Genomic DNA, 144,179 nt, shown 5'->3' with positions numbered 1-144,179 from the left:
TCCAAAAGAACATTTTCAGTGGCATTTTATTACGAAAAAATAGTTTTTCTAAGTTTCGCCCACACATAGATGGGTCTAAGCCCCGACGTCGTAACATTTACGGTCTGGGCTTGTGCCTCTAGTAGCACCTGTCGTATTGCTCCCTGTCCCCCAGAGACAAAGCAACTGTTCAATCTCCTCCATATCGTGTTCTGGGGGATTTAGAGACTCGCAGTCCATCCACTGTGTGCTGAGATGCAACTCTCCCTACGTGCTTATCCTCCCTCCAGTAAAGTATACAAAAGGAAGTCAGAAGACAACACCAGGAAAGATAAACTAAATACTAAATCTATCTTTTTTCTTCAAATGCTTTATTGTGTAGAGTTGTTATAATTAATCCAGTTTATCGTATAATCAGCAACTTCACTATGCAGGGCACCTTAATCTGTAGTTGTAGGAAATATACTTGGAATGTATTGGAATTGGGTTTGTCTTTGTCAGGTGATGGCGAAATACTGTAAACGAAGTTCTGCATGTGCGCGAAGTTATCGCAGTTGTTTTGATAAAAGGATGGCAAGTGTTTCCAAAATATGATACAATTTCCGGTTATTCGCAGAGTCCTCTAAACTTATCGCCCTCCTGACATCTGTCTCTGTCACCTGTATTCTGCATCCCGATTCCTCACATGACGCTATCTCATCGACGTGATTCACTCCTGTGGCAAAACACAGACTTTATACACCAACTCATCTGGATTTTTTCATATGCACGCTCTCAGAGTCTTGCAATTTTATACATTATGGCATTCACCGTTAGGTTTTTGTATTTTGTTACGTGTTGCCGGCCGGTGTGGTCGAGCGGTTCTAGGCGCTTCAGTTTGGAACCGCGCGACCGCTACGGTCGCAGTTTTGAATCCTGCCTCGGGTATGGTTGTGTGTGGTGTCCTTAGGTTAGTTAGGTTTAAGTAGTTCTAAGTTCTAGGGGACTGATGATCTCAGATGTTAAGTCCCATTGTGTTCAGAGCCATTTGAACCATTTTGTTACGTGTAGTCGTTGTCCAGGATAACGCACAAAGATTTAATCAGTCAGAATTTATTTGATCCAGTCGCACATTTGATATAAAACTCAATGTACTGATGCACGAACAGTCTCCCGACAGTATGATAAGCTGTCGAACGTCTTTATGAAATCTAAGTATACAGAATTTGACTTGTTAGCTTGCCTGCTCGATACACATGGAACCACGCGCTAAGAAACGGAGATTCGTTTTGCACAGAAGTCCATTTGTGAGGAGTAGCGTATGCTCTAGGAAAGGCAATTATTTAACACCACAAATAAAAGTTAATACCCTGTTCAAGAATCACAAGAGGAGGAGGTATACTTGGAAAAGGCTGGCAGATACGGGAAGATTTCAATTAGATTACATCATGGTCAAACAGAGATTCCAAAATCAGATACTGGATTCTAAGGCGTACCCAGGAGCAGATATAGACTCAGATCACAATATAGTAGTGATGAAGAGTAGGCTTAAGTTCAAGACATTAGTCAGGAAGAATCAATACGCAAAGGAGTGGGATATGGAAGTTCTAAGGAATGATGAGATACGTCTGAAGTTGTCTAACGCTATAGATACAGCAATAAGGAATAGCGCAGTAGGCAGCACAGTTGAAGAGGAATGGACATCTCTAAAAAGGGCCATAGGAAAACATAGGTACAAAGAAGGTAGCTGCGAAGAAACCATGGGTAACAGAAGAAATACTTCAGTTGATTGATGAAAGGAGGAAGTACAAACAAGATCCGGGAAAATCAGGAATACAGAAATACTAGTCGCTGAGGAATGAAATAAATAGGAAGTGCTGGGAAGCTAAGACGAAATGGCTACAGGAAAAATGTGAAGACATCGAAAAGATATGATTGTCGGAAGGACAGACTCAGCATACAGGAAAGTCAAAACAACCTTTGGTGACATTAAAAGCAAAGGTGGTAACATTAAGAGGGCAACTGGAATTCCACTGTTAAATGCAGAGGAGAGAGCAGATAGGTGGAAAGAATACATTGAAAGCCTCTATGAGGGTGAAGATTTTGTCTTATGTGATAGAAGAAGAAACAGGAGTCGATTTAGAAGAGATGGGGGATCCAGTATTAGAATCGGAATTTAAAAGAGCTTTGGAGGACTAACGGTCAAATAAGGCAGAAGGGATAGATAACATTCCATCAGAATTTCTAAAAACATTAGGGGAAGTGGCAACAAAACGACTATTCACGTTCGTGTGTAGAATATATGAATCTAGCGACATACCATCTGACTTTCGGAAAAGCATCATCATCAAAATTCCGAAGATGGCAAGAGCTGACAAGTGCGAGAATTATCGCACAATCAGCTTAACAGCTCATGCATCGAAGCTGCTTATAAGAATAATATACAGAAGAATGGAAAAGAAAATTGAGAACGCGCTAGGTGACGATCAGTTGGTCTTTAGGAAAAGTAAAGGCACGAGAGAGGCAGTTCTGACGTTACGGCTAATAATGGAAGCAAGGCTAAAGAAAAATCAAGACACGTTCATAGGATTTGTCGACCTGGAAAAAGCGCTCGACAATATAAAATGGTGCAAGCTGTTCGAGATTCTGAAAAAAGTAGGGGTAAGCTACAGGGAGAGACGGGTCATATACAATATGTACAACAACCAAGTGGCAATAATAAGAGTGGACGATCAAGAACGAAGTGCTCGTATTAAGAAGGGAGTAAGACAAGGCTGTAGCCTTTCGCCCCTACTCTTCAATCTGTACATCGAGGAAGCAATGATGGAAATAAAAGAAAGGTTCAGGAGTGGAATTAAAATACAAGGTGAAAGGATATCAGTGATACGATTCGCTGATGACATTGCTATCCTCAGTGAAAGTGAAGAAGAATTAAATGATCTGCTGAACGGAATGAACAGTCTAATGAGTACACAGTATGGTTTGAGAGTAAATCGGAGAAAGACGAAGGTAATGAGAAGTAGTAGAAATGAGAACAGCGAGAAACTTAACATCAGGACTGATGGTCACGAAGTCAATGAAGTTAAGGAATTCTGCTACCTAGGCAGTAAAATAACCAATGACGGACGGAGCAAGGAGGACATCAAAAGCAGACTCGCTATGGCAAAAAAGGCATTTCTGGCCAAGAGAAGTCTACTAATATCAAATACCGGCCTTAATTTGAGGAAGAAATTTCTGAGGATGTACGTCTGGAGTACAGCATTTTATGGTAGTGAAACATGGACTGTGGGAAAACCGGAACAGAAGAGAATCGAAGCATTTGAGATGTGGTGCTATACACGAATGTTGAAAATTAGGTGTACTGACAAGGTAAGGAATGAGGAGGTTCTACGCAGAATCGGAGAGGAAAGGAATATGTGGAAAACACTCTTAAGGAGAAGGGACAGGATGATAGGACATCTCCTAAGACATGAGGGAATGACTTCCATGGTACTAGAGGGAGCTGTAGAGGGCAAAAACTGTAGAGGAAGACAGAGTTTGCAATACGTCAAGCAAATAATTGAGGACGCAGGTTGCAAGTGCTACTCTGAGATGAAGAGGTTAGCACAGGAAAGGAATTCGTGGCGGGCCGCATCAAACCAGTCAGTAGACTGATGACAAAAAAAAAAAAAATAGTCTCTTGGACTCCGTTTATGTTTTTGGGACTTAGTTACATGGTAAGCTCCGGAAATATAGCAGCCTGATGATCTACGTAATTCTGATAAGTGTTTCTATATAGAAAATTCCTTCTCTATAGTTGGTCCCCGCCTATTATTTGCTATTGTCCTATGACCGTCTGCAACGCATGGTCTTTTAGAATATACTACACATAGTGCATTCGTATCAAGTTGCTAAGTCTTTTGCCTCAGACTAATGCATACTTAATTTATTTGACGTGGTTCGTTAACATCTGTGAGTATTTAAAATCTGTATTGGACACGTTTCATGAGGGAATGAGGAAGTGATGGGCTACTGCCAGAAAACTGTTAGCAGGGAAATTATCGACTTGCTGGAAAGCTTCATTAGAGTACAAAACGGTATTGGAGTGAATCAGTCATATAGTGGTTCAAATGGTTTAAATGGCTCTGAGCACTATGGGACTTAACATCTGAGGTCATCAGCCCCCTAGAACTTAACTAACCTAAGAACATCACACACACCCATGCCCGAGGCAGGATTCGAACCTACGACCGCAGCGGTCGCGCTGTTCCAGACTGAAGCGCCTAGAACCGGTCGGCCCAGATAGAGGTAAAGGCACATTGCGCTAATATGCTTGTGTCATCAGCTGATACATTTTCTGGCCAACTACGGTAGAACTGGAAAAACTTAAGACCCAATACCCATGGCTAGCATTTCGAGACTCTTCTGGCTATTAACTCACTCAGAACTGTCAACCGGAGGTGAACTTGTCACTCAGCGACGAACAGTGAGGGAACTGCCGATCGTTGTTTCCAACACACTCCCTCAGTATTTTTCGCTTGAGTTTCGAACAGAGCTGTAACGATAGTTCTCTCCTATTACTGCGCTCGTTATTCTTCGTAACTGAATCTGCACGAGACGGCGTGGCGTACGTGCGAGTGAGCATCGCTGTCCCTGAGGAGTGCAGTCTCTGCCTATTGTTGTAAGTCACACACGGCAGTTGCGTTTCCACAGAAACAGCTAGTCGGCACAAGATGGAGAACAGGAAGAGAGCACTCGAGCTGCTTATGATGTTGGCCGTCGGTGCGGCTATAGATACGGTTGGTTTTTCCACGTGTTTCGTAATCCTCGCAGCGCTCAGGTGAGCTAAAGCAAAGCAGGCAATACGATGGTAAACCAACGGAGATGGTACACTATTCTAAAGCGATAATCCGGTTCAAATGCGCGGTCCGCTTTGACCCATGACTCCCTTATGACGTTATAAGTTTACAATATGAAGGATTGTAATGGTGTAAGCGGGTTGTTATTAAATGTTATCTGTGATGGTCTTAACAACTCGCTTAAACTATGATGTTTGTAAATTATGCTGTTCGTTTTCGTATTTGACACGATTTCTGTGGGTATGATTAGGCAGCAACGTAGGAGCAAACTTAAACTGTTGCAGGTTAAACGATTTGAGATTATAGCTACATTGTTGTTTCTTACAATTTATTAGGCAGCTGCTGTAATGTGACATGTTTATTGAGGTTAGGCAGGAACGTAAGTGCATAGCTCAAATGACTACGACTGAGACGAGTATGGATCCCATTTACAGCCTTCGTCCTTATACATATTTTGCTCTTTTTCGAATGTGGCGTCGTGGAGACGTGGCGTATTTGAAATGGGATGTTTTTATAGGTGTCATGGTGTGTGTGTGTGTGTGTGTGTGTGTGTGTGTGTGTGTGTGTGTGTGTGTGTGTGTGTGTGCATGCGTGTGTGTGTGTGTGTAGTATGTATGTTTTGTGACCAGCGTTGATTAATCTGGAGTTGTCCCGTGGTTCGTAAATTTGTTTTTACTATCTTTTTCATTTATTGTGAGACCATAGTTTGCTTGCGAAAGACAAATTTTCTTGAAGTAAGTGTTTTCGAATTTGTATTTCATTAATTTCATTTCGGGGGGCGGGGGAGGGGGCAGGGGTTTGTATCGATGTCTGCACTTCATCTATATAGATCTAGTTACAATTGCGATACTGGTTTTTATGGTTGTGTATAAGGCTTTTGGTGTCAATGTATTCGTTTAAGCTACCAAGCGAAATATTTCAATCTAATTTTGTGTTTCTTGGACTTCTTTTCGCAATTTATTCCGGTTGAAAGGTTGTGTTATTTTTCGATTATAGTGAGACATGATTCGTCGTCCTTAACCTGTGACGTAGTGGTTGCTGTGACGTTGGCAGGTATTTTGAATTGAATTTCCGTGTTACTTACATTCTGTCGATCGTAATCTTGTTAATTTATAGAAAACGTAGTTTGTTAATCTTTGATGCTTATCAGAAACGGAAGTCTGTCTTTGAAATAAGCGTCGCTCGGGATTTGAAATTGCTTTTCAATTACTCATAATTTTTTTTTCGTGTCTGGTCTGAAGTCATAGCGTTTTCCGTTTTATTTAATTATTAGGTTTTTGTTGTTAAACTGTTTCTAGGCAGCCTCGATTTCTTGGACGTCATCCTATTGGAAATACTCAGTTGATGTCGGTTTGTGCTGTTGTATACCTTGTAATTGTAATTTTTATTTATGTGCTAGTTTTGTCCTACGGGGACATCCTGTTCGGTGGTTCTTGCACTGATTGTTAATGTTCGCAGCTGTTCGTGGTTGGTGTTAGCGAATATGTAGATAGTAATTGCGTACATGTCGAGGAGTAGGTACAATGAAAAGAAGGATATAATTTTTTAAATTATGGAAAAAGTTCCGAATTTCCTAGAGACTGACTACCTCGTGACATAAAAGAACAGCTTCATGTCACGATAATGGATTATCTTAACGGGAAGTCTAGGTTAGGTTGGAATGTGACAGTACGAGATGTGAGTTGGTGAAGCCAACGAATCTGAATGCGGAAAAGGTACCCGTGTGAAAGACTGGTTCTTAGCTTAGCCCAAGGTCTAGGTTAGGTTCAACTGCAACAGTTTTGTTGTGAGTTGGTGAAGATAACTAGCACGACAGCGGAAGAGCTCTCTGTGCTGAGACTGATTTGCAGCATAGTCCGAAGTTAGGTTAGTATCCAACAATTTGCTTAAGAAAGCCAAGAAAACTACATGCCGAATGAGAAGTCCCTGTAGTGTAGCACGTGGTCTATGTTAGGTGGAGTGCAGAATTTTCGTTATTAATTGTCATTAGGAAAGGAATGCTAACACGAATGTACCATTACCTGGTTAATATCTATCCTATGTCGAGCTATATGATCCTTTTGCAATAATCTACCTGTATTTCTTACCTTGACGAATGTTTGGAGGAAGTGGTTCAATTAATACTAGAAAACAGCAGCTGACGTTATTCACGAACAGGTTTTGTCACTGGCTAGAGACAACATACTGATGAATCGACAGGTTCACTCTCTTCTTTGTGATGCTTATTTAGATATTAATTTCGAATATGTCTCGATTTACGACGATGTATTTATAAAAAATATTTCGCTGTTTCCAGATGTAATGTAAGCTACATTTATTCGTGAAACAAATAATATTTCCGAGAATCTGATTGGCTATGTATATGTGACTGATTTGTTGTGTTGACTTACTTTCGTTCATCTTGGGAACCATTGTTAACTATATCAGGTTTTCGAAAGTCTTGAGACCGTAAGTGCACGTCAGGTTTACTTCTTTTCTATGACAGTTTTGGCCTCTTTCGGTTTGCAGCATGCTTTCTTTCAGTTACATGGGTTGCATTTTGAGAAATTTGCAATTAATGTGTATTTCTTAGTTCGATAGTTTTTGTCGTTTGCAGCTGATACCGATAGTCATAGTTGTCAGATCTGATTCGATTTAGTGCCTAACAGTTCATCCATATTATTTTTAAATTCTTACTGAGATCTTCTTTTTACATAAATGTAACTGTTGTGTATTTTCGAATAGTTTCCATTTTTATCAGAAACATTTCCTTCACCTCAACCTGTACGGCCATTATAGCAGTAAAGTGACCTTATACGATACCCGATTCTTTGATCGGCGTAATCACAGAACGCTGTCGCGTTTCGGTTCCACGATGTTTGTGGAGCTCCATCGATCTGCCACTTAGTAAACATTATTTTTGCATCGTCTTACATACCCACAATGAAACAGCCCTTGCGTGATGCTAAATCGTTCATTGAAGTATTTTAACTTAGCAGACGACAGAAAACGCGTAGCCACTGCACCCTCCCTCTCCCCCCCCCCTCACCCTCTTGACTCGTTACGATATTATTTAACATGAACTTAACAGATACAATTTTTTTAAGCTCTAACTTCTGCCACCTTGGTCACAACAGTGTGCAGACAACGCGTCTCCGATTTCAAAGAGTCTAGCTCTGCTCTGACTTCCATCGGGTACTGTACTACATGTCACATTTTTACAGACATTGGTTTTAATGCAGACTCTGTTTTCTTTGTTCTGCTCTCATATCATGTCTTTAAAGCACTGATCCTTTCCCCCAAATCCAACACAGTATCCAGTTTGTCAATTTCCTCTCTATTTTACTAACCTGTGAGGAAGTCCCCTCTAAAACAGTCTTGGTTCCCTCATTTTGCCTCTTTATTTCATCTAATGCTGCTAGTTTCTGCATAACAAACAGCCTCTGCATCTGAAAACTTTCTGCTCACATACGAATACATCTGTTTACTTTCCTCTCAGACCTACTTGGACTCTCCATACCAAAATTTTATTTCATCGGACTCATATCCACTGGGCGATTACTTGAGCCCATCAGCGACCGTTAACAAGCTACAATAACAAATCTAAAAAAAAACTGCAAATTCTGCTCGCACTTAGCTTTCTTCTGTGTCCTTTGGTGTAGTGCTCTATTGTAATAGCACTGGTTTGTGCTACACAAACGCAAATGTGTACAAATCCGTTCAATTCTTTGGCGCTCTGACCATGACATCACATTTGGTTGCACACAGATTTCACAGTTACACATAGCTCCAGCCACGCTGCACCGTGGCCACCATGCCTGCGAACTAGATGTCAGCGCCATGCTAGCCTCCTCACAACATCCTGTGTAATTCAGCTGCCATCCTCGACAAAAATAATCACATCAGTTCAGTTTGTCGCATGTCTCGTCGCAACTGGATGCAGTACATATTGTATTGCAGTTGTCGCTACTTAAATAGTAGAACAGTTATAGATGCATAACCAGTACCCAAGATTAATTTATCTCAGTTACCCTCTTTTTCACAGTGCACTTAAAAAATCGTTACCATCGATTGCTGGAGGACCGATCAGAACCCTCGGTTTTATTACCAGTCTCTCTAAGTACAATTTGTTTTAAATAATATAGCAGCCACATTTCAACGGTTTATGGATGGAGTTCAAAGGGTTTAAAGTTGCGATAATGCATGATATACCTTAATGAAATTACCTTGTTTTCAAAGGGCATGGAGGAGCATGTGCAACGGTTACCTTGTGTGGTGACAAATGCCACTTTACTCTAGGGGAAGTGAATTACTTGGGACAGATGATTAGCCAGAACGGTGGGAAGGCAGATCCTAGACTGGCACATGCATCACAGAGTTTTCCAGCACCACTGATGTGTAAGAATTTGCAGTCACTTTTAGGATTGGCTATTTACAGCAGAAAATTATTGAAGTGGACTGGATTCATTGTGAGACAACTTACCCATTTATCGAAGAAAAGTGTGAAATTCCAGTGGGCACTGGAATGTCAAGTCACATATGAAAAACATAAAAAGGCGTTAATAAAAAATTCTGTGTTGATTTTTTCTAATTACGAAAAGAATTTATCCTGCTATCTAACGCTTACAACCAGGTGATCGGGTGAGTTTTGAGGCAAGAAGCACAGGGTGAGGAGAACCTAGTGACGTCCTCTTCACGGCGATTAAAAAATTCCGAAAGAAATTACTTTACAGCGGAGGCGGAAATGTTAAGCTTCATATATGGTGTCACTTATTTCAGGTATTAGCTGTACAGCAAGAAGCTCCAAGTGGTAACAGATCATGGAGCATAAAAGTGGCCACTGAGCTAGAAGGATCCTTCAAGCAAACTCACGTGGTGTGCATTAAAACTGAGTGAATTTGTCTTTGGAGAGATCCACAAGCCAGTCAAGGAAAATGGTATCACTGATGAGATTAGCAGGAAGGTAAGGTTATGTGGTCACTGAGTCACAGCTTTGCAGAATGGCAGAAGGTACAGGGTGCAGACGTAGCAACACAGCTGCAGTTCATTGTTAACTACGGACTATTCTGTAGGACAACTAGGCTGGCGCTGCACTTGAAAGTACCCTTCTCAACTACAGGAAGCGGCCTTTAAGGAAGAACATGATTGTGTGTTATCTGCATAATGATGGAAAAGACGGAACAAGACATAAACCATGTGCACATCATGCAGGTATAAGTCATTAGTAAGTAGTAATACATACATTGCCAGAGGTATCCAGGACATTAAAGAGGACTGAAATCAATAATTTAGGACCTGGTCATCAGAAAATGTTATGTTCTGAATCATCAGGTGTCTATGGTAGCAGATGCTTTAGCAAATAAATGGTTACTCAAATCTTTTGCCCATGAGACGATAATCATGGACAACGGTATTATTGTCATGTCAGATCTGTTTAAATAGTTGTGTCGTTTGTTATTAGTTCGTCAATTAAGGACAAGCCTATGGTACGCACAAGCTAATGGGTAATGAAACCTATTCATCAAGCTATAAGTAAGATATTCAACTATTATATTAACAGCCAACAATTACTGAGATATTTATTTGCCATGTGTAGTAGCAGCATACAATTCCAAAATTCTTGTTAGCATTGGTCTCTCATCATACGAGGCAATGTATGATAGGAAGATGCCTTCACCATTTGATGTAGTTAAACAGAAAATAGGAAGAAATGAGGAACTAGAAAGGAGCTTCAAGAGGACGTTGAAGGAAATTCGAAAACTATGCAAAATGCCTTGGAACGTAAGGAGAAAGTTTGGGATCCATGTGGGTAAATCACCAGAATAAGGAGTAGGGTAGTGGATGTTATTAACAAATCCATATACCCTAAAGGTAAAACAAAGAATCTCATCACAATGATACTAGGGGCTGTACTAAGCGGTTGAGGTGACATTATCAGTGAATGTAAAATTGCAATTGCAAATGCAGACGAGTGTTTTCCATGTGGGATGTCTTCGACCTTCTCAAGGCAGTCTGCATTTTTTGCTACAGGTAACAGCACCGACCACTAAGAATAAAGCAAAAGATAGGAGGATTGCAGATCCAGAGACACTCGGGCAGGCCATACAAGAAATGCTGTAAGTATGGAGATTGTAGAAGTAAGGAAACAGCCTACTGGGTCTTATGTGTAGTGTCTTTTACGTGTGGGAATTTTTACTTGCAATGCCAATGTAGGATGTCCGTTGTTCTGTATCTCATTCATGTATTTGGGATATTGTTTGTTTATACATGAAGTTTTTAAGAATTATCCATTTGAGATTTGTTTTGTGGTGCTTTATTGAATGAGACAAGGTATAGAAGCCTATGGGAAGATTTTTCTATTAGGGGAGATACGGGTTTCAGGTATTTCTAAAAGGGGAGAGAGAGTGGCTGCAGTTTCCTTTCCCCAGGGAATTCTCAAAGTGGCAAAGTGGAATGGAGAAGAAATGAGTGTTAGAAGAAGAGCAAGGGGAATACCAGGGGTTACATGTTCCCTATGAATGAATGTGTGGGTAATTACGAAAAAAAATATTTTGGTGCCATGAACGATGAAGTGGGGGGTTGGGAGGCGGCGGGGGAGGGAGGGGGGGCGCTACAGATGGACAGATAGCGACAATATCCGAAAGCAAAATAATACTCTGGGGTGAGAAGTCGTAGAGGATGGCTAAGCTGTAACACAATGCCACACTACACAATTACGAAATTGCGGTGCCTGTGCTGTGAAGAAGTGTGAAGCACTGTAGCAAATAAAATGTCTCCACCGTATGAGAATAGCATTAATAGGCTGTACAAGTACACGTAATGGGCTGTACAAGTACACGTATGACACACTGAAAATGACATATGATACTTTGGGTCTGGCCTTGAGTCATGCTCAGATAGTTGAAGTAGTTACGGCGACCGCTCACATAAAGTGGCACATCTGAGTTTGAGTCCTGGTCCGGCACAAATTTCCATTATCGTCATTGCGTTATACAGCTGGAGGTTGTTCACATTCGCAACTGCGATTACATTTCATGTCTCACTACACAGTTGATAATCCTAGAGCAGAGTGTACTGACGTACGCATCTGTGGTGCAGGGGAAAATGATGGAATTAATTGGGAATGTGAAAACAGCTCTTGGTATATTGAAATGGGACCTGAGCGTTTTACAGACACAAGTGGGTGAAACAGATACAATGGTAGCCGTAGAAAGGGTGTTGCAGTCACTAGCTGAAAGCATGTAGAGTATGCTTTAATGTAGGTGATGGTGTTGTAGGAGTCCATACATCATGCAGTGAAAGAGGAACTGAGGCCTACACTGCTGCCTCCAGAGCGGTTCCTAGGAGGCTTGTGATAAATTCAGAAGAAACTAGCACCTGAGTAGGGACTCATCACCATACCAAGCGCACACAGTTGCTATTTTATTGCAGGAATCAGTACAGACTGAGCATCACTATGTGCTGGCCCAGTTCCCAGCAGATGGCGCCAATGCGTGGTATGAGAGCTTCCCTATTCATCCCTAGCTGGTGGAATGTTAAGCTTTGCGGAAGTATGTGTAGATAAGAATCAGAGGTCTGATGTTGATTTCAAGGCATAGGAGAAGGTAGATGTCAAAGAGAGCAGATGAGCTCCGCCACTGCCAGAGGGAATGGGTCACGATATGTCCAGTCCAGGCAGTCCAGACTGATGAACATCAAAGCGAGGTTCGATAGTTTTTAGATAAAGTGCTATAAATGGTATTTCCATGGATCATCCTACTCAATCGCAACACTATTTCCGAAGGGCAGACAAACACCGGATTTATTCCACATATAAATCCGAATTTACAGTTGCAAATAACTATTAGGAAGGTACACCTAAGGGTGTGATAAGAACAGAGCTACACAGTAGTGAGTTATTAATTAACAGTAGAGCATGAGACGTCACGGAACCTACTTTTCATCTTCTAGCTACTATTACTGATACCGCCATTGTGAATGTGTTACAGCCCTTTCTGTACTTGCTAGATAGCTAGATAAACCACTAGAAGTATTCCCAACCCAAAATCTGACCTACCACAAGGACGTCCTAGAACTCAATCGTATCCACTCTCTCGACAAACTTATGGCATGTGCGAAGCATTTCTGTATGGTAGATGCTACAGCACTTGCTACAGTACTGTGATAACTGGTGTTGAATAGTTGTAACGATGAGTGTCACAATATGGAGATCTTGGTAGCTCTGACTCTGCTTTGTGTAACTTGCATTTACTTCAGGCGGAAAACCACCCACCCTGTGATTTTCCAGTATACCAGTTGCCAGTGGACTGGGTTGCTCATAGTAAATATTGATACAAGTATGAATTCCTTAAAGAGCCACCAGATAAAGATAAAGGACTATCGACATTGATGAATTAATTGAATCAGGCCATTTGCTGTTAAATGCCTGCTAATGAATTTGTCAAGAAAAGACAATTTGATAATGTTGCTTTACTAGTTTGTAACTAATGATTCAATGGAGTCAAGTCCGTATGTGAAAACAAGGGCAATTCGCTGAGTTCATTATTGGAAATACCGTTTATATTAAGAGTGCAGACAGTGAAAGTCTTTGTTTATGGTGAAGTATTACAAGGGAAAAACTGAATTTACTGTATACAATTATCAACTTGTAAGAGGTGTGCCAAGTCCTTGCAGAACTATCACGGACTGTGAGCCAGTGGACTGGGTCGTCTGAAGAGGGGAGGGGGGTTACTCTGCAACTGTTTTACTTGGCATGGCTTAATAAAAGAAACGCACCATCTTGGTTAATGAAAGGGACTCAGGGAAACAGGTCAGACTGGGAACATCCACGTACAGTTAAATCAAGAGCGACGTGCTGATCCAGCAAATACTGTCCCCAGAAGTCGGAGCAGTTACCAGCTATCCCAGCCCAGCAGGGGATCGGAGTTATAGTATCATTGATGCAACCGAAAGGCAGAGCTCTCAGGCGCTGCTGACCCTATTGTCACAGGACTGACCTACGGCTGTGTTGTGGTTTTCGTGAGAGGAATCAGTGCCTTGGCAAAACGGGGATGAGATAAGGTCGTGTAAATACCGCTCATTTGTAAACACATGTATGCAGTCTGGCAGGCGCCAGCTCGGAGAAGAGGTCTACATTGGTCTTCCAGTAAACATGAGTCAACAAACTGCTACAACTGGACTTTGCCTCTGTTAGCCGTAGGCCTTCCATTGACACTCTGGTGCTGCTGACTCAGTGCTCTGTCATTGGGCTACCTCCAGTAGCTGCCAGCCGCCTACACCGGTGGTCTACGAATCGAGGACAGGGCCGTGCAGCTGCTCAGCATCATTCGCCTGTGCATGCTGTCTGTCTCCAATTGTGTAGGCAGGCTGTGTGCTGTAAATGGCCCCCAATTCACGCTCGATCCACTGCGTGATTTCGTGTGTTCTGGCCTGTAGCACCCTGAGCCGTATGAACATGTCTAATCCGTGTGGACGCAGACAGCGGCTAACAACATGCTGCTTGCGTCAGCACCCTCCCGACTCAATGATTCCATCGCTTCTCTAGCTGAGCGATGCTGCACGCTGTCCGTAACAACACATCGCCAGCCGAGTACAGCCTATCCCTACAGGGCGTTGGCTCCTCCAATGACTGTCAACTATGTTGTAATTTTCTCAGCAATAAAATGAATGTTTAACAATACTGTTTTCATGAAGAATCATCGGACGACAACCAGGCATCTACCCGCCATTCCACTGCAACCTCGCCCAGGCTGCTGAATTACTGGACCACTGATAAACCAGTTCCTCCACCCACCGTAGGGGCCAACTACTTCTGGCCTCTGGATAAGTGCAATGGCCAAGATATACACGAAGCCAATGTCCGCCACAGTAATATTCGTTTATATGCCAACAAGCTCCACAGATGAAGAGATTCAAATAATGTATTATAACACTACATTTTTCTTTCTTTAAAATATCACAGACATATTTATAAAGAACTCACCATGTAATACTCTGCTATGTAATGTCAAGAAATTGTAATACAGAAAATAGTTTGTGCATTCTGAGGTGCTGCTTGCTTGTCTATAGCATTTATCTTTTGAAAGAGGCGTAGTCGACGTTTTTTACCCCTGCCCAGTTTTTTATCTGTATCATTAGTGAAATTTCGTACTCGCCCACAATGTGCTACAGCGGTCCACTCACTCCACCGCTGCCCCACACCGAACCTAGGGTTATTGTGCGGTTCAGTGCCCCAGAACCCGCCCCCCCCCCCACCCCCCACCTGCCACACACCGTGTCTCCCTGGAACGCCTCACGCCAGACGAGTGTAACCCCAAATGTTTACATGGTTAGTGATTATTGTGTACGCGTACATGGAGACTGTTTGCGCAGCAATCGCCAACATAATGTTAACTCATGCGGAAAGAGGGGAACGAGCCCGCATTCGCTGAGGGTGATGGAAAACCGCCTTAAAAACCATCCAGAGACTGGACGGCACACCGGACCTCTTCACTAATCCGCCGGGAAGCACTGCGTTGGACCGCACGGCTAACCGGGCGGGCAAATAGAGAACTAACTTCATAAAATTTATAAAGCAGAGTTACAGCACATTAAAGCGTAAAATAATAATTAATTACGGAATATTCCATGTCAAAACTTTATGAAAAGCTAATGGAAATCTTTTTAAAATCCCTACCGCTTGTCGCCCACCCTGAAAAGTGGAACCCCCACCAGTGGGCAGTAGGAACCAGGCAGACTAACAGTGTTTCAAAACAACGGAAGATCATCTTCTGTCACGACAAGATTTGTATCACTTGATTCTCCATCTTCATCTTGGTTGGTAATGCATTGTAAGTGTCGCTCATGTAGAAGCATTTTCTTATTAATTACCTTATTGCTTGTATCGAGATGTTGCATTTAGTAGACATACTGGAAGCACACATATTTATGAATCCTCAACTAATAAACATTCTAAGTTATTATTTCACAGGAGATTGAAATCCCTTTGTTCAATGATGAAAAGATTTCACCTTCATGTTCGCGCTTTCACTGAACTTTTTGCATCAAAGAAAGAACCTATGTTTTTATGAAAGATGGCTAACAATTTAAATCTCTTTCTTTCCCTACACTTCCGCAGTGTCGGAACTGTGCAGAAATTTCATGGTCAAACAGTCGTGAGAAAGGTCGAAAGCCATCCACAATGTATTGGCCGGAACATCCTGCGATGGGAGAAAGGAAATGAAGATAACTGAAATTCTAATGTTTAAATTTCTTTTTTTATCAGCAACCACTCAAATAATGAAAATCGATCACATCGCGGTTCGAATGCGCATTTCATGACACGGCAAAATATGTATGCAGAATATTTACATTAGTGGCATCTTCAAATGCCGCATAACTGTAAGATATTTTCTTTCATGTAACTTACACTACCTTGAAGGCATATTTCAACTCATGAGATAGTATAAATAAGTCAGAAGGTTAAACGAGAAGAAATTTTCATTGTGATAAGGAGACGAATTATAAATTAGGAAAGGGAAGAGAACGACAAATACAAGTAGAATGTCAGTGGGGGAGGGGGACGGGAAGGGATCAAAGACAAACCCGACATGTAGAATTTTGCACAAAGCATAATTTAATAACTGCAAAACGTAGTTTCAGAATTGTGCATACATCAAAAAAAGTTTTCCATTAACACGGTTCCCAGAACTCCTGAAGACATACGTTGGCTGTCGATATTGTATCAGAGACACAGTACCTTTGACTGTTCAGAACTGTCACTAAACCCGCCCACAGTTGTAAACAACCATGCATGAGCAGCGCCTATTACACGGAGGGGGGCCGATATTCGATCAGTTCTAGACATTCCACCGGGAAGGGGGTACACGTCTCGTGTTGTCTGTAGTTCAACCATGCCTAGACGGGCAGTACCGCGGTTCGATCGCGTCTACATTGTTACTTTGAGCCAGGAAGGGCTCTCAACAAGGGAAGTGTCCAGGCGTCTTGGAGTGAACCAAAGCGATGTTGTTCGGTCATGGAGAAGATACAGAGAGAGGAACTCCCAATGACATGTTTCACACAGGCCGTGCAAGGGTAACTACTGCAGTGGAAGACCGCCACCTACTGATTATGGCTTGTAGTAACCCTGACAGCAACGCCACCATGTTGAATAATGCTTTTCGTACAACCACAAGACGTCGTGCTAAGGCTCAAACTGTGCGAAATAGGCTGCATTATCCACAACTTTACTTCCGACGTCCATGACGCGGTCCATCTTCGCAACCACGACACCATGCAGCACGGTACAGATGGGCCCAGCAACATGTCGAATGGACTGTTCAGGATTGACATCACGTTCTCTTCATAGATGAGTGTTGCATATGCCTTCAACCAGACAATTTTCGGAGACGTTTTTGGGAGCAAGCTGGTCAGGCTGAACGCTTTAGACACATTGTCCAGCAAGGTGAAGCTTCCCTGTTGTTTTAGGGCGGCATTATGTGGGGCCGACGTACGCCGCTGGTGGTCATGAAAGGCGCCGTAACGGCTGTACGATACGTGAATGCCATCCTCCGACCGATAGTGCAACCATATTGGCAGCATACTGGCGAGGCATTCGTCTTCATGGACGACACTTCGCGCCCCCACCTTGAACAGCTTGTCAATGACTTCCTTCAGGTTAACGACATCGCTCGAGTGGCGAGCATGCTCTACATACATGAGCCCTATCGAAAATGCCCGTGATAGATTGAAAAGGGCTGTTTATGGACGACGTGATCCATCAACTACTCTGAGGGATCTACGCCGAATCGCCGATGAAGAGTGGTACAATCTGAACCAACAGTGCCTTGCTGAACTTGTGGATAGTATGCCACGACGAATGCAAGCATCCATTAAGGCAAGAAGACCTGCTACTGGGTATTAGAGGTACCGGTATGTACAGCGGTCTGAACCACCATCTCTGAAGGTCTCGCTGTATGGTGGTACAACGTGCAATGTGTGGTATTCATGAGCAGTAAAAAGGGTGGAAATGTTTTTATGTTGATCTCTATTCAAATTTTCTTTACAGGCACTCTCGGAACCGAGGTGATTATAAAACTTTTTTATTGATGTGTGTATAAATCGAGGAATAAAGGAGTGATATGCGGCCTTCCAAAGGAAGTGTTATACGCCCTCTGCTGTCCCTACTTAACATAGACTTTTAAGATGCAATCTCAGTCGCTTTATTATTTGCAGATGATGCTGTGATTTACCGTCCAGTGAAGTAAATAGAAGATAAGAACCAATTGTAAAATGTCGTAGACACGATATCTGAATGGTGCGAAATGTGGCAATTTTCTTTCAAATAAGGGGAAGTGTGAGATCATCCACATGAGTAAAAAAAAAAAAAAAAAAATAAAAAAAAAAAAAAATCCGTTTACACGATAAAACACACAAATTTAAAGGATGTCAATTTCACTAAATACCTAGAAATTACAATTACGAAAAACTTACACAGCCACTATCACATTGATAATGTTGTGTGGAAGCCAAACCAAAAGCAACGTTTTACGGACAGATCACTTAGAAGATGCAAGGGTCTACTCAAGAGACTGCCTACACTACGTTTGTTTGTCCTCTGCTAGAGTATTGCTGTACTGTACAGCATCATTAGCAGTCAGAATTGTTGGACGTCGAAACAGTTCAAAGGAGGGCAGCCTTTGTATATTATCGCGAAACAGGTGAGAGAGTGTCACAGATATGATAAGCTATTGGGGATGGCAATCATTAAAAGAAAGTCGTTTTTCGTGGCACAGGCGAGGTCGTTTCACGAAATTTCAGTCATTAATTTTCTCCTCTGAATGTGAAAATATTTCGGCCCAACCTACACAGGGATAAATCATCATCACAATAAAATAAGAGAAATCCTAGCTCGTGCAGAAAGATTTAAGTGTTTATTTTTCCCACGAGCTGTTAGAGAGTGGAACGGTAGACAATTAGAGTGAAGGTAATTCGAAGAACTCTTTGCGAGGCACTTAAGTGTGAGCTGCAGAGTAGTCATGTAGATGTAGATGTTAACTTATATGAAAGAACTTGTTCCTTTTCTAGTAGCAGTTTATCGTAGATCGCTGGGGCAACGAAAGGTAGCTAGCGACTGGAAAATAGCGCAGGAGATTCCAGTTTCCAAGAACGGTCGTAGGACAGATGCACACAATTATAGTCCTGTATTGCTGACATGAATTTGTTGAAGAATTGTGGAATATATAACTTTTTTTAGAAAAAAAATTCCCCTATAACAATCAACATGGATTCCGCAAAGAGAGATCTTCATAAACTAAGCGGTGTGTGGAGGTACAACGTGTAATGTATGGTTTTCACGAGCAGTAAAAAGGGCGGAAATGATGTTTATGTTGATCTCTGTTCCAGTTTTCTGTACAGGTTCCGTTCTCGGAACCCAGGTGACGCAAGACATTTTTGATATGTGTATGAGAAGGTTGTATACGTGGAAGAGACCAGGAGACGTTAGAAGGCTTCAGAATCATTATATAATGATAAAGCATCAATATTAAAGTCACATTTTAATCTGTAAAATATTTTCTGTGGGAGGTTCGGACTCTTGATCACAATTTACTAGATATGAATTGATGAATAACATTTAAGAAATTACAATAAGAATGGGAACTAAATAGATGGGACCTGAAAAATTTAAAAGAACCAAAGATTACTGGATGGAGTTTCAGAGGGACCAGTAGACAGCCACTGACTGAAGCTGGAGAAGAGAATACAATAGAAGGCTAATGGGTAGCTTTGAGAGATGAAATGGTGAAGGCAGCAGACGACCAGACAGGTACAAAGGCAAGTCCTAATAGAAATCCCTGGCTAACTAAGGAGATTCTGAATTGTACTGACCAAAAAACAAAATTGAAAATGTAGTGAATGAAGCAGACGAAAGGGAATATAAGTGTCTGAAGAATGAAAGTGGCAGAAAATGCTAAATGGATAAGCAGGGATGGCTTCAGCAGGAAAGCAAAGCTGTAGACTCAAGTATAATTAGAGGAAAGAAAGATACTTCCTATTTAGAATAAAGAGACCTTTGGGGAAAATAGAAAGAACCGTATGGATAACAGGAGCTCAAATTATCCACCCAGTGCTAAGCAGGAAAAGTTGAAGATGGGAGAACTGTATAGAGGGGCTCCATAACGTAAATGAACTTGAATACGATATTGTAGGAAACGAAACAACATGCTTGAAGATGAGTTGGGAACCATGGTACTGTGAGAAGAGTTTGAAAGAGCTTAGAGAGATCTAAATCAAACGAAGCCCCTGGAGCAGACGATTTTTCCTCAGAATTACTAAGACCCTCGGCAGAGTCAGCCATCAGAAAATGTTCCATCTGACGTACGAGATGTATGAAACGGGTAAAATAGCCTCAGATACAAGGAAGAACCCCAATTCCAAAAATACGTAGGTGCCTACAAATGCAAATCTTGCCGAACTGTCAGTGGAATCAGCCGTGGCTGCGAAATACTGACACGAATTATTTACAGAAGAACGGAAAAACGGGTAGATGCCGTCCGAAGCCAACCGAAGATCAGTTTAGGTTCCGGGGCAATATAGGAACAATGTTTACTGGAATACCTTCTTTCAAGTTTTGAAGTCAGCAGAGCAAAAAAAGAAAAAAATATGAAAGGAAGGTTATATACAACTTATACAGAAACAAAGCTGTAGCTATGAAATAGAAGCACTACATGAGAAAGAGGTGAAACAGGGTCGTAGTATTTCCTCGCTGTTATTCAATCTATGCACTGAGCTGGCAGTGAAGGAAACGAAAGATGAAATTTGGAAAAGGAATTACAGTCCAGGCAGAAGAAATACAGACTTTAAGATATTCCGGAGACATTGCAATCCTTTAGAGACTGCAAAGGACTTGTAAGAACAGTGAAACAGAATGCACACCTTTTTTAAAATAGATTATAAGATGAGTATCAATAAAAGTGGAATGTAGTCGAATGAAATTAGATGATGCTAAGCTAATTAGATTGAGAAATGAGAAACTAGCAGTAGGAGATGCGTTTTGTTCTTTGAGCAGCAAGATAAGCGATACGGCCGAAATAGTGAGTATACAAACTGGAGACAGGCTACAGCAAGGAAAGCATTGATGGAAGAGATGAATTTATTAGCATCAGATATAAATTTAAGTATTAGGAAAGCTTTTCTGAAGATATTTGTCAGGTGTGCAGCTTTATACAGAAGTGATACATGACTCATAAGCAGTTCAGATAAGGTAATACAAGTTTTTGAAACATGGTGCCGCAGAAGAATGATGATAATTACACGGGTAGATGTCGTAACTCAACAGGAGTTACTACATCGAATTCGGAAGAAAATAAACTTACGGCAGAATATGACTAAAAAGGAGGGTGCTAGGGTAGAGGGGGTGAATATTCTAGAGTGAGAAGCAAGTCTAAGTGGAAATAAGTTGCAGCTGTTACAGAGATGAAAAGACTTGCGCAGTATAGGCTAGCGCGAGCAGTTGCAGTAAACTATTGTTCTGCCTGAAGGCCACAACAACAACAAGTTAGCAAAACTAGCTTTTTAAACATGTTTACAGGGCATATGCGCCTTACATTAAATAAATTTCAATAACATTGCGTCATTTAATTCAGTCCACAGCCGCCGTGAGTAGAAGACTGAGAATTGATTGATCTATAAGGAATAAGTAACTTTCATGATTAGGCAGTGATAATGGACCATGAAGATTAGAAGACGATATCATGGAACCGTAAAATGTTTTTTGGCAGTTGAAAGTTGTATCAGTTCGATACATCGACACTCAAATGCTGCTGTCCTACGCTATCTGTAACTGGATAAGAGAGACGAGTGCCTACTGACAGATATCCCCACTGAATGACGTGATGTTGCTTTATATTACATAAATTTTCATTCTACAACTACATCCATACTCCGCAAGCCACCTGATGGTGTGTGGCGGAGGGTACTTTGAGTACCTCTATCGGTTCTCCCTTCTATTCCAGTCTCGTGTTGTTCGTGGAAAGAAAGATTGCCGGTGTGCCTCTATGAGGGAGCAATATTCTGCTTGACTCATCGGTGAAGGTATGTTATGGAAACTTCAACAAAAGCCAATACCGAGCTACTGAGCGTCTCTCTTGCAGAGTCTTCCACTGTAGTTTATCTATCATCTCCGTAACGTTGTCGCGATTGCTAAATGATCCTCTAACGAAGCGCGCTGCTCTCCGTTGGATCTTCTCTATCTCTTCTATCAACCGTATCTGGTACAGATCCCACACGGGTGAGCAGTATTCAAGCAGTGGGCGAACAAGTGTACTGTAACCTACTTCCTTTGTTTTCGGATTGCATTTCCTTAGGATTCTTCCAATAAATCTCTGTCTGGCATCTGCTTTACCGACGATTAACTTTATATGATCATTCCATTTCAAATCACTCCTAATGCCAACTCCCAGATAATTTATGGAATTAACTGTTTCCAGCTGCTGACCTGCAATATCGTAGTTAAATGATAAAGGAGCTTTCTTTCTATGTATTCGCAGCACATCACACTTATCTACATTGAGATTCAATTTCCATTCCCTGCACCATGCGTCAATTCGTTGCAGATCCTCCTGCATCTCAATACAATTTTCCATTGTTACAGCCTCTCGAAATACTACAGCATCATCTGCAAAAAGCCTCAGTGAACTTCCGATGTTATCCACAAGGTCATTTATATATATTGTGAATAGCAACGGTCCTACGACACTCACCTGCGGCACACCTGAAATCACTTTTATTTCAGAAGACTTCTTTCCATTGAGAATGACATGCTGCGTTCTGTTATCTAGAAACTCTTCAACCCAATCACACAATTGGTCGGATACTCCGTATATTCTTACTTTGTTCATTAAACGACTGTGGGTAACTGTACCAAACGCCTTGCGGAAGTCAAGAAACACGGCATCTACCTGGGAACCCGTGTCTATGGCCCTCTGAGTCTCGTGGACGAATAGCGCGAGCTGGGTTTCACAAGATCGTCTTTTTCGAAACCCATACTGATTACTACAGAGTAGATTTCTAGCCTCCAGAAAAGTCATTATACTCGAACGTAATACGTGTTCCAAAATTCTACAACTGATCGACTGATATAGGTCTATAGTTCTGCACATCTGTTCGACGTCCCTTTTTGAAAACGGGGATGGCCTGTGCCCTTTTACAATCCTTTGGAACGCTACGCTCTTCTAGAGACCGACGGTACACCGCTGTAAGAAGGGCGGCAAGTTCCTTCGCGTACTCTGTGTAAAATCGAACTGGTATCCCATCAGGTCAAGCGGCCTTTCCTCTTTTGAGCGATTTTTATTGTTTTTCTATCCTTCTGTCATCTATTTCGATACTTACCATTTTGTCATCTGTGCGACCATCTAGAGAAGGAACTACAGTGCAGTCTTCCTCTGTGAAACAGCTTCGGAAAAAGACATTTAGTATTTCGGCCTTTAGTCTGTCATCCTCTGTTTGAGTACCATTTTGGTCACAGTGGGTCTGAACATTTTGTTTTGAGCCACCTACCGCTTTGACATAAGACCAAAATTTCTTAGGATATTCTGCCAAGTCAGTACAAAGTACTTTACTTCCGAATTCATTGAACGCCTCTCGCATAGCCCTCCTCACACTACATTTCGCTTCATGTAATTATGTCTGTCTGCAAGGCTTTGGCTTTGTTTATGTTTGCTGTGATGCTTCCTTTGCTGGCGCAGCAGTTTTCTAACTCGGTTGTTGTACCACGGTGGCACTTTTCCATCTCTTACTCTCTTGCTTGGCACATACTCATCTAATGCATATTGCACAATAGTTTTGAACTTTGTCTACTGATCCTCAACACTAGCTTTACTTGAGACAGTACTTTTGTGTTGAGCCGTGAAGTACTCTGAAATCTTCTTTTTGTCACTTTTGCTAAACAGAAAAATCTTCCTACTTTTTAATTTTTCTATTTACGGCTGAAATCATCGATGCAGTAACCGCTTTATGATCGCTGATTGCCTGATCTGCGTTAACTGTCTCAAATAGTTGGGGCTGTTTGTCACCAGAAGGACTATTACGATATCGCCACGAGTCGGTTCTCTATTTAACTGATCAAGGTAGTTTTCAGATAAAGCACTTAAAAAAATTTCACTGGATTCTTTGTCCCTGCCAGCCGTTATAAACGTTTGAGTCTCCCAGTCTATATCTGTCAAATTAAAATCTTCGCCCAGAATTATAACATGGTCGGGAAATCTACTCGAAAGATTTTCCAAATTTTCCTTCAGGTGCTCTGCCACAACAGCTGCTGAGCAGGGGGTCTATAGAGACATCCAATTACCATTTTTGAGCCTGCTTGAACCGTGACCTTCACCCAAATTATTTCACATTTCGGTTCTGCGTCAATTTCCTTCGATACTATTGCACTTTTATCGCTATAAACCCGCCTCTCCCTTTACTGTTCATCCTGTCTCTGCGGTATACATTCCATCTCTGAGTTTAGAATTTCATTACTGTTTATGTCTGGTTTCAGCCAACTTTCTGTCCCTAATACTATGTGGGCATTGTGACCGCTTATTAATGAGAGCACTTCTTGGAGCTTTCTTTAGTCGCTCCTGCAATTTACTATTACCACATTAATATTGTTATTCCCTGTTGAGTTTTGCCTACTACTACCTTGTCTCAGGGGTCGTCTTGTCGGGCCTAGGGACGGAATTCTCTAACCCAAGAAACCCACATGTGCACTCCACACGTACTTCACTACCACTGTAGCCGCTTCCTGCGTGCAGTGCACGCCTGACCTATTCATGGGGACCCTACATTTCTCAACCCGATAGCGGAGGTCGAGAAATTTGCACCCCAGATCACCGCAGAATCATCTGAGCCATCCACTCGACTCCAAACCAGAGGACCGCTATCGGTTCTACCAAATCCGCCAACCGCCTGAGGATGACCTCTGAAGGGGCTCCATCACCCGCCAAACATTGGAGCTTCCAATCACAAATTCCCCCCCCCCCCCCCTCGTGCGTCACAGGCAGAGCGCAGAGCGGGCGATGCCACACAGCCAGCCTCCACATTGACCCTCCGCCTCGTGCGGTGCGACACGAACGCCGTTGAACCCGCCAGTCCCCTTGGGGAGAGGGTGACCCAACCGCTGCCGGTACCCGCGAAGATGTCTCGACAGCAGGGGCAGTGGGTGAAGCATGTAACACCTGGGGTGTACCTTGCGACGCACCAGACTCCCCACTGCCGCTACACTCCGAGGCAGCAGCCTGAAGACGGCTGACTGCGGGAATCAGCACGTTCAGCTGTTCGCGAAAACTGGCCAGCTCCTCCTGCATCCGTACACATCAGTCACACATCCTATCCATCCTAAGAAATCAAGAATTTAGTGTAGAGAGTTAATCAACTTTTAACTAGATTGCTAATTCACTAAAGGCGGCTAATAGCTGACTAAACTGTGTTTACTAGACACTTCTTGCTGGAAACAATGAAAATAAGCACTACCTGTCTCTGGACGGTATTCAAAACAAACACGAAGTCCATGGAACACTATTACTAGTACTCGAAAATTAAAGCTTCCTAAAAGCAAAAACACACGGAAAGAGAAGTGACAAGTAAGAAAAACACAGTTAATACTTAAATTTACGTAGCTTGCTGCACAGCAGATGTGAAGCAGACAGCAGTTACGACGACACGAGTAAAATGCCACATGTACAAATTCCTTATGAACAGGAAAGAAATTCGTAACGGGTAGGAAACTGCTACCACTAACGAAGGGACCGTCAGATCGTGGTATTTAATTAGTCTTAGGCATCTTAGAGAGGGACCTGTTATGAGTGCCTGGATTGTGGCATTCCTTGCGACGGCCCCTTGTTTCCGAGATAAACGATGTTGAAGTTTTATGCGGTCTCTTGTATACCTGCAACGTTAGTAACGTCCGACCAGCCGAGCAGAGTCAGTGGCTAAGGTTCGCGGCTACCACTCTGATGGCACGGATTACATCCTGCATGCTTACCATTTTTCACTTTCATCTTACAGAATATCGTTAAATAATACGCAGAAATTATTGAAAAATAGTAATTTTCGCCGTAGTAATTTCCATAATGAATCAATCATTGGGGTAAACTAGGATGATAATAGTACCAATATAAGGACAGGTAGCTATCGGGCAACGCACAGCTTCCAGTGTGTCATGTCACCTGTAATGGGCACGGGAACGGTTTAAGAAACACATCGATAGACATCCAGAATAGTTGCAGTATGCTGGTAGCCGTGTTATCAATATGGGCTTCTGATGTGATAGGCCACAGCTGATAAGCAGCAGAATAGCAGGTCGGTTTCCGGTTATCACGTTTGGTGTCATGTTATATATGGAGTGTCCTATCACCCAATTGAGCTACTTATACATAAGGCCACCCACCACTTCCTCCCCCTCCCCTTTCCAATAAACCAAAACCAGCAAGAGCAACCCCCATAAACCTTAGGCAACTGTGTAGATTAAATTCAAGGTCATAGAGGGAAACCTACCCTACCCACCCACATATGGAAAGGTGATAGTAGTCACGTGGTATAAAAATGTGATAGGCGGGAAAACTCAGGTCAATGGGACTACAATAAAATGGCGGGTAACTCGATGAAACAATGAGTATAAAGTTATCACTCCACCTCGCCCTAATCACCATTTATAATTAGCACGAGTGTGTGTAGGTCCCTTCATTTGAGGTCTGAGCATTATGGGAAGAGGTTCAGGTTTGTTACATAACCAGTAGTTCTGTAGTGAATGGATTTGGAAATAATTATGATGATATAACAAATTAACTGTAGCGTTTAATGCTATTAACAATATCTTTCTTGCAATGTAATTTTTAGAATAATTATATAGAATAATAATAACACAAATTTGTGTGTGTGTGTGTGTGTGTGTGTGTGTGTGTGTAATATAATCGGTGTGGGAAAGTGATTTCCTGTCCCCAAAACTGACATCAATCATGGAGCAGTCTAATGCGTGTATGGAATTTAATTGGTGATTCCTACAGGAGAGGCAGGGGTACCACTGCTGCAAGATGTATACTGATGTCGAAACAATGACCGATGCCATAGATGCCCATGATGATAGAGAGACAATGCACCGTAGGGATACATCAGCCAAACGAGATGATCACATCAGCGCATCCCATTTTCATGACGATGATCGACCCAACAGTGGTGGTGTCAGTGAGAACAACGAATTCATCATCGACGAACGGGGCTGAACCGACAGAGGCATCATAACTGTTTCAGCTGCTGCAGGTACAAGACCTCGTCCACATATGATCTTCATTTCATACATTTCGCTTGTACACAAAGAAGCAGGAAAAATATTAAAGTATCATGAATAATTAAAAAATGAAATAGTTGCAGATGTAGTTTACTCATCTTCTAAATAACGAACATCTGAATAGATGCTAGAGTCCCTCATGGTATTGTTATTAGCATTAATGTCTTATAGTATCACATCATGTCGATCAGTCCCAATGTTAGCATTGTGTGCGTTTAGAAACGAAAGTCCATGATCACTGCGAGATGAACCTGTGCGCTGCTACACTGGAAAACGAGCAGAGATCGTCGGACTATATCACGGTGGTCATCACAGATGCATTGGACACATCGAAGACGAACAGGGTGGGGAGAGGGAACGTCATCTTGTCAGGCCGTGGAGTAGTTGCTGGTGCAGCTTTGAGTCCGCAGAGTTCGCATAGGACCGTCACGTCTGCAACGGGGAAAGAATAAGATAATCATCGGAATGAAGCTGTAATGACCACACACAAACATGTGGAAAACAAAAAACCAATCGTCATCCCTGTAGGATTAATGGGATCAAGTCAGGGACGCTAATTAGCCTCTGACGAGTCATAATTTCCATTATAGCGTCTCATCTCTGTTGATTTTACCGGCGCGGTTATAGTTACTGCTAGCAAGTCTCAGACTGGAATAACTTCTCGCGCTGAAATGACTCATACTGATAAATGTAACATTGCGCAGACATGGGAAAAGAAATACACTACTATACAGCTACACTATTGATGACAAACAGCTGGAGACAGCGTCTTCCGTAAAATATCAAGGTGTAACTATCCAGAGCGACCTTAAGTGGAATGACAACATAAAACAGATAGTGAGAAAAGCAGATACCAAACACAGATTCATCGGAAGAATCTTAAGGAAATGTAACTCATTCGTGAAAGAAGTGGCTTGTTTGCCCAATTCTTGACTATTGTTCATGTGTCTGGGATCTCTATCAGGTAGGACTGATGAATGAGGTGGAGAAGATCCAACAAAGAGCGGTGCGTTTCGTCTCGGGATCGTTTAGCTGGTGAGAGAGCGTTACGGATATGCTAAACAAACCCCGCTGTCAGACGTTACAAGAGACGTGTTGTGCATCACTGAGAGATTTACAATTGAAATTTCGGGACAGAACTTTTCAAGAGGAGTCGGACATCGTATAACTTCCCCCACATACATCTCGCGTACTGACCACGAGGAGAAAATTGGAGAAATTAGAGCCAATACAGAGGCTTACCGACAGTCATTCTCCCCAAGCACTATTCGCGAGTGGAACAGGGTTGGATGGTTTAGATAGTAGTACCGAAAGTACGCCCCCCCCCCCTCCCGCCACACATCATTAGGTGGTTTGTGGAGTTTGATGTAGAGTTTCCTTATTTCAACCAGTGGGAATGATAAGGCTCCCTTTCAGTTACGCTTAGGCGCTCATACCACACAGCGCTCCCGCTGGTGTTTTAAGTATAGGATAGTAGTTCAGTGCATTTGCGCACACTGGTCCATCATGTGGCATCCGCATTTGCTGTTCAAAGAATAAGAAGAATTTAACAACAGAACCCCTGAGAGTCCTGTCAGGAGCACAAAGATCACATACCACTCTTATAACATAAGACTGTTGTAGCAGTTCAAAACGCATGCGGTAAACGCATGGTTCAAAGTGAGCGGTCTGCTCTCTAGGCAGCCATTTATCTTCAGAAGGTAGATTCGAGAGGGCATCGATGTGGGCAAACAGCCCAGCAACATGAAACGCAGGGTTGGGTAGAACCATCCTTTATCTTGACTGCCAGCAGTATCTACTAGCTAGCATACGGGAGGACTGTACTCTCCCAGTTGCGCCACACTTGGCCGTAAATACTTCCGCGAAAATTACCCAAGATACTTTCCCATCCTTACCGCGGTAACAACACACGTCACAAAAGCTTCTCCCTTCTGAGATGCCAGTATGAGCTAAAAAATGAATCCTAAATCACTGTCAATCTATAACATGGGCGTTTTTTATCTTGACTACCAGCAGTATCTACTAGCTAGCATACGGGAGGACTGTACTCTCCCAGTTGCGCCGCACTTGGCCGTAAATACTTCCGCGAAAATTACCCAAGATACTTTCCCATCCTTACCGCGGTAACAACACACGTCACAAAAGCAGCTCCCTTCTGAGATGCCAGTACGAGCTAAAAAATGAATCCTAAATCATTGTCAATCTATAACATGGGTGTTTTCGTTCCCCACGCTAGACGTACTATTTTATAAACAACTTCATTTACGTTCCATTATGGAACAAACGGGGGCAGGCGTTAAGACGAAACGTATTGAATTCTCCTAACTGTATTTTTCATACTAATGCAGACCCCTTGTAACAGCGACCAGAACGTTTTGACTGAATATTTTACAGTATGACGTAACCCACAACCCATACTAACATTACAGAATATGTCGCCGTTTTCAGGAACCAACGAGCAGACACACTTTTACTGTTTGCCACAGTTCGTGTACTTCCAAGACACCAGGAAGTTAAAAGCTAGAGAGCGAACAAAATTACACCATATATGCCAAATATCGAGCAGTCACAGATAGGTCAGAGTAATGGACAGTTTATCTACTCATCATCTTTATTAGGGGCTAGCAGAACTTTATACAATGATATGGCAATTGAACGACAATGAGTCAGTCACAGGCAGGTCGCAGTCGTAGGGCACACACAGTCGTATCGTGTGAGTCACACCGGCGTTCCTACATTAAGTGATGTATGTCGCAATCAAGAGTTTCTCGATAAGGTTGAGTATCCTGTGCAGATAAGTGGTATATAAGAGCAGGTAGTTATAACTAAACTGAAACGCGACCATCTCAGAAGCACCATGAACTGCCACACATTGGCATTTGTCAGCGTAATACTGCATTCTTGCCTTTCGCCATGCTTCATAAACGTAAGTTTCCTTGGTTCACAGAGTCTGTCATTTCTGTAATTCTCCTGGTTTTACTATTTCTATAGAGGACACAAACTGTAGTACAAACTAAGTGGAATCTTGTATTGCGTTTGCTTTTTCACTGGGAAATTGTATTTGCAGAAAGTGGATAACTTTAGAAGGGATCGCTTCAGTCTGCAACCGCTCGACCGCTACGGTTGCAGGTTCGAATTCTGCCTCAGGCATGGATGTGTGTGACGTCCTTAGGTTAGTTAGTTTTAAGTCGGTCTAAGTTCTACGGGACTGATGACCTCAGATGTTAAGTCCCATAGTGCTCAGAGCCATTTTAGAGGGGATAACAGTTTTGAAAGACGATAGTTGCAATAAAAGAAATTTAAAGATAATACATGATATCTAAAGAGGCAAATGCTACATTAAGCTGAATGAAGAAGCTGACGCAAATTTAAAAGGCTCCGTGTATTTTTGCCATTTCTCTTGCTGACAGTTCAGTGTGACAATCGAATTTTCTTCCAGCGCGAAATTCGTATCAGTTACTTTACAGTTGAAAGACTCAGCAACACATACCAGAATAATATAAGAAACACGTGGAGTAGCTGGTGAACATTACAGTAAAACGCGGCGTCTCCATTTTGGTTAGAAAGAGGGCTACTGCGAAATTCCTTTTAAACGCAAACAAATATCAATAGACTGTAGTAGCTCTATTACCCTTTACCATCGAAGATCGAGTTGCTTTGGTTGAGGCGTTCTGAAGAAATATTGATCAAATCCCAGTATTCCCACGACAACTGGTGTTTTTCGTGGTTTCTGTAAAGTTTCTCAAGTGATTGCCAGCAAAGTTTTTTAAAATAAAACCATATCCTTGACAGACTTTCCATATCACTCATTAATGATATTTAATCAGCACATTTATGAGCCGAAGAATTAAGCGTTATAGTTACCACGCCAGTCACTGCAAAATATGTGAAACGAGTTTATTTCTTACAATAGATGAAGGACCCAAAAAATAAATGCCTGTCAGTCGTTTGTAGAAAGCCTCGATATTGTCGGATGAGGAATCCTACTGCATTTCATGAGTGAGACAGTATGATTGCATTAACCTGTTGACAACAAGACCTATTCATCTGAAGAAAAATCTTATCAGCTGAGAGAGAGTGCGAAGGCTACATTCTCGTTCTACATTTTGTGTGTGTAGATTTTCAAGAATTCTCAATAAACAGATCACATTTGTATGATTTATTTAAGGTTATTACATTTTTTGCAGACTTCACACTTTGCGATAGAAAATTTAATTTGCAAACAATTGACTTTAGGTGTTTGACGGGAGTTATCTCTTGGTGAAAACTAGACGGTTTTTCGTCCCGTCGACATCGAGGTCATTAGAGTACGACAACGTTGTAGGAATGGGGAAGGATGAGTACGGAATCCTGCTGTGTTCTTATCATCGGACCCATCCTTGCTTTTGCCTAAAGTGATTCAAGAATCCATGAAAAACCCAAATTTGGATTGCCTCTACAGGGATATGAGCCGTCCTCACCCTGAAGGCGATTCCCGTGCGTTACGACTGCCACATCTCGTTCGGTTGGAATTATAAGGGCCGAACTCCTTGCTATATAAGACATATCTCATATCATCTTGAAAACACAGTCAGACAAAGGGCTGGTGAGTCAGTCTGTTGCACGAAACTCTCAACAGTGGCGATGCAAGTTAATTAAAAAATTGGATACATACCATCTATTTTATTTGTTGCGGAGTGTGATTTAACTCATCATCATCTATAAATCTCCAAAGGTCAGTCTATCTATACAGATACAGCAAATGGACTTCTTACTTGAAAAACGCAGGACGAGGTAAATTGTCAGAATACATTTTGCCGATTTGTGTGTACTCGAATTGAACTTCTAAACTGGGTGATACAAGTAATCACGTTGTGGAAGAAAGAGGTGAATACTTGTTCCCAGACGTAGACACAGGTGTCAGTTTGCATATTCCGTAGTGGAGACTCGAGCACAGAAATGCAGAGTTGCCAAAGAGAGATACATTCTGTATTTTCTCTCAGAAAGAAAGAACGTTCGAAAGTTGCATATAATTATTAGGTATTATTTTGCATTGTGTAACATTATAACGAGTCTTCATAAATAAACCAGGTATAAAAAGTATATTATTCTTCAATTGTATGCATAATTTATCTAACTATATAGAAGGCACGTACATTTAATTTGTATTCACTGAGTGATTTACGTCCGTTTCTATCAAAGAATGCCAGTCTCTGTAGACGTCTAAAACATGTACACTAAGCTATTGAACAAAGTTCCTGCCATAAAAAATATTTAGTTGATCAAACTGATATGCTGAATTTAAGTCTTTCATCGATATATTGCATTTAGTGTTCTAGATGTAGTATATAATTTCTTTTTCGTAACTTTTAAACTCTAATGAATGAAATGGCTAACACTTTTCTTGCAGGCACAGGAATATGTGACAGTCAGCACACAAGAAGGAGATCTGAGAGGTCAAATCGAAACAACGTACACCAATATGACGATGTACAGTTTCAAAGGCATCCCCTATGCAGAGTCCCCAGTTGGTGACCTCAGATTCCAGGCAAGTCACTCATCTAAAATGCGTATTATGCTCTATTCCGGTTGCTTAGCGATAATACTTCTTACCAGAAAAAGAAAAGTAAAAACTGAACACGAATGACACGTCATTTTCTCAGAGATTTATTCTGATTGGAAACTATGGTTACTTCTAACATTTCGTTTTTTGATTAGAACTATATAGAGGGAGTAAAACATCAGATGAGGAAAGAAGTAATCTCGCACTGGTGTTACCCGGAGAATCTAAAGGAGGGCGTGAGGGTGTTCGGACGTCGAGCTGGAGATTTTTAAACATCCCTGCCTCCATGTGAACCAGAGTTTACTTAAATGTTCGCATATCTTGTATGTTGTTTTTGTTGTCTTCAGTCCTGAGACTGGTTTGATGCAGCTCTCCATGCTACTCTATCCTGTGCATAACGACAGAATAATCATGGAAGTACAGGACATGTAAGGGGGTGGTTGTAATTAAACTCTCGCACCTTGAGAGTGATCGTAAGACAATGAAGCTTTGTGGAAGCGTTTGTGAAGACATATGGAAGAGAAACAACGAATTCACCATTGAAGGAAAAACATTTCAATTTCCACGTAAGAGAGTAACATTTGTTCATTGTGGACTATATTTACGTCCCAGGTACAAACTTTGCCCATTGTGATGACAATCTGCATCCAAGAAACCTAGAACCGTACTATAGATATTATTTCAGAACTATTAGCAGTATTTTTCGAACTGTGTATGGTGGAACATTCAGCTGTCGTGACACAGCTTGTGGACTGCCTGACGGGTAGAGTCCTCACACTTTGTCCGGACCCATGTCGACTGTCTGGAACTGTAAATGAAATGTCATTTGGTGAAATGCTCTGATGCTTGCGTTTCAACCCTACGTCACCGTACCAGTATCTAAACCTAACGGCAAATCATAACGCTACGGTTATAACAACGCAAACCCGACGGAGTACGGTCTGAACATCACTCATGCAATGTTAGCTACTCATACGGTAAGTGGTTTTCTGTTTACACTGACTCAGGTAGCGAAAGTTTGATTATAATCACTCTGTGCGTTTCTCAACGAGTCTAAATATGAACAGTCTTACAGGAGTAAGACCGTCGTGTCTCTAGCCTCACTGAACACCCCCTCCCCCCACCATCACCCCAACGCCCCCCCCCCCCCCCCCCACCCCCACACACATCCAAAGGATTTTCTTTCTAGGACCGATTGCTGAACGTTTTCGTGGCTTCACACCAAAGGAATGTTTACTATTATTTTGTAAACATAACTAGGACTACCATCGAAACCATGATCGTAAACTGATGCTCTGTTCAGTGCGTACGATAGAGCGTCCTCTGCAGACGAAAATCATTATTGCAAACCAGCGTACTGCTATAGTTTGTCAGTGCAGTCGAAAAAATATTGAGCCTGTGGAAAAATGTCGTTTTGATTTTTGTTCACCAGGATTAGTTCCTCACTATACCTACATCTCATCTCGCCTTTAACCCCACTACGACCAACTCTCCACCGAACCTCCGCTACCCAGCACCGTGCCTTTCTCAAAAACTTCACTCACCCATTCCACCGGTTCCTACCGGTATTCTACGGAAACTGATATCCTTACATAGCATGTTATAACGCAGTTAATACTTTTAACAGTGGTTTAAAGGCGTGAGTGGCTTAATACGTACAATCTGTTGAAACTGAATAACTATGTTTCCACTGTACACTGACTCATCATGCAGACTGTAACGAACCAGCAGTACGTAGGAAACAGAACTCAGGTTTTTATAACAAGATGAATGTGCATACATTATGAAAAACAACTCAACGTACGGAACTGAAAACAGCACAATTAGTATTTAAGTTGAAATACTACTCAGGTTTACATGTACAACAGTGGGATAAATTGGGGGCGAATGGCTATGAGTTTTGTCAATAGTCAGTTTCACAAACTAATATAGAAGAACAACCTGAAACTTTCTGCATTCTGCTTTTTCAGTCCATAAAAAATAAAAGTCGATTTCCTTTTCAAAACTATACCGTGCTTCATAGTAACTAAACCTCTTTCAAAAAATGCGTAGACTTGGCCATCTTACCCGAAAATCAGGGTTATGTGGCTAGACAGTAAGGGATAAATGGCCACAGAAAAAAACACTTAAAATGAAAGAAAAAAATTTTAAAAAGCTTCTAACACTTTAATTGCGTTTTATTGAATCTCTTGATGTTAAAAATATTTTATAAGGCTATTAACCATATATAAATTTTAACTTAAGTAGACGCATCAATTGTATAAAGCATTTTGAAGTTCTTGAACTTTTTAGTATTTTTATTAACTAGTTGGAACATAATAGTTTTATATTGAAAATAATGAGAAATCATCTCAATTATGCAGTTAGTTAAGTCTAGAACTAAACCTAATTTATGAAAACGAATGCTTACTTGTATTGGCATAGATTTATTTATGTTTTTAAAACTGTATTAATACATCGATAGCACCCATCAATAAATGATGTGGCAGGATTCGTGTAACCTACGCTTCCACCTGACAATTTGAATCCAATCACAGGTTTTATCTGTTTTTGAGGAATATTCTCAACCTCCAAATCACTCGTCCTCTATTTAAAAAAGTTCGTCACTTTACTCTCCCTTGTAGTGAAAGTCATCTGCCGAGTCTGAACTTTCTGAAGTACGCAAGCCTTTTTTCGCAACAAGCCTAGTCCTTTTTCCTTTACCATCAACTTTCAATTTCAACTTTTGAGATTTTCTTTTGACGTCAAGTTTTTTCTAGCTCTACGTGTGTTTGAGTTTCGGTTCTAGTAGACAAAGGTGAAATAGCGTTCAGAATTTTTGTGGGAGTGTCTTGATTCGTTTAATTTGAAATATAGGTCGAATAGGCCCGTTGACTGATATTGTAGAAGGTCCTAGTAGAGGTGACGTTGCTCTTCTTCTAGCACTGCAGCAAGTAGGTACTGTAATAGTGTCTCCTTTTTCTGACTAAGTAATTACAGGAGCTGTTTCTCACCCCTTTTTTTATCTACAACAGCACCTGATCGGCTTTTTAACTAAAGGTCTGTCTTATCCACGTTAAATATACTTCCTGGCTTTTTGAGCAAACAATTTTGTCCCGTTACTGCTGAAAGTAAATTGAAATATTCCTTGATTTCATCACGATTCATTTCCTTGACTCTGGACAAATATACGGCTTCAGATTTTGGCACACTTAGATGTCGAGATAAGAACAGTTGTAGCCAGTCGGAATCTGCTTTACCTTTTTCGTTTTTAGATTCATGTTTGAGGCCACGCTGAGCAGCAAAATCATAAGGTAGACTCCGTACACAGTCCCTTGTTAAGGAAAACCCATGGGTCAGCATTTATTTTATGTGATTGACATGTCGTGACTCATTAACTGAATCCAAACAAGAACTAGGAGCCATTGAAATTTTGGAATAACAGCCGATGTTAATTTTCTTGCAAGAGTTTTCCTGGAAATATTAGACTCCATGGAAGCTTTTCTCACAGAATAACCATCGTTGTTTATTCGTTAATGGCATTTTTAAGGTCTTCTTTCTTCCATGATCCCGTAGAAAAGCCAGCCTTTGGAAATACTTATTTGGCAGCTGTAAAAAAAGTAACGATGACATCAAAATTTAATATATAACATGTTTATGGTATGGCCATGTATCCCGACGACCTGAGAGAGACGGCCATAGCGCGTCATCAAACGTGGTGGACGCAAACTCAAACAAAATCTATGTACCGGTACGCAGTTAGAGCCAAACAACTTTAAAACAAAATTTTTCGTCGCTGCTCACAAGCTAGTGCGGTGTTACATGTTATGGAATGTAGTCGCTAGGCGGTGTAAAAATTTTAAGCTTCAAGTCACTTCAGTTAAAACATACGACCATTTATGTGTCATATTCTGATACAGACTCACTCATCGAATTCCATAGGATATCTCTCATTGATCTATAATAATAAAATTCGGCATTAAGCAAGGCTTCACAGTAGAAATGATGTAAAATACCTGAAACTTGTTAAACTGTAATTATATTACACAAAAATAACTTTTGCCATTGAACGTACCCTGCATTCATCAAACGTCTAAAGCACAATAGAAGAACACAAAAGGTAAATTTTAATCACGTTTTAGTAAGTAAATAAAAATGTTTTATTAAACCTTCTATCCCTACATGGACTGAATCCCTTTCTTTCTTCCACCGTACTCTGGGTGAATATTGTAGAGATCTCTATACATTTTCGGAATTCCTGTGACAAATATCTTGCCAGCATCGGTATCGATAACAGAAAAAAATCGTTGAAATTCTCTATTCCCAGGATGGATGAACTACATACATTGTATGACAAAAGTCATGGGTTAGCGATATACAGACGGGTCCAAAAAACTATATCCACTGTTTAAAAATCCATAACTTGCAAACTAATTGACGGAGGTGTCTCATTTTTGGTGAAAGTGTAGCTTATAGTCCAACTTAAAAAATATCTCTGTAGGTTGTCGAAATGGCCACCATTAACATCCACACACAAACTATGCCGCCGAACTGCAGCACGAACTACTGACTGCAACGTGTTCAGTTGGATATTTGCACATGAATGTACGATGGATTCACGACGTTCATCCAATCTGCGTGACTTTTGTCGATAAACGACGTCCTTTAGTGTTCCCCACAGGCAAAAATCCAGAGGAGTTAGGCCTGGGGAACATGGTGGATACTCCACAGCACCTCTACGTCCTATCCATCTTCCTGGTAGATTTTCGTCGAGATACGCTCTAACGCGATTTTGGTAGTTGGCTGAGGCACCATTTTGTTGAAACTGAACTCTTCCGTCTCCATACAAGTCTCGGATGGCAGGTGAAATGGATGTCTGAAGCTTCTGAAGGTACACCTCACCGGTAACTGTGCCGTCAAAGAAGAATGGCCCAATCAGGACCCGGTACGAGAATCCACACCACACTTTTACTCCTGGCAAATTCACGACTTTATCTACATGGACCTTCGGATTTTCGGCGGCCCAGTAAATGCAATTGTAGCGACTTACTGTGCTATTGAGATTGATCTGTGCCTCATCAGACAACACAATCATCTCTGGAAACTCTTGTTAGTAAACAACCACTCGCAGTACTCCATTCTGCGATCTGGGTCGTCCTCGTTCACTGCGTGTAACAATCGTGGGATGTAGCACTTCCACTTTGCTGTCTTCAAAATTCGCCGAACACTTGAGCGACTCACTCCAGTTGCACGGGCACACGGTCTCACAGACTTCTGTGGTGAGCGAGTGAATTGTTGTAACACACAACGGGAGTTAGCTGGACTTATTACTGTTACAGGTCGTACAGATCGTTGCTTGTGTACATCTTTAACACATTATTCGGCCTCAAATTTGTCTCGAATGCAACGAATCGTTAAATGTGTCGGTGGCTCTGTTTGATACTCATTTCTCAATTGCCGTTGAACCTCATTAATGATTTCGTACTCAGAATACCACTTCAAAACTGACTTCCTTTCATCGAATGTAAGCCTTGCGTCAGCCATGTTTACACGAGTAAATAGGTGCAACTAATGACAAAAGACTGACTATCTGGCGACTGTAATCTGACAAAACAAAACAACGCAATACAACGCTTGTGTGGCGACTGCCGGAGCTACAAACTATTGCAGTACAAAAGATGAGACAACTCCGTCAGTTAATTTGCCAGTTATGGACTTTTAAACAGTGGATACACTTTTTTGGACCCCTCTGTATACTCATACACATGGTGACAGTATCGCGTACGCAAGCTTTAAAGGGCGGTTCATTGGCGGAGCTGTCATTTGTACACAGGTAATTATGTGAAAATGTTTCCAACGCCATTATGGCCGCAATATAGATATTAGCAGACTCTGAACGCGCACTGGTAGTTGAGCTAGACGCATGGGACAATCCCTTTCGAAAAACGTTAAGGAATTCAGTATTCCGGGATTCACAGTGTCAAGAGTGTACCGAGAACATCAAATTTCAGGCATTACCTCCCAACACGAGTAAGGCAGTGGCCGAGGGACTTCCCTTAACCTCAGAGAGCAGCGGTGTATTCGTAGAATTGTCAGTGTTAGCAGACAACCAACGTTGCCCGAAAAAAATGCAGATATCAATGAAGGACGTACGAAGAATATATCTGTCTGGACAGTGTGACAAAATCTGGAGTTAGTGGGCTATGGCAGCTGGCGACTGATGGGAGTACCTTTGCTAACAGTACGACAACGCCTGCAGCCCCTCTTTTGGGCTCATGACCATATCAGTTGGACCCTAGACGACTGGAAAACCGTGACTGGTCAGATGAGATCTGATTTCATGTGGTAAGAGCTGATAATAGGTTTCGAATGTAGCACAGACCCCACGAACCCGTAGACCAAATTTCTCAAGAAGGCACTGTGCAAGCTGGTGGTGACCCCATGATTGTGAGGGCTGTGTTTACGTAGAATGGACTGGATCCCCAGGTCCAATTGTACGGATAATTATTTGGAATTGTTTGGAGACAATATGCAGCCATTTATGAACTTCATATTCCCAAACAACGATGGAATTTTTATGGATGACAATTCTGCATTCCAATGTTCTGAAGTACATTCTGTACAATTCCAGCCAATGGTTTGGCCAAAAAGATCGCCAGACGTGAATCCCCTCGAGCACTTATGGTACCTAATCGAGGTCAGTTCGTGCACAAAATCCTTCACCGGTAACACCTTCGCAGTAATGGACGGCTGTAGTAGCAGCATGACTCAATATTTTTGCAGGGGACTTCCAATTACTTGTCGAGTTCATGCCACGTTGAGTTGCTGCACTGTGCCGGGCAGTTGGAGAGCCGACGCGATATTAGGAGGTGTCCCATGACTTTTGTCGCCTCAGAGGGCACGGGATACGAGCGGGTGAAATGAGTCCCAAATACGAGCCTGAAAACCTCTTTTGATACTTTATAAGTCTAACATCATGCGATGTTCAAAGTCTTTCTTCGAGTGCTAGCAACTAAGGTATTAACAGCATTTACGTTACACTCTCTCGCGAGGTAAGCAAACCTTTCAAAAAAAATGTTCAAATGTGTGTGAAATCTTATGGGACTTAACTGCTAAGGTCATCAGTCCCTAAGCTTACACACTACTTAACCTAAATTATCCTAAGGACAAACACACACACCCACGCCTGAGGGAGGACTCCAACCTTCACCGGTACCAGTCGCACAGTCCATGACTGTAGCGCCTGAGACCGCTCGGCTAATCCCGAGCGGCGAAAACCTTTCTTTTTGAGTTAAAATTTCCTGGCTTAGAGACCGTGATCGATGAACCACCAAGACCTCTCAACCTGGAAGTTTAAACTGAATAAAACGTTGGCCGTGAAAGATTACGTTTCATGAAACCATTCCTTGTCTGGACTGTTAGTCCGTTTTGATACAAATCCAACACATGAAAGCAGTACTCTGTCATGAACTGTGTTTTTTCCAAGCAGTTACATTGTTAGACAACCACACGTTCCTTAGTGCTCTGCAGAAAAATCAAAGCCTGTCATTTGCTTTACCTGTAGCTAAATTATTTAACGTTATCTGGAGTACTTCATTAATGTGATTTGGTTTTCATACTGGTGTGATAACACAGACATCATTATTGAAACGTAGGAAGGCGGTATTATGTCCTCAGAAGATAATAGTGACACTTCATTCTCGTGTATCTGAACTCTTATTAGTGACCGTTAATATGGTGTTTGTCCCCCTTTCGCCTTTGTGATGGCTTGAATGATGCTGGGGAAACTTCCAATGCGGAGTTTGTATGTCTGTGGAGGAATGGTAGATCATTATTTCCAAAGATCCGAAAGCAGAAGTAGTCATGTTGGCTGCTAGGGGTCTGGAGTGAAGTCGAAACTCCTACGCATGCTAGATTTGTTCCATTTGATTCAGGTCCACACTCTGTGCAGACCATTAAATTTCATGAGTGTCACTGTACATAAACAACTGCCTGACAGATGTCTTATGACAGGGCTCATTGTCACGCTGATTCAAGCAGTCATAGTCTCCGAAGAGCTCCTTTCCTCTACACACTACACAATGCCATGAAATGTGTTCATACAATTCCACATTTACCGTTTCCTTAAGCCCAATACTTGGACCACATCGGAACCACGAAATCACTCCCATGCCATAACACCACCTCTTCGTGCTTACCTGTTGGCACCGAAAGGGAAGGCAGGCTACAGTCTTCAGGCATTCGCCAAATTCAGACCTTACCGTCGGACTGCCTCTGTCTACAGACTGATTCTTCACTCCAAATCACTCGCTTCCAGTCATCCACTGTCCAGTTGCGTCACTCTTTACATTACCTGAAGTGTCGCGTAGCACTGACTACAGAACGAGGGGCTGCTCGACCATTGCACCCCGTGTTCTTAACTGCGCCAGCTGGATTACTGCCAGCAGTCAGGAACTCGTGGGTGATTCCTTCTGCTGATTTCATGCTATTTTTTGTAATAGCCCTCAACATTGCACGACGGCAGCTGTCCTTTAGTACATGAGGTCTGGCTCGTCGCACTTACGCTGTGGTTGATCCTTTGCATTTACGTTTCACCGCCACGTCACCAACAGTCGGCTTAGGCAGCTTTACAAGGGTTGAACTATCCCTGTTGCATCTGTTATCCACATGAGACCCAAATACTAGTCGAAGTCACTGACCTCTCCTCACTGACCCATTCTGCTCTTACTGTTCCCTGCTGGCAACGTAGTTATTCGTCGCCCTATGTTATAACGGCGGGTCGGCCTCCCGCGACATCTAGTGCTAAATTACGCATAATGTATGGGTGTTTGGGTACTTTAGATTCTTCATATATAAACAGGTAGGTCCCCTTGAAGGTTTCAGTGCACATGTCTTTGGGACAACAATAGGTATTGAAAACCGACTTTGACTGGTATGAATGTAAAACGTCGTTCATGAAACTAAATACTATGACACATTCTAAATTGTAAACAAATATTATTTTTTAAAAAAATAGACAACCCAGTATTATCTCTTACACAATCAATAACAGGAAAAATCACAAAAAGAATGGCGTTGTTTGTTATCGCAATACGTCGATTTCATCCCGACAAATTGCAAATTGAAGTTGACTCTTCGAATAGACGAAATGCGCCGCTATTGCAAATGCTGAGATGCAAGTGTCAATCCAACTTCTCTCGTAATCACAATGTCATTGACGTACTACAATGCAACTATCACTGTAGTTATAACTATTTACACAGTTTTTAAATGGACCGGAAACAGTACAGATATCTAGTCACAGAATTACCTACAACACAACTACGTACAATTACCATTTATACCTCTATTAGAGCCATGATCAGCCATTAATGATGTTTACCCTCGCCAGTGAAATTTTGTTTTTCGTTGCTATCACGTCTATTCTAATACGGTAGTAAAGATCAATGAAGCACGAATGTGCAGAATAAATACTTTCCTTATTTTTCATTGTGTGTGTTTGAACATCTGCATTGTTTCCAGTCCACTTAACAGCAGTGTAAATATCAATAAGCACAGCGCCTGTCCCATCGTAGTTCCTGAATAACATCGAATTACGAGCGATTGCGTCTCAGGATGCGCAATAGCGTCACGTTTCGCTTATTTCAATAGTCAGTTTCGCTTTGCGATTTCTCTGGATGTAATTGATGTAAGGCAATGCGACCAATGCCATACTCTTTGCGCTTCTCGTGTTATTGATTGCCTATGAAGTAATTCGGGGTGCCCATTTAAAATGTCAGTTTATGTAAAAAATAATATTTGCTTGCTTTTTAAAATGTCTCTTAATGTTTTATTTCGTAAGCCCCTGTCTTAGAAAGAGAGAGACAGACAGAGAGAGAGAGAGAGAGAGAGAGAAAGAGAGAGAAAGAGAGAGGAAGAGAGAGAGAGAGAGAGAAATGCCCAGTTTCGACCCAACTTAGTCATCTTCGGATTTAAAATACAGCAAAGGTTGCTAAACAGTACACAGTGTTAACTTGGTAAATGTATGACATCGCCTGGACTGCTGTCTGAAGTGAAATATTTATTTTCCACAGCCGCCCGTGAGGAAAGCTGCTTGGACAGGAGTTCGAGATGCTCTCCAGTTGGGATCTCCCTGCGCTCAGTCTTTGTTAGGCCAAGAGGACTGCTTGTATCTCAACGTGTATTCCCCGATAGTATGTCTACACCAGTAATAAGTCTTTGTGTTTTAAGTAATTAATTAATAGTATTAAATATTTCCCTATTCTGGGATTCAAAGCCAACATATATCGATTAAAAATTCATGGCTCACTGAAACTGTTTATTATTTAAATAAGATGATTCGTTCACACTGTTGGTCAATGTCAAGGTCACATCCAATATGACCGTACATAAACTGTTAACGGGTCGTACGTGAATTTAAAAACAATGAGAAAATGTCGAGTTAGCGTCCAAATACACCGTTGACCCTGTTTGATATAAATAACATCGGACTACAGATTGTATAAAACTTTGACTCTGTCCACAAAGTGATATAAATAACATCGGACTACAGATTGTAGAAAACGTTGACTCTGTCCACAACGTGACGATTAGCCGTCAACAGTCTAAGCTCACACAAGTATAGGATAACGCATCTTTGCTGTACAAATAATTTGACAATAAATACGAGTACAGCTGCTTGGTATTACTTTCTGCTATGTAACGTACGAGCGCATTAAATTCGATGGACTATTTATTTGGAAAAAGGCCTAGCCATTTTCTGTTTTTTTATGTATGATCGGCTAGTAACACATGACCATACGTATATGCACGCTTTAGTATGATCGATAAACAGAAATTGCCCAGCAGTCGTGAAAAATCATTTTATTCAAAGAAGTGCAGTCTCAGTGGAAGCATAACTCCTTTTAGTTAATACATTACAGTAATACTTTCCTGGCAGTTTCATGCTGAATGAGACCAGGATCTTGAAATAATTACAAGTAGATATTTGCACTCTTATTGTTACTACTACCGTCGTATTTAAGATTTTTGCATGCTCTCCACTATTATTCTCAATTCCTATGCAGATCCCGTCGCAGAGCGGAGCACTGAAAGCTGTCGTGGTTTACATCCACGGAGGATGTTTCACTCTAGGAAGCGGCTCTTTGAGCCTGCCTCACTACTTCGTCGACAACGACGTTCTGTTTGTCACTATGAATTACCGCCTGGGACTGCTGGGTAATATGCATGAGTATTTGCATCTTTCGTATTTGTTTCTGAAAAAGGAGATTTATTTTTTCATTCTGTTGATTCGCTGTAGTTCTCTTTATGGTTTTGTGAGTGTGCCTCTGTACCCCAAGCAGATTACAATGTCCGTTAGCCATTTGTTGATGTTGGTGTTTCCTCTGTTTCCAACGAATTTTCTCGCAGAGAAGTGCATCGGTAGTGGTTCCGCAGGATCTGAAAGGAAACTTTGTTAAATCTTATATCGAGCCCAAGGAATGTTTTGTAGTAACTAAGAGATTTTAGTTTGCTACGCCAGATAAGCAGGGTTCTCAAAAGGATTCGCTTAAGACAGCCGATGATGGGGAAAACTCTAAACATTTCCATTATTATTTGTTACTGACGAAGACAATTTATTTTACGATTTTACAATATGGGTTTAACAGGGGAAAAACATAACTTGGGTAGTTTTTTGTTTTGCAGCGATTGGTTGAAGAAGTTGATGTGTGTTCGTCTCTGCTTGGGTCCATTTTTGTAATCAGTTCTGTACTTGAAAATGGGGTTACAAACTCAAAACTAGGTTGTTACGGATATTAAATTTTGTGAAACAAGACAAAGTAGCTTTTCGTTTAGTTTATACAACTCATACTGACGCGAAAAAGAAAAAAAAATGTTGGTCAGAATTTAATACTGACAATCTAAAATAATCTTTTGGCACTGCAAGTTATTAGTTGAAATGTTTGGTGCAGAAACAAGGCTATACTGATAGAAGGAAAGAAAATAGGATCTTAGACAAGTCACAAGACTCGTATCTTCTAAATGCTTTATCCTAATGCCAGATGTCAGCGAGTTCAGTTAACAGGTAATATTAAATGTATTGATCTATATGGTACCTTATGTTGACGGCAAACGGTTTAATTATTTATTCTCTGGCTAGGTTTCCTTAGCACGGGAGATGATGTCGTCCCTGGAAACATGGGCCTCAAGGATCAAGTGGAGGCTCTGAGGTGGGTGCAGAGGAACATAGCGGCGTTTGGTGGCGATCCAGAGAGAGTAACTATCTTAGGCCAAAGCGCAGGAGGAGCTTCCATTCACTACCACGTCCTATCTCCACTTAGCAAAGGTAAATTAGCATTAACTTTTAAGATGCGTTATTAACCTCTTTCACAGAATTTAGAACTCGAAGTGTCCGCAGCTCGTGGTCCTGTGGTAGCGTTCTCGCTTCCCGCGCCCGGGTTCCCGGGTTCGATTCCCGGTGGGGTTAGGCATTTTCTCTGCCTCGTGATGACTGGGTGTTGTGTGATGTCCTTAGGTTAGTTAGGTTTAAGTAGTTCTAAGGTCTAGGGGACTGATGACCATAGATGTTAAGTCCCATAGTGCTCATCGCCAGACTCGTAGTTCTTAAGTCATACCTTCTGCGCTGTTTCACTTGGTAGCCAACAGTAGCTTCCCAGGAGCAGTTAACTATGGTTGTTTAATACACTATGTGTTCCGAATCGAGATTTCGGTACCACAGCAAGAAAACACGTTTTGCTTTCTCCCTTCAATGGGTGCTACCGTGAGGCATGAGTTTCATCGGTAGTAAAGCGCTCCTGGAGCTTAAGAATCGTACAGAACTCCTTTGCATAATTGATTTCCGAGGTGTGTACGACTTTGTGTACCACAGTAAGGAGAGGTAGGTTAAAGAGAGGGGTGGCAACTGTCGTTGCAGGAAAGCTGGACGGGAGCAGAGGTGATTAGCCAACAAGTTAACACAGTAAACAGAAGATTTATTTAACATGGATTTCTCCAAGTGTACGAGGACTCATTAAAAATAATGCAGCAAGAAATAAGTCCAGCTCTCAGTACCAACCAGAAGGTGGTCCCTGCACTACAGATCGAACAATGGTGTCAGAGCCGTGACTAGGCGGCGCCTGCGTAGCATCTAGAAGCGAAGATGCTCCAAGCACAGGTGGGACTGAGTGGCTCCGTCTCGCCGCCCTGTATTGTGGCGGCAGGGTACTCTCGAAGTCCAGAAATACTGAAGGCGTGGCTCAGCAGGCATGCACCATTGGGTCCGCTGGATCCTGCACGATCGCTATCAGCTTCTTACGGAAAATTGCAACTACATTTCCAACTGCTACGCCTGTGGTTTGGTATCGATACATGATACCACACAAGCTATATTTGTTTTTTTTTTTTGTGGTGGTGCTAGTGAGAGCCTGTGACACCACATAGCAGCTGTAGTGAATGCAGAAATCCTCATTCGACCGATTATTTAAAATTGCTTGATTGTTTGAAACCTTTACAAGGAACGGCTGATAAAGGAAATAGAGGGACCAGTTTCGTTTAGCAAGAGCGGTCGCGCAAAACATCAAAACGACAGATGCAGGAGAGGCATTCTGGATCACACTTGTATTTCCCAGAGAAAAGTTTCAAAAATATGAGCTACAAACTGATTCATCCAACGTGTCTCGCGAAGTAATCATGTCGGTAAGAACAAGGTACTGCAACTCAAGGAGTTAGCGTTAGCAGATTTTCTGTACATCATTCACGACTGGAACGGAAACCTATGACAATAATAACGAACGAACTACGTCATTATAGTCTTGTTGTGTATATCGATTTAAGATATTAATTAGCAAATGTCGTATTCTTAAAAACTGTAAGGTGTAATGAAACAATCTGAATCATCTTACCAGACAGAATCTACTTCGTCTTGCATAATCAGTTCAGTACCACATGCTGCTGCGGTATATGTAGTAAACTGTAAGGGCTTTAAGTCCTCACTAGTAAACAACAGCTACTTCAATTACTGGTCATTCACCGTAAAAGTCAGTACAGGCATAGTGAACAATGTCGAACTATACGCAATATTGCTGGAAAGAACACATAAAGAAGAACCAGTTACCTCTACAGCAACTGATATCGTGCTGCTTTTAAATCGTGTATAATCCCAGAACGGCGTGCATTATTGGCCATGGACGGCTGACTCAGTCTTAACTCAGTGCTGATCGTTAAAATTGCAACAACAAGGACAGCAAACAACTAAACTATATTTTCTGTGCTTATATACAGGGGAGTTCAGTAAGTAATGCATTCAATAAGTAATTTAGGATGAAAAAATACAGAACTTGTTGTGCGACATCGTGGAATATTCTCGCTTCAGCCACTATTCTTTCGTGAAGTTCCGGTAGGTAGCGGAATTGACAGTGGACAGTGGACAAAAGCATGGTGAGTCGCTGAGCGAGGCGTCTGACATTGAAACAAAGTTGTGCAACCCTGTCCGATCTCCCATGTGCTGGCCAGTCGCACACAGCTGTGACTCTTGCGAGGCTGGAACGTGCGAAAACACTTATTTAACATGATCAATGGATGCAAACGACTTATCCTTTTCCAAGATAATGAAATGCCCCACAAAGTCTGTTCGCCAGAGAGAAGCTCAAAAAACTACAATGGACTGTTCTTCCTCATCCACCGTTTAACCTAGATCTCGCAACTTCCGAGTTCCATCAGTTTGGCCCAATGAAACATGCATTTTGCGCCAAGTGGTATGTGAATAATGTGGAAATTATTGATGTAGCTCTGTCGTCGATCATTAGGGTGGTACCATGTAGACATACCGGCCCTTCCAGTAATGAAGCGCAAGGCAGTTGCATTGAGCGGAGTTTGTGCTGAAAAATACACTTTTGGAACCTAAAGTAAGGCGATTAATATGACTTATTGGAATCCTGACTATACTATGCCACCCAATCAGAAAAATATTGCATTTTCGCTAGGTGTTGGCAGTTGTACTACATTTACAAGCGATTGTAGAACACAGAACGAGAAGTAATGTCATGATCGCGTGGATAGGAGTGACACAAAATCTATAAAATGACGGAAACACATATAAATTGAGAGAAAATTACGCTCATATGTGGGGAAATTGATGGAGTATTTGCATGTATTCTGTTTAGTGCAGAACAATTCTTGTACATGCGAAGGAATACGGGAAAATGTTGAGATGGAAGCTCCGGGAACAGGGGAAACAGTCTTTTATTTTCCGCCGAGGCAACATTCTACAGTTTCATATCTACTGAACGTCGATAAGGGGTGCTAACCTCCTCGACATTCGAGCATCTGCAGAACTCTTGTGTTCTTGGAAAACGCGGGACAGCAGTTACAGCCTTGGTTCGCACTGTTTCTATACGAAACGTGGAATATAGCGGTCTCCTTCTGGTCAGGTGCAAGGAGTGTTGGTCAAAGACAATGCGAGGATATCTTTCGGTCTCCAACTTTATCCTAAGAATGTGAGAATACCCTGCGACTCCCATCCGCATAGAGAAAGATCATAAATTATGACAATGCTTGAGGTATTAGAATTATGCAGATCACTGTCTGGTATAATTTGATGACATAGTTGTTTGATAATAAACAGTATAAACAATGAATGGACGTACTGCACAGTCATTTATTTACATTCGCGATGGTACTCGTAAAGTTGGGGAGGGGCTGTTTAGCGATGATAGAAAAATTGGTAAACATGCTGCCGTGTGGTTGGTCGGTGTTGACAAAATTGCTAAAATTGATCGTGCTATCAACTATTATGATTTTATTACAGTACATTGGTGGTGTCTCTTGCATCCCAACCGTTCACTCGTATGCTGTTGATTACCACATAACGATTGACCGACATCACTTGTTTGAGATAGAGAAAGAATCTTGGTGGAGGGGGCAACACCTTCACAGGATGGCTAACGCGTACATGGCAGCAATATGAGGAATCAATCAAACGGAACACAGCACCATCAGCTATTCCGTCAATGTGAATGATGAGTTTAAACGTAGAGGTCGCCAGTCACATTCAGACAGCAGTTTGCAAACACTTCACAATACCTCAGAACTCTTCCTAATGTTGTAACTGTCCTTTATTTCAGTCACCCAGCGTGTGGGTGTGTTGTGGGATCAGCAGCAACAACATGATTTACACCGCGCGATGTCTATTTTTTTGGGGGTGCCAATGGACAAAACGTATTAATGACAGTTTAGAACCTGACACAGACGTTGAAGTTGTGGCTGAAAGAAACAAAATGTATGACAGTGTACAAAGCATGTTATAGCAGAAAAAGTAGTGTATCAAACAACGCAACAGGGAACCTCTCCTGTGGCTGATAATGTGTGGGATATGGACCTCAAACAGTATAGGCGATGAAACTTTACACCAGTCTGTGCAAGCGACGATCATTGGCCACCTGCTCCAATGGATCAAAACCTGCATATTTAATAGCATCGCCACATATTCTCGATGCCAGCATGTAGGTGGTATTTGTTTTCGATATATCAGAAGAGAGAGATGCAGTAAAAATCTATCAGATGAAATTAGCAGAGCTTCTATTGTTCATAATTTTTCATTGCTGGATGGTGCAGAATAACGATGATAGGATGTTTGGGTGATACACCTGAAAGGACCCTGAGGAACACAGATCTTCTTTGGACTGCAGATCCTATATGATGTTGAGGCTTCTTAATTTCCCCAATAAGAAACAGCACCATAACTGTTTGTAGTGTCTTTTATACTATGTCGCGTTGCAGGAGCAGGCTTCGTTTGGCGCTGACCTTACACATCGTACATAGTTGGTGGAGCTACAATAACAAATTCCCATTTCAAACGAGTGGTCAAAACATGCTCCTGTACCATTAACTTAGCTCACACTGTTTCTACACAGGTTGCAGAATGTGGTAGTATTTCTCTCTACAACTTGTGGGTAAAATTGCTCTCGCTATCAACTGTGGTGTGTACTACAGGACATTGCGCCATATCAATGGTGTCTTTCTCTTCCAGACCTTCCACTGGGTATGCTGTTGATTACCGCATAATGGAGGGAGTCTTGGTGGAACCCCAGCTATCTGCTACTTGTCGCTGTGGAACATGGGATTAAATGTACAGGTCATCACCTTAATACAGTTGTTTGGAAGAGTTCCTCATTGCTACAGGCTCGTCCTATTTCCATATGCTACGATGGCTTTCACATGTTTTAATTTTTTTCACCAATAATTTTTATTTCTGCTACGCCTTGCGTGTTGTGAACAGCACCTCCCAGCGATGGTCAACACTGAAAAAGAAATCATGTACCGCAGAGCAAAATGAAAGAATATTGCTTTTCGAAACGGAGCACCGATACATCCACTACCCTGTTGATAGGGAATATGAGATTAACTTCACAGGTCATCACCTTCGAATAGCTGTTGGAAGCGCTGTACGAGACCGCAAACTCTTCTGGTTTCCATATGTTGCGATGTCTTCCACATTTTTGTCATTAAGAAACATCGCCTCTGTGTTTTATTTCTACCAGCATGTGTTGTGGTAGCTGTATAGCTTATGTCATACGATGTCTGGAAGCGATGTCGATCACGACCAAGATGCAGAGGGACTGTCTAGAAAACAGCGCTAGTGATTTTACTGTATGGCATCCTTAGAAGATAGGTTCGAAGAAGGTGACTCATTTCGAGATATGAGATTGGCAGGAATATAGTTCACTAACGTCTGTAATCATTAAGACATCTCTATGGATCCAACGCAAGTATGTGGTAGAATGGATTGACTCGATTCCAAAACACATACAACATTTGACCCAAAAGCATAATGCTATCAGTGCCTCGCGTGTGCCTGCAGAGTCATGACAGATTTTTATCCAGGGTGACGGTAGCATAGTCGCTACGGTTGTGTTTTTAATACTCTTGTAAATTTCCTCTGCAATCAGCTTCAAATGTCGTTTCTCAGTAGTGTTCCTTGACAAAAACATCATCTTCCCTCCACAGATTCCCATTTGACCTACCTGGTGAGTGTAATCCGACTATTGAAAAAAAAAGAAAATTACTGTAACTAATTAGCCTATCTAAAGGTGGTAATTTAAGGAAATGGGACCTGGATAAACTGACTAAACCAGAGGCTGTACAGAGTTTCAGGGAGAGCATAAGGGAACAATTCACATGAATGGGGGAAAGAAATACAGTAGAAGAAGAATGGGTAGCTTTGAGGGATGAAGTAGTGAAGGCAGCAGAGGATCAAGTAGGTAAAAAGACGAGGGCTAGTAGAACTTCTTGGGTAACAAAGGAAATATTGAATTTAATTGATTGAAGGAGAAAATATAAAAATGCTGTAAATGAAGCAGGCACAAAGGAATACATACATCTAAAAAATGAGATCAACAGGAAGTGCAAAATGGCTAAGCAGGGATGGCTAGAAGACAAATGTAAGGATGTTGAGGCTTATCTCACTAGGGGTAAGATAGATACTGCCTACAGGAAAACTAAAGAGGCCTTTGGAGAAAAGAGAACCACTTGTATGAATATCAAGAGCTCAGATGGAAACCCAGTTCTAAGCAAAGAAGGGAAAGCAGAAAGGTGGAAGGGGTATATAGAGGGTCTATACAAGGGCGATGTACTTGAGGACAATATTATGGAAATGGAGGAGGATGTAGATGTAGATGAAGTAGCCCTGGGAGTAGACAACATTCCATTAGGACTACTGACAGCCTTGGGAGAGCCAGTCCTGACAAAACTGTACCATCTGGTGAGCAAGATGTATGAGACAGGCGAAATACCCTCAGACTTCAAGAAGAATATAATAATTCCAATCCCAAAGAAAGCAGGTGTTGACAGATGTGAAAATTACCGAACTATCAGTTTAATAAGTCACGACTGCAAAATACTAACGCGAATCATTTACAGACGAATGGAAAAACTGCTGGAGCCGACCTCGGGGAAGATCAGTTTGGATTCCGTAGAAATGTTGGAACACGTGAGGCAATACTGACCCTACGACTTATCTTAGAAGCTAGATTAAGGAAAGGCAAACCGACGTTTCTAGCATTTGTAGACTTTGAGAAAGCTTTTGACAATGTTGACTGGAATACTCTCTTCCAAATTCTGAAGGTGGCAGGGGTAAAATACAGGGAGCGAAAAGCTATTTACATTTGAACAGAAACCGGATGGCAGTTATTAGAGTCGAGGGACATGAAAGGGAAGCAGTGGTTGGGAAGGGAGTGAGACAGGGTTGTAGCCTCTCCCCGATGTTATTCAATCTCTATATTGTGCAAGCAGTGAAGGAATCAAAAGAAAAATTCGGAGTAGGTATTAAAATCCATGGAGAACAAAATAAAAACTTTGATGTTCGCCGATGACATTGTAATTCTGTCAGAGACAGCAAAGGACTTGGAAGAGCAGCTGAACGGAATGGACAGTGTCTTGAAAGGAGGGTATAAGATGAACATCGATAAAAGCAAAACGAGGATAATGGAATGTAGTCGAATTAAGTCGGGTGATGCTGAGGGAATTAGATTAGGAAATGAGACACTTAAAGTAGTAAAGGAGTTTTGCTATTTGGGGAGCAAAATAACTGATTATGGTCGAAGTAGAGAGGATATAAAATGTAGTCTGGCAATGGCAAGGAAAGCGTTTCTGAAGAAGAGAAATTTGTTTAGATTGAGAAATAGACTTAAGTGTAAGGAAGTCGTTTCTGACAGTATTTGTATGGAGCGTAGCCATGTACGGAAGTGAAACATGGACGATAAATAGTTTAGACAAAAAGAGAATAGAAGCTTTCGAAATGTGGTGCTACAGAAGAATGCTGAAGATTAGATGGGTAGATCACGTAACTCATGACGAGGTATTGAATAGGATTGGGGAGAAGAGAAGTTTGTGGCACAAATTGACTAGAAGAAGGGATCGTTGGTAGGACATGTTCTGAGGCATCAAGGGATCGATAATTTGGTATTGGAGGGCAGCGTGGAGGGTAAAAATCGTAGAGGGAGACCAAGAGATGAATACACCAAATAGATACAGAAGGATGTAGGTTGTAGTAGCTACTGGGAGATGAAGAAACTTGCACAGGATAGAGTAGCATGGAGAGCGGCATCAAACCATTCTAAGGACTGAAGACCACAACAACAACAACAACAACAATTTATATTAATGACTTGCGGCCTGGCAGGTGGAAGAGGTGTCTAGGGCATCATGGAATGATTCTTGACAAGTGTTTCTTTTTTTATCGTAGCGGCGATATCTTTTAACGAAATTTCAATATCACTCCTACACTGGGCGAGACAGGCTCTCACAATTTGTTTCGTAAATGCTACTATGATGTAGCAAGCCCGCCCAGTTAGCCCTGTGGCCTAACGCAGTGCTTTCCAGGCAGGAAGGCATGCCGGTCCCCCGCACGAATCCACCCGATGTGCTGGGCAGTCTGTGGATGGTTTTTAAGGCGGTTTTCCATCTGCCTCGGCGAATGTGGACGGGTTCGCCTCAATCCGCCTCAGTTACACTGTGTCGGCGATTGATGCACAAACACTTTCTCCACGTATGCGTACGCCATAATTACTCTACCACACAAACATTGGGGTTGCACTCGTCTGGTGTGAGACGTTCCCTGGGGAGTCCACTGGGGGCCGAACTTCACAATAACCCTGGATTCGGTGTGGGGCGGTGGTGTGGTGAGTGGACTGCTGTAGCGTGTTGTGGGGTTGTGAACTACTGAGGTGTACGGCGAGGACGAAGCCTCTCCGTCGTTTTTAGGTCCTCAGCTCCATACAGTACAATACAATGCATTGGTAAAACAGGACCTTCCACAGTGTAAAAACAGCTACATCCTCTTGAATTATAGCTTCTTGTTGTCGAATGTGTTCTTTTCCCGACATGTAATCCAATGGTGTGGAAGATTGTCTGAAGTGTTTGTAAGACACATGTGCATGACATTTATTTACAGACACTGAACGCGAGAGAAGCTCTCAGGTTGTGTAATTTGTTCAATAAGCTGAATATAGATGTTTTTTCTTCGGAATTTAAATTCTCGCTTTTTCTTTACTCTGATGACGGTTTCGGGATAACGAGGGCATTCTGCGCTGATCGGTAATATTCGCAGAAAACTGTCGGAATTTTTTTCCCTGATTTGACACATGGTGGACATATCTGTGGTGATAATGTGTGATCGGTTGCGGTGCACTTCAATAGACGTTGAAAAATAATGAGATGCGAATTATACACTCATGGAAATTGAAATAAGAACACCGTGAATTTATTGTCCCAGGAAGGGGAAACTTTATTGACACATTCCTGGGGTCAGATACATCACATGATCACACTGACAGAACCACAGGCACATAGACACAGGCAACTGAGCATGCACAATGTCGCCACTAGTACAGTGTATATCCACCTTTCGCAGCAATGCAGGCTGCTATTCTCCCATGGAGACGATCGTAGAGGTGCTGGATGTAGTCCTGTGGAACGGCTTGCCATGCCATTTCCACCTGGCGCCTCAGTTGGACCAGCGTTCGTGCTGGCCGTGCAGACCGCGTGAGACGACGCTTCATCCAGTCCCAAACATGCTCAATGGGGGACAGATCCGGAGATCTTGCTAGCCAGGGTAGTTGACTTACACCTTCTAGAGCACGTTGGGTGGCACGGGATACATGCGGACGTGCATTGTCCTGTTGGAACAGCAAGTTCCCTGGCCGGTCTAGGAATGGTAGAACGATGGGTTCGATGATGGTTTGGCTGTACCATGCACTATTCAGTGTCCCCTCGACGATCACCAGAGGTGTACGGCCAGTGTAGGAGATCGCTCCCCACACCATGATGCCGGGTGTTGGCCCTGTATGCCTCGGTCGTATGCAGTCTTGATTGTGGCGCTCACCTGCACGGCGCCAAACACGCATACGACCATCATTGGCACCAAGGCAGAAGCGACTCTCATCGCTGAAGACGACACGTCTCCATTCGTCCCTCCATTCACGCCTGTCGCGACACCACTGGATGTGGGCTGCACGATGTTGGGGCGTGAGCGGAAGACGGCCTAACGGTGTGCGGGACCGTAGCCCAGCTTCATGGAGACGGTTGCGAATGGTCCTCGCCGATACCCCAGGAGCAACAGTGTCCCTAATTTGCTGGGAAGTGGAGATGCGGTCCCCTACGGCACTGCGTAGGATCCTACGGTCTTGGCGTGCATCCGTGCGTCGCTGCGGTCCGGTCCCAGGTCGACGGGCACGTGCACCTTCCGCCGACCACTGGCGACAACATCGATGTACTGTGGAGACCTCACGCCCCACGTGTTGAGCAATTCGGCGGTACGTCCACCCGGCCTCCCGCATGCCCACTATACGCCCTCGCTCAAAGTCCGTCAACTGCACATACGGTTCACGTCCACGCTGTCGCGGCATGCTACCAGTGTTAAAGACTGCGATGGAGCTCCGTATGCCACGGCAAACTGGCTGACACTGACGACGGCGGTGCACAAATGCTGCGCAGCTAGCGCCATTCGACGGCCAATACTGCGGTTCCTGGTGTGTCCGCTGTGCCGTGCGTGTGATCATTGCATGTACAGCCCTCTCGCAGTGTCCGGAGCAAGTATGGTGGGTCTGACACACCGGTGTCAATGTGTTATTTTTTCCATTTCCAGGAGTGTATCTTGCAGTGGAAAATAAAAATTATACCAATTTTGCTCATAAAAGTTAAGGAAAATTTACTTTGCCTATTTTTGTGGAAAGAGGACATTTATTGTTGTCGTGATTCTGCTTTCCTTTTTTAATAGTTGCTTTATTATAGGAGTCATGTTGATGTTCAACAGTCCAGCGCAGAACTGCGGGCTGCTGCGGGCGAGTTCCTTAAGAGACGACAGCTCTCTCTTTAGACAATGCTCGGTCGCGCTTTGTACTGAACGCACTGTGGTGTGAGGCTCCACTCGCTTTGGGCAGAAGGGGCTTTCTGTTTCGTAAACAACCGACTTTTGAAATAGGCGTTTGGAGTGGTCTCTGGATGGGCAGGGTTTACTGGTAAATTTCCCTTTAGTGCTAATAACGCCGCCTCAATGCAGGCCACGTTTCACACGCATCCACTGGCCAGCAGATGCAGAGGGGGTGGCAGTGGGAGCGCAAGACGCTCTGCGGAGTATCTGGCCGTTTGAAGAAGCATGTGTTCTCCCCCTAGGTGGATGGAAGGACGGAGGAAGCGGGGTAGGCGCGAGGGGAGGTGAGAGGGCTTCAGTTTTTGGCAGTTTTGTACATCGAGGAGAGTGCACGTTCAACTACCCCCCTCCCTTTCAGTCTTTCAGGACGACGATTTTCCCGAGTGCATGTGCTGCACTAGGACCCTTTCATTATGAGTGCTGGTTTTTTCGCGACAATTTCGATGTGTGATTAGAGCAGTGACGCATTTTTCTCCATCAGTTGCGATAGTGTGTATTGGCTTCTATTACCTATGCTGCAGGCTGTCTTTTGTGCAGATATCTGTTGAGAACTCTGATGTCAAAAAGCGATAGATACTGTATGCTTACAGGCAACACACTTTTTAAACTCCTCTCTGTCCAACACCAACATCTCGTCAGTGAAACGTATTTTTTGCCAAAAAGATTAATATCTTACACCCCCGCCTTTTTCCCGCCAGCTTGTAGGTGAAGGGTAGAGTTCGTATATCTGTCAGTTTCGAGTGGTACTGCGAAAATTTTTCCCAACAGAATAACGGCAGTTGCATGTTACCGTCAATTTTTCAGTTGTACTGTACTTTTATGCCGTCCTTGTGCAGCGCTTTGTGTAGAGTTGTGTAATTAGGTCTGATCTTTATCATTAATTGCGTAATTACGCCTGATCCTTGCCTCATTTACACGATAAAAACGAAGTACACTAATCTAACCTTCCTTTCCTGCATCTGGACAGTTCCCATGTGTAGGGGGAGGTACATTTGGGCTTTCCATCCAGCATAATCAGGCTTAGAGTCCCGGAAAAGGCAGCGCCATTTTTAATTTCCCGTCAATTCCAAGTGCCTCTAGTGGTATGATGGTGTTACAGGGGGGGATGCAATTGGGATTTCAGTCCAGTCCCAGAAAGAGTGCCACCAATTTTAATTTCCCGCCAGGCAAAATTAGACGTTCTCCCTTAAACTCGAAATTCCCAGAGAGGGTGAACAGGGGGGAAGGAGGTGGGACCTACGTGCAGGCTGAGAAAAATAAGTGATTCATCCGGGAGTGGGGGTGGGGATTGGATAGGGGCGGAGGTGGGCGTGGTTGGGGGTGGGGGTGGTCGAGGGCGGGGGTGATTAATTGATAAATTTAATCAATTTGCATATCATTTGCTAATCATTTCTGCAGAACATACTAATGTTCATGGTATTCAGATTTTTCTGAACACGAGTGTTTTTGACAGAAGAGATCAAAACCAAAATCAGACGAAATGGTGTATTAACGTCGAATGGACAGAGACCCGTATGTGAACTCCCGAGAATGAACTGGTTGGCGCACTTACCAAACAAGCAGCTCGAGGAAACGCGACATGTCTCTACAATAGAATTCCTCCATTTGTGATCAAAAGAGAATAATATGAACAACAAAAGAAAAATGGGAAACAGAATGGTTGAAATTACAAAAGAGGCGATTTCAAAAGCTCTTCACCTATTGTTCGAGATCGTCATACTATAAAGTTATAGTAGTCATCTAATCTTACAAAAATGTTAACCAGACATGGAAAATTAGTATCTTACTATAATGCACAGAGGGTGGTCAAACAGTCGATCATGTTTTACAAGTGTGTAGTGAACTGAATGATGAGACGCACGTACTAAGGACGAATACTACGTGGAAAGGATTCACCAATCCCGTATATGGAGCAGCTCTTCTAAAGCTGTACCTAAAATACTTAAATTTTGTAATGCAACTACCTATCCCGGCTTATGAATAACAATGTTCTTTGATGTTAAATATTGCTCTACCTGAAAATCTTAAAAACACAGAAATTTACTATTGTGTTTATAATTAATGGTATACTTTTCGCTCTTGCTATTGTAATTCGTTACAATTAGACTTGTTTCATGCGTATTTCGTATGAAAATTAAGCCTAAACATGTAGTATTACAAATACTGTAATGAAGCAAGTTGCAAATAAATAACATAAAACATGTAGGAAATGTAGATAACGTGAAATTACTTTGTGCAAATTCGTTGACGTGCTAATCATTTGGATATCCAGTTTGGCCTTTGTTGCAATACGCCTTCATGATGTTTCAATTTAATGTCACAGACAGCGTCTGAAATTTGACGGTGTACTAATGTATAATAAATGCTTGAAACACATGCCAGACTTTCTATCTTGCATTATACATACTTCTTGCTCCATAAAATACTTCGTATGATATGTGTTTAATTCATTGAAAGAAGTTAAGGTTCTCTCGGTTTTCTATACATGCAGTATATTGATATATACGTTCACCGAGATAATTGATATACTCCATAAGTCGCTTTAACCAAAGAACGAAATTGTGAAAGTTGACAGTATATTAAGAGCACACAGTTCATTTGCTGTCTTCATCTCAAACAATTTGCCATTCTACTGCATATGAAGGACGGAATTCCTGGAGAATGCATATAATGCCATTCCTTTAGAATGGTAATAATATAAATTTCATTTATGTTAGTCTACAGGTATTTATACTTCAATGTTAAGTTTGCACTATGACTAATCCACACCAATGTTACTTCGCAGGTCTCTTTAAGAACGCCATAGCAATGAGCGGGTCAGCGCTGAACCCCTGGGCTTTCTCCAAAAACGCAACAGACAGAGCAATACGCTTCGCGAACTACTTGGGATATTCGGGGCAGAACTCCTCAGATCTCGTAGACTTTCTCAAAACCGTGGATGGACGCACCCTAGCCCAAGACAGTGAAAAAGCTCTGTCAGAGGAGGTATGTACTTATAGTCAGTTAAATGAGCTTACGTCAGAAAGGAACATATTTATTTAGCGCTCAGTGTTATCGCAAGGAGAAGGTATTCCTGTTATTAACATTGGCTGAACAGGTTGTAACAATAGGTAATACACTATCGAGCGGATTGTTATCCCCTAGGTTTGATCACCGCTAAGTTCGAAGCTTGTACCAGGTGAGGTGTTCAAGTGCAACAGTTGTGTAAGAAGATCTACATGTTTTCCACACGCACAGTACTCTCTGTTGTCATTGTCGATATAAGTGACAAGTCGTTGAACATAGTGATGAGGGGGCGTAGGTGATACTTATTAAACGGCGATGATTGTGTTCTTTTTGCAAGGCTGTGATGAAATCATAACGTGACTGGCCTAGTGACGGCACTTTAAGTGACAGTCGTTGACATTGGAAATGAACATAAACTACAACGGCCCGTCAAGGTCAACATATACACTCCTGGAAATTGAAATAAGATTACCGTGAATTCATTGTCCCAGGAAGGGGAAACTTTATTGACACATTGCTGGGGTCAGATACATCACATGATCACACTGACAGAACCACAGGCACATAGACACAGGCAACAGAGCATGCACAATGTCGGCACTAGTACAGTGTATATCCACCTTTCGCAGCAATGCAGGCTGCTATTCTCCCATGGAGACGATCGTAGAGATGCTGGATGTAGTCCTGTGGAACGGCTTGCCATGCCATTTCCACCTGGCGCCTCAGTTGGATCAGCGTTCGTGCTGGACGTGAAGACTGCGTGAGATGACGCTTCATCCAGTCCCAAACATGCTCAATGGGGGACAGATCCGGAGATCTTGCTGGCCACGGTAGTTGACCTACACCTTCCAGATCACGTTCAGTGGCACGGGATACATGCGGACGTGCATTGTCCTGTTGGAACAGCAAGTTCCCTTGTCGGTCTAGGAATGGTAGAACGATGGGTTCGATGACGGTTTGGATGTACCGTGCACTATTCAGTGTCCCCTCGACGATCACCAGAGGTGTACGGCCAGTGTAGGAGATCGCTCCCCACACCATGATGCCGGGTGTTGGCCCTGTGTGCCTCGGTCGTATGCAGTCCTGATTGTGGCGCTCACCTGCACGGCGCCAAACACGCATACGACCATCATTGGCACCAAGGCAAAGCGACTCTCATCGCTGAAGACGACACGTCTCCATTCGTCCCTCCATTCACGCCTGTCGCGACACCACTGGAGGCGGGCTGCACGATGTTGGGGCGTGAGCGGAAGACGGCCTAGCGGTGTGCGGGACCGTAGCCCAGCTTCATGGAGACAGTTGCGAATGTTCCCCGCCGATACCCCAGGAGCAACAGTGTCCCTAATTTGCTGGGAAGTGGCGGTGCGGTCCCCTACGGCACTGTGTAGGATCCTACGGTCTTGGCGTGCATCCGTGCGTCGCTGCGGTCCGGTCCCAGGTCGACGGGCACGTACACCTTCCGCCGACCACTGGCGACAACATCGATGTACTGTGGAGACCTCACGCCCCACGTGTTGAGCAATTCGGCGGTACGTCCACCCGGCCTCCCGCATGCTCACTATACGCCCTCGCTCTAAGTCCGTCAACTGCACATACGGTTCACGTCCACGCTGTCGCGGCATGCTACCAGTGTTAAAGACTGCGATGGAGCTCTGTATGCCACGGCAAACTGGCTGATACTGACGGCGGCGGTGCACAAATGCTGCGCAGCTAGCGCCATTCGACGGTCAACACCGCGGTTTCTGGTGTGTCCGCTGTGCCGTGCGTGTGATCATTGCTTGTACAGTCCTCTCGCAGTGTCCGGAGCAAGTATGGTGGGTCTGACACACCGGTGTCAATGTGTTCTTTTTTCCATTTCCAGGAGTGTATGAAATAGCGGAACAGCTGACTGAGTTAGTAGGTGCAACCACGTTCGTGCCAACCACAATAATTCAGTGAACATGCTGTGTCTGGCGCTACGAAGTCTTTAATTTGCAAAACAGTATCGAAATAGAGCGGCTCGTGCTACTTGACAGCTATCCTTGACGGTAGAGTCATGTTTCCGGGTGCACAGGACGTTGGCCACAACTTCTAGAAAATTCTTTGAAAAGTCACTCAAAAACAGTTACTCGAAGAATACGAGATACTGCTGCGAAGGTTATGGTTTGTAAAATTCTGTCACGGCAATCTTTGTGTTTACTAACACGCAGAACACACTCTTCAATCATCTTCACAGGAATCCATGCTCTGACGCCTCCCTCTTGGTCCTATATGACGATCTACTCTAAGAATCATTGGATCATACTGCACGATAATTTCCTGGGTCAAATAGCAGCGTCCGAAAATGACCGGAGGAACATGATTAAGGTATCAAAATACTATCTTGGTCTCCATATTTCCCGTAGCTTAACCATATACAGAATGTTTCAGCAGGAATAGTAAATATTTTAGATTAATTCAAATAAAACATTCCATACAACAAGTGTTCAGTTTTTATTTGATACAGAAATACAGCTGTTAGACTTTAGTTCAAACAAATACTCGCATAAGGTGTTAAGGAAAGGTAAGTGATTAAGATGAAGACTGATCTATAAAATTCATCAGCCTTCAGTGCACTTTCGAGTTCCCCTGATTCTTGAGGGCGTCTTGGCGTTGTTACATGAGGCTATTGTCATTCATATTCCAAAAGATCAATTCGTCTCTTGTGTTAACGTGTTCTTTGCAGGCTTGCAATTTCAACCATACTCACGGGCAAAAATCTAGAACGGTTTGGTTCGGCGACCTTGGTGGCCAAGAAACGAGACTATTTCTGCCCATCGACCTTCCGAGAAATGTTACGTGTACATGAGGTGTCACCTGGCGACCGGAATGTGCAGGGGCCGTGTCATGCTTGAAGAACATATCCATCCTAGCAGCCATAGGAGCCTCTTCCAGCCGTGATGGAAACTTGTTTTCAAGAAAGTCGAGATTAAATCATCATGTAAAACGATGTGGTAACATAACTGGCCCAGTCACATATCATACCGCACCATACATTTGCAGAGAAGCGTTCTGCAAGTGTGTCTCCACAAGAATGTGAGGCGTTTCATTGGAACACCGAGTTGAATCACGATCATTGGATCACCGAATTGAATCACGATTGTTACTGAACTGACAGAGGTGTAAGCTGCTTCATTAGTCAGCAGTATTAGAGGGATTACTGGACACTTTGTATTAGCCAACGACACAATTCCAACGCCTACCTTCATCTCCTTTTCGAAGGTGTTGAATCGGCTTGAAATGATAACGATAGCAGCTGTGCGTGAGTAATATCCGTCACATTCTTGTGTGTGACACTCCGATGCACCTAGAAAGTCTTGGTGTACTTGTTCAACGACTACGTTCTCACAGCTGAATAATGTAGTCTACATCATTCACCCTCTGTTCATCTGTACTTTTAGATGAGGATGTTTGCTGGGCTCTGAACCAGTTCCAAACATTATAGTGAAAACGCTTTAGAATCCGGTATTCCGCAGTTAGGCAACCGTACTGCAGTAGCGTTTTTTTTTTTTAGAACACGTACAACTCCTGCATCCGCATACTCTGTATTTGTAAATATGTGCACTATGTTTAAATGATACAGTGGAGTTAGTCGACTACTCACATTCACAACACAGCTCAAAAATTTAATTACGTAGATTCAACTTCACAACATGAACATCAAAACAAAAAATGGCAATCGGAAAATAAATCCATAAGGACTGGAGTACCAACACGCAAAATGAAAACTTATTTCTGTCATGAGCTGTGTAAAAAAAAAAAAAAAAAAAAAAAATGAACACTTGTTGTACAGACTGTTAAATTCTAATAGTCATACCGCCAGCAGGTGAAAAGTTTACTTTTTCTTATGAAGCACACTACGAATAGCGTCCTTCCGATTGTAGTTTTTCCTTCTAACACGTCACTGACTCACTGTGAGGTTTTTCAGCTACTGCGTCTGCAGCAAACGACATTTGCTCCCAGAGCTAGCCGGCATATGAATAGAATTACGAACACTAGTCGCAAGATACGTTTCCCGCTTTTTTAGTGTTTTGATATCATTACATACTTATCAAAACTTATCCTTCTGAGAAATTACATTCCCCATTACGCCTCTGTGTGATCGGTGCAGGCACTAAGGAATTGTGTATCAGACTATCGATACCCACTCCCGTTCAGAGTATATAGTGCAGTGTGATTACTTTTACCTTTCGTTGTAACTATGTTGCATTGCACTACGTTAAGCCACGTACAAACTAGGCAACTGAAGACGAACGGACCAAATGCTTCGTTCGCCGAGATTTACTTGGTTTGTACAGGCGGCAGATCGGAGCCAACGAAACGGTTGGCCTTGGTTGCGGCTCGGACAGCCGCCGGTTATGTCAAAGCGTTGTTGGTGAGTTGACCTGGGGACCCCTTCACAGTGCGAACGCCACGTCGAATAATTCTCGGTACAGTAGCGATTTGTTGTGCTTGTTGAACGGGTCTGTATTTATGGTGCTTAAAAGCACTGAAGTATGAAGTGGATAACAGACATCGTGAAGGGGAACGTCTGTGGGACCTTCTGGACTGCGATGATAAAACAAATTGGAAACATTAGACGATGCGAGAGAAATAAGTGAGTTGTTACGAAGTAACGTGCATGATGCGAAAAAGGAAGTGGAGTCTTTATTGACATCTGTTCTCTGTGAACCTACTCTAATATATTCTTGTAGATTTTGAGTGATGCCTGAACAAACTTCACGTACAGTCTTAGATATGAGCTGTTTTGATATTTTAAACGTGTACATTAAGCTGACGTCTGAATCCTTAGTAGCTAAACACCTCAGTCTTTCTGCTGTAGGTACATCTCTCCTAACAGAGTCGTCATCTTCGCAAGTTTTAGGTGCTACACAAGTCAATAATAAGAAATCTGTAGCTTTTATTTGGGAAAAATATGAAATAGCCCATATTCGAAATGAATTTTAGGGTTAGACTTTAATGTTTTCCCAGCAAAGGACAGGTCGACCACCAGGCTCGTTCCTTCTGCTCTTTTTTCTCATGATCGGCTTCTTGCAGTAAAATAAATGCTATACGTGCGGCGATTGCTAAAACCTCTCCTTCCCTCATTAAATCTGGCGGTGAAATTGTGACTGAAATGCTACTATAAAGCAACATGAAAATGGGGAGCAACCTCGACAAGTTGTTAGAGCCAACTGCGATTCCACACGACCGAAACCCTTGGAATCAATCCCTTGGTTTGGTGTGGATGAGAGGCTGAACGTCAGTGTATTGACGGCCAACTTTCGGCTGAATCCACTGGCTGTCGTTTGTTGTACTAGTGTGTACGATTCCTTACAGTTCCTAAGGAAAGAAAAAAGTGCAGGAAATTTTTCCTAAGAATTTTAAACGTGATGCAGCTGGTACAGAAATTTATAACCATCTGTTGGATGCATGGTGCCTTCACGTTATGGCGATGTAAGTGAAGCTGTAGCGACAGCAGGAGTTACAAGATAGATGAAGAGAGCCTTGTTACACAGACTCTGGAGTAGGGAACCAATGTTCGTCTGGAAACAGCCAAGATCATCTCAAATCAATATAACCTCCTTATCTCTGGGGTCAATGTCCGGAGGTAATTGTACTTCTTATCTTCAATGTCCCTACTAGTTGGCCTCTTAGCCTTAATGACCTGTCATAATTTACTGTAATTAATGTCATATGACTTTTATCACCATTATTAATGACCTGTCACTTTATCGGCATTATTTATAGAGCAATTATAGTGATTTATTACCCAAAACAATGATTTTCTCTACCAGCCCAGAAAGAGCCCTAACATTCTCCTGGGATTACTAGCCATCATAATGACTGACCACTTGTGTTGTATTCACCGTAGTGGAAGGCTCATTACTAACCATCAGTCAGTAACTTCACTCGTGTTCTGTCCTGTGACTCATCCTTTAATGCAATTGCTTGCAGTTCATTATTAACCGCTGAGTCCGCCCCCTGTAGCTGAGTGATGCCGGCATAGTAGCTCAGCGTGTTCGGTGAGAGGGTTACCTACTCTCTGTTATAAAAAACTGAGTGAACGGATGAACGAACCTAAACGGGTGTCATTGGACGTCTGCCCCGAACAAAGTCAACGAACAATATATAAAAGAAATGAGATCAATAAAATAAAATAAAATATAAAATTTAAAAAAATGTGGTCAGCGCGAAAGACTGTCAATCCTAACGGCCCGGGTTCGATTCCCGGCTGCGTTGGAGAGTTTCTCCTTTTAGGAACTGGGTGTTGTGTTGTCCTTATCATCATCATTTTCATCCTCATCGACGCGCAAGTCGCCGGAGTGGAGTCAACTCGAAAGACTTGCACGTGGCGAACGGTCTACCTGACGGGAGGCCATAGTCACACGACATTTACATTTTTTTATGAAGCCCAGAGACATTTCTGCAAAGTATCACCGACTTCTTCCATTTTTATCCACCAATTTAGGGTTATTTGTTACAATTTAGTTGATTTTCCAAAACATTCACTTTTCAGAGTCTTAAATATGAAACTCTAAGTGTGTAACAGATATCGTCGTGCTTTACTTACAATTTATACGAATATCCTACGTTTAAAGAAATGACAGTCTACTGTTGGTCTTAGAAATTACTACTTAATATCGATTTGATCTATACTAATCTGATGCTTAAGTGTGCTAAAAACAATGGTCTGGACACAATAAAGTCACCTAAGAAGAGTCTGTAACCAGGACATTACTATGTACTTACAAAATAACGGTTATAATTAGCAATTTTTCTGCAGCCATGTGACACTTTACAGGCCATAAACACACAACACGTTGCTGAAGATTTCTCCCTCTACCACTAAGACAAGAATAGATTAGGAGGACGCATTTTATTTAAAAAACAAGCAAACAATTTCTTCCGGGACTCTCGCTATTAATGCTTACAACCTCGGAGTCCTCCCAGCTACCAGCGCCTTCTATGGTTCCCAGCTACAAGCCGCAACACAGCAACACGCGCTGCTGTCGCGAGGGGTCAGCCTTTCAGCTAACCCTCCCAAACAGAAAAAAATGGTTCAAATGGCTCTGAGCACTATGGGACTTACCATCTATGGTCATCAGTCTCCTAGAACTTAGAACTACTTAAACCTAACTAACCTAAGGTCATCACACAAGACCCAGTCATCACGAGCCAGAGAAACCTCCCTAACAGACAGGCCATCTATATCGGTACAGCAGCAGTTAATCCTTCCTATTAAAGCTGCCCACCATTACTAACTACAAAACTTATGATTCCAGTTAGTCTGTCACACTGCTAACGATGTGCAGTCACCACCCAATACTGCCAGCACCATACTATTGTAGTGACCAAGGATACGAATACAAACTCTCCCTCGTGTGTGTGTATTTATATACTAAAACTCATAGTATATGGAAACAATGTTCGACGCAGATACAGGGTGTTTCAAAAATGACCGGTATATTTGAAACGGCAATACAAACTAAACGAGTACCGATAGAAATACACCGTTTGTTGCAATATGCTTGGGACAATAGTAAATTTTCAGGCAGACAAACTTTCGAAATTACAGTAGTTACAATTGTCAACAACAGATGGCGCTGCGGTCTGGGAAACTCTATAGTACGATATTTTCCACATATCCACCATGCGTAGCAATAATATGGCGTAGTCTCTGAATGAAATTACCCGAAACTTTTGACAACGTGTCTGGCGGAATGGCTTCACATGCAGATGAGATGTACAGCTTCAGCTGTTCAATTGTTTCTGGATTCTGGCGGTACACCTGGTCTTTCAAGTGTCCCCGCAGAAAGAAGTCACAGGGGTTCATGTCTGGCGAATAGGGAGGCCAATCCACGCCGCCTCCTGTATGTTTCGGATAGCCCAAAGCAATCACACGATCATCGAAATATTCATTCAGGAAATTAAAGACGTCGGCCGTGCGATGTGGCCGGGCACCATCTTACATAAACCACGAGGTGTTCGCAGTGTCGTCTAAGGCAGTTTGTACCGCCACAAATTCACGAAGAATGTCCAGATAGCGTGATGCAGTAATCGTTTCGGATCTGAAAAATGGGTCAGTGATTCCTTTGGAAGAAATGGCGGCCCAGACCAGTACTATTTGAGGATGCAGGGACGATGGGACTGCAACATGTGGCTTTTCGGTTCCCCATATGCGCCAGTTCTGTTTATTGATGAAGCCGTCCAGGTAAAAAGAAGCTTCGTCAGTAAACCAAATGCTGCCCACATGCATATCGCCGTCATCAATCCTGTACTCTATATTGTTAGCGAATGTCTCTCGTGCAGCAATGATAGCGGCGCTGAGGGGCTGCCGCGTTTGAATTTTGTATGGATAGAGGTGTAAACTCTGGAGCATGAGACGATACGTCGACGTTGGCGTCATTGGGACCGCAGCTGCAACACGGCGAACGTAAACCCGAGGCCGCTGTTGGATCACCTGCTGCACCAGCTGCGCGTTGCCCTCTGTGGTTGCCGTACGCGGTCGCCCTACCTTTTCAGCACGTTCATCCGTCACGTTCCCAGTCCGTTGAAATTTTTCAAACAGATCCTTTATTGTATCGCTTTTCGGTCCTTTGGTTACATTAAACCTCCGTTGAAAACTTCGTCTTGTTGCAACAACACTATGTTCTAGACGGTGGAATTCCAACACCAGAAAAATCCTCTGTTCTAAGGAATAAACCATGTTGTCCACAGCACACTTGCACGTTGTGAACAGCACACGCTTACAGCAGAAAGACGACGTACAGAATGGCGCACCCACAGACTGCGTTGTCTTCTACCTATATCTTTCACATCACTTGCAGCGCCATCTGTTGTTGAAAATTGTAACTACTGTAATTTCGAAAGTTTGTCTGCCTGAAAATTTACTATTGTCCCAAGCATATTGCGACAAACGGTGTATTTCTATTGCTGCTCGTTTAGTTTTTATTGCCGTTTCAAATATACCGGTCATTTTTGAAACACCCTGTAATATTCGAAGAACTGACTTCACTTTATTGTAAACAGAACATGTTATTAGTCAGTCTGATGGTTAGTAAGACCCAGAGCATGATGGAAATTTTTGGACTGTTGGGGAAAATTATTTTTGAGTGATGAATCATTATATTGGGTTATCAATAATGGCGATCCTTTATAATCGTGGTGAAAGTGACAGGTCATTAATAATGGTGAAAAGTGATTTATCATTACGTACAAAAATTAGAAAATAAATTATGATACATCAATTACACGAACAATGAAGCAAAGTGGATGACTTGTAGGGAACAATAGACAATTTCTCAGAAAGGACATTGAACCATCACCTCGAACGCAAGGAGGAAAACTGCCTCATAACATTGACCCTGGTGGACATTGACCCCATAGATAAGGAGATGACCTTGAGTGTTCCCTGAGGAACATCTGTCTCCCACTTTCCAGGAGATCTGCAACGGAAATGGTAGCTTGGACGTAATATACAAAGAGCTGATTTGGCGTGACACGTAAGTGACCTCACAGAACGTGACGATAGAGCCCAACCATTATTCTACTGCATACAAGTGGGACGTCTAAATGAGGCCAGCTGGAAGTCTTGAAGTGTGGGGTCGGGCGTGCAGTATAACATTGATATATCAAGCAGAGGGAAATGATCTCCTGTACCATTTCGTTCATTTCTTTATTGATTTATTTCAACTTTGAGAACTGAAAGCACAGCTCCTATCATACACATTCCAGCAAATCCTTTCTGCAGGACTCGCTGCAATCAACATTTCAGATAGAACACAAGTGAAGTAATATACAAACGTTATTAAACATAGTAGTACCGATTATAAAAATGTGATGCTATTAATAACTCAATGCTAATTTAGAAGATGTCATGTTCGCATATAAAAATGTTAATTAAAAGCAGTGAATAACTTTACAGCAGTAGAAGTGTCTCATTTATAGAAGTATTTCATGTAATGAGTTGCACGTTGCACATAATTTTTGACATGTGACGCCTTGAAGTCAAGAATTTTGGAACATAATTTGTTTTATAATGTTGCTTAACCTCTTTATAATACCTCTGTTGTTAAATTTTTTGTGTAACGTGTTAAATTTACTTTGAAATAGTATGGACATGAAAATAATTTATCTTTCCTCAATGACAGGACAGCCTGAGTTTATTTACATGCGTATGGGCTCCCAGTGTCGAACCGGATCACGAAGCAGCCTTTCTCACAGAGGAACCATGGCGGCTGGTGGCTGAAGGTCGCTACAATCACGTCCCGTACATGTCGGGAGTTACGGACCTCGAACTAGTTGCCCAAATTCACGGTTCGTTAGGTGAGGATTCACATACTCCTTTTAGATGACAAAGCCCAATACTTCAAACTGTAAACATTGTTGATGATATGGTCTGCAATCCGACGACCGGTTTGATGGAGCTCTCCACGCTATTCTATCCTGTACAAGCCTCTTTATGTCCGAATAACAGCTGTAACACACATCTATTTCAACCTGCTTACTGTATTAATCATTTGGTCTCTCTCTCCAATTATTAACCCCCCCCCCCCCTCTCCCCCAAATTTCCCTCTGTTAACCGTATCGACGACTCCTTCATGCCTCAGGTTACGTCCTACCAACTGATCCCTTCAATTACTCAAGCTGTGGTATGAATCGCTTTTTCCATTTCCTGCTCATTAGTTACTCGATCCGCCCAGCTAATACTTTCTTTTATAGCATCACGCTTCAAAACATTTCATTCTCTTCTTGTCGAAACTGTTTAACGTTAAGTTTCACTTACATACAAGTCTTCATTCGTGACAAATACATTCAGAAAAGACGCCTTAACCCTTAAATTTAAATTAGATGTTAACTAACTTTTCTTTCTCAGAAACCCCTTTCCCGCTATAGTCAGTCGACATTGTAAGTCCTCTCCACTTCAGACATCATCCGTTATTTTGCTGTCTAAATAGCAAAACTCATCTACTACTTTTACTGTCCCATTTCCTGATCTAATTCCTTCACCATCAATTGATTTAATTCGTCTACATTCCCTTTGCTTGTTTGGATTATGTGCTTATCTTATACACTCTCTTCTTCCTAATTCTTTGCTGTCTCTGGCAGAATTACGACGTCATTGGCATCCCTGTAAGGTTTTATTTCTTCTCCCTGAACTTCAATTCTCTCTCCTAATTTCGTCATTGTTTTCTCTACAGCTTAGTCAACGTACAGCTTGAATAATACTGGCGTTAGGCGACAACCCTCTCGCATCCCTTCTGAACCCCTCTTTCTCTCTCATCTCCATCGACTCGCAATTGCAGTCTGGTTTCGGTAGAAGTTATTGGTAACCTTTCGTTTCCTGTACATTATTCCTGCTACATTTAGAATTATAAGGAGTGTGTGCCAGTTTACACTGTCAACAGATTTCTGTAAATGTGTAAATGACATAACTGTAGATCTGCCTTACCATAGGTTTCGTAGGCATGTTTCAACATTTCTTTGGAACCCAAACTTATCTTTTACGTAAGTTTGACTTCTGCCAGATTTTTCCATTCTCCTGTACACAATTCATGTCAGTATTATCCAACCATGACTTGTTTAACTGATAGCTGGGTAATATTCATACTTCCAGCGAATAACCTCCTTTGGAATTGGAATTATTTCACTATTCTTTACGTCTGAACGTATTTCACGTGTCCTCTACAGCTTGCACACTAGGTAGAATAGTTTTGTTATGTCTGGCTCAACAATTCTGAGAAGATGTTGCCTATTCCATGGCCCTAGTTTTGACTTAAGTCTCTCAGCGCTCTGTCAAATTCTTTTCGCAAAATCACATCTCCCAACTCACTTTCATCTACTTCGTCTTCCCTGTCTGTGACATTACCTTCAAGTTTTTTGTCCTTGAGTAGCACTTCTATATATTCCAGTCACCTTTCCATGTTTCCTTATTGCTTACAAGGAACCCCTTGAGTGCGAGGTTGCAAGTTTAATATTTAGTGAGGCTGATTTGAAAGTGTGTTAACAATTATGACAGGAAAAATATTAACTGCTAATGATTCACCATGTGCATCAGGACGACTATAGAAAATGACTGTACGGGAGATACAGAGATCAACCTTATATGAGATGTAGGTATTACACTTCACGAAATGGACATCGGAGACATTCAAGAAATGTCCAAAACAAACCATTAACTAGCACCATGAACAGCGAATGAAAAATGGAGCGCCACAGTGATCACAAGGGTTCGCACCTTGGACGCTTAGCTGGGCACCCGCTCTTAAAGAATGCATATAAAATCATTTTGGTGTAAGGGGGTGGTGAGAACTGATGGAATGCGGTGGCATGCAGAGGAATGCAAAACACGAATTTCCGGCATGCTGGAGTATCTTGGGTCATCTTGGGTCAGTATCACTTCTGTTAATCAGTAGAACGAGAAACCAGTCGATGTGGCAAATATTTACTTTTCATTCATCCGATGACTAATTTCGGGTGGAGAACGATTTCCAATTATCATAACATAGTCCAAAATGGCATTTCCAAAGGCGTCAAAATGTGCAATGAACATTTACAGTGCATACAGAAAACTACACTGTAAATGTTCATTGCACATTTTTGACTTCTTCGATAATGCCATTTTCGACTATGTTACGATGATTTAAAAATGGCTCTCGGCCTGAAACTACATATCGAATGAATAAAAAGCAAAAATTTATGGCTTGGACTGGTTTTTCGTTCTACTAAAAGCAAGACAGTCTGCCATAGAGCTTACCTTGAAAATGTCTCTCCTTTAAGGTGTGGCTGCAGATAGTGCAATAATATGTTTTATAGGTAAGGAAAAAAATATCCAGAGGCTGAATTTGTCCCATGATTCCAAGTGGTATGAACTGCAATGTCACATCATTTTCAGGAGGGGTAATTTACTCGAAATCAGTATGATTTCTGTACGCAGAGCCGAAATCATGCAAAATCAAATTATTTTGACAAGTTATTGGGCAAAAGCAGTGCCCATTACGTAGTTGCAGTTCTCCTACACCCATATTCCCACTCTTGCTTGCTGTGACTTTAATATTCCTTACAGCACTTGGAAGATGACGCACACGAGAAAGAACCGTATGCAGCGGAACAGCTCCAACTTCTCGCAGCACAATAAATAACTTTCCAGCCAGCTTACCATCCAGATTAACATTCGGCATAATTGTATACGAATGCGTTAAGGCATTTCTATTAGTTGATCTTGACACAGCTCTCTTCGTACTTCTAATTTCCAGGAATTCTTTTAAATGCATTTCCTCTTCAAATCCCGATTGGTCGGGGTTGAAAACAAATTGCTGAACGATGGGATAAGCTTGTTCGTCTCATCTACAAATTTTCCGGCCGATTCCACAGTTTGTTGAGCATCGTCAAAATGGTTGAAATGGCTCTGAGCACTATGCGACTTAACTTCTGAGGTCATCAGTCACCTAGAACTTAGAACTAATTAAACCTAACTAACCTAAGGACATCACACACATCCATACCCCGAATTCGAACGTGCGACATTAGCTGTCGCTCGGTTCCAGACTGTAGCGCCTAGAACCCCACGGCCACTCCTGCCGGCATGCATCGTCAAATTGACGCTTTGTTTGAAATTTCGTTATCTTGCGTCTTCCATTTCAATAGCACTGTGTTTGAGGTTATGCAACCATCTATTGCTTCCTTCTAATTCACTGTAATCTGTGTCGCGCAAAGTCTGATGTCGATAACGTAGGTCATTATCATTCACATCCTGTAACTTTAAATGTGAACATTTTAGGTTAGGCTTTACCGTGACTGTTAACTGACATTAAATGAAACATCAGGTTTACTGTTACTAGTCGCTGTTTATTTATCTCCACGACAAGTTTCAAAGGTTTAAACCTCCATCATCAGGTGGATTTACATTTGTTAGTATGACATTTGTGTGTGTGTTGAGTTACGATTTCTTGGAGGAACTTGTGGCACTGTCTAGTGGAGGAAAGGAAACACTTTTCAGAACATAGTTAAGGGTTTCTTTTGACAAAAAATTAAACGTAATCTAACGGTAAACATAAAATAAGTAAAATAGAGTACCTACAATGGTCACAGGTTCCTTTCGCTGCCGTAGCACATCAAATGTATATGTATGAAGTTTAAGCTATTTTAACTTGTCAAAACCGGATTTATATACCACCTGAAGTATTTATTCGAACGCATGTATTCGACACCTCAAAACAAATACCTCCAAATCCTTAAAAAAAATATTCTGTAGTAATGTTGTTACGATCTATATTGTTTGCACTTTGCGGTAATGTTTTCTCTCCTGCTATACGATCCTTGCACCCAATAGTTTCCAGACGACATATTTGTTTACAAAGTATGACAGTATACATTTTATGTGCTACGGCAGCGAAAGCAACCTGTGACCACTGTAGGTACTCTATTTTAATTATTTTTTTCCGTTAGATTACGTTGAATTTTTTGTAAAAAAAAACCCTAAACCATGTTCTGAAATAGTGTTTCGTTTTCTCCACTAGGCAGTGCCACAAGTTCCTCTAAAAAATCGTAACACAACACACACACACAAATGTCATACTAACAAATGTAAATCCACCAGATGATGGAGATTTAAACCATCGAAACGCGTCGTGGAGATAAACAAACAGTAACTGGTAACATTAACCTGTTGTTTCATTTAATCACATCCTGTAAATTGTACTGCTGAGGACTTTAAATCTGTTCATAATTGTTTTATTTTTTTGCAGTGCTGCGGATGATCTCCCATGCAAGTAATTATGTTTAATACCCGCTCCTCGGACAGAGAGAGTCCGTCGCTGATTTTCACTGCAGAAGGGATCTGTCAGACAAGGATATGAACTACATGACTCAACACCTGTTTCAATATCACTTTCACTTGTTAAGCATGCATCGTGATCATTGTACTCCCCATGTAAACTGTCCGCAAAGTCGGGCACATACGACACCACACATTACATCAACTCATATTTCAGAAATGATAATATTTCACTTGCCACTTCTTTCTAAGACTGCGAAATTGCTTGGGTCCCTTTCTGACGAAATGTTGTTGTAGACACAATGCAAAGTTCGCTTTGTTTATCGTTGCCGTTGCTCTACTTTGGGTTAATACCACCAGCACTGTGGCGTTGTCGTGAGTTACTCGTCGACTAAGCAGTTCAACTGCGCTCCATAGCCTCAAGCCGTATCGCCATTGATCAGATAGCTGTAGTCCTTCCCTGTTGTAATTAACAGCCAATAGTGTGGTTTCGTGGTAGAAAATACGTCGTGCGTCGATTACCTTAGATATCATTCGCCTTCTGCAACGTTTCTCTCAGGCGTTCCTTGTTAGTACTGGATTCCCATCTGAGGTATGTTTACACAGTCGCTCCTCTTTTCTCGAAAGGTCTCTCTAATTTTTCTGTAGGTGGTGCCTGTGACTCCTCTGGTTATGCATGCTTCTACATGCTTGCATTTTTTTTCGAGCGATTCGCTCTTTGCCATTTTGATCGTCCTGTAAATTTGATTTCTTAGGCATTTGGGTTCCATTTTATCTGCTCCATCGACTAAAGATTTATATTTTCTCCTTTCATCAGTTAGATTCAGTACATCGTACACTGTGACTTGCCCTTAGCTGGAGAGGCGCGAGTGACTTAAATGAATGACATCGTCGCACCTTTTCAGTGCACTGAATCGCCCTAAGACCAGTCGGGATCGCGTAGTGAAGGCTGAGGAGGGACAGGCTGTATCCCTGCTAACCAACGCCTAGCAGCCATTCTTTTCGAGGCCCTACCTTACCGATTACTATATGCTGTCCTGGTACTTAGTTTTCAATACCGGATACCAACCTAACTAATTACGTAATATTTTTTATTGTTTTCAGCGTTTATTAATTAATGACAGATTATAACTCTCTCATACAGCGGGGAACAACACTCGCAGCGTGTTTTCTAAAATATTAATAATTTATATGAATTTAGATGAATTTAATTAAGTTGAACTGTTTGCACCTGTGGATAACTACTCGTTTATCATTGTAAATGTATTGTATTATCGTCATTATAAAACATCTGCAGAAAAGTATCAGGTCCCAGTGTGTTTGATTAGAATATGATTGCAATTTTTAGTTTGAACGCTAAACGTTAACCGCTTTGCTCTTATGGAAACGTAGGCCGTTTCATGACGTCATGAGCCATCTCTCCAGTGTCGCAGTACGCTGTGATCTGGGAGTGCGCTGTTGACACGTAGATTATGTCACACGTCCAGTTACGTATTATCTAGAATTGGGGGCAACCGCAGCCAAATGTCCGCATTTTTATATGAAGGTAACGAACTCTCTTATTTGGCTGTAGAAAGTTTATTAAAACCACGACTGGTTTCACTCCAATTTAGGCGCAACCTGAAATGATTTAAACAGGGATTAAATAGGAAGTATTTTGCAAGTCTTTTTTTACGATTTTTCTTTTTACACAGGCTTAGTAGATACAGTTACATGAAGCAGAATAATCTCGCACATTGGGTATTTACGTAATTGTGTCTACAACATTGCTTAACGCTTTTCTTGAAGCCTGTCCCCGTTCTCCACATCACTGACAAAATTAAAATCAGTAAGAAGCATTTCTCAATTAGATAAAATGTTGTGTCTTTAAAACAGAATAAACTGAATGTTTTGGCGGAGAGAGAGTAAAAGAAGCTCTTAAAAGCGTGCGAAATTGTACATGAGCACCAATAAGAAACACACCATAATATCAGGTGGAGGTGCTTATATACAATTTCGCACGCTTTGAATGGCTTATTTTACTCTAACCGCACCTAATACTCGTCTTATTTTGTTTTAAGGACATCCAATTTTATCTATTTGACAAACGATTCTAGTGCGTCTTCGTTTTATCGATGACGTAAAGGACGGGAGGAGGCTTGAAGAAGAGCGTTAAAAATGATGTAGACACGATTATGTAAGTACCTAATGTGAAGGTCTACTCTACTCCATGTAATAGTACCCACTAAGCCAGTGTAAAAAGAAACCTTGGAAAAAATGGAAAAATATTTCCTTTGCAATCCCTCATTAGATCGCTTGAGGATGCGCCTATACTGGTGTGAAAGCGGTCGTGGTTTTAATAAACTTTCTACAGCCCTAGCGTTGTTTATTGCTTTCCTATATAAAAGTCCAATTAAGCTGATGAACAGTGAGAGGTGGAGAAAATGTGTATTATGTGGGCAGCATATGGACAGTAGGGTATATTATCGACTTTCATAATATATAATATAGAATACATGGCATTAGTGTTGTTATTGAAACCATAAGAAATTGTAAATAGTGTCTCTGAAAGGTATGTATCGTGCTAGAAATAACTCTGGCTAACAGTAATAAAACCTTCCTTGGACCATAAACGTTTTCCGGCCACAAATTTCATTGTAGGGGGGAACAGGTGAAACAGAAACACAGCCTAAGACTGGTGAATAGTGTGGATAAGTGAACAGTTTACATTTCAGATATGTCTGTTTTCCACTGAAAAAGAATCTTTGTGACAAAGCTCACTGTTCTTACCAAAGGATTTCCTCTTTAGCAGTCTGAGATTCCTTTCCATTATTTTTTAATCCACATAAGGCGGAACGCTTGTATAATATTTGCCAGTTATGATTTAATACTCTACAAATTTACAAGATGGTGGATTCCTAGAAAATAGTCGCCATGATTCTGACAGGAGGGATTGACTTCGTCTTTGTATGTGAACGGCCTCCGTGTTTCCACCCACTACTTCGATCAATATTTTGTTTGCGACGTGAAATGATCGACCCCTATCTCATCAGCCGTTATAAGTAAGTGAACAAAATCAATTATTTGCTGCTAAGCGGTAGAAAAAACGCATTTTCCCATTTGCGTTTGGTCGACAGTGAACAAACGGAGCCGGCCGCGGTGGTCTCGCGGTTCTAGGCGCTTCAGTCCGGAACCGCGCGACTGCTACGGTCGCAGGTTCGAATCCTGCCTCGGGCATGGATGTGTGTGATGTCCTTAGGTTAATTAGGTATAAGTAGTTCTAAGTTCTAGGGGACTAATAACCACAGCAGTTGAGTCCCATAGTGCTCAGAGCCATTTGAACCATTTTTTTTAACAAACGGGGCACCTATCTTCTAGAAAAGTTTCTAACAGTACTTCTTGTCAGTGTAAGGCGTTCTTTCTCCTGATGCGCTCAAGGCGACAGGTATCTGGTACAGCTTTACTTCATCTGACACCACGTGATGCTTTTCGTCACCATTCTGTGATTACACCATTACGGTCGCCTGTAATATCATCGTCTTCAAGACAAATACGTCTACGCTTAAGTTCAGTAGGCATTTTCTACAACGTTGAAAATGAATGAGCTTTCTTACACCCCGTCAGTAACTCTGGAGCAATATTTTGGTTAGCTGTAAACTATCCAAAACGAATAATTTAACGGCGAAGTAGCATTAATTTTTTCCTTTTGATCCCCACCTATACAATACGCCAAATTGCACCGGACCGTTATAATTAAACTTTTTCTATTTAACACGTTATAACACGGAAACTAATTACCGTAGGAGTACTAAACTTGGTAGCAATACAGTCAAGGACATGGGGAAGAGAAATAATGCAGAATTCAACTGAAAAGCTTTCAATGTACTGCAACGTAACATCGTACCATCACATACCGGCTCCATTATCGCTACAAAAGGGACTCAATATAGCGATCGTCAGTGTCCAGAAAAGTCTGAAAGGGCAGGATTACATTCTACGTAGCAGAACGAAACATGTCCGTAGATATGGAGGCTATTTATCTTGTTATGCTGCGCTTCGGATCAGTACATGTATGAATGTTCCCCTGGTAAACCCTGGCCTTCAGGAAGCCCCGCAGCCATAAACCACAGGTACTGAGATCAGGTGATCATGTTGGCCAAGCTTTTGGAAACGATCGGCTGGTAATTCGATCATTTCCAAATGTGTTTCCGAGAAGTAGATGAACTTCACGATCGATGTGCGGTGGGGCCCCCATCTTCACGAAAACTATTGAGTTCAATGCGTCTCTCTCTTGTAGGACAGGTATCACATGCTGGCGAAGCATATCGCAGTAACGCTGGCCAGTGACAACGCACGTCTTTGGTGCTTGAGTGCCAGCCGGTTCAAGAAATAATGGGCCAATGATGAACATAGCCGTGAAGCCACCGGTGACACGTTCCCCATAACCAGTCAGAGAAAATGAGCTTCACCTGTCAGTGGGATGGTCCAGGGACAGCCCTCGTCAACTTCAGTCCTTGCGAGAAAGTGAAGAACGAAATCAACTCGTCGTTGTGCATCCTGTGGTGCAAGCTGCTGTACGATATGGATCCTGTACAGATACCATTTGAGAATGGTTCGAAGCACCTTCTGTACATACAGAACGCACACTGCCTGACGGTCGAGAATTGCGCGCAGCGTTATCTGCCATTTCACCAGCCAGCTAGGGTGCATCCGGTCGTCGGCTTCTTCTCGGAGCGACATCCAGTTCTCCAGTCGATTCGAACTTCTTCATCATGCTCCGCACGGCAGGTGGAGGGAGAGGACCCTTCCGTAATCCTTTCATCCGGCGATGTTTTCAAAGTGCAGCTGCAGCAATACTGTTGTTTTGATAATAGATCTTCACTAACAATGACCTGCTCCTTTTGTCCAAGTTCACGTATACACTTCAACAAGCGCACGGCGACTGGTCAGGTGTGTGAGACTATGAACTGATCGCGGGGCACCTGGTGACCATAGTTGCAACTGGACGGTGGCGCTGTGACGCATGGCAATCATGCACCCCCTACTCTGGACATTAATGCTACCAAGTTTTGTAATCATACGGTAATTAGTTTCTGTGTTACGACGTGTTAAACAGGGAAAGTGTAACTATAACCACCCAATACATCAGTGTAAACAAAACTGTACAAAGATCGAGTTGAAATTCAACTTACATAATTGTAGCAAGTTCACCGACCAAATCACATTTCTATGATGTTAACGCCATCTCAAGACGGCGCGAGATGGCCCAATGGTTAGCAAAGTGGACTCGCATTCGCGAGGACGACGGTTCAAGTCTGCGCCCGGCCATCCATATTCAGGTTTTCCGTGATTTCTCTACATCGCTTCAGGCTAATGAGAGGATGGCTCTTTTGAAAGAGTACTGATCATTTCCTTCCCCATCCTTTCGTAATCAGAGTCTGGGCGTAGGCTACGTCTCTGACGACCTCACTATCGATGGGTCATTAAAGTTTGACCTTCCTCCTTCCTGTCTTGCCATCTCTTCCAGGCTCTGTACCACCCACGTTTCCATGTCTTGGACTCTGCGAGCGTGCTATGCCCACACTCTTTCGATCGTGTTTCGATTGCTGCTTTCAGTTCTGTTTATTGTGTACTGCTTACGTCACAGGTAGCTAACAGGAACTAGCTTTTATATTTTAAATGACCTATTATTACTATACCTTCGTTTACGCTTTAGAGCTTTTGTTAACTTTATTTCTGATTCCATCCGTTTGCATTATGACTTGGCCCTTTCTTAGAGCTGTTCTTGCGTGTACGCTGTGCCTGTGAGTTTATCATTCTTTGACATGCTACACTCGATTAACTTTATTGTATTGCGTATGTGACAGACACTTATTTGTAGATATCTTTTGTAATTTTTTAGAACTATATATCTTTCTTAAAGTGCATTTTAATGTGTCCGATTTAGATTTGGGCAGAGTTTCTAAGAGCATATTTGTGACATTGTATCACGCCATTGGAAACTGCTTCGGCCAGCGACATCTTGCAGTTACACCCCCTCAGCTCTGCAGTCGTAAGCACCGTACACAAGCGGTGACCCGGCGTTATGGGCCATGAATGTTTACCATTTTATCATGATTTTGCCCTATGTGACCATGCCATTTACGGCTATATATTTTATTTGCTTACTCGGTTAAGTTCGTGAAAACAGTTATGTTTTGCTAACTTCTCATACTATGTACATTAGGATGCTACTTGTAACGTTATAGTTGATAGCCTGCTATATGATCATAATGATTAAAACCAGCAACTGAGTAAACGAACATTTGTGATCAGAGACTGTTGTGGTACTGACATAAAAGATTACATATGTTATCTGATGAATGAGCTGCAAGTTATCCTTTCCTGGCCACAAAGAGTGATAACATCGAAAATTACAATACCAGAATAAAAATGACCTATATTAATGTTTACTAATTTAACTTAATCTTCCTTAGAAAACTGCTTCTATAATGTTTTATCACTTATCCAATGATACAAAACGCAAGGCGGCTAACACAGCTAAATCTGAGAGCAAATCAAAGACTGTTTATTGCGATGCCCCTTTCTCTTCCTTCGTAAGAACATTGGGTTTATGTAGTGGTGGCTCCATTCTCGAAAAAACCTGGATTTAATGGATTTGTTCCCGAGCTCTGAAGTTTTTATAGTTTACCTCAAAAATTCACTGTGAATATTAATTTATCGGTACAAACGCATGACTGGGATATGGCATACGCATCTCACTAATGTTAATAATGGTCCGTTGTTCCGGGAGTCGCCAAGCTCGAAAGAAGACTGAATCATAAAAGAAGGAATGACCAACTGTTTGAATTTCACGCACCAATGAATAAAAAACCGCACACTGCACTCAATTAAAGGAAATAGAATTAGAATATGTTCAATTCAGTTCGCTTTGTAAAGAAAACAACTGACTACTGGATTAACACCAAATTATATATTCTTCAAACCGGATTTCAGGCACTCCACCTCGTCATAACTTCTTAACAATCTTTACATCAATATTAAGAATAATTGCAGTGGCTCTAGCCTGACGCAAGTGTAGACACGCAAATCTAAGCCAAAACTGACTGATTCATACAGTTATAAGGATTGTATTGTTTTGACAGGGAAACAGTGGGATTTTCTAAACATGTATGGTGGTGTCTGATTGTTCTATATCGTGTCTCCCTACTACTTTCGCGCAACGACGCTCTTAGCGTGTTTTTTAGGGAATTGACTAGTTTGAACCTGGTAAGGAGACGCCAGCCCACACATGACATGTAGAATTCAGAAGAGTTCAGTGAGACTAGCGATGATATAACCAAATACTAAATGATCTCAGCGTCAGCTCCACTGCACTCCCTGTAAAAGAATCTTAATTCTAACTAAATATAGTGGAAAGGGTTCAAGGCTTTCCTATTTTTAGTTAGCTGGTAAAATAACGTCGAAAAAGCAGTTAAGTTTACCATTGGAAATTTATTCTAATCACAAAACATCGTTTATAAATTGCACTATCGATAAAAGGAAATGTGTTAATACAGGATGGCAAAAACCAACTGCGTTCAACAAAAACGTGAACGAATGTTCCCTAAATGGGTTTCCAAGTTCTACAATCGATCGAAGGATGACCTATGCCGTATCACATCTATAATCTAGGTTTAATTTAAGTTTCACAAAAGAGAAAACTATCAAAATGGTCGAAAGTGACCCTCAATTATCTTTAATTACTTATTTAACTTGTCGTAAATTACAGTGGCTGATGTGGCTTCTCAATAACTATATAAAAGAAAAATCATCGCGTTTCAGATCTGTTCTTCAAGTGGCAAATGTGAACACCATGAGTTTTAATTAACGATCGCCACTATTATTAGGCAAAACGGGGGTGTAACAGATGAGACTTCTGTAGTTCTGAGTGAAGCCTTATGCGCTCAAAAATGCGGCATCGCGTGCGTTCATTACCTTGTCGGTGTTTAGGCAGCGTCAGGGCAGCGGCGAGCAGCACAGCTCCGCTCACCTCGCCATCTCGGAAGCAACTCTCTCCTAACTTCTCCTTACTACAATTTACCGAAGTTGGTTTAAAAAAATATCTGGCTGTGTTTTCATCTGACCAATCAGGGTCTCAATGTTAACCTTAAGCTCCGCCTACAAAAATTCTGTCTATCCAATGAGAAACCTTATACTTTTCGTGGTGGGGCAATATTTTTTATAGTTTTCAACGTAACAGAGACGCAAAAAAGTCTGACGCTAAAACTTGCAGCTGGTGTGGTCCTTTTAGCGTTATCGTAAGATCTATACTGTTCTTTTGGAGGGCTCTATCTTTTAACATGGGCTGGCGGGTGGTCCTAATGTAACAGGCACGCGAAAAAGTCTCACGCTAAAACTTGCGGGTGGTAGTGGCCCTTTTTGTGTTATCGTAAAATCTATACTGTTTTTCTGGAGGGCTCTAGCTTTTAACATGGGCTGGGAGTGGACCTTGACGTAACAGACACGCGAAAAAGTCTCACGCTAAAATGTGTGGGTGGTAGTCTTAGAGGTAGGCTGGCGGCGTGGGTGTCCAGTCCGTCCCTTATGGTAGGGCCTTCTAGCTTAGCACGTTTCTGCTCTCTGTTTCTGTTCTCGTTTCTCCCCTCGGAACTGCGTCGGTCTCACGGTGGGAAGGTACGACATGCATTTAGGCATTCTTGTGTTAGTCTGTGGTATTCCATTTGCTCATTCGTTACTCGTATTACTTTGACTAATTTAATGTCACGATGTATTCAGAGCTATGTGACATACTACTAGATTTTTCTTATTATGTCAGGGTTTTCATGGAAGGTGTTGGATTTGCCTGACAGCTTACAATTTTTACCCTGTGCTGTTTGGTCCTTTTCACACCTTCATTGCGTGTATGTCAGTATTACATATACTGCATTCCTCAGTATTCGAATCTGGATGGCGCCTCGGAAATTCTTTGTCGACGATATGGGAAAAATTTTCCACAAATCATTAATCACAAAAAAATGATTTTTCACCACTTTTCGCTCACCTCCCATCACTCAGCAACAATCTCAACTCAGTATTTTCCTAAATTATCAATATATGGCGTATGCAGCAACCGCTCTCAACCATGTTTAAAATTGTTCCTAAATTATATTTGAAACTAGTCTTCTAACGGGTGAGAAGCAAAACGTTAGTGTCTTGGAGGTTACAACAGTGAGAAACAACTACAAACTCGATGCATGTTGTTATATCAGCATGTCTCACGAGACTAAACTTGAATCACTAAAAAATAACCGAGCGAGGTGGCGCAGTGATTAGACACTGGACTCGCATTCGGGAGGACGACGGTTCAATCCCGCGTCCGGCCATGCTGATTAAGGTTTTCCGTGATTTCCCTAAATCGCTCCAGGCAAATGCCGGGATGGTTCCTTTCAAGTGGCACGGCCGACTTCCTTCCCCGTTCTTCCCTAATCCGATGAGACCGATGACCTTGCTGTCTGGTCTCCTTCCCCAAAACAACCAATAACTAAAAAATAATTCTCTCTGGTGCTAAATCTGTCATGAACCTGGATAAAAAAAGACAGTGGAGTGAATGAAATTTCCAGAAGAGTCACTGATTCCATCCTGATCCATACCTACACGCTTTTGAGATGCGTTCGATACCTCATATTTGGATTAAAATCTGCTGTAGAATTTGAAAGAGGCCTTAACGTTGTGCAGTTGAGGATACAAACATTTAATGTCAAAGCCATATACAGCAGTTCATGTTTTTCTCAAGACAATGGTGTTATTCACAGACAATCTGCTACTACTGACGTATTTTTAGTTTTTGTAACAAGAATTACTTCTGGATTTTGTTTCTGCTTCTTCTTATTAAACTCTGTCCGAACAGCCCTCGAAGGCCCAAAAGTACCTACCGCCGTGTCATCCTCAACCCCAAGGCGTCACTAGATGCGGATAGGGAGGGGCATGTGGTCATCACACCACTCTTGTTGTCAGTGTGCAAGACCGGAGCCGCTACATCTCAGTCAAGTAGCTCCTCAATTTGTCACAGAAGGGCTGAGTGCACCCCGCTTGCCAACAGCTTTCGGCAGCCAGGTCGGTCCCCCATCCAAGTGCTAGCCAAGCCCGACAGCGCTTACTTTGGTATTCTGACGGAAACCGATTATACCACTGCAGCAAGGCCGTTCGCTTTCTTTTTTCCTTATTAAATGTTAATTTTACTACCTTAAAAGAGTCGCGTTTGATTGTCATTGCAGGTACTGGATCGCTGGCTACAGAAGAAGACATTAGCAACCTGAACGCAAACTTTGAGGAAATTGTTGCTTGTGACCTGAGACTTCCGACCAGAGAGGAGCAGCTCAGTGGCGCTCATTCAGTGAGACTGTTTTACTACAACGACAGCGAGATCACGCTGCAGGACAACTACACCACAGCTCTGGTAAGTAGCACGCGTACTCGCCTCAGCTCCTGATCTGTGGAACGTCTGTGTAAAGTCATCAGCTCTGACAATGGCTTAATATTACTCATAGATAAACTAATGTAGTCTATCTAAATTATGTGGTGTTCAATTTTCAGTAAACTGGAAATTTGTGGTAACACACACACACACACACACACACACACACACACACACACACACACACACACACACACACACACATGCCCGAGGAAGGACTCGAACCTCCGACTGGGGCAACCGCGGGGACCGTGACAAGAACCCTATTTTCAGTAGCCACACAGATATTACCAGTAGTTCATACACTCCTGGAAATGGAAAAAAGAACACATTGACACCGGTGTGTCAGACCCACCATACTTGCTCCGGACACTGCGAGAGGGCTGTACAAGCAATGATCACACGCACGGCACAGCGGACACACCAGGAACCGCGGTGTTGGCCGTCGAATGGCGCTAGCTGCGCAGCATTTGTGCACCACCGCCGTCAGTGTCAACCAGTTTGCCGTGGCATACGGAGCTCCATCGCAGTCTTTAACACTGGTAGCATGCCGCGACAGCGTGGACGTGAACCGTATGTGCAGTTGACGGACTTTGAGCGAGTGCGTATAATGGGCATGCGGGAGGCCGGGTGGACGTACCGCCGAATTGCTCAACACGTGGGGCGTGAGGTCTCCACAGTAAATCTATGTTGTCGCCAGTGGTCGGCGGAAGGTGCACGTGCCCGTCGACCTGGGACCGGACTGCAGCGACGCACGGATGCACGCCAAGACCGTAGGATCCTACACAGTGCCGTAGGGGACCGCACCGCGACTTCCCAGCAAATTAGGGACACTGTTGCTCCTGGGGTATCGGCGAGGACCATTCGCAACAGTCTCCATGAAGCTGGGCTACGGTCCCGCACACCGTTAGGCCGTCTTCCGCTCACGCCCCAACATCGTGCAGCCCGCCTCCAGTGGTGTCGCGACAGGCGTGAATGGAGGGACGAATGGAGACGTGTCGTCTTCAGCGATGAGAGTCGCTTCTGCCTTGGTGCCAATGATGGTCGTATGCGTGTTTGGCGCCGTGCAGGTGAGCGCCACAATCAGGACTGCATACGACCGAGGCACACAGGGCCAACACCCGGCATCATGGTGTGGGGAGCGATCTCGTACACTGGACGTACACCTCTGGTGATCGTCGAGGGAACACTGAATAGTGCACGGTACATACAAACCGTCAACGAATCCATCGTTCTACCATTCCTAGACGGCAAGGGAACTTGCTGTTCCAACAGGACAATGCACGTCCGCATGTATCCCGTGCCACCTAACGTGCTCTAGAAGGTGTAAGTCAACTCCCCTGACCAGCAAGATCTCCGGATCCGTCCCCCATTGAGCATGTTTGGGACTGGATGAAGCGACGTCTCACGCGGTCTGCACGTCCAGCACGAACGCTGGTCCAACTGAGGCGCTAGGTGGAAATGGCATGGCAAGCCGTTCCACAGGACTACATCCAGCATCTCTACGATCGTCTCCATGGGAGAATAGCAGCCTGCATTGCTGCGAAAGGAGGATATACACTGTACTAGTGCTGACATTGTGCATGCTCTGTTGCCTGTGTCTATGTGCCTGTGGTTCTGTCAGTGTGATCATGTGATGTATCTTACCCCAGGAATGTGTCAATAAAGTTTCCCCTTCCTGGGACAATGAATTCACGGTGTTCTTATTTCAATTTCCAGGAGTGTATGAACGATAAAAGCCGTAATTTTTCCCGAGGTCAAGCAGCTTTACTGTATGGTTAAATGATGATGGCGTCCTCTTGGATAAAATATTCCGGAGGTAAAATAGTGCCGCCATTCGGATCTCCGGGCGGGGACTACTCAGGACGGCGTCGTTATCAGGAGAAAGAAAACTGGCGTTCTGCGGATCGGAGCGTGGAATGTCAGATCGCTTAATCGGACAGGTAGATCAGAAAATTTAAAAAGGGAAATGGATAGGTTAAAGTTAGATATAGTGGGAATTAGTGAAGTACGGTGGCAGGAGGAACAAGACTTTTGGTTAGGTGAATACAGGGTTATAAAAACAAAATCAAATAGCGGTAATGCAAGAGTAGCTTTTATAATGAATGAAAAATAGGAGTGCGGGTAAGCTACTACAAACAGCATAGTGAACGCATTATTGTGGCCAAGATAGACACGAAGCCCACTACAGTAGTACAAGGTTATATGTCAACTAGCTCCGAAGATGATGAAGAAATTGATGAAATGTATGATGAGTTAAAAGAAATTATTCAGGTAGTGAAGGGAGATGAAAATATAATAGTCATGGTTGACTGGAGTTCGAGAGTAGGGAGAGTAAGAGAAGGAAACATAGTAGGGTGTAAGAAATGAAAGCGGAAGCCGTCTGGTACAATTTTGCACAGAGCATAACTTAATCATAGCTAACACTTCGTTCAAGAATCGTAAAAGAAGGTTGTATACATGGGAGAATCCTGAAGATACTAGAAGGTATCAGATAGATTATATAATGGTAAGACAGAGATTTAGGAACCAGGTTTTAAATTGTAAGACATTTCCAGGGGCAGATGTGGACTCTGATTACAATCTATTGATATAAACTGTGGATTAAAACAGAAGAAACTACAGAAAGGTAGGAATTTAAGGAGATAAGACCTGGATAAACTGACTAAACCAGAGGTTGTACATAGTTTCAGGGAGAGCATAAGGGAACAATTGACACGAATATGGGAAAGAAATATAGTAGAAGACGAATGGGTATCTTTGAGGGATGAAGTAGTGAAGGCAGCAGAGGATCAAGTAGGTAAAAATACGGGAGCTAATAGAAACCCCTGCGTAACAAAAGCTATATTGAATTTAACTGATTAAAGGAGAAAATATAAAAATGTAGTAAATGAAGCAGACAAAAGGGAATACAAACGTCTCAAAAATGAGATCGGCAGGAAGTGTAAAACGGCTAAGAAGGCATGGCTAGAGGACAAATGTAAGGATGCAGTGGCGTATCTCACCTGGGGTAAGATAGATACTGCATACAGGAAAATTCAGGAGACCTTTGGAGAAAAGAGAACCACTTGTATGAATATCAAGAACTAAGATGAAAATCCAGATCTAAGCAAAGAAGGGAAAGCTGAAAGGTGGAAGGTGGAAAGAGTATATAGAGGGTCTATACAAGGGCGATGTACTTCAGGACAGTATTATGGAAAAGGAGGAGGATGTAGATGAAGATAAAATGTGAGATAGGATACAGCGTGAAGAGTTTGACAGAACACTGAAAGACCCGAGTCGAAACAAGGCCCCCCGGTGTAGACAACATTCCATTAGAACTACTGACAGCCTTGGGAGAACCAGTCCTGACAAAACTGTACCATCTGGTGAGCAAGATGTAAGAGACAGGCGAAATACCCTAAGACTTCAAGAATAATATAATAATGCCATTCCCAAAGAAAGCAGGTGTTGACAGATGTGAAACTTACCGAACTATCAGTTTAATAAGTCACAGCTGCAAAATACTAATGCGAAATCTTTACAGAGGAATGGAGAAACTGGTAGAAACCGACCTCGGGGAAGATCAGTTTGGATTCCGTAGAAATGTTGGAACAAAATGAGGCAATACTGACCCTACAACTTAACTTAGAAGAAAGATTAAGGAAAGGTAAACCTACGGTTCTAACTTTTGTATGCTTAGAGAAAGGTTTTGACAATGTTGACTGGAATACTATCTTTCAAATTCTACAGGTTGCAGGGGTAAAATACAGGGAGCGAAAGACTATTTACAATTTGTACAGAAACCAGATGGCAGTTATAAGAGTCGAGGGGCATAAAAGAGCAGCAGTGGTTGGGAAGGGAGTAAGACAGGGTTGTAGCCTCTCCCCGATGTTATTCAATTTGTATATTGAGCAAGCAGTAAAGGAAACAAAAGAAAAATTCGGGGTAGGTATTAAAATCCATGGAGAAGAAATAAAAACTTTGATGTTCGCCGATGACATTGTAATTCTGTCAGAAACAGCAAAGGACTTGGAAGAGCAGTTGAACGGAATAGACAATGTCTTGAAAGGAGGATATAAGTTGAACATCAACAAAAGCAAAACGATGATAATGGAATGTAGTCGACTGAAGTCGGGTGATGCTGGGGGGCCGGCCGCGGTGGTCTCGCGGTTCTAGGCGCGCAGTCCGGAACCGTGCGACTGCTACGGCCGTAGGTTCGAATCCTGCCTCGGGCATGGATGTGTGTGATGTCCTTAGGTTAGTTAGGTTTAAGTAGTTCTAAGTTCTAGGGGACTGATGACTACAGCTGTTAAGTCCCATAGTGCTCAAAGCCATATGAAACATTTTTCGGAAGCTGGGGGAATTAGATTAGGAAATGAGACTCTTAATGTAGTAACGGAATTTTGCTATTTGGGGAACAAAATAACTGATGATGGTCGAAGTAGAGAGGATATAAAATGTAGACTGGCAATGGCAAGGAAAGCGTTTCTGAAGAAGAGAAATTTGTTAACATCGAATATAGATTTATGTATCAGGAAGTCGTTTCTGAAAGTATTTGTTTGGAGTGTAGCCATGTATGGAAGTGAAACATGGACGATAAATTGTTTGGACAAGAAGAAAATAGAAGCTTTCGAAATGTGGTGCTACAGAAGAATGCTGAAGGTAGATCACATAACTAGTGAGGAGGTATTGAATAGAATTGGGGAGAAGAGGAATTTGTGGCACAACTTCATTAGAAGAAGGTATCGGTTGGTAGGACATGATCTGAGGCATCAAGGGATTACAAATTTAGCATTGGAGCGCAGCGTGGAGGTTAAAAATCGTAAAGGGAGACCAAGAGATGATTACACTAAGCAGATTCAGAAGGATGTAGGTTGCAGTAGGAACTGGGAGATGAAGCAGCTTGCACAAGATAGAGTAGCATAAAACTAATCTCAGGACTGAAGACCACAACAACAACAACAACATGTGAACGATATATCGATTATATGAGTGCCATTAAACAAAATCGACCTGGAAGTAATGACATTTCAATCACTGGCATGTTCATTTACACAAGTATATCTGCTGCTGCCTGATGGGAAAGTGTGTGCATACGGTAACTAAAACAGTTGATTAAAGAATAGGGAATGGGATTCATTTGGCTAGTGCGATTCTCCAATCAATCGTGATGCGCACGCTCGTACCTAGCCAAACACAGGATACTGCGTTGTGGGTTGGGGGAGGCAGTCTGTATGCAGATGATTCACTCTTGCAACGCTAATCTTTCAGTTCCTGATACAGGTGGTCCTTCAGATCGCTTTAATACTCATGATCAATTCTACCCGCTGCACGCTGCCACTACTTGCGGTGCAAACTGGCTCTTCAAGTCGAAAGTGGAAGAAAATAGGTAATACTCTTAAAAATCTGCCGGACATTACGACACAATCTTGTAATTACTTGCGAGAAGCGCTATTCATATCAGTCTACAGTATATCAAAACACTGAGAGCTACCACTGGGCTATGGCTAAATATAAACAAAGCCTCTGAACTGTATCGAATGCATTCTCCTAACATCCAAATCGGCCTCTCCGACTCAAGTGGGATGTGAGTAACTGTGCGCAAAGGAAACAACTTGAAAATGAATAGCCCTGACAGCTCAGTCGTGGATGTGGTCCTTGTCAAAATCAGTAGTATTAAATAGTTATGGGGCTCATCTGTCTACTGAAACCAAAAACAGGTTAGGTTTGACCGTAGTTCATTGTTATTAAAATGCAAAATGAAACAAAGATATGATTTATAAATGAAACAGTACCCTCTCCAAACCAACAGAAACGAGAGAAAGTTCGAACACAGCAATCCTTACACTGAAAGAAATTAAAAACAACTATCGAAAATCAAAGTCCACGGAAAGGTTGTAGGGGAAAGAAGATGGTAAATAACCCGCCCTTCATCAAAATAAATCAAACACACAATTTCGTCTCGAACATAATCATTGCGTCGATCTTTGGGGGGTGAAGGAAAACTCGTGCAGGAACCCTTAAATATCTGAATCATAGGCTAGCCATCGAACACAATGTTATTCCTCTCGAGGTGCCTTAAATTTGTAAAGAAGGCCTGCCATCGTGTCGTCACTCCCATTCCTCCGTCTCTTAGGTGACGTGAACTTACCATTTTACTGCGTTATGAGCTGGTGGACTGCGACCTAAGTGGCTTCTGAAGCCGAAGTCTAAGTCTCGTGCAGCAGTCCGAAGACGTGAGACCAAGAAGTCTCAACGGAACTCGAAGCAGAATTGCCTCACAAGTGATACTCGCCCAAGTTCTCCGCAGAGAAGCTGACCCAAATACACCGGTTGGCCAAACAGGAAGTTCCGCCAATGGGATGCTGCGTAACAAACATTGCCTTCTCTCCTACGAAAAGTTTATTTACCTGCTTGCCTTTTTTTTCAAGTGAAATGAAATATTAAAAATTTACGTTGTTATTTGACACCGACATAAAGCAAGATGTGCGGCCTGTTGTGTTAAAATATGTGAATATTAAATTGTTTGATAACACATCGACGAGCCATCTTCACATCTAAAATACAAAAAAAACTGCGTAACAAAAATGAACAATAGCTTAATATATTGCGTATTTGAACTTATCTTGTATGATACATACCGTTAAAACCTTTAGTACTTGATTACTTGTATACCAACCACCAAGCATTATACATCGTCATAACATGATCAGATGAATCGTCCTTATTGTCATGTGCAAACCAAAAATATGTTTGTAGATCGTGACAAAATAAAGTGCAAAGTAAATTTGGTTAGTTGTTTATAGCTGTGATCTTACCTAAAGTAAGTTGTCATGTTACATGAAATCTGTCGCTAGCCATGTCTTTCACTGCTAATGCTACAGTAACAAGGAAGTAGCTGCATGACGGCTGTCAGAGAACTAGCACCACACACGCTGCGTTATTGCTAGAAGAAAGCAGTGTGAGATGGCGTTGCTAGCCAACTAAATTTTAGAAATACGTGTCTCTGTAGCAATATGCAAAGTGGCAGCGAAACGAACATTCAACTAGATTTACGTCATTTAAATTGTAAGGAACTGTGCTTCATTTCCACAATCTGTAGTAACCATATAGGCTTTTCGTTGAGTAATAACAAAAGGTAAAATATTAAAAAGAAGAAAAGTAAAATTGTCATAAGCGAAAATAATAAACATTGCGATGTAGGAAAGTATGTACAGTGCCAATGATAAAAAACCATACTATTGAATGATAAAGCGAGTAATACTATAACTCGAAGTCTAGTTGCCAATTGTAATCAGCTTCACAACTGGTTACAATTGCACGAGTAAATGGATTGATAACCTAACTCTATTTGATGTTATATGCAAACGTAATTAGCTTTAAACTTATGTATGCTCAGAATGAGGTGTCACCTCACTGTATGGGTAAAATCACAATTTGAGTGACAACATATTCAAGGCCAAGTAGACAAGATGTAAGCCATAAAGAAGATATACAAACCAAATTTAGCTAAAGCTCTAGGTGCTGGATACACAATAAGGCACATCTAGTGAAATAGGTCAAAATATCGAAATTTGGCATTAGTTCTACGCATAAAACTTAAACGGCTGAACAGCATTGAAAATAAACCTATTACAGGAAATCTACAGGCTACAACTATCCAAATCAGATGGTTCCCATAACAATAAACGTTTTAAATTTGTTTCAAAACTGAAGTGGAATTTTCTGTGAGCTGAATATGTACTATCAAACGGAAACTGCACCCACTATCTAGTTATTCATACTGTGAGGTTCTATGAAAAGATATAACAAAAAAGTGTACTTTACAGGTATTACACAATCAAAGAAGAACTGTAGAAACATTTTCCAGTATTGCACAGTTTCGATATTCGACTTATTTTGTATAGATACTGTTGAAGATTACAGTGTAAAATTTACAACTCACGGACGATTATTTTCGTAGCACTTGTTTTTCTATTCATTATATAAATAATATCATTATGGATAAAGTGTTTGTTATTTTATTTAATTCTCGTGTCAAGGAACTCCTATTTGGATTGGAACCAGTTTTAACATTTTCATATTTTTATTTATAATTTTCAGTTTGATTCTCATCTCTTTTTCGTGGAGGGAGTTGACGCTGTCGTAAGAAGTATGGCTAGATATTCTTCAGAGCCGGTATACTACTACGAATATACTTACAACGACGGAGTTATCAACCAATACCCTGAAGGTATGAAAATACTTCTTACAGTAAATAAACGTCGCGAATATTTGTTTATGATGCATTTCTGTTTAAGGGAAGAAGCATAAAATCTCGAAACTTGTCCCACAACAATTAAATATGTCAAATGGACTACTGAAATGTTCAGAATACGATTAAATATGAAAGAAGTAACGTATACCGATCTGTTTAAACTCAGTCTTAGATCCTCTACATACAGAGATTTGAACTATGGGAAGTAAAGGTGTAAGGGGAGAAGAGGACAGAAAATATTAACTTTGAGGATACTTTTAGTAACCAAGAACGCATTCAATACCATTTACTCCTGATGACCGATTTCAACAGTTAAGTCGGTCGTCTTCTGACCTACAAAAACTTGCTTGATACTGTTTTATTTGTAACAAACTTTTTTTATTTTTAACAAACCTCTGTGAAATGTGCTACATACTATCCACTATAAGCTTAAAACGACATGTGTGGTACAGTCATAACGGAACAGGACATATAACAGCAAGTTTTTTGAGGATCGCAAGATGACAGTCTTAACAGTTAAAGATGGTCATCAGTAATAATTAGTATTGAATGCGATCTGTGAAAGCAAATACAGCTCGTTCTTTCCAATCTCTAATTATGAGAGATTTTAAGAAAATAATAAACAATTTGTTTGTTAAAGTGGAATTTAAAAAGAAGTCACCTGTGTGATTTCATTGAAAGGCCCAGATTAGAGAGAGTGAGCAAAACTATCATATGAGCTGATTAAGACGTTTGGTCTGGACTAAAGTCTACAGCCAATGCATTGTATTTCTCGAAATTAATAAGTGTGTGATTATTTAACTTGTTTTCAGGTACTGATTTTCTCGAAAGGTTCAACCACTATGCAGAACATTTTTAATGAAAGGTGTGACTGACGTCTCATCTATCCAAATTTTTAACACCATTACAGGCTTCCTGTACATATTAAAAAATGGTGGTTTTGCTAAATCGAGACAAATGCAGAAAACGATCACTGAAGAAATAAGGAGAGAAAATAGTCATATAGACATGTCACCATAAATGTGTTCCAAGGATCGGTGGATGTAAAAGATCGTTGACAGTCTAGATTTCAACGAGTGAAAGCAAAGTATCAGGCGACTGGAAAAAACAGCAGCTGACTCCTTGTGACAAGAAGAGTACAAGAACTGACCCGCAGAATTACAGACCACCATCGTTAACATCGGTATGCTCCAGAATTCCTGAACGTATTGTAATTTCAACTATAATAAATTTTCTTGAGACGGAAAGCTTCCATCTACAAACCAGCAAGTGAGAAACTCAGCTTGCCCCTTTCTCGCACGATATCCTGCGAATCATCGATGAAGGGCAACACGCAGATACCATATTCCTAGAGTTACGGAAAGCGTCAGACACAGTGTCCCACTGTACACCTTTACCGAAGGTACGAGAGTACGGAATAGGTTCCCAGATATGTGTGTAGCTAGAAGACACCTCATGTAATAGAGCGCAGTACGTTGTCCTCGACGTCGAGTGTTTATCAGAGACAAGGGAATCGTCAGAAGTGTCTAAGGAAAATGTGATGGGACCGCTCTTATAGGTAAGGTGTCGTTCAGTGACTGTAGGAGGATACAAGGTAGCTTAGACAAAATTTATGGTTGGTGGGATGAATGGAAGATCGTTCTAAGTGCAGCAAAATGTAAGCTAATGCAGATGGGTAGGAAAAACCAACTCCTGTGTGCTGCTTGACACAGATGCGTCGGTTAAATACAAGTATCTAGGAGTAACATTGCAAAGCAATATGAAATGTAACGAGTACGTAAACGTGGCAATGGGAAAGCCGAATGGTCGACTTCGGTTTTATTGAGAGAATTTTCGTAAAGTTCAATTTATCTCTAAAGGAAACCACATACAGATTATTAGTGTGACCAATTCCTGAGTACTGCTCTAGCGTTTGGGATTAAAGCGAGACCTCTAATAAATTCAGAGGTGAGCTCCTAGATTTGTTACCGGTAGGTTTCCGCAATAATCGAGCATTACAGGTATGATTTTTGAACTAAAATTGGAATCCCTAAATGAAAGACGGAATTCCTTGTGTGAAACTCTATAGAGAAAATTTGAAGAAACGGCGTATGAAGTTCACTGCAGGACGATGCTGCTGCCATCAACGTACATTTCGCGTGTGAGTCACAACTATTAGATAAGAGAAATTAGGGCTCGTGTGGGGTCTTATGGACAGTCGTTTTTGCCTCACTCTATTTAGAAATCGAATGGGAAAAGAAGTGACAAGCAGTGGTACTTGGTACCCTCCACCGTGCACCATAGGTTGCTCGTCGAATATGTATGCAGATGTAGTTGTAGATGTAGAGGAACACATCGCTCAAGTTGGAATATCCTGTCTGTACTAGCGTGTTACCTCCAAGCCCAAGAAAGCACAGATCTGGACCATTATCATGTAAGAGCAAAGTTAGCCTCCACACCCCAAAGACATGTCATCCAGAAGGGGAAGCAGTGTGACCTACTGAATTGGTCATTTTAGAAATAGCATAACTCCATAAATGCATGTTTTTCAGGAAACATAAAAACTGTTTTCAAAAGAAAATTCAACACACATCAAAAGTTGATAAGTCATTTTTAAAATGTATACTTACGTGAATCATTTAACATACTATATAAACTACAGCTCGTATAGTAGACCTGGCAAAACAGCGAGCAAAGTGATTAGAGTTCCGTTTTTCTCTAAAGTTGGCTCAAATGTTTGTGAAAATTTATCACTAAAACGTGTTATTGTAATCAGGTTAATAAGAATTTCACTTTCAAAAGCTATGAAACTCTAGAAATTGATAGATATAGCAAACTTACACAAATGTATGGCATTAGTAATATATTGCCTTTAACATTCACATTAATTTCAGGCATATATTTTTTTTAAATTACGCAAGAAAAATAATGTTATAATTTTCTTGGCAATCCAAATGGAATACTGGAACCAGTTACTTCAAATTATCAATGATTGTCCAAACTTTCAAGGTAAAATTACTAATATTCTTCAGGAATATACTACAAGGTCTTCTTCATGTTTAGCTTCTTTGATTGACTTCGGCCGGCCGCTGTGGCCGAGCGGTTCTAGACGCTTCAGTCCAGAACTGCGCTGCTGCTACGGTCTCAGGTTCGAATCCTGCCTCGGGCATGGATGTGTGTGATGTCCTTAGGTTATTTAGCTTTAAGTAGTTCTAAGCCTAGGGGACTGATGACCTCAGATGTTAAGTCCCATGGTTCATAGAGCCATTTGAACCATTTTTGGTTTTTTGTTTTTCCAGGATAATATTTATATTTTAAGTTTTCACTAATGGTGTACTCTTAACTTTTGTAATGGTTCAATAATCAACAGTCATGTTCGAAACCATTTTGACATCCATCAGTTGTATGTCCTTGTTTGTGGTCAACACACATTTCGGTTCACAGCAACCCGCAGGATGAATGTACGCTCCACTGCTGTGTTCATGAATGGTGATGCAACTACTGCCCCTGGATGCCGAGATGAGTACTTGAAATGTACTTTGAAAGACGTTCGATTTCCAGTGAATTTACTGTCTTCTTATATAGAGGAGGCAACCAATCTCTGAAGTTAATTACATCTTCAACGCCCACCATAGTAACCATGAATTTCCCACGGAGTCTTGACTTTACTATTACTCAGACACTTTTATTGGAAGATAAATTCGTTCGTGCTTTGACAAAAGCCTCTTCAGAACACAATAATCACGGTCGTTGGGAGAAAAGGATGTCTTCCCAGTGGAAGTAGGTGACGGATTTTATCAAAACGCTCTGTTTCTACAAAGTAAAGGCATTATTATAGTATGATTTATGTTCTGACCACCACAGTTATCACCAAAGATGAGCAATTCCTTCACATCATGCGGAATGCAATTATCTGTGTATTGCAGAACAACAGAAGTTACTTTCTTTGTTAACCTGGGTTTTATCATGGAGGTAAAAATGATATTATCCTGATTTTGCATTATGAATTTCAAAAACATTTAGAGTTAACTGTCGAAAATGGTTCAAATGGCTCTGAGCACTGTGGGACTTAACATATGTCGTCATCAGTGCTCTAGACTTAGAACTACTTAAACCTAACTAACCGAAGGATATCACACACATTCATGCAGGAGGCAGGATTCGAACCTGCGACAGTAGCAGCAGCGCAGTCCCGGACTGAAGCTCCTAGAACCACTCGGCCACAGCGGCTTGCTAACTGTCGAAGACAGAACAACTCGTGTAATGAAATATTAGGTAGTGAAATATTCATGATGTAGTCAGTGTTATAACAGAAAGATCCTACCTTTATTTGCACAGATACTTTGAAGCTTGAAGAGTGTTGTAAAATTGTTAGCTCTGATTTTATGGTTCATTAATTCTGCTTCAGCAATCTTCTTTCCCTTTGTGTTAAGGAATCGGGACTTCAGTTTCTGTTCTAGAACTTCGCATGTACACCAGGCCTTCTGAAACTGGGGTGAAAATGGTCTTTGAAGTATTTAGCATAGTGCGGATATGTAATCTCTACGTCAGGATATTTTTCCTTAAACATTTGAAACCCGATTTTAACATTTAACTTTGCGTGAAGCTAATTCTTCTCCTTGGAGGAATAGTGAGCCTGTTTTCTTGAAAAAGACTGAATGTGTTGGTGAATGAGCATCTTTATTTTGGCAGACTTTGAATTTGATGTGGGATTTGTTTCCTCTTAAACCAAGTAGAGACCTACCGGCTATAAACAATTCTCTTAGATGACGGAGTCTACTGTCACTCTTAAGACCATGGAATGCTATAAATGCTTTCTGGCAGACCTATTTCTTTTCATCATTGAGTATGATGAAGTACTTAAAACAGTGACTACCCATAATGGATGACACATTTTTAGACGGACGAGGTCTTTGTTGATTGTTACAGGCTATCCACAGGGTGCGGATGATATAAGTTGGCAAAAAGATACTTTCAGCAGAACACAACTGATTGATTCAAAACATCTAGTAAAATGTTTGTCCATTTCTCATGATTGTCCTCCCCCTCCTCCCCCCCCCCCCTCCCCAAAATACCATATCGGGACAATGTTTTGGAAAAAGCAGACATTTACTGCTGCGCGTATTGATATCGGATCGGGAACGTGAGTCGCAAACACGTAGGCCACAACGGTCTGCGTGGTTGAGTCACTGTAATACGCCGATTGTGGGCAGGCGTCGAGCTATCTGCGGAGACGTTACTGCAGCTCCGTTAAAAGTTAGGATGGAAGGGAGATTTACTATCACTGAACTATGCGACATTTATTTAACTTACGGCGAGGCAAAAGGTGTTGCGAGGGCAATTGCAGGAATTTATCGGGAACGCTTCCCACAACAAAGACTTCCTGCACGATCGACATTTGTTGCTGTTCACCTAAGGTTTGCATCTGATAATTGTCTACATTTACTCGATTACTTTTGTAATTCGTTCGTAACAAAGTACAGTAGTTATTTTTAACTTCAATTCTGTGTGAGAAACGTATTGTCTGTCCTCATATGCTTTCGTTTTATTATTTAAGTAAATCACAACAGAGTAAAGGTTACGAGTACGTATTTAACTTCTATAGACTGAGAGATACCGGCTGTTTCCTACAGAGTCCCACAACGCGATGAACGTACACTACGTGATCAAAAGTATCCGGACACCTGGGTGAAAATACCTTACAAGTTCGTGGCGCCCTCCATCGGTATTGATGGAATTCAGCATGGTGTTGGCCCATCCTTAGCCTTGACGACAGCTTCCGTTCTAGCAGATGCCGGAAGGTTTCTTGGGGAATGAGAGCCCATTATTCACGGAGTGCTGCACTGAGGAGAGGTATCAATGTCGATCGGTGAGCCCTGGCACGAAGTCGGCGTTCCAAAACATCCCAAAGGTGTTCTATACGATTCAGGTCAGGACTCTGTGCAAGCCAGTCCATTACAGGAATGTTATTGTCCTGTAAAGACTCCGCCACAGGCCGTGCATAATGAACAGGTGCTCGATCGTATTGAAAGATGCAATCCCCATCCCCGAATTGCTCTTCAACAGTGGGGAGCAAGAAAGTGCTTAAAACATCAATGTAGACCTGTGTTGTGATAGTGCCACGCAAAACAACAAAGAGTGCAAGCCCCCTCCATAAAAAAAACAAGACTACAACGTAACACCACCGCCTCCGAATTTGACTGTTGGCACTACACACGCTGGCAGATGACGTTCACCCGGCATTCGCCATACTTACACCCTTCGTTCGGATCGCCACATTGTGTACCGTGATTCGTCACTCCACACAACGTTTTTCCACTGTTCAATCGTCCAATCTTTACGCTCCTTAACCAACCGAAGCGTCGTTTGGCATTTACCAGCGTGATGTGTGGCTTATGAGCAGCCGCTCGACCGTGAAATCCAAGTTTTCTCACCTCCTGCCTAACTGTCATTGTACTCGCAGTGGGTACTGATGCAGTTTGGAATTCCTTTGTGATTATCTGGATAGATGTCTGCCTATTACACACTACGACCCTCTTCCACTGTCTGTGGTCGCAGTCAGACAAGGCCGGCCTGTAGGCTTTGTGCTGTACGTGGTCCTTCACGTTTCCACTTTACTATCACATCGGAAACAGTGGACCTCCCCGATGGTGCTGCACCCTTCGTATATCCCAGAGTACGAAGATTTTAGTTCCATCCTATATTCTACTTCATGCCTATATACGTCCAGGTTGCCCTGACTCATGCTCTACTGGTAATCCATTCTACAGGAATCTCATGGACCGGTCTTGCATTAACATGCTTAATCCTCCGTTTTAATAAGACATATACCACACCGATACATACAATGAACACGGTAATAGATAGTACTGGTTGAAATACCAATGGTCACTATGCTACGTTTCCGCCTGGCATCGTACTCCTCCACATGCCTTAATAATTGCTGCATTAAAATTTGATCTTTCTCAAAATCTACTAGTTTATCCATCGTTTGCAACAGTGTAGCATCCAAGATGTTGTTAGTATACGTCAAATATTCTCCTCGAGCGAAGCTGAATGACGCACCTGGCCAGTACAGCGTCACATGAGTATCTGTAACCTTGGTGACTCCTGTGACTGTAGCTGGTAAGCTCAAACGATCCCCTACTATTTCACAATTTCTCCCGTTGATTAGCAAACCACTGTCCCGTATTTCCATCTCCGTGGTTACTGTTCAATTCCCATTGTCATAATACTTGGCTGATATCCTCTCCGTAACGAATACTGAATACAACCAATGCCTCCCAACTTACTGAAAATGTGGCGTAGGCTTCACTATTATTCTCCGACACTCCGAAGCTTCTGCTTCTGCCCTAAATAACTGGATCTCACACGACCCTTTGCCCGTAAAAACAACCCGTGATGGACAAATGGAAACTGACTCCGTTAGACATCTACTCAACTCTAAACTCGACATAGTACAATGAGTATCCCCCTCCATAGAAATTAATAAAACCTCCTTTGTCCTGAACTGTACGCCCTTCCCCATGCGCTCTCATCTGACCGGATAAGGATGTACTGTGTAGCAGTGATACTGTCTCCCCACACTAGTTACTGGAAATCTAATCTCTATATAAATCTTAACTAGATCCGTTGTTACCTTAATCCTAGACTTATGATAAAAAAGTGACATACTCGCTTCAATTATCGGCACTACGTGGTCTACCCCCTCTGGAAAACCTCCCTCTGCCTGCTTCAGACTCCATCTGAATTTTTCTGGTGACATCAACGTCACGCTCACCTGCCCGTGCAATGCGTGATGTACTGCCTCTTGCAATTCATCCAACCTCACTCGTGCATCACGAATGCTGTTAACCAGTTCCCGCAGCAATTTAACCAGTTACAGCTTCCTTTCCATGTTATCCAATCACGTTTGTACCTGTTCCAGATCCCTTTTCAATAGTTTCTGTGTTTGTTCTATATATGCTCGTAACCCTGTAGCCATCCCACGCACCACGCGTGTCACATTCAACAACTCGGTACCTAATCCCCTTATCTCTGTTGTGTGTATATCCACTAACTTCCCTATGCTTTCCTCCCTGTCGCGAATAACTGTTAAAGAATTGTTCAAACTCTCAATATCGTCTCTATCTGCTGTTCCAAAAATTGTTTTCAGCAATTCCCCAAGCAATACCTCTTTACTCTCTTTATCCTCCCTGGAAGCATGCTCACGACTTGGCGCAGTTGTTCCCTTATTTCCTTACATGACCTATCCAAAGCTTCGTACTCTTCTTGCACGTCCCGTAATATTCCGTTCTTAGATGCAACCGTTTCCACACTCGATACCACCACCTTTAGCTGCCGCATCTCGTTCCTTACCTGCATGATGTTGAGTGCCAGCCGAAGCGTTCACTCGTTACTCGTGTGGACCACATCCGGTTGTTTCCCGAACAACACCCCACTTCGCAACGGCATATCGTGTACCTTGCCAGCTTGTGTCAGCTGCCAGAGGACTACGCCCCATACTATCCACTTGTACCCCATCCTGCGTCACCCACAGAATGGAGAGAGAAGGAAAAAACTCCCATCACTACCCCTTAATACCAATAAAATAACCCTAGTCCGTGCACAAAAATAATACACACATGATAATTACTGCTAACTACACACCCCTCGAACGCAACTTATACTTAATACCCGGTTTACTGTCTGCTTCTGGGGCTTCTTTTCGCTTTCTGCCAGTAGGAGAAGTACATATACACGGATATCTACTACCCCCTGGAACGGCGTAACTCTACTAACGTGAACTACCGTTGTCTTGGTAGGCAATTGTAATTTTACATTGACAGGTGATGTCATTTCCACTACCTGGCACGGTCCCTGGAACTTGTTTGTTAACTTCTTGGTTCTCCCTTTTGGAACATACGGATTAGCTAGTAGCACCCATTGGCCTACTCTGCACTGTGGCAACTTCCTCGTTGTACCTCCCATCCGTTCTTGTCGTTCCAACGCTTTCGTGTTAGCTCGTCTAACTCTCTGCCACACTTGCTTAATGGTTTTCGCAAATTGTCTTACATGCACGCCCTTCGCTCCCAGCCTTGGACGAAGCATGTCAAAAGGTGATGGCATCTTCCGCCCACACACCACTTCGTACGGCGACAATCCTGTCGACGTACGTACCTTATTATTATATGCACTGGTTACGAACTGCAAGTACACATCCCAGTCGGTGTGTTGAGTATTTACATAGTGACTCAACATCTTAGCGATCGTGCGATGCACTCTCTCCGTTCATCCGTTTGCTTGCGGATGGAATGGACTAGTCCGCAGTTTCTTTACCTTCAGTAACTTACACAGTTGCTTCATCAGATCAGACGTGAAATTAGTACCTTGATCGGAGATTAAGGACTGAGGTATCCCATATCTGAGTAACCAATTATTAACTAAAGCTTGTGCCACCGTACTTGCTTTCTGATCTGGTAAGGCGACCATGACTAAATATCTAGAAAAGTACTCAATCACTGTTAACACATACTTATTCCCTGCTGCACTCCTATTAAATGGGCTTAATACATCAATTCAGATTTGTTGGAAAGGTCTGTCTGCCTCTGGTAATCTTAGAAGCTGAATCTTTTGATGGCTTAAGTCCGCACGCTATGCGCGTGGCACACAATTCCTAACGTACTCGCCCACTTCATGACGTCGTGTCCTCCACCAAAACTCCGCTATCCGCCTATCCGTAGCTCTTCTCCCACCATGTCCTGAAATAAAATGGTCATGCGCCTGTTACAAAACTTCAGATCTTAATGCTGCTGGTATGACGACGTGCGGGCCGCATTTCGTCGACCTGCAGAGTAACCCGTCCTGTACTAGGAACTGCGGTTGCTTTCTGAACAATTGACAATCACTATCCACGGCTTGTGCCCTTTTCCACTCATCTTCAGTCACCCCTGTAACTTGTAATACTGTCACTTTCCTGCTCAATGCGTCAGCATTGGTATGTTTCACACCTTGCTTGTGTATCACCTCATAATCGAACTCACTGAGTTTCAGCGCCCATCTCACTAGCCTACTCTCTGGGTCTTTCAGGCCTAATAACCATATCAGAGCTGAATTACCCGTCGCAACCTTAAACCTTCTACCATACAGATAACATCGAAAGTGCGAAATCACATATATTACAGCTAACAATTCCTTCTCCGTCGTGGAGTAATTTTGTTCCGCCTTGTTAAGTTGACGAGACGCAAACGCAATCAGATATTCTTTGCCATCAATTTCTTGCCCAAGTACTACCCCAAGAGCGTGATTAGACGCGTCACATTGTCGTATAAACTCCTTAGAAAAGTCTGGAAACTTCAAAACTGGATCTCATGTCAGTATCCTTTTCAACTCTTGAAATGCTTTGTCCATTGGAAGGTAACACCTTTTCTTAGCAACTTAGTAAGTGGCCTCGCTATTTCTGCGAACCCCTGTACGAATTTTCGATAATAGCTCTCAAGACCAATACACGATTGCAGTTTTTTAACCGTTTGCGGTACCGGAAAATCTCGTGCTGCAGAAGTGAGACGAGGATCTGTCCGTACCCCGTCCTGACTGATAACATGCCCGAGATAATTTACTTGTGCTTGCGCAAAATGGCATTTGTCCAAACTTAATGTTAGCCGTGCCGCCTCTAATCTTTCAAACACCCCCTCTAACCATTCCACATGCTGCTCTATACCTCCTGAAAACACTATAATGTCATCCAGATACGCCAAACATTTTATCGGTTTCAACCCGCGAAGGACTCCATCCAACAGCCTCTGAAACGTTTCTGGAACGTTTTTTAGTCCAAACGGCATTCTTTTATACTCGAAGTGAGCACAATGCGTCGTAAATGCTGTTTTTGGCTTGTCCTCCGGACATACTTATATCTGGTGATAGCCGCTTCGCAAATCCATAGTGGAGCTTGTTGGTAGACTGCTGCTGTCAGCAAGACTATCTGTGCCGGCCTGCTTCACAACGCCTCGGTCGCCGGCATGCCCCTGTTTTGCCATTCTCCACTGCGTGAAGCAATGCTTACTACATGTGGCCGCAACACAAAGATCAAAACATCTCCGATTTGCTTTTTTGACAGTAGTGGTATCGTGCATAAGGAATTTGTTCCTCTAGGACAAACTGTCAACCAAGTGCTTTACAAACATGTCTCTCAAAGGCTCGAATCGAGTAACGTAGGACATTGCAGACAAGCGGACACTGCATCATGACATCGATTCATGTTACAGGGCAATTTCGTTCACCGAATTTTTTATGTCAAAAACCATTACTGTTGTTACACAGTCCTCCCCCGTAACCACCTGTTATGAGTCCTTGTGACTCTCTTTCTAGAAACTGAAAAATATTTTAAAAGGAATGTGACACACATTTTATAGGCCCTACCATTTGAAGTCTTCCAGTGCTCCTACCAACACTGGAAAAACGACTCCGCCGGTACATATGTGCCGAAGGGAACGACTTTGAAGGAGCCATAATTGTTGTTCGAAAAAATAAAAGCTTTTGGTAGATAAAAAACAAGTACCGTTACTGTTTTCACGCACCACTTAAATCACATCAAAATTTTCTTATAACACTGGTAAAAGTTTCTTTTACTAGCTACACACTCCATTTTCAAGTGAGTATAGATTCGAAACAGGATTACTACACAGAATTACTGCAGTGAGTACATGAAGCTAACGACCATATTCTCGAACACCTCATCCCAAACAATAACTATATTATTGATATTGTCTGCGCTCCAGTCATTTCTACCTCACAATTGTAAATGTTAGATTTTGAAATCTTAAGTCGTTATCCATAATTATGTTAGACAATTATGTCCATGAGTATAATGAATCGAGCACTGATTATTGATACACTAGCTATCTAACATTTCTAAATAAATTCATTACCATGTAGCTTTCCAGACACTTGCATAATTAATTTCGAATGACACCTGTCTGTTATATTACATCTGTAAGAACATAACTAACTCTGTGTAGAATCTCTTATCTGAGGAATGCAGTTTACAGCAATCATCTGAAACGAAATTTCAAACGCGCGATAGATGTTGTTACGATGAGATTATAGAAATATATCTATGTTACGTTTGTGTTTTATTTTAATATGCTCCAGGTGCAGGCCACGGCTCCGACATAACAAACATGTTCTTTTCGACTTCACTTGATCCCACATCATATGGTGCTATTCTCAGGGACCAGATGACTGCTATGTGGGCTAATTTTGCTAAGTATGAGTAAGTACAATTTTCTTTGGTCTACGTTAGCCTGATGCAATACTATAAATATGATGTTAACAAATACATACTACTAGCATAAATAATCAACTAGCTACAGGGGCAACTGCCATACTACACCCTAGCAACGAGGCTCCAGAAGGGGACAGATACAGTATCCTATACTATTAACGCCATTTTTGATCAGAATGCAAGTTTCATGAAAATATACCGCTGGTTTACGTTCATCACGGAACAACTACAATGAGGTGACAAAAGTATAACGATACGCACATATACAGACGGCAGTTGTTTCGCGTACGCAAGGTATAAAAGGGCAGCGCGTTGGTGGAGCTGCCATTTGTACTCAAGTGATTCGTGCAAAAACGTTCCTAACGTAATTATGGCACGCACATAGGGCAAACTGGCCGAGCTAATTCTTAACATCTTAGAAGAGCTAGAAATTTTTAAACACCTATCTCTGAAGGACGGTCTCATTCTTAACGAACAGCTGCGATTACGCAACAAAAACTTTTTTCAAGGTACAGAGCCGCTAATTAAATTTGTCCTAATGGCGATACTCTTTTCAATGTAGTCTCCCAAACATCGTTTTCCCTTACAATCTTATATTTTCTCTATATATTACCGGAACTGTATTTCCTTTTGTAAAAAGACTCTCCCGTTATGTTGTAACTTCCATACAGTGGTTCCTGTTTATTACCTGTAATATTTAAAATTGTCCTTGCAACGCCTCATTTGCTCTTAAGTTATCTGTATTTCGGTTACTTCCTGTTATATGGCGCGAATCTGTTTTCTTGTCCACCTCATGGCTGCCTCGGTGTGTTTTCCTTTTAGTATGACAGTAGGAGCTGTGTTATGCTGCTCTTGGTCCTAAGCGACCATACGGTTGTCATTATATTCCATTGAATATTTTATCTGGTTGACAATCATGTTGTGCTGTTACATTTTACTTTTTATTCCTATGGCATTTCTGTTTGACGAGAGCATTTTTACTCATACGTTTTTAACCATTGTGTGATTACATGTAAATACATTCCGTTAGTACGTAATTTATGGAAGTTCAGAAATGGATTGAAATGGCTCTGAGCACTATGGGACTTTGTAAGTAGGCTGTTTAGGTTTTTATGTTGATAACGTCACTAGCAATCTGTATGAAAATCACCGACTGTGCTGTGTGTAACCTGTGGCTGGTTGGCATTGTTGGAATATTTGCTATTGTAGTGTTGGGCAGTTGGATGTGAACAACGCGTAGCGTTGTACAGTTGGAGGTGAGCTACCAGCAGTGGTGGATGTGGGGAGAGAGATGGCAGAATTTTGAGAGCGGACGATCAGGACGTGTGTCTGTCAGAAAAACGAAATTTGTATACATATATATACATAACGATTTTTGAACACTATTAAGGTAAATACATTGTTTATTCTCAATCAACATCTTTCATTTTCTAACAATGCCTATCAGTAGTTAGTGCCTTCAGTAGTTAAAATCTTTTATTTAGCTGGCAGTATTGGCGTTCGCTGTATTGCAGTAGTTCGAGTAACTCATGAAAGGTATAGGTTATTGTTAGTCACGGTCATTCTTTTGTAGGGATTATTGAAAGTCAGACTGCGTTGCGCTAAAAATATTGTGTGTCAGTTTAGTGATGATCAGAATAAGTAAAGAGAGAAACGTCTGAATACGTTCAGTTTTGCTCAACTGTTTGAAAATCAAATAACGTAAGACGTTTATCGGCACAGTAATTCATAAATTCTGCCGTCTTTCTCCCCTCATTCACCATTGCTGCTGGCTCACCTCAAACTGTACAACGCTACGCGCTGTTCACATCCAACTACCCAACACTTCAATAGCAAATATTCCAACAATGCCAACCAGCCACAGATTGCACACAGCACCGTCAGTGATTTTCATACAGATCGCTACATGGCGTTACCAACATAAAGACCTAAACAGCCTACTTACAACTTAACAGCTGAAGTCATCAGACCCCTGGAACTTAGAACTACGTAAACCTAACTAACCTAAGGACATCACACACATTCATGCCCGAGGCAGGATTCGAACCTGCGACCGTAGCAGCAGCGCGGTTCCAGACTGTAGCGCCTAGAACAGCTCGGGCACCGAGGCCGGCTTTGTGGAAGTAATCCTATTAAGTGTATTTCAGTCCATGTCATTCTATTTTTAGGTATTCCATGTAACTTTTTATTCTGATGAAGATTGCCCTAGTGCAATAGAAACCGTGGTCAACTGACAAAATTTTGTGCAGTCGAAGTGGCTGTGTATACATCCTGCAATTAAATAGCGGTTGCTGGATCACAGCGAAGCAAATGTTTAAAATTTCAAGTAGCCGTTTGTGTTGTCGCTTTAACGGCATCCTACACATGGGGGGAGCAATTCCCTAGTCCAGCCGGTCTTAGGTTTTGAGCAATGTTACGGATTAACACAGAATGTTGCATGGAGTCCTTTACTTGTTCTCAAATAGAAGAAGCAGTGGTAAAGGAGTTACAATTTCCTTGCCGCACAATCCCTTGGGGTGATCGACGCGGTCGAATGGAACCCTGATGGCGAGTTTGCTTATCCCCACGCTCCTATGCAACCGAACATCGAACAACTGTTGCATCCACGTGCCTCTCTAATCTGGATACGGGATGAGTCGCCGAGCCGGTCAAACGGAGACCCACAGTGAAGTCCTTTTCAGATTCTGTCAGCTGCTGATTTTGCTGTTTCAGTCGAGTACGTCGCGTCTCCAAGTCTTTCACAGTGATCACTCAACACGTGACTGTCAACTGAGGTGACAAAAGACATGTGATGCCTCCTTATATCGTATTGGACCTTTTTACCGGTATAGTGTAGCTCATCGATATGACATGGAAAGAAGTCCATGTTGCCTCTGTAAACATCCATGCCGCACAGAGTGGCCGCGCGGCCCGAGGCACCGTGTCACGGATGGCGTGGCCCCTCCCGCTGTAGGTTATAGTCCTCCCTCGGGCATGGCTGTGCGTGTTGTTCTTAGCATAAGTTAGTTTAAGCAGTGTGCAAGTCTCGGGACTGATGACTTAAGCAGTTTGGTCCCTTAGGAATTCACACACATTTGAACATTTATAGACATCCATAATTGCGAAGGGGTTGCACATGCAGGATTTTTTGCGTGAACTGACATCCCGATTATGTCCCATAAATGTTCGATAGGATTCATGTCGGGCAAACTTGGGGGCCAAATCATTCCCTCGAATCATCCTGAATGTTCTTGCAACCAACAGTGAACAGTTGTGACCGGGGTAAATCGTTGTTTGGCAAAATGAAGTCCGTCAATGCAAATAGTCTCCAAGTAGACGACCATACCTATCTCCAGCCAGTGATCGGTTCAGTTGCAGGACCCAGTCTGTTAACACAGCCCACGTCATTATGATGCCAACACCATCTTGCACAGTGCCTTGTTGACAACGTGGGACCATGGCTTCCAGGGGACGGCGCAACACGCAAACTCTAACATGAGCTCTTACCAACTGAAATCTTGACTCATCTGATCAACTCACGGTCTTCCAGTCGTCTAGGATACAATCAATATGGTCGCGAACACACGAGAGGCGCTGCAGGCTGTGTCGTGCTGTTAGCAAAGGCACTGGCGTCGATCGCCTGCTGCCATAGTCCAGTGTTCCTTGTCTGTTAGTACTAACAACGCTACGCAAACATCGCTGCTCTCGAGGCCATCGGTCACTGTGTTGTCAATGGCGAGATGTAATGCCAGAAATATGGTATTCTAGGCACATTCTTGATAATAAAAATCTCGGAATATTGAATTCCTTAATGATATCTGAAATGGAGTGTGCCAAGCGTATAGCTCCAACTACCATTCCGCACTCAAATTCTGTTGATTTCCGCTCCGCCATTGCACTGCCCTTTTATACCTTGTGTAATTACTGCCAACTGTATAAGTGCGTATCGCTATCCCATGACATTTGTGACCTCGGTGTATTCCCGCTAGCCTTGGTAGCAACATTAAACACGATCAACATTAATGCACACCGGTGGCCATTCTACTTGTGACAAAGAATTGAAATTTAACCATTTAGATATCTACCGATGGTGTAAACGTGTGCTAAGTTACATTGAGGTCACATGATTTCTTGTCTGTACTTCCATTTTTTGTTGGGCAGTGTATATATCGGATAGACCATGTACATCTAATAAAACACTCTACTTCACAATTCATTGATGATGTTGCTTTTTATTTGCAGTAATCCCACTCCGGAACTGAACTCACTGCTGACGGAAAAATGGGGAACCTACAACGAATCGTCACCCTTCTATTTGGAGCTAACATCTCCTCTGAAGCCAAGAATGAGATTATTTGAGTCCTACATGAACTTCTGGCACAGTCTACTGCCATAGGAAGTGCAACAGCCACAATATAAATTTTGTGGCACGTTACTGAGTCTGGTCCACTTTGGTAATTAACGAATGATATGCTGCATTGTCTACGTTTGGTTCGCCGTCACTCAGCGGAACTGTCCATTTTCTTAATATTAAATCATTACAAACTACGAGAATAATGGCTATAATATACACTTATTCTTCCACTGCTTAAATCTATGGTTGATAACTATATTCACAGTAAGACTTGCATGAAATGTACACAATGAATTAATTTATCAGATATTTTTGTGTGTCATTAACATAAGGACCTAATGATAAATTCCTTGCGCTCAACTGAACGTGTTTTTAATACTTTCTCCTGAGGATCCTTAACACTGCGACAATTCATGTACTCATGTTTACATGGTCAATATCAGACAGACCCTTAACGGGTCGAATTTTTAGATACCTAAAAACACTGAAGAAAATCTATTTTTAACGACTTTGTTGTATCTATCAACAGCTAATAATAAGTTGAATAAGGGTATTTTCACAGCAAGTACAGTCCTCCAGCGTGTGGCAGGCAGTCTAATTTGTAACACTGTCAGTGTGTGAGTGTTATGTTGAGGAGTTGCGCAACGGATTGATCTGACAAGTACCCTTTGGCTCCTGCAAGAAGCAATTTGCACCCCACACTACTACAAAAGTCAGACGCTCCTAAAGTACCAAAAAGAAATGCCTGAAAAACTTTCAGCAATAAATATCTTCTGGGGTCTTCCGCTGAAAGGAAAAGACAAAAAAGTATTCTATTTTCTTACGTAACTAGTGGGATACTTGGGTACTGGAGTATTGCTAGTTAGTGTAAGAAAAATATTAAACGAATGGAAAATATTATTTACTGGAAAATTTAAGAAAATAAAATGAAACTTTTAATTATAAACTGATACACAAATTTCTGGGTTCTTTCCGGAATAGGAGTTTACCCCTTATGGATAGGAATCCTGTTAATGACATTTATATACAAAGTGTGGGAACTCTCTTTTATCCAATTTCTTTAAGAATGTTATTTACTCGGCAGAATGACTGAGATAAGCGCCTACTCAACTTGAATAATTATCTGATTGAATTTTTCTAACTACAAGTAAGGCTTTCGAATGAGAAATATAATGGAGTGACGTGAATGAAGTATGTTATTTCTAATGGAGGAAAAATTGGGCTTGCCTACCCTGTGGTGCCTCCCCCCATGAACCATGGACCTTGCCGTTGGTGGGGAGGCTTGCGTGCCTCAGCGATACAGATGGCCGTACCGTAGGTGCAACCACAACGGAGGGGTATCTGTTGAGAGGCCAGACAAACGTGTGGTTCCTGAAGAGGGGCAGCAGCCTTTTCAGTAGTTGCAGGGGCAAGAGTCTGGATGATTGACTGATCTGGCCTTGCAACATTAACCAAAACGGCCTTGCTGTGCTGGTACTGCGAACGGCTGAAAGCAAGGGGAAACTACAGCCGTAACTTTTCCCGAGGACATGCAGCTTTACTGTATGATTAAATGATGATGGCATCCTCTTGGGTAAAATATTCCGGAGGTAAAATAGTCCCCCATTCGGATCGCCGGGCGGGGACTACTCAGGAGGATGTCGTTATCAGGAGAAAGAAAACTGGCGTTCTACGGATCGGAGCGTGGAATGTCAGATCCCTTAATCGGGCAGGTAGGTTAGAAAATTTAAAAAGGGAAATGGATAGGTTAAAGTTAGATATAGTGGGAATTAGTGAAGTTCGGTGGCAGGAGGAACAAGACTTCTGGTCAGGTGACTACAGGGTTATAAACACAAAATCAAATAGGGGTAATGCAGGAGTAGGTTTAATAATGAATAGGAAAATAGTAATGCGGGTAAGGTACTACAAACAGCATAGTGAACGCATTATTGTGGCCAAGATAGATACGAAGCCCACACCTACTACAGTAGTACAAGTTTATATGCCAACTAGCTCTGCAGATGATGAAGAAATTGAAGAAATGTACGATGAAATAAAAGAAATTATTCAGATAGTGAAGGGAGACGAAAATTTAATAGTAATGGGTGACTGGAATTCGAGTGTAGGAAAAGGGAGAGAAGGAAACATAGTAGGTGAATATGGATTGGGGCTAAGAAATGAAAGAGGAAGCCGCCTAGTAGAATTTTGCACGGAGCACAACTTAATCATAGCTAACACTTGGTTTAAGAATCATGAAAGAAGGTTGTATACGTGGAAGAACCCTGGAGATACTAAAAGGTATCAAATAGATTATATAATGGTAAGACAGAGATTTAGGAACCAGGTTTTAAGTTGTAAGACATTTCCAGGGGCAGATGTGGACTCTGACCACAATCTATTGCTTATGACCTGTAGATTAAAACTGAAGAAACTGCAAAAATGTGGGAAATTAAGGAGATGGGACCTGGATAAACTGAAAGAACCAGAGGTTGTACAGAGTTTCAGAGAGAGCATAAGGGAACAATTGACAGGAATAGGGGAAAGAAGTACAGTAGAAGAAGAATGGGTAGCTCTGAGGGATGTAGTAGTGAAGGCAGCAGAGGATAAAGTAGGTACAAAGACGAGGGCTGCTAGAAATCCTTGGGTAACAGAAGAAATATTGAATTTATTTGATGAAAGGAGAAAATATAAAAATGCAGTAAATGAAGCAGGCAAAAAGGAATACAAACGTCTCAAAAATGAGATCGACAGGAAGTGCAAAATGGCTAAACAGGGATGGCTAGAGGACAAATGTAAGGATGTAGAAGCTTATCTCACTAGGGGTAAGATAGATACTGCCTACAGGAAAATTAAAGAGACCTTTGGAGAGAAGAGAACCACGTGTATGAATATCAAGAGCTCAGATGGCAGCCCAGTTCTAAGCAAAGAAGGGAAGGCAGAAAGGTGGAAGGAGTATATAGAAGGTTTATACAAGGGCGATGTACTTGAGGACAATATTATGGAAATAGAAGAGGATGTAGATGAAGACGAAATGGGAGATACGATACTGCGTGAAGAGTTTGACAGAGCACTGAAAGACCTGAGTCGAAACAAGGCCCCCGGAGTAGACAACATTCCATTAGAACTACTGACGGCCTTGGGAGAGCCAGTCATGACAAAACTCTACCAGCTGGTGAGCAAGATGTATGAGACAGGCGAAATACCCTCAGACTTCAAGAAGAATATAATAATTCCAATCCCAAAGAAAGCAGGTGCTGACAGATGTGAAAATTACCGAACTATCAGTTTAATAAGCCACGGCTGCAAAATACTAACGCGAATTCTTTACAGACGAATGGAAAAACTGGTAGATGCAGACCTCGGGGAGGATCAGTTTGGATTCCGTCGAAATGTTGGAACACGTGAGGCAATACTGACCTTACGACTTATCTTAGAAGAAAGATTAAGAAAAGGCAAACCTACGTTTCTAGCATTTGTAGACTTAGAGAAAGCTTTTGACAATGTTGACTGGAATACTCTTTTTCAAATTCTAAAGGTGGCAGGGGTAAAATACAGGGAGCGAAAGGCTATTTATAATTTGTACAGAAACCAGATGGCAGTCATAAGAGTCGAGGGGCATGAAAGGGAAGCAGTGGTTGGGAAAGGAGTGAGACAGGGTTGTAGCCTCTCCCCGATGTTATTCAATCTGTATATTGAGCAAGCACTAAAGGAAACAAAAGAAAAATTTGGAGTAGGTATTAAAATTCATGGAGACGAAGTAAAAACTTTGAGGTTCGCCGATGACATTGTAATTCTGTCAGAGACGGCAAAGGACTTGGAAGAGCAGTTGAACGGAATGGACAGTTCTTGAAAGGAGGATATAAGATGAACATTAACAAAAGCAAAACGAGGATAATGGAATATAGTCAAATTAAATCGGGTGATGCTGAGGGAATTAGATTAGGAAATGAGACACTTAAAGTAGTAAAGGAGTTTTGCTATTTAGGAAGTAAAATAACTGATGATGGTCGAAGTAGAGAGGATATAAAATGTAGACTGGCAATGGCAAGGAAAGCGTTTCTGAAGAAGAGAAATTTGTTAACATCGAATATAGATTTATGTATCAGGAAGTCGTTTCTGAAAGTATTTGTTTGGAGTGTAGCCATGTATGGAAGTGAAACATGGACGATAACTAGTTTGGACAAGAAGAGAATAGAAGCTTTCGAAATGTGGTGCTACAGAAGAATACTGAAGATAAGGTGGATAGATCACGTAACTAATGAGGAGGTATTGAATAGGATTGGGGAGAAGAGAAGTTTGTGGCACAACTTGACTAGAAGAAGGGATCGGTTGGTAGGACATGTTTTGAGGCATCAAGGGATCACAAATTTAGCGTTAGAAGGTAGCGTGGAGGGTAAAAATCGTAGAGGGAGACCGAGAGATGAGTACACTAAGCAGATTCAGAAGGATGTAGGTTGCAGTAGGTACTGGGAGATGAAGCAGCTTGCACAGGATAGAGTAGCATGGCGAGCTGCATCAAACCAGTCTCAGGACTGATGACAACAACAACACCCTGTGGTGCACAATACCGTGAGGTGCGACGACTGCTGCCTGCTTCTTTCGCCACTGAAAAATAACGGAACTATCTCTTTCTATATGGATTGACCATAGCCAATGGAACTCTCACTATGCCTTGATGAAGTCAAGGACTCCTATCTGCTCCTAGTCTAACTACTGGCGCGCTACGTCGGTCAGATAACCAGTCCACCACAATGCCACTCAATGTTCGCTCACAGGCGCCTACTAATGCTCTGTCTGTGTTCACACCACACATTAAGTGTCGCGGACATCACAGTGAACATGCGCTGTATCATGAGCGACTCAATATAGAGTATCACCCCGATTCGCTACTGACAGAGGTGCTCTCTCAGTGCAGTACTAGGTATAGACTTTGTTCCTCGCTCTCTGTGCACACGCATGAGTGCACTCACTCCCACTATGTGTTGCCACTACAAAAGCGTCACCGGAAAAGACTTCCCTCCACACAAAAAGCAAAACGGTACATCACCCGCTGTCTTTCCCTCACTCCTCCAGCTCATTGAATCAGAAATAGTTCACCAATCAGCGGTAGTCTTACTAATGGGAGAATGCCTAAGCCGACCAATCCGAAAATATATAGCATCTGCGTTAAGCATTTACTGTCCACTTGTGAGAACTCGGAAACTGCGCACTAGATCTGTCAAAAAATGCGTGTGCTGGGGCTCTCACAAACAATACAGCGGGTTTTGATTTTAAGGTGAACACGCAGGCCATTATCCCTTTTCTCTGGCAAAAATGGTTTTTTTCCCTGGGCGGTCGGCTGGCCGGTGCAGCTGCATGCTAACTCACCCTCCTACGGACTTTTCAGTGGGCTGGTTTCCTCCACAGAACAAAAACTCCTGTGACAATCGTGTTTTGAATGTTTGTGTACGCCAGCCTCGACTTTTTAATCTCGGTGTGCAGTTGCAATTAATTTATTAGACTTGCATATCGATTAAATGGAAATGTGTAAAACTGACTCTACCCTATCGAGTTAGGGCTCAAATGAAACGTCTTGATACGCAGAATACGATTGTGAGGTCGGAACATGTAAGATATGAATGTCAGGAGACCATGCCATCTTACAATATAGAAGAAATGGTAGAAAATATTAAAACGGACACTAAGACAAGAATGTCTAAAATGGAGACAAAGGAGCCCGATACGTTATCGTATGAGCAGTCTGAATTATAATGAAATACACTCCTGGAAATGGAAAAAAGAACACATTGACACCGGTGTGTCAGACCCACCATACGTTCTCCGGACACTGCGAGAGGGCTGTAAAAGCAATGATCACACGCACGACACAGCGGACACATCATGAACCGCGGTGTTGGCCGTCGAATGGAGCTAGCTGCGCAGCATTTGTGCACCGCCGCCGTCAGTGTCAGCCACTTTGCCGTGGCATACGGAGCTCCATCGCAGTCTTTAACACTGGTAGCATGCCGCGACAGCGTGGACGTGAACCGTATGTGCAATTGACGGACTTTGAGCGAGGGCGTATAGTGGGCATGCGGGAGGCCGGGTGGACGTACCGCCGAATTGCTCAATACGTGGGGCGTGAGGTCTCCACAGTACATCGATGTTGTCGCCAGTGGTCGGCGGAAGGTGCACGTGCCCGTCGACCTGGGACCGGACCGCAGCGACGCACGGATGCACGCCAAGACCGTAGGATCCTACGCAGTGCCGTAGGGGACCGCACCGCCACTTCCCAGCAAATTAGGGACACTGTTGCTCCTGGGGTATCGGCGAAGACCATTCGCAACCGTCTCCATGAAGCTGGGCTACGGTCCCGTACACCGTTAGGCCGTCTTCCGCTCACGCCCCAACATCGTGCAGCCCGCCTCCAGTGGTGTCGCGACAGGCGTGAATGGAGGGACGAATGCAGACGTGTCGTCTTCAGCGATGAGAGTCGCTTCTGCCTTGGTGTCAATGATGGCCGTATGCGTGTTTGGCGCCGTGCAGGTGAGCGCCACAATCTGGACTGCATACGACCGAGGCACACAGGGCCAACACCAGGCATCATGGTATGGAGAGCGATCTCCTATACTGGCCGTACACCTCTGGTGATCATCGAGGGGACACTGAATAGTGCACGGTACATCCAAACCGTCATCGAACCCATCGTTCTACCATTCCTAGACCGGCAAGGGAACTTGCTGTTCCAACAGGACAATGCACGTCTGCATGTATCCCGTGCCACCCAACGTGCTCTAGAAGGTGTAAGTCAACTACCCTGGCCAGCAAGATCTCCGGATCTGTCCCCCATTGAGCATGTTTGGGACTGGATGAAGCGTCGTCTCACGCGGTCTGCACGTCCAGCACGAACGCTGGTCCAACTGAGGCGCCAGGTGGAAATGGCATGGCAAGCCGTTCCACAGGACTACATCCAGCATCTCTACGATCGTCTCCATGGGAGAATAGCAGCCTGCATTGCTGCGAAATTTGGATATACACTGTACTAGTGGCGACATTGTGCATGCTCTGTTGCCTGTGTCTATGTGCCTGTGGTTCTGTCAGTGTGATCATGTGATGTATCTGACCCCAGGAATGTGTCAATAAAGTTTCCCCTTCCTGGGAGAATGAATTCACGGTGTTCTTATTTCAATTTCCAGGAGTGTATTTTTGTCTTTGTTTAAAACAATTAATATGAGCCAATGTAGTGGGTACATCTACACCTATATGGATACTCTGCAAGTAACACTTAAGTGCCTGGCAGAGTGTTCATCAAACCACCTTCATAACTATCCACTATTGCTCCATTCTCAAACAGCATGTAGAAGAAATGAACACCTATAATTTTCTGTGCGAGTTCTGATTTCCATTAATTTGTTATGATGATCGTGTCTCCCTACAAAGATCAACGTCACAAAATAATTTCACATTCTGAGGAGGAAGTTGGTGATTGAAGTTTTGTGAGAAGATTCCGCCGGAACGAAAGACGCCTTTGTTTCAATGGCGTCTGTCTGAAATACTATATCGTTTCAGTGACAGACTCTCCACTATTTCGAGATAATACAGAAATTGCTCCTCTTATTTGAACTTTCTCGATGTACTCCATTAATTCTATCTGGTAAGGCTCCCAGATCACTCAGCAGTACTCCAAAAGAAGATGAACAACACCAATAAAACGCAGTCTTTGTTTCGCCTTCCCCACAACATTTCTTGTGTGTGTGCAGAAGGATGTTGCACGATGCAGTGCACCACAGGCTGCTAACAAACACGACAGTGTCTGCAGCTGTATTCAGTACAAAATAGTGGCTATGAATGTAATTCTCAGTATTCCAAACGAACTGTATTGACAAAACAATTAATTTAGAAAGAGATCGAACCCATTGGTATCTATATTAGAAGGATATTAAAATCAACTTTTATAACTTATTTTAAACCCACTTTTGTGAATTTCAGACTGATTTTAAGGGCTGCAAAATGACTTAATACATGCTATTCAAAACAATTATGTCCAGTTTCAAAGTACTTGAAGTTGTTGTGTAGACTACATACAATATCTCAAAAAATGTTATTGTTAACCGCCGAATGTTACACGAAGAAGGGTATTACTGCAAACTAATGGAAGTGCAATAATGCTGGCTAAGACGACAGAGCGCAGGAATAATAAAAGCAGGTGGTACCAGTCAATGGCTCCTATCACATTTCTGGTAACTCAGTGCGTAGTACACACATTAAGCACACAGGATGTCTTTATTTAAAGAGCGTGTGAATAGCTGAAAATGTTAAAATATTATTTTATTAATTATTTCAGAACCTTTTAGGTACGATTGATCTATTGTAATTTGGACATATAGAGTACTGGAAAATCCTTTGCAGCATAATATTTATATTTTAAGTTTCCACTAATGGTGTAATCTTGACTTGTATAATGGTTCAATAATGAACTGACATGTTCGAAAAAGTCACCATCAACTCAAACTGTCAATACAACTGCGTCAGAAAACTAAATAAATAATGACAGGCATGTCCTACGTTATGAGGAAGGTATGTCATCTACATACATTTCACAATCAGTTCTACTCATAAGACAACTATCTTCCAATGGGACACCAGTCAGTGGACCTCTAGCCAACATTTTTCTTAAAGACATTGAAAATAAATATTTCAAGCAATAGTAGGACCCAAACAATACTGGATAGTATATTGGTATCATTATGTAGATCACATCACATGTGTTCTACAAGAAACATCCAGTTACATCCAACAACTCCATAGCGATATGAACAAAGTCCACCCAAAAATAAAATTCACCTTAGAAACAGAAAAACAACCAAGTGTTAAATTTGCTTGACACACACACACACACACACACCTGAGAAACTCAAAACAACCGCCATGACATTTTCAACTGTTCCACTGTCCGCCATCTTGTTATTATATTTGGTAAACAGTGACAGTGACAACTCAATACACAGAACTTGACAATGAACAAGATGGCGAAAAAAGAGAGAGTAAGTGAAACAATGTAAACAGATAAACACACACACACACACACACTTTCATATAAATTATTAATCTCATACATAGCCATAACAGTATTGAAGTCGTAATTTTTGCGTAAATATTTTGCCTATATTAAATTGTATATAACTGCAGGTGACAAACTGTAAAGAAAAATAGACACTGTAAAAACTTAATACAACAGGAAAACCACACCATGTGGTAAGAAGGTATGACTACACAATTTTATGTGCTCTTCAAAAATCTGTAATTACGATTTAGAAACTAATATTTATATGTATTTAAACAGTAAAGAACATTCCTTATGTTTAACAGCTATAATAATAAAAGAACCTCTGACGATGCTGCAACAGCAGCCAAACATATGTGGGATAACAAACAAAATTGTGTTTTGCTAAAGGTGGATGCCACCCAAAAACCTATGTTAAATGTAGTCTGATTCTATTCCAATTAAATCTGGATGTGCATTCTGTACCAGTGAAATTAGAATTTGTCTGAATTTTACTTCTAGACAGACAATGTCTTTCCATGAGCTATTCTATATATATATATATATATATATATATATATATATATATATATATATATATATATATTTCTGTAATAGTTACTCATTTTCCCGTCATTAACTACATAAACGCAAAATTATGGGAATTTAGAAACGAAAAGTCGGCATACAGGTAGAAGCGATGTACAATCTGAAACTACTGGGCCAGAGAACGTCACATCACTTGTGATTTACATACGTCATCAGGTAGGATACGCAACCTTGCATACGTCTTTGTGTCACTGGAAACACTGACACTAAACGGAGGTGAGTAAACTAAAACGTGTGATGTTCTTGTTATGAATAAAGCAGCATTATTTATATTACCAATAGAGATACAGCTTCAAGATTTCTTTCTCTTGTTTAGTGAGCTGAAACTACTGTATTTCTATAGAAGCATTGTCGGACGCAAAATTATTCAATGTCTCTGTACTAATGTAAAAGGCATTACAATTTTGTAAATGAATATATGATCCTTCCAAACGTAGGACATCATCGTCAAATGTTACGATATATCATAGCATCTGTGATACTCATATGCATGTTTCAAAACATGTGGTGCGTGGTTGAAATGAGACCATCTGACAACCACTGGCCTGGAAGAGTAATAGTTACAGAGAAAGATCGCATTTCCGTAATAATGAATATTACACAGACAACCATAGGAACAGACAATATGGCAACCAGAACTATTATTATCACGGGAGACAGAATAATTTCAGACGCAAGGGTCCACCGCGCAGTGATAATTCAGGGAGAAATTCTCCACCACTTAACCGACAAGAAAGAAACTACAGGAATTACCGACATGATGACAGACGATATAATCATAACGACAGACCGGAATTTCATCAGAACTGGCGGGATTCAAACAGAGCAGGGCCCTCTCGACAAGGTGAATTTGCAGAAGTTAGGTCTCCTAATCCAAATAACGACGGACGCCAACAAAGAGATAGCAGACAATGACTCGCACCGTAGGCAGCCCCGTGCGCCGGTTGGCTCAGAGAAAAATAACATAGGCGCTAACCTTGAGAAAAGTTCCAGTATTCTTTACAGACGTATACCGCATGATAATTGCGTTCAAGTTGAAACTTTGAGTACTATAAAGGGTAAAATATTGCACCACATTTCACATGTAAAACCGTTTATTGAAAGATAATCTGCTTTTTAACTTTGTCTTTGCTATATAACTTTTCAATTACATTACTAGTATCCTTTGTCAGACTTATAATCTGTTAACATGCGGCAATGTTTGAAGTTAAATATCCAATCAAGAACCAAGAGAACTTATTTTTTAAACAGAAATTACGAATGCATTGTTATTGTGAACAGACGACACAGTGTTATTGCGCGTTTACATTCTTGCTTGTTAGTTGCACGATTACTTAACGACTATAAGGGTTACATACTTAGAACATGTACTGGTACTGCTAATGAGCTTTTAATTGCGGTATGTTTATGATCAATAAGCTGATTCTATATGAGGAATTTGATTATGCTACGTATTTATTATGATGAAATATTGAAGAAGTGTCTACGAATATGTATATGTGTAATAAAGCAAGGAATAATGAGTAATGGTTAGGGACTCTGGTTTGTGACAAAGGTTGTAGGAAACCAAGAATCGTACTTTAAGAGTTATGAAATGTATGTAAATGCGTGAATGTATTACAATGCCGACGAAAATGTTTTTTTTGGATACTGTTATTTCAATGGGATTTTGTTTCTACAGATTTGTAACGCAAATTCTTGACCTGTGAAATTTTTTATATGAGACTGCCATTGTGACGGAAACTGGTGTCGTAAATATTTCGGTAAGAAAGTTAAGTGACCACCTGCACGTAATGCGTCGTGGGGCACCCAGCTGCACGACAATCGCCTGAAAAAAAAAGCCATTAGTGTGTGCCTTTCAGAGACACAACTGGAGAAAAAAAAGGAGGGCCATTATCCTCGCTATTGACATTTCTTTGTAGAAAGCATCGCAAATACGACACGCTCAAACATGAAAACATATGATTATACTGTGAGCTCTTAATTTATGATATTTACTAAAACGCCTAATAAAATGATGAGAAACATTTTACATCTATTGTCTTTCTAGTTGAGAGAATTTTTTTGCCTTTGTAGACGCCATTTGCCTAGTGAATGGCGTTTCGTGTGTTGCTTTATATACTTTGTATATATATTTGCTCATTTTGTTTAATATCTAGTTCCTTGCTGCACTGCAGCATTGGTTAAAATAAAATTTAATACATGTACTAATATAACTATTTTCTGTCTACAGACCCAGTAAAGAATAATTTTATGATGTACTTTCGTAAAAAAAGGAGGAACACAAATAGACATTTCCTCTCACAGGAATTGTACAATTAATTTTTTTAACGACTTGGTAACTTTCTTGCAGAGTAAGTTTTTGTGATGCATCACTCTAGTGTTAAGATGTGATATCGGTATTAGATATGGCCATATTTAGTGTAATATTTTTTTGCTTGAGCTTTGACATGTTTAGATATAAGTTATTGCGTTTACTACTGCCATTTGCCAGGCATAGTGCTACTAAATTTCACATTGTATTACTCCGTTAAGCCAGCTTTACTACTGTTTTCTTTTTCTTTTTGCTACACATTGGCTCATATTAGTGATAATGTTGCATTTGCTTTGCTAACTTATGTATAGCTTATATATATATATATATATATATATATATATATATATATATATATATATATATATATATCAAAATTGCAGCTTGCTTTGACAATTTCCATTTTTGTCATTGCTGTTTGTGTCAACTGTTTTGTGCTGCTGCATTGCCTCGTCTGTTGGTTTAGCATCTGAGCTCAGTAGATTTAAATTAGCTTAAGAGGGGGTAGACTATATAAGGGAATGAGTTGCGATGAATTAGAAGGAATGCATTGAGAAGCTATAAGAAAATAGTTTGGCCAAAAAAGGATTTTGAAAGAGGATATGAACAAAAATTAGGGTTTAGGGACAACAGGTTTAGGTAGGATTTTCTTGGAAATAAATGATGAGGTAAGATAATGGAAAATAAATAATGAGGTAAGAAATGTGTGAACATAAAAATACAGAAAGCATGCTTGGATAGGATTTTTTGGCTGGAGCAAATGTTGAAATAAGAGGGACGCTCTATGGAATGAAGTTTTGGGTTGGACGGCAGTACCAAATGTTACACTGAAAACAAACCCTGTCCTTTCCTAGTGTTATCCCACTATGTGTTTATGTACCCTTGTGTATTTGTGTTCTTCCTGTCTTTATATGTTTATCTGATAAGACATATGTTGTAGAATTTTTCTAATACTCAGCTACATGAACTATGATGAGGAACACTGTTATCCTCAAATATAATTTGCGTTAATAATATGTTATTTACTTCGTAAAGATGTTTAGACATTATTTATTCTGTTTTGTTTTAATGCTCATGTGTAAAGTTGATGTTTCAAATGTTATTCTGATCTTTTATGTATTTACTTATGTCATAATTCCTGTAACACTGATGTATATGTTTATTTCTATTCTTTTGTAAAGCCCCTCTTACTACAAATGTTATCTTTATTGTTATGTTCTTTAATGATGTATTTTGTACCTTTGTTATTGTATTCTTATGTTATAAAATTGTAATTGACACCAGTTCATCAAATTAAGTAACTTGTAAGTTACATTTCACTGCACACGTTTCTGTTGGTCATAGTATATGGACAATATGTGAGAAGTAGGGACTGTTAGTGTTTGCACGTGTGTTAATAATTCAACAAGGGACTGGTTAACAGCATTGCTGGTTCTATGGACAATTAGAAAAAAACTTTGTGAGTGCACAAATGGTGGTTTATGGACTTGCTATATTCTACACAAGATTTTTTGATGGTTATTGTGCACCTGCACAGTCGCAATAGGTGGCTGCTGGCCATCTCTACAAGGACTGAAGTGGGTCTGCACCTTCGATGGCCCACGAATACCATTATTTCTACAAGGACTGCAGTGGGTCTGTACCTCTGGTGGTCCACCAATCCCGTAATCTCTACCAGGACTACAGTGGGTCTACTCTGTGATGACCTACCTACCAATGTTCTTCAAAACTTCGACTGACTCTGATGTGGGTTTGCTCTGTTGTGGCCCATTACCTGTCATCATGTCAAGAATAAGCACTGTCTTTCCGTTAGAAGGACAACACTACTTCTTCAAGACTGCATGGAAATCCACTAATTCCAAGTGCAATTTCTTTTATTGCTCAGACTTTGAGAAAAACACTGCAATTTTACTGTGATGAACGATCAAGACTGTCTTTATGGACTGTGAGAAAATCTTAGCTTTTGAACAACATTGTATCAAGTGTGTGCGTTTGATATCTTTGTTATTGTAATTATGAAACATTTTATCAACTCATTATTGGCCACTGCCCAAAACAATTTGTAAAATGTTTGTGGGGAAAATGGGGGCTATCTAAGTAGGCTGTTTAGGTTCTTATATTGGTAACGCCGCTGCCACGTAGCGCTCTGTATAAAAAAAAAACACTGTCTGTGCTGTGTGCAGTCTGTGGCTGTTGGCATTGTTGTAATACTCGCCATTGTAGCGTTGGGCAGCTGGATGTGAACAGCGCGTAGCGTTGCGCAGTTGGAGGTGAGCCGCCAGCAGTGGTGGATGTGGAGAGAGAGATGGAGGAGTTTTGAAATCTGTAAGACTGGATGTCATGAACTGCTATATACATTATGACTTTTGAACACTATTAAGGTAAATACATTGTTTGTTCTCTATTAAAATATTTCATTCGCTAACTATGCCTATCAGTAGTTAGTGCCTTCCGTAATTTGAATCTTTTATTTATTTGGCAGTAGTGGCGCTCGCTGTATTGCGGTAGTTCGAGTAACGAAGATTTTTGGCGAGGTAAGTGATTTGTGAAAGGTATAGGTTAATGTTAGTCAGGGCCATTCTTTTGTACGGATTTGCGCTAAAAATATTGTGTGTCAGTTTAAGCACAGTCTTGTATAATTGTTCGAAGGGGACGTTTCACTTTGAATAAAGGAACTCAAATTTGTGGCTGGTTGCTGCATTTTACGTAATTCTGCAAGCTATTGCGATTTTACATGTTTAGTCGTATTTCCATCAATTTTACTTACTTTATATAAATTTTTCGTAGTTATACGAGGTTTACATCGATTTTTACCGATTTTATGTAATTTTTTCACATTTTTCCAACAGTTTTCGCTACTTGTATGGTCATACAGCTGGCATATCCATACGTTGTTCGATTTTATGCCATGATATTGGCATTTCCTATACACTAGCCTACTAAAAATTGCTAAGAATTCCCCTTTTCCCGATGTTGTACATGCATGCATTTTGGATAGGAACATCATGAAAGTTATAGTAACACAATTGCCTCCTAACTACATGAGGCGCAACGAGTGGTGCAGACTGGAAACTCCAAATCTGGCTACCAATCCGTGTACTGCTACGTCACATCAACGAGATTGTCGGCAGACTCATGTTGCGATGCACTTGATGGAAGCTCGAAGTCTGGCACAGTTCTAGATGTTCATTTGATTTCTAATGTACCGTGCAGGATTCTGCAGCAGGGGATTGATATGTGTACTGAGTTTATTTCTGTTGCTGCTCTGATAGTTTTACCGTAAGTATATGCTCTTATTACTTACCAAATTAGCTCAGGTACTTTTGTTTATACCTTCCAACTCAGATAAGTTCCCGCAACCATGTCAAGACATTTACAAACTATAGATTTCGGGATTTTTTTTATCTTAGTAATAAGTTACTCGTTAGTTGATAGTATGTCGACTGCACTTAGCATCCTGAAACGTGACAGTTCCCCTTCTTCACACCTACAGAGTGCACGTCACCGGTATCGTAATTTATGGATGACCAGTTAGCAAGTTATGAATTCGAACCGCAACCGTCCGCCGCTGACAGCTCTACACACATAAATATAAAGACTAGGAATGCGTAATACAAATCGCAAATTCTCGATTTCAACCACCTGTACGTTATTTTCAACAGTGCTACAGCCCCGCAAATAGCGACAGCCTCTTCACAAAATGATTCTGAAGCAGAAGTAAGCACATTTAAATGCACCCTGCTAAAGAGCGCACCATCTGGAAAGCAAGTTATATTGCCGATATTTCGTGACAATATTGTCTAGTTCTCCACTGATAACAACAAACCAACGCATCATGCTGCGTCTATCACACCACCTTTTATACACTTAAAGAACCATGGTGACAGCTCATGATCATCCCGTTTCCGCTATTTTGTGTGTTAGAATCAATTGGAGGTGGGTGAGAATAGAGTGGGGGTAATTAATTCATCAGTTTAATTGATTTGCCTATCAATTTGATATCGAAATTGCACTCAGAGCCCATTACCGTACTACTTTCCATGATAGAATTACAATTTCATTGGAAAACCTCAGAGTTTTTATTTCTTGTCCCTGAACTTTAATTCATGCCCTTAATTCTTCTTTGGTGTTCTTTTTATCCTTGTCCAGTGTCCAGATTGAAAAAAATCGGCGGGTAGGCTAATATGCATCTCACTCCCTTATCAACCACTGCTTCCCTTTCATACCCCTCGACTTTTCTAACTGCCATCTGGTTTCTGTACAAGTTGTAAATAGACTTTCGGTCCCTGTATTTCACCCCTCCTAACTCCAAAATCTCAAATAGAGTATTACAGTCAACATTCTCAAAAGCTTTCTCGACGCCTAATGCTATAAACGTAGGTTTGCCTCTGTTTAACCTATCTTCTAAGTTAGCTAATAGGGTCAGTATTGCCTCGCATCTTACTAAATTTCTCCGGAATCCAAAGCCATCTTCCCTGAGACCAATTTATATCAGTTTCTGCTTTTTTCTGTAAAGAATTCGTGTTAATATTTTACAACCATATCTTACTAAACTGGTAGTTCGGCAATATTCACACCTCTCAGCAACTGCTTTCTTTGGAAATAGAATTACTAACATTCCTCTTGAAAGCTGTGGGTATTTCGACTGTCTCATACATCTTGCACACCAGATGGAAGAGTTCTCTTAAGGCTGGCTCAAGACTATCAGTAGCTCTGACACACTGTCGTCTACTCCCAGGACCGTGTATCGAGGCCGGCCGCGGTGGCCGAGCGGTTCTAGGCCCTTCAGTCCGGGAACATGAGACTGCTACGGTCGCAGGTTCGAATCCTGCCTCGGACATGGATGTGTGTGATGTCCTTAGGTTAGTTAGGTTTAAGTGGTTCTAAGTTCTAGGGGACTGATGACCTCAGATGTTATGTTCCATACTGCTCAGAGTAATTTGAACCCTTTCTGTAATACTGCCTTGAAGTTCAGCTCCCTTGTACAGACTCTCTGGATACTCCTAGCACCCTTCACCATTCCCTTCTGTACTTTCCATCTGGGCTCTTGATATCGATACAGCTGCTTCTCTTTTTCCCAAAGACCTCTTTAACTCTTTTATAGGCGCTATCTATCTTTCCCCTAGTGAAAAATGCTTTTAAATTCCTACATTTGTCCTCTGAACATTCTTGCTTATCCATCTTGTACTTTCTGTCAATCGCATTTTTTAACGTTTGTATTCCCTTTCGCTTGCTTCATTTGCTGCATATTGAAAGTTTATCCTTTTTATCAATTAAATTCAATATCTCATGCATTATTCAAGGATTTCTGGTAGGCCTTGACTTTTTACCTGTTTTATCCTCTTCTGCTCTTATATACTTCCTCTCTCAAAGGTACTCACTCGTCTTCTACTGTATTCCTTACCCCTTTTCTAGTCAACCGTTCTCCAATGCTCCCTGCAAAACTCTCAAGAACTCCTCATTCTTTCAAATTATAAAGGTCCCACATCCTTATTTTACTACCTTTTGCCAATTTATTCAGTTTTAATCTATAGTTTATAATCAGTAAATTGTGGTCAGAGACCACATCTGCTTCTAGGAATGTCACACAATTTAAAATCCTGTTCCTAAATCTCTATCTGGTCATGATATAATCAATATGAAACCTTCGAGTGTCCATAGGTCTCTTCCATGAATAAAACCATCTTTTATGATTATTAAAGCAACGACTAACGATGATCAAATTATGCCTTGTGCAAAACATATACCAAGCGGCTTCCTCTTTAATTCCTTTCATCCAGTCCACATCCACCTACTTTTTTGTCCTCTTCCATTCCCTATATCGAATTCCAGTATCCCCTCACAATTAAATTTTCGTCTTCTTTAACTATCAGAATGATTTCTTTTATCTCATCATACATTCATTCAATTTCTTCTTCGTCTGCGAAACTATTTGGCATATCACAATTTGGCATATCTCGTAGACCTAGACTTTGTGTCTATCTTAGCTACGATAGCACGTTCACTGTGCGGTTCATAGCAGCCTACACGCATTCCTGTTTTCTTATTCTTTTTAAATCCACTCCTGCATTACCCCTATTTCACTTTGTACTTATAGCCCTGTATTTACTTGACCAAAACTCCTGTTCTTCCTGCCACGGTACTTCACTAATTCCCAATATATCTAACTTCAACATGTCCATTTCCCTCTTTAATTTTCTAACCTACGTACCCGATTAAGGGGTCTAAAATTCCACGCTCCGTTCCGCAGAACGCCAGTTTTGTTTGTCCTGATGACGACATCCTCCTGTTAGACCCCGCTCGGAAATCGCAATGGGAGACTGTTTTACCTTCGGGATATTTTACGCAAGAGGACTCCATCATCATTTGACTATACACTAGAGCTGCATGACCTTGGGAGAAATTAAGGCTTTAGTCTCCCCTTGATTCCCGCCATTTGCAGTACCAGCACAGCGATGCCGTTTTGGTTAGTGTTACAATGCCAGATCAGTCGATCATCCAGACTGTTGCCCCTGCAACTACTGAAACGGCTGCTGCCCCTCTTCAGGAACCACACGTTTGTATGGCCTCTCAACAGATACACCTCTGTTGTGGTTGCACCTACGGTACGGCTATCTGTATCTTTGAGTCACGCAAGCCTCCCCACCAACGGCAAGATTTGTGGTTCATGGGGGGTTCGGTTATACGTAATAAGTCCACACTGTGATTTAACATTGCAGGAATTTGTCTTTTTATATCGATAGATCGCGTAATATGTTGGCAAAAAAACGAAAGTACGTAACTACTTGCTTTTGGTTCTGTATGTAATATTTATATTAGAGAATAAACATGATGTTTTTGTGTCCTTCAATCAACAGAATGCTTTGATGAGGCACTATCCAGCAGACGTCTCTTCAACTCTGATTAATTATTGTATCCAATTTATATGTTCAGTAAACTAGATAAAGAAAAAGTAGTGCGAGATGAGACGTTGCTCCACATCTTCTGATGAGAGCCAGTTGAGGCGTTCCTGAAAGACGCGGCAAGAAGTTAACTCTTCACAAATGGCGGAAATTAGAACAATAGAGCAGACGCGACGAGGAGGCAACCCTTATTGAGGGTGGATAATTTTGGTAAGAAGTGCACAGTGTCACATGAAAGTTCCCTGCTTTTGTAGCACAATGTATCTTATTAAAATCCTTCATCTTGCGGTTAATTTACCAATCTGCTTTGTATCAGACCACTGATAAGGCTGTCAGACGTCATCGATCAGAGACAGGAATCCATCACACTCGCACTATTTGAATTCATACTTTTCCGTATTGTTGAGAAATGATCGAAATACTTGTCTCAGGCGGGTTCGGGCACTCAATTGAAAAGTCATTAACGACAGGTCACAAATTATGCCCGATCGCTCTTGTCCGAACAATCCGGCGCCAACCTCGCATATTTCTCTTGCTGTAGCGTTCAGAAATTGTGACATAAATGATATAGAGGGAAGCTGTGGCTTGGAAAAAGAAAGGAGCCGACAGAACAGATAGATTTCAATAACTTTTGTCGAACAAATATAATTGAAAATTTGACACTTACATATGATCAGCTTGAGTTTCCGACGACAAAAAGGTTATAACACAAGAAGAAGATAAAAGAACAGCGCTCTTTCATTTATTTTCAGTGGCTTTGCATTCACCACTTTTAAAACTTCTGGATTTTTAGGCATGTTAAACGCAATATTGAACGCAAATCGAAATCGTGTTCTTCTTTGCAAATGATAAAGGGTTTTCTAATTACACATCGCTACATTACCAGTTATGGGAATAAAACTTAGGACAAAAATATAATAAAACGTTTTAGTGCCGCTTTGAATGCTTGTAGTTATCGTGTCAACAGTACACGCTACAAATGGGAACAACAGTAGGGGTGGAAATTATCTTTCAGCATATTTTTTTCATGTTACCTTTAGTAAAGAAACATAGAGCGTAAGATAGGAAATAGGAAATAAAATACTGTGCTTATGAATGCAGGATTTCCCAGTGTATACTGTTGATGAAATCTTCTCGGGCTTCCATCCGGGTAGCTGCGTCGAAAATCCACTGAAAATCCGCTTCTGGTGATAGTCGTCAGCAGACAATAGGACTGTAGCATTTCCTTCATCAGCAGAGAGGACTATGGTGTTTTTATCATCTATTAGTGCTCTTAGTGCTTTCCGTTCTGCTAACGTCATATTCGGTTTCGGAAGGCGGGGTTTGTCAATTATTTTGCATGTTTCACGCCTGATTTCTTCGGCTTTTTCTGCAGGCAGGCCACGGATAGCTCCTTCCATGCCGATGATAATGTCCTGTTTCGGTACTGTCTTCGCAACAGGAGCGAAATTCATCCCATTGGACAGGGCCGAGGTTGTAGCGGCCTCAAGTTCCTTCTGCGTCAGGTTGATAATTGTTCTGCATTCATTGACACCTTTGTTCTGCTCAGAGCTCCCGACAGTGTCTCGAATTTTCCGTGTTGTCTTGCATTAGCTTGCCGGCTTTTTACCTCGCAGTCGGCAAATGAGGTGCAATCTGCCCACTCCCAGGCAAGTGGCAGACGAGTATGGTCCGTGCGTTCTTGTCCAATTCCCTTTGCGCGAAGCGAATGCGTTCTCTGACGATTGCCTCACTCACTCGAAGGAAAATCCAATCTGTCTTCTTCGATTTAACTGGATGCCGCAATTCTGCAAAACGTGGTATGACGCCCTTGTCTCGACACCGTTGGAGAAAGGCCAGTGTTCCTGATACGTCCTTTTTGCAGCTGTTTGAATCCTCAGAGCTCTTCCTCCCCATAGAGGTGCTTCATATGTGAATGTAGGCTTTCCCGGTGTATACTGCTGATGGAATCTTCTGGGGCTTCCATCCGGGTAGCTGCGTTGAAAATCCGCAACTACGCGGATGGAAGCCCGAGAAGATTTCATCAACAAATACTGCGCTGTCTGCATTGACCGTACTCTGCTTGTTAACTACTTTACTGCCTCCTCTATGTCTTCGTAAGTTGTTTTAAGTTCCGAAATATCGGTATAAAAGATTGATAAACTGGTGTCAATGCCAGCCGATAACTCCTTATCTCGCTCATCAAGAACAATATTTATCTGAACTGAAACACGCGTGGTCATCTCATCGTCACATTCGACAAGAGTGCTATTAATCTGCGAGGAGACTGTTTGTCACGCTCGTCCATTCGCATTAACAGTTGCACGTTGCGTTATGCAAGAGTGCTATTAATTCACATGGAAAAGTGTTTGTTCCGTCTTGTCTCTTTGCGCGGAAATTCGCGTAGTCATATCTTTGGTACGTTCGTTAGTTCGCTCGTGCGGCCACTTCCTGGATCTGCTTTTTCACTTGTTTCATGAATTTCCTCACTAGATACTGCTTGTGGTTTTGATGTCATTTTTCTGTTGCTGGATGGCTAATGTTGCTGGCACCGGCATTAGATTCAATATTCATTTGGTTTTCAGGATCCACTGGTACGTCTTTCCCTATTTTGGTCATTCTACGGAAATATTGCGGGATGATTTATGTTGTAATACAAATTACAAATATTACGATCACGTACATCAAAAATTATTTCTTATTGCTGTCAAACAAGATGAACGCCCCTTTTTAGACAGCACAAAGTCGTCTACTGTCCATCTTAACCGTACACCGCCCTATTGATCATGACGTTTTACAGCAACACAACTGACAGAATTGAGTGTCTCTCGACATAGGACTTGAGTTATGCTCAATGAGAAATTTTCAGAAAGGAAAAGATTGTGAAGCGCTAAATGCAAGCAATAGATAAGGGTATTCCCTACCGTTAATTTTTCCCCTTCCTTCCGTGATGTGTTCCCGCTTCCTAAAATCATACAATAAAATTTCTTCTTTATATATTTTACTTAAGACATGTTTCATTACTGGGGTCTTCCTTAAGATATTATAATACGTCGCTCCAGGACATTTTTTGAAACGCGAGACAGAAAAGACACAAGATGTAATGACATCAGTAACAGAAATTTTCAGACAGTTTTTCGCACCCCACGTTTTGGGAGCCAGATGAGGCGTTACCCCCTTCCTTGTACTAAGACCCAGTGAAGCCTTTCTCAAACGTGCAGCAAGGATTTAACAGTTTACTAACGGGGTAATTTAGAAATTTAGAGCAATAGAACATGTGCGACAGGGGGGCAACCCTCAATGAAAATGTATAACTTCGCTAGGAAGGGCACAATGAAGTGCGTCATAGGAAAGTTCCCTGCTTTCGTACCACAATCTACATCATAAAAATCCAACCTCTTGTGGTTTATTTGCAGGTCTGAATTGTGTTAGGCATTGAGTAGGCTAGCAGGCGCCATTGTTCGGTGACAGGAACGGAAGAGACCGGCGCAGCTTTAATTTCAAAATATTGCGTACCGACGAGAAATACTGGAGTAAATGTCTCAGGAGGGTCCGAGAACCGCAAAGTAACTAACGAAAGGACACTGGTCATGTCCGATCGTTCGTGTCTGAACAGTACGCCGGCAACCTAGCCTATTCTTCATGTAAGGTCCAGAAAATGATTAAAAGACAAGGCGATGGCTTGAGTCAATAACGAAGCCGATGGATTTAAATACGTTTATTGAAAAATATAAGTAAAACTTCGATACTTACATTTGCTCAGCTCAAGCTCTAAACGACAAAAAGGTGATAACACAAGAAGAAGACAATGGAACACCGCTCTTCGTTCATTCTCAATGTCCTTACATTCATCACTTTTACGACTTTTGAAAGTTTCTGCATGTTAAATGCAATCTTTGAACATAAATCAAAATCGTGTTCTTCTTCACAGTTAAAATATTGTTTCCCTTCTTACACATAATTACATCATTAATTACGGGAATCAAAATTGGGACAAAAAATAATGAAACGTTTTAGGATGTTAATTTTTTGTGGATAGGCAGGACTGCTAATGATTGTACGTCATATAGTTTTAAAGCTTTAGCGTCAGAGCTTTTGAAAGGGGGAGAGACAGTGGTTGCAGTTTCCTTTCCCCAGGGTGGCTCAACACCAAAGATGGCTGAGAGGGGGCTCAGTCATGGCAGTACTGCACCTCTTCAGGAAAGTGGCAATATGCTCGCAGCAGAACCAACAACTGGAAGGAGGGTTATTTTCCTCCAGACAGGAGGATGTCATTGTCATCAGTCATCTATGGACGTTAAGCTATGGGGAATAAGGAATGAAGTTCAAAGCCAAGAGCAGGCGTTTGGCGTTTTCAGACTTGCACCTTCAAGCAGAAAGGAAGGGAGTGTTGGAAAAAATGATAGGGGATTACCAGGAATTAACTTTTTCCTATGAATGACTGCGTGAGCAATTATGCCAAGCATTAAGTTTGGTGCCACGAATGTTGCAGCCACATAAGACATGATGGTTTGATGAAGGGGGTAGGCTGCTAAAGACGGTATTTGGGACCACAAATAGCGACAATATCAGAGAGAAGAAAAATACTTCGCGGTGGATAAGAGAAACAGTGGCAAAGTTTTAATAGAATGACGCACTACACAGCTGGCAAACCTGGAGCATACCGTACTGATTAATACATGTACGCTGTAGGGGCTAACACCGGAATTACGGAGGTATGTGATCCGTGGTGTGCCTGCACTAGGTTCAGGACAAACTACCAGCTCATTTGGGACTCGTCACCACAACGAGTGAATGCACTGTGTTGCTATACTATCACGTCACGACAGTGGGAACTGGTACCGACTGAGCATGACTCTATGTCCAACTCACAATGGGAAGTGTCGATACATGGTATTAATGATTCAGCATCCATCCCCACCTGGTGGGGAAGCTGTGAGGAAGTATGTGCAGATAATAATGAGTGAGAAAATGATTTCCAAGAATGATGGAGGTCATTGCCGAAGTTATTCGAATCCATAAAAAATTAACATCGTAAAACGTTTAATTATTTTTTGCCCTAATTTTGATTCTTATAACTGATGATGTAATAATGTGTATCCATATTTTAACTGTAAAGAAGGAAACGATTTTGATTTATGTTCAAAGATTGCATTTAACATGTAGAATGTTTCACAAGTTGTAAAAATGAGGAATGTAAAGCCAACCAGTTATTGTCAACAGATGAGCACTCTCAGCGCCAAAGGAAGTTGGCCATGATTTGCCCAATCCAGGCAGTCCAGGCTGATGAGTATGCAGCGGATGTTCGGTTGATTTTAGATAGAGCACGCGAAAGAAGATGCCCGTGGGACATCCTGCCCCCGCACACCTACGCTGGATTTATTAAATTTTTGAGTCTCAAGTCTTTGTTGCAATTAGCAATGAGCGGGGTAGACCTAGGAGTTTGATACGATTACAGCTACAAAGTTGCGGCTTCTTGATTAACAGTACAATGTGCGACAATACTATACAAATTTGTAGCACGCTCCAGCATGTGTAGTAGTATCGTAATAAGTGTCGTAGCACAGTCGTAACGATGAGTGTCACAACATGGGCAACATTGGTGGCTCTGATTCAACTTAACTTCTAAGGTCATCAGTCCCCCAGAGCTTATAACTACTTAAACCTAACTAATCTCAGGACATCACAAACATCCATGCCCGAGGCAGGATTCGAACCTGCAACCGTAGGGCTCGCGCGGTTCTAGACTGTAGCGCCTAGAACCGCTCGGCCATACCAGCCGCCACCCCCCCCCTCCCACCAGCCGACCCCCTCCTCCTCCCCCCCTCCATCAAAGCTAGGTCCGCGGCGTGGTTCCGTGTGCTTCGGCGAGCCCCGCCGTGAGCTGTGTGGATACTTGCATTCTGTGTGGACGCAGACGTTGGCTGTCATATGCTCGTTCCGTCGGCATCCTTCCCGACTCACTGATCCCGTCCTATCTCTGACTGTGTGATGCCGCACGCTGTTAGTGACTACTCCACTCCGGAAGAATACAGCCTATGCCTCCGAGTACTGTCGTGGGTGTTGTAGTTCGCAGAGCAATAAAATAAATGTTTGATAACGCTGAGGCCATGAACATACATCGGGCGACAACCAGGTACCTACCCTCCATTCCACTGCAACCCCGCCCAGGCTGCTGAACTACTGCACCACTGACAAACCAGTTCCTCCACCCATCATAGAAGACGTCCATTTCTGACCTCTGTCTAAGTTAGCACAGTGAATCCATGATGTGGACACGATATTGACGAAGCCAGCACAAACCACAGTACTATAAGTTTATTTGACAACTAGCTCCACAGACGAAGAAGAAATTCTAGAATGTATTATATCACTACCTGTTTCCTTATTTAAAGCATCATAAAAAGTATGTAGAGAACTCACCCTGTACTACTCAGTTACGTTACGTCGAGAAATTGTAATGTGGAGGTTAGGTTTTGCATTCTAACATGCTGCTTGAATATCTTTAACTTTTAAAACAGGGGCAGATAACCTTTTTTAGCCACTATGAAGCAGGGATATATCTTCACTCCATACAATTCATAAAACAGAGTTACAGCAAGTAAAGCATAAAATAATAATTTCTTACCAAATACTGTATGTCAAAATTTTATAGAAACCTAATATAAATCTTTTTTAAAATCCCTCCTGCCTGCCAACAACCGTTGAAGCTGGTACGCCCACTAGTGGGCAGTACGTAACATGTTGTGTACCATTGTTTTAAAACAACAGACGACTCCTGTTCTTCTGTCACGTCTAGGTGTGTGTCATTTGATTCTCTGGCTTCATCTTCGTTGGTAATATATGTGTAAATGTCGCTAATTTAAAGGAATTTTTTGAATAATTACTTAATAAGTAGACATATTGCAAGCACACATTTTTATATAAGTTCAACTAATCGATAATGTAATTTATTAATTCACAGGAGGCCTATTTAAGCATGACTGTAACCGTCACTGTTCAGTGACGAAACGTATTGAGCTTAATATTGGCTCTTTCATTGAACATTTGGCATCAAAGATAGAAAATATCTTTGTACAGACAAAGTCAATTACTTTAATTTTCTTTATTTTGCTTCACATGGCATAGGACTTTACTGTTCAAATAGTCGTGAACAGGAACGAAAGCCATCCACAGCTGACTGGCCTGAGAAAAGAACTGAGGTTAACTGAGATCCTAATAATTAAATTTTTCTTTTATCGGATACCACGCAGATTTTTAAAGTCAATGTCATCGCTGCTTGAATGCGCTTTTTCATGACATGGCAAAATGTATATACGAAACCTTTACTTGTCGCCGGCCGCAGTGGTCTCGCGGTTCTAGACGCGCAGTCCGGAACCGTGCGACTGCTACGGTCGCAGGTTCGAATCCTGCCTTGGGCATGGATGTGTGTGATGTCCTTAGGTTAGTTAGGTTTAAGTAGTTCTACGTTCTAGGGGACTGATGACCACAGCAGTTGAATTCCATAGTGCTCAGAGCCATTTGAACCTTTACGTTTCAGGCAGCTGGAAATGTCGCATAACTGGAGGATTTTTCCTTTCATGTAATTTACACTACATTGAAGACACATTTCAACTGATGAGATAATGTACACAGTTCAGACAGTCAAGCGCAAGAAATTTTCGTTGTGATAATTTAATCATTGCCAATATTTGGTTTAAAAATCATGTAAGGGGATTATATACGTGGAAGAGCAGGAGACTCTAGAAGGTTTCAGGCCCATCATATAATAGTGAGGCACAGGTTTTGTATCCAGATTTTAAACTGTAAATGATTTTTAGTGGCAGATGTGAACTCTGTTCACAATTTACCAGTTATGAACTTAAGATTAAAATTTAAGAAATTACAGTAAGGTAGGAAATTAGGGAGATGAGAGCTGCATCAGTCGAAAGAACCAAAGATTACTGAGAGTTTCAGAGGGATCACTAGACAACGATTGACTGAAATAAGGGAAGAGAATACAATGAAAGCGAATGGGTAACTATGAGACCTGAAATAATGAAGCAGTAGATGATCACATAGCTAAAAAGGCAAGTCCGAGTAGAAATCCCTGGATAGCTTAGGAGATATTTAATTTTATGGTCGAAAGGAGAAAGTATAAAAATGCACCAAATGAAATAGGCGAAAGAGAGCACAGCTGTCTAAAAAATGAAATTGGTAGAAAATGAGAAATGTCTAAGCAGGGGTGGCTAGAGAAGAAATCCAAGGCTGCAGAAGCATATATAATTATTGGAATGAAAGATAGTTCCTGCAGGAAGAATAAAGAGACTATTGGGGAAAACAGAAAGAACTGTATGAATACCAACAACTCATATACTCAAGCCAGTACTAAGCAGGGAAAACTCAAAGATGGGATCAATGTATAGAGGGGCTGCACAAGGGAAATGAACGTGAATACAATATTACAGGAAAGGAAAACGAAATGGACGAAGATGAGTTGGGAACCACGGTTCAACGAGAAGAATTTGACAGGGCACTGAAAGATCTAATGAAGCAAACCCAAGTAGCTGACGATTTTTCCTCACAAGGGAACCTCCCCATCGCACCTCCCTCAGATTTAGTTATAAGTTGCCACAGTGGATAGGCCTTGAAAAACTGAACACAGATCAATCGAGAAAACAAGAAGAAGTTGTGTGGAACTATGAAAAAAGTAAGCAAAATATACAAACTGAGTAGTCCATGTACAAGATAAGCAACATCAAGGAGGATGTTAGCTCAGGAGCGCCGTGGTCCCGTGGTTAGCGCGAGCAACTGCGGAAGGAGGGATCGTTGTTTCAGGTCTTCCCTCGAGTGAGAATTTTATTTTCGTTCATTGACGTCCGTCTTCACTGTAATAAGTTTAGTGTCTATGTTTTGCGACCGCACCGCAAAACCGTGCGATTGTTATTGATGTCGCGAGCTGTATTTGCTGGATTCATATTGTCCACGGAATACATATCATGTGTTTAATGCTCTCTCGTCCAAAGTAGCGAACAGTCAACTACCAGCCAGAGAGCCTCGTTAGCAGGAATACTCTCTCTTCCGTGCGCTGTAGTCGACTGACACCGTGTGTTTCGATGTTTGTTTAGGTGTAGCGTCCCCATACTACTGCGCAGTTACCTTATCGGACGGACGAACACACAGATAATAACTGTTGGAAAATAAAAAATTAAACTTTTCGCACGAGGGAAGACTTGAACCAAGGACCTCTTCTTCCGCAGGTGCCCACGCAAACTACAGGACCACGGCGCTTCTGAACCAACAGTATTCTTGATGTTGCCTATCTTTCACATGGACTACTCAGTTTTTATATTTTGCTTATTTTTTTCATAGTTCCACACAACTTCTTCCTGTTTTCTCGATTGATCTGTGTTCAGTTTTTCAAGGCCTATCCACTGTGCCAAATTATAACTAAATCTGAGGGGAGTGCGATGGGGAGGTTCCCTTGTTACAATTATTAAGACCTGTGCAGAGCCAAGACAAAATGCTCCACTTGATGGTAAAGACGTATGAGATTGGGAAAATAACCTCCGATTTAAGGAAGTATGTAAAAATTTCTGTTACAGAGAAAGTATGTTCTTACAAGTGCGAATTTTGTTGAAGTGTCAGTTGAATAACTCGTCGTTGCAAAATACTGACGCGAATTGCTTACAGAAAAGTGGAAAAACTAATAGAAGCTGACCGAAGCCGGTCGAAAATCCGTTTGAGTTGCAGAGAAATGTAGGAACAATCTTTACTGGACTACATTCATTGAAATTTTGTAGGCAGCAGGACAAAACATAATGGAGTGGAAGGTTACATATGGCTTACACTGAAACCTGGCATTAACTTTAAGTCGAACGCCATGAAATGGAAACGCTAATTGAGAAGGGAGTGAAGCAGAACTGTAGCTTTTCCCCGTCGTTCTTGATTCTGTACATTGAGCAGGCAGTGAAGGAAACGGAGGACAACATTTGAAAAAGGAATTAAAGTCCAGGGAGAAGCAATACAAACTTTAAGATTTGTCGATGACATCTAAATTCTGTCAGAGATAACAAATGACTTGTAAGAACAGCGAAACAGAATGCATAGCGTTTTGAAAATAGATTATGAGTATCAATAAAAGTAAAAGAAGGGTAGTGGAATGTTGTCGAATGAAATTACGTGATGATAAGTTAGTTCGACTGAAAAAAATGAGACAAAAACAGTGCGTTTAGTCGTTTTGGAAGCAAAAAAAGTGAGGATTGTCGAAAAAGAGAGGATACAATCTGTAGACTGACTACAGAAACGAAAGCTTATGTGGAAGAGATGAGGCTTTTCTGAAGTTATTCGGCTGGAGTACAGCTTTATACAGAAGGGATACATGGATGATAAGCAGGTCAGATAATAGAATATAAGCTTTTGAAGTGTGGTGCTGTAGAAGAATGATGATAATTAGAGTGGTAGATCTCGTAACTAATGAGGAGCTACTAAATCGAATTCGGGAGAAAATAAACTTGCGATAGAATATGGCTAACAAAATGGGGGGGGGGGGGGGTATTTGGATGGAGGTGGTTAAAATTCTAGAGTGAGACGAACGCTGGACTACCGTAAGCAAATTTAAGTGTGTATAGGTTGCTGCTATAATAGGAGAAGAAAATACTTGAGCAGTGTAGACTAGCGCGAACAATTGTAAACTGTTCATCGGACTGAAGACCAGAACAACAAGTTAGTCAGCAAAACTACCTTTTTAAACATGTTTTCAGGGCATATGGGTCTTATAGTAAATAAATTTCAAAAACATTGCGGATTTGTATCATTAAATTCATTCCACAGCACACGTGTGAAGATGAGTGTGGGAACGTATTGATCATATAAGAAATAAGTAACTGTCGTAATTAGGCAGCGATAAGAGCCTATGACGGTAAAAAGGTCGAAAAAGATGATGTCATGGAGCCATAAACTGTGTTTTGGTATTTGAAAGACGTATCAGTACGATATATTCACACTTGAAAGCTGCTGAGTTGCGCTGTCTGCAAGTGATAAGACAGAGTGACTCACTACTGACAAGTACCGCCATTGATTGACGTGATGATTTCTTATATTTTTTATTGATGAGTAAAATGCCACACGAACAAAATTCGTAATGAGTAGGAAAAAAATTCATAACGAGTAGGAAACTCCTAACATTAACAAGGGGACCGACTGACCTTTTAATGGTGGTGTTTGATTAGTCTTATGCGTGTTAGAGAGGGACCTGTCCTGAGTAGCTGTCTTGCAGCTTTCCTTGCCACAGCGCCTTGTTTCCAAGATAACCGATGTTGAAGTTTTATGCGATCTCTTCTATACCTGCAACTTTACCGACGTTTCGACCACCCGAGCGGAGTGCAGTGGCAGAGGTTCACCGCTACCGCGTAACTTTTTTCAGCTTCATCGTACAGAATATCGTTAAATATTACACGCTACTCCGGAATTATTGAAAAATAGTAATCTTCAACGTATCAATTTCCATTATAATTCAATCAATTCCTTTAAACTAGGATGAAATGGTTCAAATTACTCTAAGCACCATGGGACTTAACATCGGAGGTCATCAATCCCCTAGACATAGAACAACTTAAACCCAACTAACTTAAGGACGTCACACAGATCCATGCCTTAGGCAGGATTCGAACCTGCTAGCGCAGTAGCAGCGCGGTTCCAAACTGAAGCTCCTAGAACCGCTCGGTCATAGCGGCCAGCACTAAGGATAGGTATCCATCAAGCAACGCATCACTTGCGGTGCGTCATGACGCCTCTGCTGAGCACCGTTTCCAAAACACACTGATAAGACATTCAAGGTAGGTGCAGGATGTTGGTAGCCTGCAGCTGTGTTATCAAACGGTGGTGTGTTATGACACAGATGATAAGCAGTAGAATAGACAGGCAGTTTCCAGATATCACATCCGGTTTCAAGCTATACACCCAGTGTCAGATCACCCACTTGGAAGACTTGCATTCAATGCCATCCCCCAGTCCCCCCTCCTCCTCAGAGAACCACCGCTAATTGATCAACCTCACGCAGAGCAACTCCCATAAGCCTTAATCAATTGTGTGACTTAAATTCAAGGAGATCAAGGGGTACCCTGCTCCATCACACACATAAGGAAAGTGTACTAGGGCTAGTGGCATTGGGATAAAAAGGACCAATGGGAGCTCAATAAAACTTCATGGACTAATGACTATGAAGTTCTCTCCCCTCCTCCGTGTAATCGTCATTTATAATTAGCACAACTGTGTTTAGGCCTCTTCATTCGAGCTCTGTGCGTCGTAGGGAGTTGTTCATGTTTGTTACATAACAAATAATTTTCTAGTGAATGGATTCGGAAATAATAATGATATAACAAACTAATTTTACACTGTATTAGTACTTAACTATATCTTTTTTGCTATACAGTTTTGAAAATAATTTTTTAGGTCTAAAGCTATTTGTTTCTGATGACGTATCACACAGTGTTCTTTTTACAATGCCACTTTTTCTTATATCCGATAATTTTCATAGGTAATTTTTTACAACTTTTTTGTGGATGTATTTATACAGCCCATTTGCTTTCGTGTTTATATATACATTTGTCTTAATTGCAATATTATTTTTTCAGATGATCGATTACAATCAGATGCGTTCATTTACTCTAAAGCTAGTATACGGAAGAAGAACTAAAATACTATGTTTCCCATTTTGGTTCTATATGCATTAATATTATTCTCTTTCTGTATACAGTATTTATATTTCATTCATTTCTTTATGATCATTATCTCCTGCACACACACACACACACACACACACTCACACACACACACACACACACACACACACACACACACACACACATATATATATATATATATATATATATATATATATATATATATATATATATACTCTCAACAATGCCAGTTACCATGGGGTAGTTTTGTGCAGCTGCGGATCTTAATTGGTGATTCTTAACGTGACAGGCAGGTGTACTGCTGCTGCTAGGTCCAGACTGATGTCGAAGCAACGTCCGATGTCACTGAGAGACAGTCCAGGGCATGGCTGCCTCAGCAAAAGGAGATGATGTCAACAGCCCATACCACATTGATGACGATGATTGATCCAACGGGGGTGGTGTCTATGAGAACAACGAATTCATCATCGACGAACTGGGTAGAGGCCACAAACGCATCATAGTCGTGTCAGTTTCTGCAGGTAGAAACCGTCGTCCATATATGATCTCCATCTCATCCACATATGATTTCCATCTCTTACATATTGCTTTCACAGACAGAAGAAGGAAAAATATAAATATGACGAATAATTTAAAAAATGGTTCAAATGGCTCTGAGCACTATGGGACTTAGCATTTGAGGTCATCAGTCCCTTAGCACTTAGAACAACTTAAACCTAACTAACCTAAGGACATCACACACATCCATGCCAGAGGCAGCAGGCGGTAGGCGGTTCCAGACTGAAGCGCCTAAAATCGCTCGGCCACCACGGCCGGCTGAATAATTACAAAAAATTAAATATATGCAGTTGTCTATGGTAATTTACTCACCTTCTAAATTACGAATAGACACTCGGGTCCCCCATCGCATCCTCCCTGCCGCCGTTGGATAAGCAGCTGCAGCAGCAAGTCGTATACTCTTAGCTCGCTTATTTGTTACACAATTTAATTCTTAATTTCTTTGCGTGTTTTTGGTACTTGCATTGTTTAATTCATAAATGCCGACCGTATTATAGTATTTGAGAGTTGTAGCATCGCGTTTTAGTACCTGAATAGTGTAAAATCGCGTAGTCTTCTTCCGCCGCCGAGCAGTGTGTTAGCAGCGCGCAAGTAGCAGCATTACTGTGTTTACTAGGCAATCTTGTATTTTAATAACCGTTTAAATTTTGTGTTGAATAGTTTGTGCTCTCTGTAGATTAGCTCACACGTTCTTTGCACAACAGTTTTTAGCATGGATAGGGACTTCAACTGCTGTGTTCGGATGCAGGCTGAGTTGGCATCCCTCCGCTCCCAGCTTCAGGCAGAGTTGGCTTCGGTCACACAGCTTGAGGCTGTTGCCGATGGGCATCACTGTGGGGGTCCGGATGGGGTTTGTCGGAGACGGCCAGCTCGTCCCACGCATCCCCCGATCGGACTACGACTGTGGCTGCCCGGGATACTGCCCGCATTGAGGCTGATCCCTCACCTGTGGTAGAGCAGGAGGTCGTCTCGAGGTTTGGCAGGGGGCGAAAGATATTCCGGAGGGATGAACGAAAGGCCTCTCCAGTTTGTCTGACGAACCGGTTTCAGGCTGATACTGATCTTCAGCCGGACATGGCTGCTTGGTCTGTTCCAGAGGTTGCCCCTCAGTCTGCAAGATCCGGGCGGTCGCACAAGGTGGGCTTATTGATAGTAGGGAGCTCCAACGTCAGGCGCGTAATGGGGCTCCTTAGGGATATGGCAGCAAGAGAGGCGAAGAAAACCAATGCGCACTCGCATACCGGGGGTAGTCATTCCAGATGTGGAAAGGGTCCTTCCGGATGCCATGAATGGTACACGGTGCACCCATCTGCAGGTGGTTGATCATGTGGGCACCAATGATGTCTGTCAGTACGGATCAGAGGAAATCCTCTCTGGCTTCCGGTGGCTATTTGATTTGGCGAAGACTGCCAGTCTCGCTAGCGGGATGAAAGCAGAGCTCACCATCTGCACCATCTGCAGCACGTTTCTGCGACCGTGTGGGCTGCAGATTCCTCGACTTGTGCCATAGGGTGGTGGGGTTTCGGGTCCCGCTGGATAGGTCAGGAGTCCACTACATGCAGCAAGCGGCGACACTCGTAGCAGGGGTTGTGTGGCGTGGACTGGGCGGTTTTTTAGGTTAGATGGCCTCGGGCAAGTACAGAAAGGGCAGCAGCCTCAAAGGATGCGGGGCAAAGTCAGGACATGCGGGGGCCAAACAGCAATCGGTATTGTAACTGTAAACTGTCGAAGCTGCATTGGTAAAGTACCGGAACTTCAAGCGCTGATAGAAAGCACCGAAGCTGAAATTGTTATACGTACAGAAAGTTGGTTGAAGCCAGAGATAAATTCTGCCGAAATTTTTACAAAGACACAAACGTGTTTAGAAAGGATAGATTGCATGCAACCGGTGGTGGCGTGTTTGTCGCTGTTAGTAGTAATTTATCCTGTAGTGAAGTAGAAAATTTTGAATACATTTCACATAAATGTTCTCCGCATATTATAGTCTTAGGTGGAGATTTCAATTTACCAGATATAGACTGGGACACTCAGATGTTTAGGACGGGTGGTAAGGACAGAGCATCGAGTGACATTATACTGAGTGTACTATCGGAAAATTACCTCGAGCAATTAAACAGAGAACCGACTCGTGGAGACCTACTGATAACAAACAGACCACGCCACACAACCCCTGCTACGAGTGTCGCCGCTTGCTGCATGTAGTGGACTTCTGACCTATCCAGCGGGACCCGAAACCCCACCACCCTATGGCGCAAGTCGAGGAATCTGCAGCCCACACGGTCGCAGAACCGTACTGCAGATGGTGCAAATGGTGAGCTCTGCTTTCATCCCGCTAGCGAGACTGGCAGTCTTCACCAAATGAGATAGCCACCGGAAGCCACAGAGGATTTCCTCTGATTCAAACTGACACGCATCATTGGTGCCCACATGAGCAAACCACCTGCAAATGGGTGCACCCTGTACCATTCATGGCATCCGGAAGGACCCTTTCCACATCTGGAATGACTCCCCCCGGTATGAACACGGAGTGCGCATTGGTTTTCTTCCCCTCTCTTGCTGCCATATCCCTAAGGAGACCCATTACGCGCCTGACGTTGGAGCTCCCTACTGATAAGATACAGACCCGAACTTTGCGACTCTATGTGCAGAACAGGGAATCACTGATCATAAGGCCGTTGCAGCATCCCTGAATATGTAAGTTAATAGGAATATAAAAAAAGGAGGAAGGTTTATCTGTTTAGCAAGAGTAATAGAAGGCAGATTTCAGACTACCTAACAGATCAAAACGAAAATTTCTGTTCCGACACTGACAATGCTGAGTGTTTATGGAAAAAGTTTAAGGCAGTTGTAAAATTTCGTTTTAGACAGGTACGTGCCGAGTAAAACTGTGAGGGACGGGAGAAACCCACAGTGGTTCAACAACAAAGTTAGGAAACTACTGAGAAAGCAAAGAGAGCTTCACTGCAAGTTTAAACGCAGCCGAAACCTCTCAGATAAACAGAAGCTAAGCGATGTCAAAGTTAGCGTAAGGAAGGCTATGTGTGAAGCGTTCAGTGAATTTGAAAGTAAAATTCTATGTACCGACTTGACAGAAAATCAGAGGAAGTTCTGATCTTACTCCAAATCAGTAAGTGGCTCGAAACAGCATATCCAGACACTCCGGGATGACGATGGCACTGAAAAAGAGGATGATACGCGCAAAGCTGAAATACTAAACACCTTTTTCCAAAGCTGTTTCACAGAGGAAGACCGCACTGCAGTTCCTTCTCTAAATCCTCGCACGACAGAAAAAATGACTGACATCGAAATAAGTGTCCAAGGAATAGAAAAGCAACTGTATTGACTCAACAGAGGAAAGTCCACTGGACCTGGTGGGATACCAATTCGATTCTACACAGAGTACGCGAAAGAACTTGCCCCTCTTCTAACAGTCGTCTACCGCAAGTCTCTAGAAGAACGGAAGGTTCCAAATCATTGGAAAAGAGCACAGGTAGTCCCAGTCTTCAAGAAGGGTCGTCGAGCAGATGCGCGAAACTATAGACTTATGTCTCTGACGTCGATCTGTTGTAGAATTTTAGAACGTGTTTTTTGCTCGCGTATC

The 144,179-nt window shown here is 41.9% G+C and overlaps 1 protein-coding gene across 1 annotated transcript; it reads left to right on the top strand.

The window, feature by feature from the left end:
• Positions 1-29,918: 29,918 nt before the first annotated feature.
• Positions 29,919-108,892, top strand: LOC126320668 (esterase FE4-like). The gene is made up of 11 exons (XM_049994086.1): positions 29,919-30,004; positions 32,468-32,605; positions 42,673-42,792; positions 43,666-43,816; positions 44,739-44,924; positions 58,288-58,487; positions 68,660-68,834; positions 83,520-83,701; positions 91,805-91,934; positions 104,067-104,187; positions 108,421-108,892. The coding sequence occupies exons 1-11, from the start codon at positions 29,936-29,938 to the stop codon at positions 108,572-108,574; spliced, it is 1,626 nt and encodes a 541-aa protein (XP_049850043.1). The 5' UTR covers positions 29,919-29,935; the 3' UTR covers positions 108,575-108,892.
• The last annotated feature ends 35,287 nt before the right edge of the window (positions 108,893-144,179 follow it).

Source organism: Schistocerca gregaria, chromosome 2 (genome assembly GCF_023897955.1).
Source record: "Schistocerca gregaria isolate iqSchGreg1 chromosome 2, iqSchGreg1.2, whole genome shotgun sequence".
NCBI lineage: Eukaryota > Metazoa > Arthropoda > Insecta > Orthoptera > Acrididae > Schistocerca > Schistocerca gregaria.
This window is presented reverse-complemented; position numbering and strand designations above follow the sequence as displayed.

Bases quoted from the DNA above. Each gene is read 5' to 3' on its own strand.
- LOC126320668 (XM_049994086.1), top strand. From the start codon at position 29,936: ATGAACTGCCACACATTGGCATTTGTCAGCGTAATACTGCATTCTTGC. The intron at 68,835-83,519 runs GTGAGGATTCAC...TTGTCATTGCAG, and splicing joins CCAAATTCACGGTTCGTTAG to GTACTGGATCGCTGGCTACA. The intron at 104,188-108,420 runs GTAAGTACAATT...TTTTATTTGCAG, and splicing joins GCTAATTTTGCTAAGTATGA to TAATCCCACTCCGGAACTGA.